The following is a 120,363-nucleotide window of genomic DNA, read 5'->3' as shown; positions in this document are numbered from 1 at the left end:
AACTGTTTATAATCACTTGAGCTACAAATTCCTTATAAAATAAGGAAAATATTTAAACTAAATCAAAGTTAACTGTAGACTCATTCAGCTCCAAATAAGCGGCTTTAAACTAATACAATTTACAAAAGACAAGTATATGAATATGTCACATTCGTAAAACATTGCATGCTTGGTTTATATAAAACTATTATCACAATTATTGAAAAGAAAATAACATTTTGTTGTGTAGGCAAAATTGAATTGAATAATAAATTAATGGAATGTCACACCATACATGCTATTAAAGAATCACAGAAAAATAAAAGCCAACGGTCGATGCTAATTTTATAGTATGGAATCTGTTTATCTCTATCAACCCAATGCTCCCAAGGGTCGTCGACCATACACATGGCTTTATCTTGGCCAGCTGCGGCTGCCATGGACGAACACAAATGGATTAAAAATTGCTAAACCGCCGTAATCATTTTGGTTAATTTATTATAAATCCCATAATTTTTTTTATCAAAAAAAATCCCATATTATATACAAGAATTAGTGGTTGGTTAGCTGGTCATGGAACATGGTTATTTTATTGTAACCAACTAAGCTACCAAACACGTAATATCGATATTTTACTTTACGTAATTAATTGTTAAAATAATTACGAGACCTCCCTCTAATTTTTATTTAAATAATAATTCCACGAAGATCATTCACAGTAAAAACAACAATTAGAATATACAATTACTGTGCTTAAATGGTTAAGAGACTAATGATGTGGTAATTTACTTGAAAACTAACATGATACATGGAGCTGATCTTTGAGTTTAAATTATTTACATATATTCTCTGATTAATAAGGTAGAAAACATCGTAATAACTTTAGCAATCATTGAACAAAAAATTGAAATGTATATTTGATTTATAAAACCAGATAAATTCCAACAAAAAAGTTTACATAAAAAGAGAACCCTACATTTCAATATACGAGGAGAGCTATATACACAAACAATCAAAATACATATATACTTGATTCGGCTGTGATTTTGAGGTGGAACCGATCCAATCTAGATCGTAACCACCCCTAAATGGAGAGTAAAAAAACCAAACACATAATTTCAACGCAAACAAACATATTAAAATGTGAATGGATAGCATTATCAATCATAAGATTACCAAAAAGGATAAAAAGTTGCAAAAAGATAATAGTAAATAATATTATAGTGCATCTCACCTAAGCCCACATAATCTAGCAGGGCAAATCTATCATTTTCCTTCCAAAAGCTGAAGAGTAAAAGACCCGTTAGTTTGCACATAAGTGTTGGACCTCAAGGAAAAATCATTATCATAGGAGGGTCCTACTTCATCCCTAAAATTCTAGGGCCATTTGACCATTTTGCTTCTTTCCGTCAATATTATCTGGTCCTCTTTTCACTGAAATAGTGGATTCCCATAATAATGTCGGTACAAGTAGATTCATGGTCTTGGATAAATCTCTTCTCTAGTCTCATCTCCACCATGGAAAAATTCTTGGTGTATATTTGGTGACAACTTTTTACAGTATCAAATCAGCTTTGCTAAGTGGCCCAATCCCCAATGTGGCAGGGCATTACCAACGTAGCGTCGGCCACACCTAATTCTCAATTTTAAAAAGGGTAATTATTTTATAGACTTAAGTTAGGTCAGTTAACCACCGATGAGAGTCTTTAATCTAGTGAAAAAGAGCTCTAATTTTCAAACCAATAGTTTTAGATTCGAACACCATAATACTCTTGGTGTGTGTGTAAGAAACCTCATCTCCTTAAAATTTAGACTATCACTTATGTTGAAATTTTTTTTAACCAATTAACCTAAGTAGCGAGCCTACCTTGTAAAGTTCGAATTCCCTAATACAAATTAGATTAATTTAAAATACTCTAAATTATAGCTTTTATATATATAAAAAAGGAATATTGTTAAAATTTCAGACTATTGTTTTACCAAAATTATTAGAACAACAATAGTGGTTAATTGAAGAAGCAAACCCTAAAAAGATAAAGAAAAGAAGAGGAGATATTTTCATTCTGCGAGTGCATAGGCTTTTGGGTGGGAGCATGAGACACGGGATTATCACTTTCTCCTGCTATTCTACACGTGATACTTTGAATCCACGTATCCAGTGCTCCGCACCGTTGGCGCACATGATGAGGGCGGTGCAAAGGAGCAGCGACTAGGTGGGTCCAGCACCGCGTATATTCTTACCAACCAGCTGCTGACACGTAAGAGCCAACAATCAGGTGTGGGTCGGCGAACCCGACAATGACGTACAGGCTTCCAGCGAAAACGTTAACGGCAGGTGAGGACTTGGGCCTACCCAAAAAGTTCATGAAAAATCTAAGGGCCCAATTACAAATATATTCGCTTGGTTTCAATTATGAGGTGATCATTGGGCTATTTGCTTTGACCCTTTTGCCATTACGATTTCATTTTGCATTGTTTGATGGAGATGGTAATTTGGTCTTTAAATTGAATTGAAAATTACAATATTTAAGTCGACCATGGGAAAATTACAATATTTAAGTTGATGGGTTCTTCAATTGTCTCAACAATTGCAGAGACTGATAATAGAGATTGAGATCAATGCCATCAACATTCCTACCCACACGTGCCTGCAAGACTGCCTGAAAAAAAGAGCAAGAACAACTGAGCTTATTGCTCTAACATTATTAACATTCATGTGCTGTGATGAAGACCAGCACAGAAAATCATCAAGTGGATGTGATTTGCCACTTACCTCATTATCGGGTTGAATAAGCAGCTCGCTGATGAACTGGTAGATGGATCCGACTCGAAAGCTAAGCTCCCTGAGGTGTTGGGTGTTGATTTTTAAGCTGTCACTTCCATCAACAATTGTGGCAATGGCTGTCTCTACAGAATACCCTTGTAACCTGAGAAAGAAACAAGAGATGCTAATGACTAAGCTTCTGAATGATATTGGGGAATAAATATGAGAAATGCAATTAAATTCAATGAAGCAATCATCCAGCCCTCTTGTGTAAGACAATCCACAATTATTTGAATCAGTTGACCTATTCCCAATTATTTTTTGTATTTAGTGACATGTTTCCAATCATTACACTCACTCCATCCACATCATGCTACCAATGTGCCATAGCCATCATCCTCGATGCCACCAACTGGAGATGCCACATTTGCCTCCAGAAGATCTTTTTGGCCAGTTCTGCATCCACTCCCACACTATACCATGATCATGATATTCTCACTGAACCAAAACCAGACTACAATCGTTTCGAGAAATACTGTGACAGAACCCGAAATGCTGAAACTATCACATCTCCAATGTATGTATCAGCAATTCCACCTCTAGTTCATCTTTCTTTCTACCACTCGTCTCCACCAGTCTTAACCATTTATGATGCCAACACTGTCACCAAGACCAACAATGCCAGCCTAAACCATAGACTACTTGTACCCTACTGAAACGTAAGTAGAAGAAGAAAGACTGGATATTTTATATAATGCAATTGAATGAAACCACTAAGCATTGAAAGGGCAGAAGTCTTACTTTCCAGTTAGTCTCAACGAAGCCCCTTGCTTGAAATAAGGGGAAGATGGATGTAGGTCTTGCAATGAAACCAATGCCCCAGATTTTATTTCAGATGATGCCATCAGGTAAACTCTCACACCCTAAAAAAGCATCCAAATCTCTCCTGGAATTTGAGGACTGCATGCAATTAATTACCAAAAAGTACTAAAATGAATGTGATAGCAAGGAATATGTCTAGTGCAATCTCAGTCACACAGAGAGATTTATTACAATAAATTAGTGAGGCAGTGTTTTGAAACCCAGTAAGGACTTGCCATTTGAACTATAACTTGGACCTTTTAACAATTTAACAACCTATCAAAAGAACTCAACATAGGGGGAAAAGGAGTGCTAATTCCTAATTCTAATATTTTACAATTTACACTTCATACTAAAATGTCCGAAGAATTGCTAGGGCCTAACACCTAGAGGAGTAATCGGGACTAGGCGTTTCTTTTTTTTATATAATTATTTTGAATTATAAATTATAAATTAATACCAAAATTAATAAAAAAATGTGTATATGTGAGTCATATGATATATGACTTGATATAAAGCAGAGGGTTGAAATAAAAGGGTGCATTTTTGCTCACCACTTTAACCATAGATGTACCCTCACCACCATCCTCAATGCTTGACACGTGTCCATAGACATAACCATAGTTAACTTTTGCTTTGTATTTATGGAATCATGATTACTCCTATGGACACGTGTCAAGCATTGAGGATGGTGGTGAGGGTACACCTATGGTTAAAGTGGTGAGCAAAAAACTCTATCTTCACCTTTTTTTGGACGAACCCTATCCTCACTTATCTCTCTTCTCTCTGCCTCCATCACCTCCCATCTCTCTCTACCTCCATCGTCTCTCCTCTTTCTCTGCCTCCATCATCTCCTCTTGCGCGCCTTTGAAATAATATGAGCCCAGCAGCTGCTACAAAGAAAAGAAGAAAAAATCAAAGATACCTCTGACGAGTAGAGAAGAAACCGTCGCTGCCACTGGTTGGGTCGAGAAGAGTAAAGAAGCAGCCACCCGACCCGTCCAGGCGCCTAACCATAACGATTATGGTGAAATCGCAGCGGTGTCCTCCCCCTAGCTCCTAGGCGCCGCCTAGCGGCTAGACTCCGCCTAGCTCCTAGACTCCGCCTAGGCGGCCCCCTAGCGCCTAGACTCCGACTAGACTCCGCCTAGGCCGATTTTTCGAACAAGAGCAGAAAGCATAAATTTGCACTTCAAAGTTCAAACCAACCACCCAATACAGAACAAAAAATTTGAAACGATGCCCACATCTTACAACTTCAAGTGTAACAAACTGAGAATCAATGCCCCAAACTCTCAAATGAGTTATAATGCACAATTCAGGGGAAAAAAATCATGACGGCAAGGACAACTTAGCAGAAAACCCATCTCTAAAATTCACAATTCAAACTAAAGCAGATGAAGACTCATGATTCTCCTTCAATCCATTCACCCAATTGACATAAACATAAAATGCAGTTATAGAATGATAGAAATTAGCAAACTAAGCATACCCACATACCCAAATTTAAAAATTTACTACAAAAATTGAAACTTTTGGTGATAGCAAGAACCTGATATCTACTTCACGTACCTTAAATTTATCCGCGTATGATTTCAAAGACGGAGGCTTTCCTCGCTCTCTGTATAAGAGGAGGCTAATGAACACATGGAAACAAAAGATTATTCGAACATGGTACCTGCCTTGTAAAGAGAAAAGGAATGCAGAGACAAAGATGAGGCAGAGAAGACAAAAATGAAATTTTATATTATATATTTTCACTCTGTGTTTTTACACAGTGAATAAATGAATGCTTTTATAGACAGCTTTTACAAATATTCTAGAATAGAATAGAAGGGACTAATAGATAAGGACCAGCCAAGGTAACCGTTTAGGAGAATATGCTGAGCATATGGTGAGTCATATTTGGTCTTTGCTAGCTGGTGCATGCTGGCATGTACGATTCAATCTTGAGGCTTCATTTGGAATGGTGCTTTGTGGCGCTGCAGCAATGGTTGTGATGGACTGCTGTGTATTGTTATTAGCCCCCCTCAAGCTAATGTTGGATGGTGCAACAATTAGCTTGGAACAGAGATGACGAAACTGTGTTTTGGGAAGAGGCTTGGTAAAGATATCTGCTAACTGTTGTGGGGAGGAAATATGAGAAATTTGAATCAGGCCATTGACCACTAGTTCTCGAATGAAATGGTAATCGACCTCCACATGTTTGGTGCGTGCATGAAAAATGGGGTTAGCAGCAAGGGCTAAAGCACTCGTATTATCACAGAGAATGAGAGGGGCTTGAGGTAAGAAGAAATGGAGATCTTTGAGGACAGAACATAGCCAAGAGATTTCAGCAGCAGTGTGGGCTAGTGAGCGATATTCAGATTCTGTAGATGAGCGAGAAACTGAATTTTGTTTCTTTGCACTCCAAGAGACAAGGTTATTGCCAAAGAAAATGCAAAAGCCAGTCATGGAACGACGATCAATTGGACAACCAGCCCAATCAGCATCGGAGTAGGCAGTGATGTGAGAAGAGCCTTTAGTGAAGGTGAGGCCATGATCAAGAGTACCCTTGAGATACCGCAAAATTCTCTTAACAGCAATGAGGTGGGGAGTTCTAGGTGTATGCATGTGTTGACACACTTGATTAACGGCGAAGGCAATGTCGGGTCTAGTCAAAGTAATGTACTGAAGTGCACCAACTAGTGATCTATAGAGGGTACGGTCAGGTAGCAACATACCAGATTCAGTGTCAAGTTTGGTAGGGGATGCTGGGGATGAGCAAGGCTTGCAATCAACCATAGAGGCACGGGTAAGAAGGTCAAGTGTATATTTGGATTGGGAAAGGAAAAGAGAGGTGGGGGTGCGGTGAAACTGAATGCCAAGAAAGTAATGCAAGGAGCCAAGGTTTTTCATAGAGAATTGAAGACCAAGTTGGGAAATGAGAGAGTTGCAGAATGAAGGGGAGCTACCTGTAATAAGGATGTCATCTACATAGACAAGGACAAAGGTGATAGAGGTGTCTGCCTTGATGAATAGAGAGGTGTCAGCAGTTGAGGCACTGAACCCAAGAGATAGAAGAGAGTGAAACAACTCCTCATACCAAGCTCTAGGAGCTTGTTTCAACCCATAGAGAGATCTCTTCAGTTTGCAAACATGCTGAGGCTTGGAGGAATCAAGAAAGCCAGGGGGCTGCACCATGAAAATATCCTCTTGAAGGTGACCATGAAGAAAGGCGTTGGAGACATCCAGTTGTGTAACCGACCAGTCATTTTGGACAGCTAGAGAAAGAATGAGCCGGATGGTGGTAGGCTTAGCAACAGGACTAAATGTTTCATTGTAATCTAAACCTTCTTGTTGGTGGAAACCTTTAGCCACAAGTCTTGCTTTAAACCTGTCAAGAGAGCCATCAGATTTGTATTTCACACGATAGACCCACTTGCAACCAATGAGGTTTTGAGAAGGATGAAAGGGGACAAGGGTCCAAGTTTGGTTTTGTTGGAGGGCATTAAATTCCTCACGCATTGCCTGCTGCCATTGAGAGATTTTAGAGGCTTGTTTGAAAGTGGTGGGAGTTGGTATTTGGGTGGTGGTGGACAAAGCACAAAGAAGGGGATGTTTGGTGGAGAGGGCTCGTGGTTTAAGAGACCCAGTTTTGGATCTTGTAACCATTGGATGGGTATTGGTGGAAATAGGTTGGGGTGGTGGGGAAATAGGAATAGGGATAGACAGATTTGGTGGGATAGGTAAAGGGTCTGTGAATGGAGAAGCGGGTGAGGAATTGATAGGTAGAGATGAGGAAGGAATGGTTGGAGAATTATGAGCTGGAGAAGAGTGCAAGGAGGAAGGGGAGGAAGATGGGGGTGAAGTATGTGATAAGGGAAAAGGGTTAGAGGGTGGAGGAGAAGGAGGTGATGGTTGTGAAAAGGTGGGTAGAGGAAATAAGGTTGGAGTGCTGGAAACCGTAGGATTAGAGAATGATTGAGGCAGGGGAAAGTTGTTGTGAAAGGGAAATGAACTTTCATAAAAAATGACATGTCTGGAAATGTAGACTCTACCAGTAACTGGATTGTAACATCTGTATCCTTTGTGGGTTAGACCATAGCCTATAAAGACACATGGTTGACTTCGAAAAGCCAATTTGTGAGGGGCATATGGTTTTAGCCAAGGATAACATGCGCATCCATAGACACGCATGAATGAATAATCAGGTTTGCTATGAAATAGTTTTTGAAGAGGGGAAATTTTGTGAAGGACAGACGACGGTATTCTATTGATGAGATATACCGCGGTTTGTACAGCTTCAACCCAAAATTGTAAAGGTAAATAAGACTGAGCAAGTAAAGTCCTAGTAAGTTCTAAAATGTGGCGGTGTTTTCTTTCAGCTTAACCATTTTGCTCGGGTGTATGGGGACAAGAAAATCGTTGAAATATGCCATGATTAGAAAGAAAGGTTTTGAATGCTAAGCTTGTGTATTCACCACCATTATCACATTGAAGGGTTTTTATTTTCTTGTCAAGTAGGTTTTCGACATAGGTTTTAAAAATTTTAAAGGCATGGAGTGCATCTGACTTATTGTGAAGTGGATACAGCCATGAGAAACGTGACCAATCATCAATAAAAACAATATAGTATTTGAAGCCAGAACATGAAGCTACGGGAGAGGGTCCCCATAAATCAGAATGTATTAATTCCAAAGGAGAATGTGTAATACATGATGATTTAGAGAAAGGAAGCTTTGATCTTTTTCCTAATTGACAAGAGGAACAAAAGGATAAAGTGGCAGATGTAGGTGTGGTTGGAAGTTGTTTGCTAGAGATGAGCTGCAGAAGGACTTGATTGTTAGGATGGCCAAGGCGTTAGTGCCATAAAGTGGAAGAGACTTGACTGCTGAAACATGTGAGAGGAGAAGGAGAAGTTGAAAGCTTGATGGGGTAGAGATGTCCTTCAGTAGGGCCTTGATAGAGAGTTGTCCCCGTGTTGTTGTCCTTGACAATACAAGAAGAAGGAGTGAATATAATGTGGCAATTGTTATCAGTAACAAACTGATGGACAGAGAGAAGGTTGTGTGAGAGATTTGCGGTATGAAGAATGTCATTAAATTGAAAAGAAGAGGTAGAGGAAAAAAGAGTAGAGTTACCAGTGTGAGAGATAGGCATGTGTTGACCATTTGCCACAGTGATACTTTCGTTACCTTGATAAGGAGAAGGAATGGAGAGATTTGCAAGATTGTTGGTGATATGATTTGTGGCACCAGAGTCGGCATACCAAGTGGTGGTGGAGGCTGAGGGAGGAGTGAAAGAGGTGAAGGAGGCAGATGGGTTGTAGGAGCCAAGGATGGAGGGGGTGGTGTTTTGAGTAAGGGAAGATGGTGGTGTAGGTCCTTGAAAAGCCATATTTAGGCGTTGGCGGCATGTGAGGGCAGAGTGGCCAAGTTTGGAGCATATTTGGCATTTTGGTTTGCGGGAAAAGTTGGAGTTGTAGTGTGTGGGTCGAGAGGTGAAGTTGTTTGGCCGAGAGGAAGAGAAAGAAGAGTGGGAACGAGGGACTGAGCGAGAGGACTGAGAATATGTGTTGAGAGCTTGAGGAGAGGGAGCGGAAGAGGCAGAGGATTGAGAGGTGTGAAAGGCATGGAGGTGGGAATCAGAGGGAGGGATGTGAGTCAGGCGATTTTCAACAGCAATTTCCTCACTGAGGAGGAGACCATGAAGTTCGTCTGGTTGAATGGGGTCAGAGCGAACACGGATAGAGGTAGCAAAGGCATCGTAATCAGAGGGCAAACCAGAGAGAGCATGAGCAAGAAAGTCAGAGGTGTCCAAAGGAGCACCAGCAGCAGCAAGACTATCAGCAATGTGTTTGAGGGATTGGAGATAGTCAAGCATGGAGGCAGAGCCTTTCTTAAGGGTTTGAAGGCGTGATTTAAGTTGGAGGACATGAGAGCGTGTGAGGTTGGCAAACCTCTTTTCTAGAGTGAGCCATAGGTCTCTAGCAGTGGGGCAACCAACAGCATAGGGTAGAATGCTTTCAGACAAAGAAGCATGAAGCCAAATTTTGCAGGTACGGTCTTTTTTTGTCCAAAGGGTAAAGGCAGGATTTTCTGTGGTGGAGAGAGAGAGGTTAGGGAGAGGAAGAAAGCGTGGGGGAGCAGGAGCTGAGCCATCAAGAATGCTAAGCATATCATAGGTTTGTAATATAGGAATGAAAAGTTCTTTCCAAAGCATGTAATTGTCTCGGTGAAGCTTGATTGGAATTAGAGTGGGGACATTGTGGGTAGACACAGTAGGAAAGGATGAGGAAGAGAGGTCAGAGGTAGGGGTGACAGTTTCAGAGGCGTTTGAGGTAGACATCTTAATAGGGGTACCGTGAGGTAGGAGAGAGGCTTGATACCATAAAGAGAAAAGGAATGCAGAGACAAAGATGAGGCAGAGAAGACAAAAAGGAAATTTTATATTATATATTTTCACTCTGTGTTTTTACACAGTGAATAAATGAATGCTTTTATAGACAGCTTTTACAAATATTCTAGAATAGAATAGAAGGGACTAATAGATAAGGACCAGCCAAGGTAACCGTTTAGGAGAATATGCTGAGCATATGGTGAGTCATATTTGGTTTTTGCTAGCTGGTGCATGCTGGCATGTACGATTCAATCTTGAGGCTTCATTTGGAATGATGCTTTGTGGCGCTGCAGCAATGGTTGTGATGGACTGCTGTGTATTGTTATTACCTTGTCTGCCTTCGGGCTTTTAAAGTAAACACACCTAGCCCAAATCACTCTATAAGGGCCCAAGGATTGGGTTTTGGTTGGCCCATCTGTAATTGAAATTGTGAACTTCGTTCGGCTTTTTTGCCATAGTTCCTACTTCCTAGTAGTTCCAAATTCCTATAACTTTATGACATTAAAATGGTACCTCACAAGAAATTGTTACTGAGAAAAACTAACATCATCTTCGGACATTCCAAAATTTCCCTAACAGCATTAGAAAAGAGTCAAAAAGTGTGGCTAGAAAGTCAAAAGGAAAAATCAAGAAAAGTTTGAGATCCAAATAATCAGGACAAGGAATTAAGCCCGGGTCCCCCAACCACTGAAGTAGTTTGGAATTGGAATAGCAAACTTTGAATTGAATTGAATTGAATGGGGTCGAAGAGGTTCAAAATAGGGGTGCCCATGACGAGCTCTTTAGGTAGTTGACAGCTGAATGAATTGATATACTCATAAAAGCTTGTGACTTGTAAGCGATAAACCAAAAAAAATACACAGCACCAATAGGGCGGTGAAATTGACATTCGCATCATCACATATGCCCATGCCTACGTTAACCCACTTGTTTTGTTAAGTTGAATGTTCATTGTTTCCTTTCCAATGCGCACGATTATTTTCCATGCACAAAAAAAAAAAAGTTATGAGAGAAGAAATGTGCCAAATGTTAATATAAGGGTCGGTTCTGGTATTAGTTAATGTATTAAATGCTCCTACCAACATATCTACCAAAACCCATTAATTGTTGGATAGAAGATAGCTGTATAGAACTATAGATCATGTTCTCTCTATATCATCATTCTTGCTTCATGTTGGAATTTGGGTTTGTTTCAGATTCAAACTCTCTTGCAGAAATGGAAAGCAGGAAATAATTTTATTGTGAGACCAAAAGATTCCAGTTAGTTAAAGTCCCTTGCTTGAGGCTCTTTTTGCATGGGAAATTTCTCTTCTTTGCAACCTGTCAGTCAAACTCATACAACTCTCATTTCTTCATTCACATCTTTGTTTCCTCATCTTCCTTCTTAAACATAAGCAGCAAGCTCTTATGGGTTGTTCGTAATATCAGAATTCATTGCTTCAGTACCTCTATTTTTTGAAGGACTAATTGGTTCGTTTCAAGCTAGCTAAGCTAAGCTAAGCTAAGCTAGCTTGCTACAAATTAACAATGGCACATGAAACAGAGAAAACAAGGAACTCAGCAGCAGGTCATTCTATAATGGAGATAGAGGCAAGCAAACCCTCAGGGAATGGGGTTGTAGTTGGTGGGTTGAGCCCTCTGAGTGAGACTTTGTGGAGGGAGAAGGCCAGTCTTGAAATTGTAGGGGATGTTTCTGCCAGGCTTACTTGGAAGGATCTGACGGTGACGGTGACTCTGAGCAACGGCGAGACACAGAAGGTGTTGGAGGGTCTAACTGGTTATGCTGAGCCCGGAACCTTCACAGCTCTCATGGGTCCTTCTGGTTCTGGCAAATCAACTTTACTTGATGCTCTCTCTAGTCGCTTGGCGGCCAATGCTTTCCTCTCTGGCACCATCCTCCTCAATGGCCGCAAAAGAAAGCTCTCTTTTGGCACTGCTGTGAGTAATAATCTCTGTTTCTTTGTTTGTTTTTAATTATGTTTTTCTGTGAATTGTGCTCATCACCATTTTGTTCACTTGATTTTGGGATTGTTTATTTCAACTTAGTATTATGTTTGATCAAGCTAGGTAGGCAGGCTATAATTGTACATGTAACATATTGATGTTGTTTGTATGGATGTTTTGCAAATTAATTAGGCCTATGTGACCCAAGATGACAATTTGATTGGAACCTTAACGGTACGAGAAACCATTTCGTATTCAGCTAGATTAAGGCTGCCCGATAAGATGTCTTGGTCAGAAAAGAGAGCGCTGATTGAGAGCACAATCATAGAGATGGGTTTGCAGGATTGCGCAGACACAGTTATTGGAAACTGGCATTTGCGTGGGATCAGTGGGGGAGAGAAGAGAAGGGTCAGCATTGCTCTTGAAATCTTGACGAGGCCTAGACTGCTCTTCCTTGATGAGCCAACCAGTGGACTTGATAGGTATATGTGGTCTTGTTTTCATTCTGTCTGGTATATGTGGTTATTGAAATTGAATATTCTTGTGAGTTTAACCTCCACTTCTATTAAAAAAAATGTATGACTTCTAGTTAATTGGTTTCCAGTACCCTGCATTATTCTGTTGTAGGGTTGATTCTTAATGATCATTTGGTTTTTTTGTGGCAGTGCTTCGGCATTTTTCGTGACTCAGACACTACGTGCCCTAGCACGAGACGGAAGGACTGTCATAGCCTCAATTCACCAGCCAAGTAGTGAAGTCTTTGAACTATTTGATCAATTGTACTTGCTTTCTAGTGGCAAAACTGTTTATTTTGGTCAGGCGTCGGATGCATACGAGGCAAGAACCCTTAGTCTTTGCCTTATATACATATATTAGTTGATTTTATGTAAATATAATGGAGCTCTTACGTTCATTGATTGGTGTTTTCAGTTCTTTGCACAAGCTGGATTTCCCTGCCCGGCTTTGAGGAACCCTTCTGATCATTTTCTTAGATGCGTAAACTCTGACTTCGATAAAGTAAAGGCCACATTGAAAGGGTCCATGAAACTCAGGGTATGTTTAGAAACTTTTTCTTTTATATCTCTTTGTTATGTAACTTCAAATGTTATTGTTAAACAATTGATAGTGGTTATACCTTCATACATATCGTCCATCCTATGATAAAGTAATAATCATACTACTCCTATGAAGGGAAATCCTTAAAACTTTAAAGGAACAAATTTGTTTTTGCCGTCCTCTTTTTGCACTTTGAAGCAGTAAATTTGAACTCTGATAAAATCCAAAACTTGTCTTTTGTCATTATCAGTTTGAGGCAAGTGATGATCCTCTGGAGAAGATTACCACCGCTGAAGCTATAAGAGTTCTTATAGACTCCTACCGTACTTCTCAATACTCTTATGCAGCTAGAGAAAAAGTTGAAGAGATATCCAAAGTTGTAAGTGTTTATATAAAGTGGGATGTATTAAATAATTCTTCATTTATCCAATTACTTATTGGTAAAGGAGTTTAACAACAATATGAATTTTGTTTCCCATATGATGCAGAAAGGAACTGTGCTAGATTCTGGAGGAAGTCAGGCTAGTTTCTTGATGCAGGCTTTTACATTGTCCAAGCGTTCATTTATCAACATGTCAAGGGACTTTGGCTATTACTGGCTCAGGCTCGTTATTTACATTGTTGTCACAATCTGTATTGGAACCATCTATTTGAATGTGGGAACGGGTTACAGTTCGATTCTGGTATGTATTGCTTGCTAATTAGTACCATCTATTTGGAAGTTCATTCATGCACTAACACTTTTTCTCTCTGTTTTATTTTATGAAACAGGCAAGGGGTTCATGTGCATCTTTTGTATTTGGTTTCGTCACGTTCATGTCCATCGGTGGGTTTCCTTCATTCGTAGAAGATATGAAGGTATGTTCCATAGTCCCACCCAAGGAACAAATAGCTCTAAATATTTACTTAAAATGATATTTAGTCTAACTCTGTACCACAACTTTCCCAGGTTTTCCAAAGAGAGAGGCTGAATGGCCACTATGGTGTTACTGCATTTGTCATCAGCAACACACTCTCTGCAATGCCATTCCTGATACTGATCACCTTTCTCGCGGGAACAGTTTGTTACTACATGGTCCGTCTCCACCCGGGCTTCGAGCATTATCTATTCTTTGTGCTCTGCCTTTATGCAAGTGTCACTGTAGTTGAGAGCTTGATGATGGCCATAGCCAGTATCGTCCCCAACTTCCTCATGGGCATTATCATAGGGGCTGGAATTCAGGTTTGTATCACAGAAGACTCATCCACTGCTTGATAGTACATCAGTACTTTAGCCATTTTCATGTCTTGTATATATGATTGATGAATTGTATGGTTTTCTTCGCATGTCAGGGTATCTTCATGCTAGTCTCTGGGTACTTCAGGCTCCCAAATGACATCCCAAAGCCCGTCTGGCGTTACCCTATGTCATACATCAGCTTCCACTTCTGGGCTTTACAGGTAAAACCCTTTCAACAGTTGCTGTTTAAGAATTACTCATCGATGAAATAAGGCACACAAAAATTGATGAATATGAAACATGTTTCACCTTCAGGGGCAATATCAGAATGACCTGAGCGGCTTAGTTTTCGACAACCAGTCACCAGATCTTCCTAAGATACCTGGTGAGTACATTCTGGAAAATGTGTTCCAGATTGACACCAGCAGATCAAAATGGATAGACCTCAGTGTCATCTTGAGCATGATTGTCGTCTACCGGATTATCTTCTTTATCATGATCAAGTTCAGTGAGGATGTGACGCCGTGGATTAGAGGCTACATGGCGAGGAGAAGAATGCAACAGAAGAATGGAAACCAAAATACAACAGTTGCTCCTGATGGTCTCACACAGTCCCCTTCTTTGAGGACCTATGCAACCGGTAGACGGTAGACTGAGACCTGAATACAAAATTCCACAAAACTAAAGCACTTGACGCAGTTTGAATAGACTATGTAGCAAATGCTATGAGGTAGAATTATGTACACAGTTTAACAGCTTTTCTTATATCCAGTCATTTAGTATCTGTTCCAAAGCTTGAGTTCTGAACATGTTGGGTTTTCAACCCAAAGGAAGAGAAGTGTAGTTATTATTATGCCGGTGATAATGCTTTCAATGAAAATCATTGACTGGTATTTTCTTCATTTACTTATAAAATGATTCATAATAGAAAAAAAAAAAAAATAGTTATAAAAAGAAAAAAGAAAAAGAAAAAGAAATGTAACATATTTACAACTATAGCACTCAGTCCTGTACGGTAAATAAGTTTATTTGCATGAATTTGGTCAGCATTGGTGCTTCTCTATTGCTAATAAATCTGTCAATCTTTGTGTGGAATTATGTACAATTGTATGTAAACAAATGGAATTATGTACTATTTATATACATCTATTTTTACATTTTTTTCTTGTGCCTCCTGGCCTTAATGGAATCATACCTAACGAAAAACTTGAGGGGATGTATAAAATTCACTTTCATTGAACACTGGTCTCAAATCTTCTTGTTGCATAAACTCTAAAGGGAAGGAAACAAGATGTCCCCTTACATGCTTCAATCTTTCCATTGGATCTGTTTCTTTCACCTCTCCATTCTCACAGGACTGTATCTTCTCAGGGGCTATCCCCAAATCAATTGTGGTGTGCCCAAGTTTCTCTTTCTGATGAGCCATGCATTGTCTGAGAGCAGCTCTGTAGTTGATGGCAAAGATAGAGATTTTAAGAGAGCATAGAGCAAAAAAACAAAAATACAAAACCTTGAGTAGTATTGTACCTTGAGTGTATAGAATCATTCGGAATACAAGAAAAGACATCTTGGTAAATAATTGAATTTTCCTGTAAAATATTAGAGATACTGTAATTAAGTAAGGGAGAAGAGATGAAAAGAAAAAAAAGGCTAACCGTGAGAAACATGAAATAGTGATCGAAATTGCAAACTTTCATCACCTTTGCAGTTGCTAACCACAGATCTTTGTATGTTGTGTCTGACACAGGATCACTGATTTGATTTATCTGAAGGAATTCAGATTCAACAAAACAATGTTAATATTAAATATTTAACTGAGGAAGATGTAGATGAATCATTAAAGAAAAATTATTGAAAAAAATGACCCTGAATTTGTATCCAGAGGCAGGCTCTTTAAGTTTTTCCTACTTTCCGTCAAAAGTGAAAAGAAGCAAGCAAAGAATACCTCCCCTGCATGAAGACCCAGGTGCTCAGACCACAGAGAGCACCTAAGACTATAAGCAAATTTTCCGGCCTTCCAAGGCTGTCCATTCATAGATGATTCAAGAAACTCTTTATCTTCAATTACTACACCAATCTGCAACAAATATATAACAGAGTCCATTGGTAATGCGTCTGCAGGATTTCTTTTTATCCAAACTTCAGGAAAACTACAATTATCTAAGTATAACTACAAAGTAGAAGTGCCTCGAAAAAGAACCAACGAAATGCATTAAACATGCTGAAAAGCTTATTGCCTAAAAAAGAGAGATTATACCTCAGAGTCTCTTGATCCAAGCAGACTTCTGTCGTTAATATTAGACGATCCGATCAAGGCAACACAATCATCTATTATCATCACTTTGCTGTGTACATAAACCTGAATAACAAGGAGAATAGATGATAAAAACAAGTGAAGGTTTCATGGGCCAAAATTGAAGTTCATTTGAATGCAGAAAAGTACCTGACTTGTGGACAAGGGGCCACCTTCGAAAAGTCTGCCATATGACCTCAGACCATAGAAAGAAATGTAATCATGTGTCTTAGGACCAAGCAAAAGTTTTAGATTATGCAGTATTGAATGTTTTTCCCAGCTAATAGTTCGATACTGCCAATGCATTAGGGCTCTAACAGTAGCTGCACCACCATCGTGCACACCACCCTATTATGTGTTATCCATTATTAAAAGAAAAGGAAAACACTGTTACCAAAATTCACAGCAAAAGGACATGCTTGATAAAATTAAGAAAATAAACCAATGGGTACCTGAAAGCCAGGTAAGAGTGGTATGACAATGATCACCCTAAAACACTTTTGTTCCTTGTGTGCTAGCTTAATACGCCTGTACAATGCTTCCAGGACACGATTCTGTATAATCTCATCCCCTGAAAGACCTGATATGAAGAATTGATTCTGGAAGCAAACAGCAAACGAAATAGCAAAACGATCAGCATAAGCACCAAAAATCAGTACTTCGAACAGCATCTAGGTGACTAGAGGCACGTTTTTCAAAGCAGGATGTTATATGATTACTATAAAATCAGAATGCTCCAGAGGCAACACTGAAACCTCAATATAGACAAAATGTTCTGCTTTCTCAATGAGAGAACAATAAGCTTTGTGTATGCTATCTTCAGCCTGACTAGATCCAGCAGACCACTGGCTCACACTTCTGACAACCTAAACATTGCATATTTATTAGTAGAACTATATAAACACTTGGTAAATCTTGAAATTTTAGAAAACTAAATTCAAGGTATCCAAGAGACAGCCTTAACCTGACAATGGCATGCAGTACGAGGACCTATTTGTGCAGAATCATCAGCAGCAACAGCATGATCATGTTCCTCTGGACTTTCCAACCCTTCATTTGAAGTTGTCGAGCCAGATTGTGCCACCATATTTAAATTTGTTTCACTTTTGAGATCAATAGAATGAAGGTCATCTACAAAACCTTCCATCTGCAAATCTGTGTATAAACCATCGGTTGGCTGGTCAAGAAGATTATGGTTCAAGTCCAGGGCGCTTGGCTTTTTGTCTACAATAGGAGCATCTAAACCATCAGCTTCTTGAGGCAAAAGCAATGGAATATCCTGCAGCGGTGATAGCGGAGAAAAGGAGTTCGGGGTTTCTTCTTTGTTTTTCTTTTCAACGTCTATCTCTCTACTTCTTCCCATGTAATGAGGGATGACCATGTGGTGTTGAGGCATAAGTAGTGGAATGGTTTGTTCATTTGGAGCTTTGTTTCTCTACAAGATGGTTCATTAAGTTAGCAAATTTACTTTCTTAAAATAGAAAATGTCTCCACAAGACCAGCACTAGCAGAAAATCAACCTTAGCATGGTTCCAGCGCTGAACAAAGTGCCTGGCAATGTCACGACAAGGAGGCCCCCAAAGGGCACATTGGACATCATGCCATGGCATACGCGGAAATCTTTCACGCTCCAATTCATCTTTCATTGTGTCTTCCCAAGAATTTGGTTCAGATTCTCTGAATGAAGCGACAATGACATATTTGATATCCCCTTTGGTCTAGAAAACTATACTGATAATTTTTCTAGAAAAAAAACAGAGAAATACCTTGGATTATAGTAGTCCTTTCCTGGCCATATATGAGCAGGGCAGTCACCCACTTTGTGTTCAACTGTGTCATAGCGGCCGAAGCACAAATCTAGTCCTCCAATGAAGCAAATCTGGTAATCAACAATGACAAGTTTTTCATGATGTGACCTGTACGTTTTCGTAGATAATTTATGGAGCATTATCATGAAAGCCAACCAAAAGCAAGTTAATCAAATAAACTTGGAGAGTTTTTTAATTCAATCTTGACATGAGATAAAATAACTAAGATGAATCAATCCAGAAAGAGCATACCACAAATAAATTCCTGTGGGAAAACGGTCTGGATAGCGCAATACTCTCACATTCTCATGAATGTTAGAAAGCAATTTCTTACTGTACGAACTGTTGATCTTTAAAGCAAGAGCAACCTCCTTGTAGAGAAGAATGTAAATCTGCATATAAATCATTAGTGGAGTTAAAGATCCCAGACATAAATGTCAAATTACCACCTAACTAAAACAAGTAAATACCAAGAACGAGAGAGAATGAATGTTTGCACCTGAACTCCTTGCCTAGCCTTTTCATATAGTAATGCATCAAGCCGAGAAGATGAATTACTCTGAAAAGGACGTCTTAGATACAGTTCTGGGCAAAGCCACCAGCCAGTGATGAATATCTGGAAGCAAACATTCTATGTTGAGTCGTATAATCACTAGAAATGCACTTTAACTGGTGTAAACAACGCAAGAAACAAACCTCTGATTTTGCAGCTTCAACAGAAGAAGCAATAGCTTCAAATGCTGCTTGGCCGTCTACAAACCATTGAGCTCGACTCCCATCGTCAGTCAAACCCCTTGGAGGAGCAAAGGAACCAAAGCGATGAGGATGACACCAACCTTCATGAGGCCTTAAACCAGCATCATTAATTGCAGCAACCCAATCTTTTACTTTAGCATTGCTAGTGGTTCTTAACCTTAAGCTTTGATTTCCACATGCAACCTTTAGACATTTACAAATCAAAGTGGTCGTCAGAGAATTGAATAGAACTATACAATAGCTGTTCTAAATAGGAAAACAGCAAACACTTATATAAGAAGGAATTAAGCTAAAGATGCTCAAAGCACATAAAAGTGTATCTAACAGATTTGAAGCTATCCTCATAATAAACAAGCCACGTGTAACCAATATAAAAGTAAATTAAAACTACAGCTCACCCTTAATGTATAACGTAAAGGATTGCGTTCCTTTATTTGATTAGCCAAATATATTTGCGAGCATGCATTTTCATTTGAGGTTGGCAGTACATTGAAAACGATTATGTCTAAAAGTTCAGTGTCAAAAGGATCCTCTAGTAAGGCCAGGAACCCAGGCTTTAAAACAGCCCACACCTGCAATTGGACAAAGAAAAACACGATAATACAAAATACCATTCCCTACAAAGAATTAGACAAATTGTAAGCAAACATAGTTTGATTATACGGAAATAAACAAGCAAAGGAATAAAAGGCCATTGACAAAACCTTTTGCCAGTTGTTGCTACAGATACCAAGACAAAGGGACGCAAAAGAGTTCACATCAGAATCAGCCCCTGCAATTTTTGGTAGATGCTTCACCATTACATAACCTTCTTTCAGCTTTGGTCCATACTCCTGTAAAAAGGAGAGCTTCGAGACCTCCAAAAATTTGCAGACCTACAATTCGAAACCACTTCTTGTAATAAATCTGAAAATGAGTACCAACAAATGACAGCACTAATAAAAATGGAGTTCACACACCTCTCGAGAATTTACTAGATCCATGTTTCCCAGAAAATGATTCAAATAACCCTGCATTGCCACCTTTGCTCTGTCCGAAATGTACTGCTGCCCTCCTAGTGCTGGACGGAGGATGGGCAAAGCAGCACGCGACGGAACGTATCTGCATAGCAACCAAATTCAGAAAATCAGAAGTACTATGGTGTTAAGACCTAAATTTGGACCAAGCACTATGAAGTCAGAAATCACCTGTTTCTAACACTTTCTTCATTATGTACAGGAACAGCCCCATCATCCGGTTCATCATCATCTTGCACTACTGCCGTCTGATCTACTATTCCTATGCTATGAAGCCATTCTTTCACCTTTCGTGCAAAGTTCCCAGGGAAATTATATAAAGATTAGGCCAAATACAGATTAAAAAAATTCCTCTACTGATCAAATGTTGCATCCGGTATATGGTGCAGATTAGGCATAAGAAGGAAAACTGGGGCAAGTCCGCAGGCTCATAAATGTTCCAAACAATCAAGAATGACAGGGAGATATCAAATACAATTGGCAAACCTGCTCTTGTTTCTCATGAAACTCCTCAATTATTGCGCGCTTCCTCAAAGCAAAATGTAAATAGAGAACTTGTGATGCTTTCTTCAGCAGCCGCCACTTGAACTGTTGAAGAGGAATACAAAACAAATCTTTTAGCATGGCATAACGACATTTCGAAACCACCGGGCCAGTTAAGAGTTTGTGAATTGTCACAAGACAAAATTGGAAATTCATCAATGAAGTACCCAAAACATTTATCTAAAGTCAACGTCAGTCTGCAATTTAAAACCAGTAGCTGGATGATCTTCTAAAAATAAAAATAAAACAATCATCCTAAGCTGTAAACAGAGATACATATACAGAGAAAGAGAGAGCATGCCTGTTTGTATTGAAACTCAATGGTGTAAGACAGAAGCATGGGGCTGATATCTCCGGTATCGGGCCGCGACACCGATACAATGGTGGCCACTGGCAACTCTTCGAAAATCGGCGTGAAGGAGAAAGATGCCGCATTCATATTCATTGCCTCGGATTGTACCGCACCATTTGCAATGAGCTTCTCCGACGACATCAGCTAATTCTTTTGCTTGAAATCTCAATAAACTCAGCTCTTGCATATCCTTGAAAACCAGAGAAAGTGAGTGACTTTCGGTTTTTTACGAAAACCCAAAAGAAAGAAATTAAGAGAGAAGAGCTTTGACAGAGAAGAAAGGAAGCGGTTTTTATAGTTTACAGAAGTCCCGGCGTTTCGTGTATTTTCATACCGGGAAATTGAAGAAGGCGGCTCTGGGTGACCCGTAGCGACATGGATTTTTCATGTAGTTTAGATATTTTAACAACACGTGTCGTCCTGAGGTATAGACTAGTGTGCAATTACACGTGGCAGGAGCTAAAGTAGATAGCATGAAGTTTTGGGTAAGTTTAGTGGTCACAAGGAGGGTCGAAATTAATATTTTCTTTAAGAAAGGAAAATAGTAAAAACTAATTGAATTTATTTACGTATTATATCCTATTTGTATGGATATGATATTTGTAATCATGGACATGTTATACGTTACATTGCCAAAAATACCCCTTGAACATTTTGGCTTCATTATAACCTCATTCCTTAAAAATCCATTTTCATGAATGAAGTAGGACATTTTGGTAATTTAATATTGTCATGAAGAGTGTACAATTTGCTGTTGCATATGGCATATCCCCATGGAAGGATCACTTGAAAAGAATATTCATATTTTTTGTGCTTACCTCTGCGAATATGCTGAAAAGGGTTTATAGTGGGCAAACTCATTAATTATGCATTTCTCTGAGAGATTAAATTAAAATATATAATTAAGTATAATTAGTAAAATATGGCATGAGGGTTGTTGTTGGAGATTCTATTATTCCACCCACTAAAAAGATAATACTTAGAAGAAAAGTAACGTTCATAAATTATGTCCCACACTTTGTCGTGCACGGCTAGATTGTGCAGCTTAAATGATAACTCACAAAGAAAAAAAATTGCAAGGTTGACTTAACAATTGTGGTAGTTGCATCATTTAACTTGATTAGCAATGGCACAGGCTCATGTGATTTGTCTGGCCACAAATAGAAAGCTCATGTGATTCGTTTAGCTATGAATATTGGACAAGTCGGACACAACTTAGTACAACAGACATATTTGTCCCCAATGGTGTGAATTTTAACACATAAAGTCTCGGTGTTACTAGTATTGGAATCACTAAGTATACATATATTGTGTCAAGTTTCCGATGTGGACTTTACACTCTCGAACAATATTTAGGTTGCCGCTGCACCCACTTCACCGAACAACAATGCCTTACAATAATATGAGCATTAGAACACATGATAAACCAACTTGAACATAAGATTGACTGAGCTTGAGCCAAAGACTTCAATTCAAACTCCACTTTCGACAAAGACAATGAACTTTGGCTAGAGAAGCCATGTAGTCATCAGATCTGACAAGAGTAAGGAAATTAGATTTTATGTTGTTGAATGGTTACTCAACTGATTTACTTAAAAATTAGTTTATACTTCAAACCTTTGTCCATAAGGAGACTGATATGCAGCAACGATATGAAGTTCGGCGGCATCAGTTTTCTTCTGCATAGGTGAAAAATAGCAAGTCATCAATTGTCTAGACATAGGCAATTAGTTTCAAGCTATAAGTTCAGCCAGCAATGTCTCAGCATCAGTTCTTAATCGAAAGTATCAAATTTAAAGAACATTTGACATACAACATGTGACACCAAAGGAGCATCTAACAGAAAGATATTATAGTTTAAAACAAACCTGACTTTCATAATAAAGCCCAGCATATAAAGAAGCGTAGAAGTAATCACTCTCTCGGCCTTTCGAAAATGCTGCAACAAGCTAGGCAATAAGAACAATCACTTATGTCAGAGGAAATTCTTTGTATTAGTGCAACTAGACGGGCCTATATAATAAACAGAAAATTATCTAAAGACCATTAAAGCATTCAGTCCCGTAAAATGTTAATGAGTTCTTAAACAACTTTCAGCTACTCCAATTAACCTCCGGCTGGAAAATGGTCCGCAGGCATGAGTATTCCACAGAAAGCATGAAGCAAAAGAGAGCTGCATTCTCAACATCTCATATAAACTGATAAAAGCCATCCAGTAAGCACACCTAGAGAGACATGAGGATATATATTGGGAGAGATGCCTTTCTAACCTTATGAACTACACAACTAGCAAGCTCAAATAAGAAATGTTTGGTCAAAAAAGAAATTTCTCAGTCAACACCTTTTCTGGATCACCACCATCTTTAAACATGTTATAGGCGTCTCGCATAACAGGTCTTGGATCTTGGCCAACCTGCATTCATCTAGTATGTAGTTAGAAGAACTTCATTCAACCTTTCACTCAATACATGGGAGTAAAAAGCACCTTAAAAAGTGTCAGCTAGAATTACACATTGACTCGTAAATATACTTGGTTATGCTTGCTCCTATAGATGGCCAAAAGTCACTGGCTCAAAGTTAAAGCTCAAAGCCTAGTTTAGCTTCATCCATAATCTTCCTCAGATAAATAAAATAAAAAACTTTCTGGATCAGAAACCTTCCTATAAGGAATGACAGTGTCCTTGGTGTCACTAACTTGCCTCAAGAAATCGTTCCCTTGCTTCACTAGTCCCATATAATTGAGCTTCACATAGAAAGCACCAAATCGACTCCTCTGTATCATTTGGATTCTGGGCAACATCTAATCGGAACTGCTCTGCCCCTTCTTCAAACCTGTGCATAAAGATACCCAGTTTAGTTCTTGACATGCACCTTAACCGAATCGAAATTTAACATTTTATCCTCATGTTTTCCTGTAGAAAGGAATCCTTAATTTTTAATTTTATTCCAATGACAGATCTAAGGCTAAAGTGACACACTTTTTAATTTTGTCTACATTTAATTATTTCAGTACCTAACAAAAATAATGTGGAAACAAGAACCATCAAAGAACTAGTACCTATCAAGATAGTAAAGCGATAGTCCCCTTTGCCAAAGATCTGATAACAACCATAGCCAACACTATGTAACTTAATTCAACAATTCATATCCCAAAAACCACCAAAAAAGTAATTATCAAGAGCTACAATCAGACTCACATGCCTGTTGGCGACGATCCAACTCAATTGCCTTGTCAAATTCTGCTACAGACCCTGAAACATCACCCTTAACAAATAACAAAGTTGTAAACTTTTAATGCCAAACTATGAGAACATGTAAGTGTGGTGTCAAGAGAAATTTAGAAAACAGCATTGGATCATTGGACGGAACAAGGATCAGATTTTACCTGCCTAAAGAGTACCATTCCACGGCGAATCGCGGCAACGGCTTCACGCGCATTATTACCGCTAGTTAAGGCATCCCAGATGCCAGAAACTGAAGGGAGGAACAGTCTTCTGGTGCTGAAGAATTGTGAGTTAGTGCAAGTTTTGAATGAAAATGGTGGTGGCTGGGTTCTGTAGTTGTCACTTGTTGAAGTAATTGTGCCAAAGAAGAGTGAGCTGTTCTGGGTTTTGAATGAAACTGAAGGGGAGGTTAGGAATGGTGTGATAGTGGGTTTGAGGTTTTGGGGCATAGCCATGGATGAAGAAAGAGAGGCAATCTTGAACTTGGTAATGAAAAATTTGAGAGTCAAAGTGGAAACTTTGGATGAGCTTTAATGGGTCAAATTCAATTTTGATGGTTTTGTGCAAAGTTATGGATATGCGGTGGGAAGAGGGATAAGGCGCCAAAAGCCAACAATTCTTCAACTTTACTTTTACTGAGCCTTCACCTTCGCCGCGCGGCTATATTTGTTCTGGGTTTTGAATGAAAGTAACGGGTTAGGAGGAATAGGATTGGTGTGATATACTGTGAGCTTTCTGTCTGTAATTTTTTTAATAAATCGTATAGCCGCGCGGCTATACTTGGGACCTTTTTTATTTTTCCTGAATAAATAGTATAGCCGACCGGCTATAGTATTTTGGGGAAAAAAAACCGAGTAAGGCCGGCGGATATACTATTTTAAAAACCCGAGTATAGCCGCGCGGCTATACGATTAAAAAAAAACCCCCCGAGTATCGCCGCGCGGTTATACTATTTTGAAAAATAATCGGGACTATAGCCGCACGGCTATACAATTTATAAAAAAAGAAAAAGGGACCCGCCTAGCGATTAGGTGCCCACGTGTCAAAACAAGTATGGCCGCACGGCCGGACCTTTTTTTAAATAAAAAAAAATTACCCTGGTAAAGCCGCGCGGCTAGACTATTTTTTAAAAATAAAAATATACCCGAGTATAGCCGCGCGGCCATATGTCTCACGCTGGAGAATTGTCAAAGGGGTTGGATTTTACTATTCTGGGTTATTGTTATGGCTTCTCTCTTTTTGCCTGGAAATTCAACCACTATAGAGAAAACATGGCAGCATTTGAGGTGAGCATTTGCTTTCAGCTTCAGATGGTATGGGGGTTGATAATTGCCGGATTGAGATAAAGAACTCGGACCCCAAAGATTGCGATCTTGAGGTTGGTATTATATATTTTTGAATCTTCGATTGGTCTTGAGGATTTGCTCTTGATTTCACTAGGGGACATATCAGGGGGACATTACAAATGAACACTTGCTTTCAATATTTCTACTCATCAAAATTGGCCAATTAAATAAGACATCGTACAAACAGATGGTCAAAAATTTCATCTTTTCCACATGGTTTTGCATGATTCTTAATTAAATAAGAGCAGTGATTTGTTTAATTTTTATTTTAGTATTGTTCTGATGTGAAAAAATATAGTAGCTAATAGTACTATAGTGCAGTCCCTTTGATTTTCAAACTGGTCTCAGTACCTTGAATTACACAAGGCATTAATGATCGAAATGCATGTTTTAAGCTACATGACATTGAAATGGCAGAGAAGGGTTTAGTGACCTTGCCTTGCTCCACTTCATCCCAAATTTTTAGGTCTAATTTGTGCACTTCGGTTTCCTGCAGATTGTGAATCAATGGTAGATGCATTGGCCACAATATTCAAGTTAACATTGTGATCAAATTCTTCTTGCTGCAGCAGGACCAGCTTCTGAACGGACAGAAAGAAGCTGACATCAAATTCTTCTTGGAAGTACACTTTGGTATGATAAATATATGATATTTGTTCTGCATGATCTCTCTCTCTCTCTCTCTCTCTCTCTCTCTGGTGTAAACATTTGATTTATAAAATTTCCTTCATTTGTTTTTTGTTTTCTACTGGTCAAACCATGTTTTGCCTTGTAGGCCTTCCGGGATCACGCTAGACATCAAGAAATCATTGTACAAAAAATTATCAAAGTGGTTACAAGCTAAATCTTCTATGGGATTGGTGCGTACAACTTTTCATTTTCTCTCCTTGAAAGAGAACCCTTTTGTCATTTTCGGAGCTCATATCTGAATGGATATCCTCTAGTTTTCTTGATTTTGCAAGCCACTGAGTTCTAAACTTCTAAGTGGTCGTGTAGTAAGTGCACCAAGTGATAGTAATGAATAGGATGCTGAATTGAGCTGTGAGTCTTACTCTTTAGCAAGCATGGACAAAGTTGTAACAGTGCTTATTTATAATTATAAATCTGTATTCTAGTAAATTTAGCAAGCATGTGCTTTATTCTGTTCAGGGCATACATGAAGAATTATGTTTAAATGTTTTAAGAGGTATTCCTATGTGTCAAGTTAAATTGATTTTTGAGAGTTATGAGTGGCATTATTGGTCTCAGCTATGTTAATAGGATTGCTTTGGAACTTGGAAGAGAGACTAAAAAGATTTTATCCTAAGTTTCTACGAGCTTTATGAAAAAGCAATATATAGTGAGCAAAGAAAATGAAAAAAACTTTTAAGTTTCAGTTGACTTGTCTTTCAATTTTGTTCTGTCTTTAGTTTTCAATTCTGCTAATAAAAAAGAAAGGCATGATTTTCTTCAGGTTAGTTTAGTGATCTGTAACTGGAGAATAGTGGTTCATGGGCACCTTTTCTGTGAATTTATGCGTAGACGGCAACTTGAATTTTGGTAGCAGTACTGAGTTATGACTTTGAGTCTTGTTGATATCTCTGATTAGCTTGTTAAGAAATCTCTGGTATGTTCTGAAAGGAGGTGATGACGAACCTAACAGTGCGTGGCATTTCACTGATGTTTTTTATTTAGCTTTGGTAGACGAAAAAATGAGTTTGAAGAGATTTTGACATCAAACAAAAATCTATATAGCATTCTTCTTTCTTTGTGTGAATGTGCTGAACATGAGAAATTTTGGTTTCTTTTTACCTATTTAGTGAATTTATACATTATATATAACTATATCTGATACAAATTTTGGTTTGTAGTAGGAAATTAATGTAAACAGCGTTGTAAGCTTTGCCAGAAAATTAATGTAAACTACGTTTTTAATTATAAAATTAAAAAAAATAGTATAGCCGCACGGATATACTGTTTTTGACTCATGCCGAAGCGGGCGCTAGGCGCCAGCCGGGTCCCTTTTTTTATATAAATACGGCTATACTCGTGGTTTTTTTTAATAAAAACGGTATAGCCGCGCGGCTGCATTTTTATTATAAACACGATGAGACAGGCTCTAGGCGCCAGGCGGTGGTTTTTTTTATATTATAAATAGTATAGCCGTCCGGCTATACTCGGGTTAAAAAAAAAGTGTAGCCGAGCGGCTATATTACTGTTTTTGTTATATAAAAAAGGGTTATTCACAGCAATAGTCCCTCAACTATACCCGTAGTTACACTTTGATCCCTCAATTCAATTATTAGTTGGGTTTAGGGTTTAGGGTTTAGGTGCTATGTTGCACCAATAGTCCTTCCGTCAAATCTGTTAAATTTTCTGTCAAGAGTGAGGATAAATTCAGAATTTCATCCACAACCCTCTCCTTCCTCCACAACCCTCCATTGCTGCAACCCAAATCCTTGCTGACACCAAAAAATTCAATTAAAAAGAAGCCACACAGCAACAAGAATATTTTCAGACCAGCAAACAGATTCAAGATCTCGCATTTTAACCAGCAAACAGCGTCTGGTTCGTGATTTTGTTTCCTTTGTGTGATAAATGTTGGTTGAGCCTTTCCAAGAGCGCAGCAAAGAGATGACCAGAATTATTATTACTACTTATTATCTTCTCCTCCTCCTGGATGATGCCATCTCCATTGGCAACGGCATCGTGGTCCAACTTACTAAGCATACATTTCACAATGCTGACCTCAATTTCTTCTTCTACTTGTTTATTTTCTTTGATTATATTCGACAAGCATAACCAAATTATAGGAGAAAATTCACCTAGCACCATCCATCAACTCAAAAACTCGCGCACCAGGGTGGTCTTACCTGCGCCTGCCATGCCCAGTATCCCAACTGCCGCAAATCCAGCACTTGACGACGGCGATGATTTTAAAAGAAAGCTCCCAATCTTCCGAAATTGCTCATCAAATCCCACACCTTCGGCCTCAAATTTTCGACCGCGATGTATTAATACAGGTAGTTCGCTCTCTAAATTCTATTCAGAATCAGGAGACTTGATGATTCCCTCAAGTTATAAATTCTTTCTTCCTTTTTCATAAACTCATCCTCGAAGATGCCTTTTATTGCAGCCAGCCGCTTCTTCATCTTCCGCACGAAACAAATCTTCGTCAAACTCAAATGGTTGAAGATTAAATGAGTCTTGTGATGACTATGCTTCTTCCACTCATGTGAGAAGACCTGGCACTTGGTGAATGCGTCGGTGAGGTCCAGGAGCACATAGATAAATGTGGGGTTGGTGGGTTAGGGTTTTGAAGTTTTGTGTAGCGGATCCGTGGGATTTTTTTTTTTTTTTTAAAATAATTTTTTTGAGAGATCCGTGGGAATTTTTATTATTTGATATTCAATTTGAATTTCCAAATTTACAAATTTACAAATTTTGAAGTTGTGGAGGATAGGGAGGGTTGTGGATGAATTTCCGAATTTACCCTCACTTTTGACAGAAAATTTAACAGAACTTGACGGAAGGACTACTGGTGCAACGAAGCACAGAGTTGAGTGACCCCTGCAAGTAATAATTGACTTGAGGGACCAAAGTGTAACTATGGGTATAGTTGAGGGACCATTGCTGCGAATAACCTTATAAAAAATTAGTATCGCGACGCAGGAATACTGTTTTTGACACGTGGCGAAGCCGGTCCCTTTTTAAAATAGTATAGCCAAACGGCTATACTCCTTACACTGTGATTTTTGTTTAAAAAAAATTGTTTTCCCCCATTTTTGTTTTCGATAAGGGTAATTTAGAGCATTATCCATTACTATTAGGCCATTATCCGAGTCTCTATTATACCCTTTTGAGTTTTTGCTTTTACAGAGCTATTACCCTTATAAAGAATTTAGCATTTTCACGTTTAATACTCGTATTGTACACATACGTACGTATTTTTCATCTTTAATACACTTGTTTTTTACAAAAATTTCAATTATATACTCAAAATTCAGGTATTATACACATAATTTTCGCATATTATTGAATAAAAATAATATATATTAAAAAAATTTAATAAATCATATTAAATTATTATATATTGGCCGAACTTATCATTTGTAATTTGACAAAATATTACCGAATAAAACACGTACGTATTTTATTCATATTTTTCCCGTTTTGTATTTTACTAACTATGAAAGAATGCGAGAGGCTAAGATTATTTCTTACTTGTTGTAACAAAAATGCAAGATGGTGATTTTGCAATCTCTTTGCCAACCAAAACAACAATTTCAAACAAAGATTTATGGGTGTAGTAGTAAGCGAGGTGGTAGTATTCTTCATGTAAAGTGTTGTTTGAAATGTGAACCAATTACCAAGAACACTCCAACTCAGCATACAATTCTCTACAACAAATAATGTGTGCAGTAATAGAATTTAGTAGCACTCGAGAGAATGAGGTAAACCACAGGCAAACATTCCCACACAAAAAGAAGAAGAACAAATTTGACTCTCAAATTGATTTACTATTAAATATATCACTCTTCACTATCTCCTTTGGATATGTTGAAAGAGTATAATATAATATATATTATACACATTTTTAAATATAATATATTTAAAGAGTATAGCTGCGTGGCTATACTCGGGATTTTATTTTAATAAATAGTATAACCGCGCATTTGTACTCGGGATTTTTTTTATAATTTTTTAATATATAGTATAGCCATGCGGCTATGCTCGGTACTTTTGTTTTTTTTAATAAACATTAGAAATAACACATTAGAATTTTGAACAATATTATTTTGAAAACCATATAAGTGTATAATGGAAGATTTTACCCAAAAATAAAAAGAAATACTGGTGCACAATAGCCTAAGAAATTGCAAAGAAAGGCTAAAAAAAGGATCCCCATAAAGCCCAACACAATACAAAATCTAAAGTTGGGTAAAAAAAAAAAAACACAGCACCTCAACTGTGGCACACCAGGTGCACAATAGCCAGCACCAGCCCTTTATTGTTCTCTCATGATATGTTCTGTTTCACCATATGACCCGAACAACTCCAAACCTTTATAGCCGTGCGGCACCTAAGGTGCACAATAGCCAGCACCGGTTATTTAGTGTTGAGTGCTGTTATTTCCACCCCCTGTCCTATTTCCCCACCCACTATGTAAATTTGAAAAAACACAATCATATCTTTCCACCCAACATTATTCCTAAAATACCATTTAATTATTAATTTATTCAAATTCTCTATGTTTTTTTTAGTGGAAAAGATGTATTTATTTCAATAAAACTGAAACCGATTACAGCATATCCTCCTCAACCAACAAGTTCTCAATGAAAGCAGGAGAGTCTCTATCCCATGAGAACATGTTAATTGATGAAATAGTGAAATATGCAAGACCATGTGAGTGGTATTGGCATCTCTAGAAACAAAACAAACTGAAGAATTATTTAGTTGCTGAAACAAAAAATGACAGTCATCGATTGATACTCCTATTGATGAGTTGTCTGCAATGTTAGATCATTATTAAAATAACTTTAACCCCAGATCTATCATCCTCGCCCATCTCCAACACCAACACCAACACCAAACTCCTCCTTACCCTTCAAAAAGCCAACATGTTATTACTACAAAAATGAAAGTCAATTAACCCAGCCTAAAGAGACAGAGACAGAGAGATAGAGAGAGATGAGAGGAAAAGAGGATTTGTCGGCGGCACGGGGGGAGGGGGTCGCCGCTGGCGGGTGGGATGGCTGACAAGTTTGGTGAGGGTGGACGAGCTTTGGTGGCTCTTGGGTTTTTGGTTTTGTTTTTAAGAATTAATTTTAGTTTTTTTTTAGTTATTAAAAGTGAACATTGTCAAAAAAAAATTAGAGAGTCCTTAGAAGTCATTTTATGAATGGGTAAATTAGTCTTTAAAATTTTGAAAATAGGGTGGGAAAATAGGACAGGTGGGAAAATAAGGTGGGTGGGAAAATAGGACAGGTGGGTGGAAATAACAGCATTCTTTAGTGTTCTCTCATGATATGTTCTTTCTTTTTTCTTTTTTTTTTTTGACGAAAACTCTCATGATATGTTCAGTTTCATAATGTTGTCATGATATTGACTAGAACCAAAAATATGTACAATGTATGTTGTCATGATATTGACCGGGCCCCACAAAGAAAATGTTGTCATCTTAACGACAGAACTGGCCACCCTTAGCTACAAATTTAGTAGCTTAAGCTTGCTATAAATATAGGTGCTTCCCTGCAAGCATTATCACACCAGTCAAACAAAACTTGAAACATCTTCCAAACTCCCATTGTTCCTGCTGCTCTCTCTGTGTCCTACACTTCTTCTCAAACTATTTGAACATTACAACTTTTGAGAGATGAATTTGGATCACTTGCCCGGAGACTGCTTTGCGCATATTTTATCATTTACATCTCCCGGAGATGCATGTCGTTGTTCATTAGTTTCGTGGTCGTTTCGCACCATGGCTGATTTGGATAGCGTGTGGGAGAAATTTCTGCCATCCGACCATGCTGAAATTCTATCCAGATTAGTATGTCCAATAACTTATTCCTCTAACAAAGAGTTGTTTATCAGGTTATGCAGTCCAAATCTAATTGATGGTGGTAAGAAGGTAAACTTTCAATTATTATATGCATTTAATTTGATTTTAAAATGACAACATCATAATTAAAGAATTCTCATTCAAGTTAGAATGAACCTAATGAATGAGTTTGAATATATTTTTTTATTTCGATTTTTGTTTTTTCTTTTCAATCTTTTTAAGTTAGTGTTGTGTGATGCCTCAAGGTTGCCTACGCATAATATGATTCAAATATTAACCATATATATGCAAAAATATATATAGGGTCAAGAAATTGATCCAATATTTGACTATTATTGCATTTTGCAGCCTTTGTTCAAAGAGTATGCTTTTGCATTGACAGGCGGTGGATCAAATATGAATTATACAATCAACTAAAATTCATATTTGTTCCACTGCCTGCGGATGCACTAGTGGCTTTAGGAGGCTATACCACAAAAGGGTTTTAATTATATGGTTAAATTATGATCAAATAATAATTTTCCTGATTGATGAACAACAGATGTTCTCAATAGAGAAATCAACAAGGAAAAAATGTTACATGTTAAGTGCAAGGGATGTTTCAATTACATGGGCATGCAATCCTCTGTATTGGACCTGGAGACCTCTTGTTGAATCAAGGTTTGCATTCTCTAATTAAGCCTTCCTTACTTACACTTTCAATAAAGCTTAAATGTTATTAATCTTGAAAACAACAATTCAGATTTGCAGAGGTTGCTGAACTCAGAACCATTTGGTGGCTGGAAATATGTGGCACAATAAACACTCAAATGCTGTCACCAAAAACAGTCTACGGGGCCTATCTTATTGCCAAGTTGGCTGATCGTGCATATGGGTTCGACTCTTTGCCATCTGAGGTTTCACTTGAAGTTGGTAACTTCAAATCACAAGGTACAGTTTACTTGAGCACACGCCATGATCAAAGTAGGAAGCAAGCTGCTGCTGGTGGTTTAGAACATGAACATTTTTCGAAGCGGATCAGAGCTTCGAGATGGAGGGTTTTAGAAGGAGATCATGGAGGAGGTCTCTGTGAGCGCAAAGATGGCTGGATGGAAGTAGAAATAGGGAGCTTTTACAATGAAGGTTGTGCTAATAATGATGTAGAGATGAGCCTAAAAGAAGTGAAGGGTGCCCATCTTAAAGGTGGACTTCTTGTTGAGGGAATTGAGATTAGGCCAAAAATTTAATGCATGTATGGCATTAATTTTGAATAAAGTTTCTCAATTATGAATGGATTTTAAGTACTCTAACTTGAACTTTCAATTTGAAGTATAGAAAAATCTGAACACAATGGTCCCTTTTCTTTTACTTTTCGTAGTAGAATACGATTCTTCCACTTTCGTTTTGGATGGTTGAATTTGAGAATTAAAGTGGCAACATTTGTTACTTGTTATATCATTCCTTTATTATTTTCAGAGAATTTTATGAAATTTATGGTAAGCTTCATATTCCCCGAGCAAAGTTAAATTCAGGGTTGTTAGTGTAAATAACTCTTGTCAATTCCTCGAGCAAAATTCATTGCTGCATGAATTAAAAGTCGAGCATAGTTGCATTGACAAAAGGAAACAACACTAGAAGAACACATAAACATCAAATATAAACTCTGCCTTTTTGTAAAACAAAATATTGGGAATGTTATGTGAGCTCAGATGTATGTGGATAGAGCCTTTTCCCGGACCACAAAAGGTCTCATAATGAGCTGGGATTCACATTTATCCTCATTGCAAAAATAATAATACTAACTAAATAGAAACAAAACAAAGTATAATCATCCAAAACCAAGAAGAAAAAAAATCAATATTAGCATAAGTTTATGAAAATAAATGGATACTAAACCACAGGAACACAGATTAAACATAAACATCAAAAAAATTAAGAAAAATATAGATTAAGAATGTTTTTCTGGGCTCAGATGTATTGGATCTATCCTATTCCCGGACCACAAAAGGTCTCATAGAGCTGGGATTATCATTCATCATCATTGCAAAATCGTAATTAATAAATAATGATAATTTAACAGAAAGAAAGAAAACATTGTAAAACCCTACATCAGAAAATTGTTCAAGAACTAGAGAAGAAGAGGTTAAAGAAAGACGCCTAGGTTTTCCTGGAAGAGGAGGACGGAAGAAGAGCGTATGCGACGGCCACAAACTGGTGACTGAAACAATAGGGTTTAAGCCGATATATAAGAAGGGAATCATAAGTTTTCGTAATTTCCCATTATGACCCTAGGGATTTGCATGAATTACAAATTTGATTTGGGTAGTTGACAACAACTGGGCCCATTGTTAGAAGCCCAATACTGTATTTTTGTGTCTAACTAATCACTATTCAAGGCCCAATGAGAAGGGAAAAGGCTTTCCTACTTATAATAGGAACTCTACACCTTATAAATAAGGAGCCATTCATTCCTTCTTGAAGGCAGATCACATTCAGAAACTAGGACTTTTCTCGTCTCTACTCTTGCTTCGCCTTCTCCAACAAGGGCTCCAAGTGAGATGGCTTTAATGGAAAGAACTCCAGGCAGATGGCCACGTCCTGTTTGGCATGCTCCTTGGAAGATGTACAGGGTCATTAGCGGCCACTTGGGATGGGTACGATCCATTGCCTTTGATCCAAGCAACAAATGGTTCTGCACCGGCTCTGCAGATCGCACGATCAAGATATGGGATGTAGGAACCGGAACCCTACAGCTCTCACTGACAGGACACATTGAACAAGTACGAGGACTTGCTGTTAGCAGCAGGCACACCTACATGTTCTCTGCCGGCGATGACAAGCTAGTTAAATGCTGGGACCTCGAACAGAACAAGGTTGTCCGTTCATATCATGGTCATCTGAGCGGTGTTTACTGCTTGGCGGCTCATCCCACGCTTGATATTTTACTCACCGGTGGACACGATTCTGTGTGCCGGGTTTGGGATATTCGAAGCAAGGTGCAAGTTTTTGCATTGTAGGGGCATGACGACACAGTTTGCTCAGTTTTTACTCGACCGACAGATCCACAAGTTGTCAGTGGCTCTCACGACTCAACCATCAAGCTCTGGGACTTGAGGTATGGGAAAACAATGTCAACGCTTACACACCATAAGAAATCTGTGCGTGCAATGGCGCAACATCCTAAAGATATCAATTCTTTCGCATCTGTATCCGCTGACAACGTGAAGAAGTTCAACCTTCCGAACGGCGAATTTTTGCACAACATGCTGTCTCAGCAGAAAACTATAGTTAATGCAATGGCTGTGAATCGGGATGGTGTCATTGCAACTGGAGGTGACAATGGGAGTGTGTGGTTTTGGGATTGGAAGAGCGGTCATAATTTTCAGCAAGGCTCGCTGGATGGTGAAGCTGCTGTATATGCTCTTTCCTATGATATAACTGGTACAAGGCTGGTCACTTGCGGAGCTGATAAGACGATCAAAATGTGGAAACAGGACCAAAATGCTACTCCAGAAACCCATCCTCTCAATTTCAAGCCTCCTAAAGATATTCGACGGGTCTAGTGTAAGATCTTCCCTTTGTTGTTGCTCTGTTCGGTGACATGTGTAATGTTGTTTTTTTAATCGAAGTGTAATATTGTTTTACTGGAGTGATTTGCTATCTGCTTGTTGTTATGAGATGAATTATACAAATTTTGATGTGTTAGTTGACCAACAAAATACTCATAGTTTTTGTTTTTGTTTTTTTATTTATACGACAAACGATATTCTAATAATTTAATCTAATCTAAACTAGGAGTGGAGGATTCAAACTCAGTATAGTACCAAACCAGCGCTCAGAGTTAAATATATTTCCAACATATCATAAATAAAGTCTTAATAAACAATAACACAAATACAAGATTTGTAACAACAACAAAAAAGCAGAGGATTATATTGTAATTAAGCTACAAAACTAGCCAAATAACAACAAAAATTAATATTGACATAATTGTATCATAATTAAGAACTATGATTGGTCTAAATTAATATCTCCCTTTTCAATTTATATGCAAATTAAGCTAAGCTTCCTGACCAATTAAAAGACATACAGCCTCATGTGCATATGTTTGATCTCTCAACAGAGAGAAGAGAGGAAGGACATGAACTTGTGTTGTGGAGAGTCTGTCACCTCGTTTCTCTCCCAGCCTCAACTTAAATTCATGAAGAATGGGTCCTCCTCCTCATTTCTCTCTGCCTCCTTCTCGCATCTGTCTGCATGCATGCTTGCAAGATGCACATATATAATGCATATAACCTGCCTTAATTTGTTCTTTTTCCTATTTGATTTCTGGACCAAGAGTACATGAAACTGGTTCACGTGTGATATGTTATATTGTACAGAGGAAGCAAGTACAGAGGACGAGAGAAATGGCAATGTTGGGCAAATTTTCGGAAGATATGATGAGGAATATCCTGTCAAGACTGCCTCCCAAGACTCTGATGCGATTTAGATGCGTCCTCAAGTCGTGGCACGAACTCATCAATAAACCTAGCTTCGTGGACCAGCACCTTTCCACTTCCATGCACAACAAAGTCACCTCCTCCATTTATGTCCTCCTCAAGCACAATGTCCTCACGGACCCCAGCATCAAGGACGACGAGGAGGCAGTTAGAGATACCCTCTTCAACCCTGACAGTGACCAAAGGTACATTTTACTCTCCTCACTGAATCTCGTCAGCCTTGTCGACGGCTGCCAAGACGATCCTCTTGACATTGAGGACCATGTCGTTCCACCGCTGATGAGAGCATACGCCTTGAGCCTACAAATTTCAGGCTCTTGTGATGGCCACATCTGCCTCAATACTTTTAACAGAGAAAACATTGTTTTATGAAATCCAGCACTCGAGGAATACAGAGTTCTTCCCAAGTCTTGCATTCTTTTGCCTCCGCCAGTTCCACGTCAAGTTAAAGAAAATGAAGAAGGTGATTATTATGAAGAAGACGATGACGACGATATAGAATCGAACTCCAAATGCGTGTGGGGTTCGGGTACGATCCAAAATCGAAAGACAACAAAGTTGTTCGACATGCACAATTTGTCTCGGACGTAGTTTTTTACCAGCACCCCTCCAAAGTAGAGGTGTACAGCTTGGTTGACGATACTTGGAGAGAGATCCCTGTTATCATGACATCCACCCTTATGGCTCTGCAAACCCGTCTTACCATATGTACTTCAAGGGATTCTTTTACTGGATCGCATGTTGGAAGGAAGGAGGAAATGCCATCCTTTCGTTTGACATGAGCGAGGAGGTGTTTCATGACATTGCGCTCTTCCAGAGAGAGAACCAGATGGATATGAATATACAAGCATTGCAGTGTGGAAAGACTCTCTGGTTCTTTTGACCTAACCGGTGGAAAACAAATCTCCTAAAACCCTAGACTTGTGGGTTTTAGATGAAGACTTGAAAGGTGCTAAGGGTTTGTGGACAAATCACTTGGCTATAGGACCTGTGGCTTGGGAGAGCCATCCAAAATCCAAGCTGTGGTCAACTATAGCCTTGATACACAAAAGCTCAAGCATGTTCCCCACCATGGCTTGGGAGAGCCATCCAAAATCCAAGCTGTTCCTTATGTGAATAGTATTGTTTCAATTAAGCCAGGCAACAAGATTGAGAGCATATAGATAATGCTATAACAAAGCTAGGAACATTTTTTCTCACCTTGTCCATCAAGGATGACATTTTGTTGAAATAATTCCTTTTCTCATGTTATGTACATACTTTTTTCTTCTTTCGATTTGTCTTTGAAACATTTTGAATCAGTTTAGATATAAATTACTGGAAGATTATATCTAGATAAATGTAACATAACATGTCTGAAGTTTAGTATTAAATAATCTAGGGAAAATGCATCTTATATGTAGTTTGGTGACTGCCACTTAAGTCAAATGGTGGTGTTATCAGTTTTCTTTGCTTTTGCAGAGATGATGCGGCAAGCAGGTGTAGGAGGGAAATCATCATCTCCGAAGGATCGAGCTTTAAATAGGCAGAGAGAGCGAACTAGGTTTGCATCTCCATGCAAATGAAGTATGTGAGCTGGTCCTTGAGATGGTAGTTGTATCTTTCCTCATCCTTTGGAGTTGGAGTTTTGGAGATAAATATACCTGGCGCTCCAGTTTACCAGCTCCATCCTCTCCATGTGGGAAACAGCAGTGCTGCTACATCCGGTTCAATTCCTCATTGTGCAACCTATAATGATGCCCTTGTATGTTCTATATCAAAGGCCAAGCTAGTGATTGCAAGCAGGGCTGCATAAAGCAATGATCTCAAGTTGTTGGATATAAATATATAGATTCTTTTTGGGGGTTTGGGGAGTAATCATACAGTGCATAGAAATTGTATTATTGATGTAGTAATCTGGATCTATGGCACAGGCTAGATAGATAGTATACAAGGACTTGATGTCACTTTTTTTATGTGTGTTTTTTATTCTTGTGATTAATGGATTACAAAATGGTTTCCTCTGTGCGTAAGTTCCGGTGTTGTGCATACAGCAGCAACTATATAGTTGAATTTGAGTTTTATCCCAAACCCATATATACTGAGATGTTACCTCAAAACTCAAGGGCCTATTTTTAAAAACTCAAACTCAAGAACAACTAAAAAACACTCAATTATTAAAAACAAAAAAATATCTGTTTTTTTCGGTTTTTTTTCTAACAACCCACAAGTTCTCAAATTTTTAAGATTTGAAAACAGTTTTCAAGTTGCACACCAAACAAGTTTTTGAATCTTAAAAATAGATTTAAGAACTCCTTGTTTTTAAGAAAAATCAAAGTTTTTGAGTTTCCCATTTGAATAGGATACCCGTTCGGTAGCGTTTTCTTAGAATATTTTCAGAGAATGAAAACAAGAAAACGAATTTGCATTTTCAGGAAATGGAAATGCGTCTGGTAGATTAATTAGAAAACATATTCATAAAACAAAAACAATGAAAACGTGTTTGGTAGTACAATTTGAAATAATAAATGTGAGTTATTTTTATGAAAACAACTTTTTTCTATTTTCTACAAGTACACATGAACTTGTTTTCATTTTATGAAAACATTCTCAATGTTTTCTATTTTTGGGGCACCGAATGTGTTTTTGCTTCATTTTTGTTCTCTGAAAATGAAAACAACCCCTTAAAACGTTACCGAACGAGCCCCAAACGCCCGAGGGGCCCAAATATCATAAAAGATAGGGAGCTTCTAAAATGAGGGAATATATTAAGGGATTACAATAAGGAGTTTAATCCAACCATCCAATAATAAATCTGCACCGAATGGGACTATTAAGAACCCCTGTGTAGGAGACTCTAGACTCTAGAGGACATAAAAGAGAAGGCTATGGTCTGGCCCGATAACAAAACACAATGAATGGGCTTAATCCACAAGAAGACGGATGAGACCCGACCCGAATAAATCACAACATAGCCAGCGCCTTATCATTAGATCATTCGTTCGACTTGCGCATCTGAGACTGAGAAGAGACTTCTCTGCTGAACTATCTCGATCTAGAGACGTCGGCTCATTTCCATAGGAGATTCTGAGATTTCGCTGCAAAATGGAGGACACGGAAGGCCGAGATGGACTAAGGATTCGAAGATGGAGGTTTTTGGGGAGGCCAGCATACGAACCGTCGTCGTCGTCGCCCTTGGTGTTCGCATCACGACTGATCTGGGAGAAATTTGCATGAAATCTTCGAAAGCATAGCGTAAATCGATTACTCTCTTCTTTGAATTCGTCAATCTTTAGCTCATTTCAAATCCTAACTCCTGAGGACCTATCCCTAACCCTAATTTACCATTTCATTTTACCTTGTTTTAGATCGAAGAAATTTGTGCATACGAACCGTCGTCGTCGGCCTTGGTGCTCTCGATCTGCGAGAAATTTGCATGAAATGTAGGTCTCCCACTCTTTTCTTTAAATTCGTCAATCTCTAGCATGTCTCAAATCCTAAAGCTAACCCTAATTTATCATTTCATTTTACTACCTTGTTTTAGATCGCAGAAGCTTGTGATTGGCCTCAATCTCCGAGACCTTGGCTGGGTTGCGTAAAGAGAAGCATCTTCAGACCCATTCATTGCATAGCTTCCACTTCCAGCGAAGATCTTCAGGTGAATGTTTGAAATTTGTGGTTCTTTAATTGATTGGTTTCTTGTTCGGAATTGAAAGTTTTAGTTTGATCTGTGCTGAATTTCTCAATTAGAACGCTTAAGTGTTGGGGAACATGACAATTCATAAGGTGCAATGTTTGTTGTTTCTAACTTTTATCGTTTGCGTATAAATTATGTGTGGCAAAAGCGAATGGCTTTCGTCAGTGGCCAAAGTTGGCATGGTCCTTCTAATCCTTTTAGAAAAAGGTCTCTTTCACACATTATTACTAGTGTGTTTAAATTGTGCAAGTTGTTTTTTGCATGGTATGTTTTAGCTGCAATTCTATGTTTTGTATGTTTACTTTGTTAGAGTAAGCGAGAGAGCTTTAGAATATTAGAAAGCAATGAGTCAGAATATCTAGGAGGAAGTAAAGTTTTGAAGTTATGATGAATGCAGTACAGTGCTATAACAGCCTGAATATGATAATGGTCATAGTTTTGTATGCTATGTCGAATTCATGCTTAAAATCATAATAGATTTTGTTGAGGTGTAACTGTGTTAGTTATTACTGGAAGGCTTGTGCCTTAACGTTAACGTCTTGTTTGTGGGGATGAAAAAATATATAACTAAACTAACTATAATATTGTAAGTATAGTGTGAAAATACCCTTGAGGGATCTTGTTTTTCAGTCTTAGTAATAGGATTCTTATCTTATATTACATTGTATAGTCTTCCTCTGTTCAGGTTTGTTTTATATGTTGTGTTTGCTGTGGGCCTCATTTTGGCTAGTTGGCTTGGCTGCTTGGTACTTATTGGGTTTCCTTTGTCTAGGCCCAAACTTTTCGGTTACACCCCCATTAATTGCAATTTGGGAGGGACTAGTATTTTTGATATCATTTTTCGGGGATCAGTACTTCCGCAATTTTGGCCCAAAAGTTGCTAACTCGTTCCAAGAAATTTACGCAATTGTGTATTTTATCGGTTTTTCATCTGTATTTTTTTGCCAATACTTGATATTCTTTTCTGCAGCTATGCTTCTGTTTATATGAATTAATTTGGTTGTTATCTGTTTTTTTTTTAACAGCCCTTAAGTAAAGGTTGAAAATGCAAAAAGGTCCCTGCCGAGAAGGCATGGGTTTGTATAAGATGAAGCGAAGGTCGCTGCTGAGAAGGCTTGGGATCTTGAACAGCACGGAATGCTTTTTTGTGTGCGCGCGCGTTTCTTTTTTAATTTTATAATTTTTTCAGCTCATATAATGAATAAGGATAATGAATTACTGAAAACAAAAACAATTAGATAGCAGGTAAAAACAATTCCATGATATGGAAATATGACATTAAGACGGCTACACCTTTAGCCGGTAACAATTATTTGGACAGTTTCCCGGCCTTTCCATGTTTTTGGTCCTAGTTTCACAACAGAGGGACCAATCACTTGGAACTGGACCCAGAAGTTGGCGCACAAGTAGTGAAACAGGGCCTACAAAGGGAAAGACTCCCAAAAGTCGCTCAATAAGGACAAAATAGGCCCACTGGAAGGCTCAGTAATCACCACATAGGCCTACTGAAAGGCTCACGAACGAAAAAATTGGCCCACTGAAAGCCCCATAAAGACCTATAAATGACAAAATAAGGCCAATGAAACGTCAGAAACGACAAAATAGGCCCACTGAGGGCCCTTTAAACGAAAAAAAGGCCCCAAATGACAAAATGGACCCAATGTCCGCCTCAAAAACGGTAACATTAGCCCAATCGACTACTGAAAACGACAAAATTGACTCAATGAGGCCGAAGATGGGACAAAATAGGCCCACCAAAGGCCTCAGAAACGACAAAATAGGTCCAGTAAAAGCCCCGGAAAAGACAAATAAGCCCAGTTAAGGACTCATAAACAACAAAATAGGCCCAGTTATAGCCTCAGAAACGACAAATTAGGCCCAATAATGGCCTCAGAAACGACAAAATACCCTAATATGGACCAGAAAACGACAAAATAGGCCCAGTGAAGACTCAGAAACGACAAATTAGGCCCATAAAGATTTCAAAAACGATAAAATAGGCCCAATATACGGTTAGAAACGACAAAATAGGACCAATATCTGTTCAGAAACGACAAATTAGGCCCGATAAAGGTTTCAGAAACGACAAAATAGACCCAGTAAAGGCTTGAGAAACGACAAAATAGGCCTAATATAGGGCCGAACACGACAAATTAGGCCCAGTCAACAAATCAGAAACGACAAAATAGGCCCCATTGGGCCAAAAAACGACAAAATAGGCCCAATTTGGGCAACGAAAACGACAAAAGAGGCCCAATCGAGTTCGGAAAAAGACAGAATGGGCCCATTTAAGGCACATAAACGACAAAATAGGCCCAATATATTTTCAGAAACGACAAAATAGGCCCAGTAAAGTCTTAGAAACGACAAATTAGGCCCCAAAAAGCCTTAGAAACGACAAATTAGGCCCAATAAAGGTTGAAGAAACGACAAAATAGACCCAGTAAGGCTTCAGAAACGACAAAATAAGCCTAGTATAAGGCCTGAAAACGACAAAATAGGCCCAGTCAAGACCTCAGACACGACAAAATAGGCCCAATTGGGCCAAGAAAACGACAAAATAGGCCCAATCGGTTCGGAAAACGACAGAATGGGCCCATTTAAGGTACATATACGACAAAATAGGCCCAATATATGTGTAGAACGACAAAATAGGCCCAGTAAAGTCAAGAAACGACAAATTAGGCCCCATAAAGCATCAGAAACGACAAATTAGGCCCAATAAAGGCTTCAGAAACGACAAAATAGGCCCCAATCGAGTTTGGAAAACGACAGAATGGGCCCATTTAAGAAATATGAACGACAAAATAGGCCCAATATAGGGCCATAAACGACAAAATAAGCCCATTGAAGGGTCCAGAAACGACAAAATAGACCTTTTGGGCGTTATTGGGCCTATTTGTTGTCTAGTGTTCAAGTTACTCGGCTGAGTTCTGAGCCCATTTGAGCGTTATTGGGGCGACTTTTGGGGCCTTTTCGCAGGTAATTGGGCCCATATTTGGGCCTACCTTCAAGTTAGTGAGCCTGTATTCAATTTGTTGGCCCGTTGTCAGGTTGTTGGGCCAATATATGCGCTGAATTTCATGTAATTGTATGTCTAGACCTTCGTTATTGGGAAAATATCACTTTTGGGCAACCAACCTTCTGGAGTTTGGGGCCTATTTAATGCAAGTTTATAACTCCAGTGGTGAAATATTGAGCGAGTTATATCAAATTTGATTTTACTAAATTTAAATTTTTTATCAATCGACCCAATTTTTAAAATAATGAGTTTGTAACGGTGAATGGATCCTCCATCAACAATACTAGAGAAAATTTGATGATACTGAAACACGGAATCGGACCTACTGGGAATTATGGGGCAGACCATTCAGTAATCCAGTGTTTTAACTCCTAACATGTAATGACGTTTCCATTTTAAAAGAAATTAAAATATCGGCTGCAAATTGAAAAAAAAAAAATAATCGAAATACTTAATCACAGAACTAAAACAAACTAAACAAAAAATAGATTAGTAAACACTTGGAAAAACCATGCCAGCCGTGCTTCAACTCCAATCCTCTTTCCCATTTGACTTTCATCCTTTGCCTTCATTTTAGAGAGAGAGAGAGAGCATGCAATGCGGAAAAAAAAACTGCAAACAATGACGGAAATTTGAAAAAGGCCAGAGAGAAAGAAGTAAGTGGATGTGGAACAAAGTAACACACTTGGATAGCGACCCAAATTAAGTCATGTAAAACCAAATGATATCACCTTCATGCTTCACAATTAAAAAAAAAGGTTTTTTTAGTTAAACAAGAAACTTTAGTTGGAGCAAGAAGAAAAGCAAGATTGAATGCATTATAGAGGCAGGAAAGAAACCTGTGAAATAAGGTTAAGCAACTGCTACACTGTTTGAAGGAAACCCATCCGTAAAATGTAACATCCCATAACCAAACTTGAACGTCAATGAGGCTGAGTGGGCTCAGTTAAATGTATGACCTGCACATTCATCAATAAGGAATAAGAACCACAACGATGAAAAGGGGGGAAAATAAAGTCTGCCAAGAATATAAAGGGCCTTTTCTCATTACCAAATCAATTTTGTGCATAGAAATGTAAAAATGCCAGCCACTAATGATTCATATACACACACACACACACACACACACATGTACTAGACGCATCAAACAGAAGCCAAGCATGTAGATTACGATGACAGTCACCGTACGAAGAGACAAACTAAGGTGTGGTAAAGAGAATGGGTGTGCTAAAAGTGGATGCATGACCGTCAGGTAAGATAACCTGCTTGGATGCACGACTGGACATCAAAATGTGAGACTTTATGCATTATAAGCATCATTGACCAGAAGGCCAGCAAACCACCACATCATATGAGGCGAGCTCCATAATAGAATCTACGGAGATTTAAAAAGTAATCCATATAACTCTCAAGCCCTAAACTGAATAGAACTAAAAACTGTCCCACTTATAAAATGAAAACCTAAAGCGCATAATACCCTAGGGAGTTATTCGTGCATATTCCATAGACAAATTGAAAACCGAATGCTCGTTTTCAATCAACTCAACAATGGATGAAACTCCAGAAGTAGCGTTAAAATATGAAGCACAGAGGCTAAAGTAAAAACAAAGTTAGATATATATGAACAAAAATTTCATGTATTTTACATCAGCAGAATAACTAGGTTAAATTAATCAAAATATTCCGATTAAAAAATAGTCAAAAACTGCCTACATAGGGAAATTGAACCTTTTCTTTTTCTCCAAACAGGTATGAAATGGATTCTTGCTACTAGTGTAAATCTAGCACTCAAAATTAGGGTTTAAATCATCGCTTCAGACTCTTACCGTAATCTGAGACAGATCCTGATCCGCGCGACATGGCTACGTTCTGGATTGTTGTCATCTTCATCGTCGACGCAGAGACCAACGATCTCACCGCTCTCTTTGCACCATCCGAAACCCTAAATCATTGCCTTGTTCGGATCCGGATCCAGCTCCGGACAAGGCAATGAAAATGATTTAGGGTTCGTATTTTTCCATAGGGCTCCATTCTCGAATGTCGTCTACCCAGAGACGCGAGCGACGGAACCTAGGGGTTCTCTACTCTCTCGGACTCTCTCTCGCTCTCTCGCTCTCTCGCTTTCTCGCTTGATATTGGAAGTCAAATTTGATTGTAGAGAGATTTGAGAAGGCCATTTTTCGTATTTGCCCGGTTATGAAATGGGCCTTTTTGTTTCTTTCCCGTTTTGGGCCTTTTTATACGAATTTCACCGACCCAACAATATTCTTCCTTTTCTTTTCTCAAGATATATGCATTTGTACCATAAATATAGAGGCAGCTAGCTATAATTTGTAAGTTTTTTTTTATGAGTAATGCTATTTGGACACACAACATTGACACACTTAGTTGACACCCGTTGATGTGTCAATGTATCATTCGCTAAATAGAAAACGAGGAGAAAAGAATAGCAAATGATACATTGACACATCAGCGGGTGTCACTAAGTGTGTCAATGTTGTGTGTCCAAATAGCATTACTCTTTTTTTATAGACTTTTTCCCCCATAACGTGGGCTTTATCAATTTGTAAGTTTCTTTTTAAATTTTTAAACTTAAAATATTGTTTTTTTTTACTGTTGTAACCTTTTAAAATATAGAGCTAACATCATTTTACCGCGTCAAAATTTGGGGTCATTTTTTAAATGGGTCAAGAGGTTTTAATTTTGTCAATTTAAGCCCTAATGTTTTAAAATTTGACCAATTTACACATTCCGTCAATTTGACCGTTTGGTATTCTGTTAAATGATGACGTGGCAAATGCGGGGGTCTATCTTTTTAGCTTAAGTGTAATAAAATATGTAACAAATAATATTAAAATTTTCTTTATTTTTAAAGTTAATTAAAATCAATTATTTAAAACAACAAAAAAGCATAATTAAAAAACCCAACACTCTGACCAAACTCCCAAGCCGTCACCAACCAACTCCAAACCCAACACTCTGGCAGGAAGGTAAACTTTCAATTATGATTTGCATTTAGTTGCAATGACGACATCAGAATTAAAGAATTCTCATTCAAGTAAGAATGAACCTAATGAATGAGTTTGAATATGTATATGCTCTTTCGTGTGATCTAATAGGCCGGTCATTTGCAACATAAGAACTATGATTGGTTTGATATTTTCAAAGGAAAGAAGAGAGGGAAAGGACATGGACTTGTGTTGTGGAGAGTCTGTCACCTCCTTTCTCTCCCAGCCTCAACATTAATCAATGATTGGGCCCTCCTCCTCTTTTCTCTCTGCCATTTTCTCGCATCTGCATGCAGCATGCACCTCATTCTCCATCTCATATGCATCATGTCCAGTACTTGCAACATGCATGCACATATAATGCATAAACTCCCTTTAATTTGATTTTCTAGACCAAGAGTTCATGAAATCGGTTCATGTGTGATGTGAGATATATTGTATAGAGGAAACCAACACAGAGGACGAGAGAAATGGCAACGTTGAGCAAATTTTCTGAAGATATGATGGGGAATATCCTGTCAAGACTGCCTCCCAAGTCTCTGATGCGATTTAGATGCGTCCTCAAGTCGTGGCACGACCTAATCGATAAACCTAGCTTCGTTGACCAGCACCTTTCCACTTCTATGAACAACAAAGTCACCTCCTCCACTTACGTCCTCCTCAAGCACAATGTCCTCACGGACCCCAGCATTAAGGACGACGAGAAGGCAGTTAGAGCTACCCTCTTCAACCCCGACAGCGACCAAAGGGACATTTTACTCTCCTCAATTAATCTCGGCAGCCTTGTCGACGACGGTCTTGAGATTGAGAACCATGTCGTTCCGCCGCCTATGAGAGGATACGCATTGAGCCTAGAAATTGCAGGCTCTTGTCATGGCCTCATCTGCCTCAATACTTTTAATAGCGAGGACATTGTTTTATGCAATCCAGCACTCGAGGAATACAGAGTTCTTCCCAAGTCTTGCATTCTTTTGCCTCCGCGAGTTCCACGTCAAGTTGAAGAAAATGAAGACGATGATTATTATGAAGAAGACGACGACGACGAGATAGAATCGAACCCGAAATGTGTGGGGTTCGGGTATGATCCGAACTCGAAAGACTACAAAGTTGTTCGAGCTGCACAATTTGTCTCCGGGGTTTTTACCCAGCACCCATCCAAAGTAGAGGTTTACAGCTTGGCTGCAGATACTTGGAGAGAGATCCCTGTTGACATCCAGCCTCATGGCTCTCTAAACCCGTCTTACCAGATGTACTTCAAGGGATTCTTTTACTGGATCGCGTACTGGACAGAAGAAAGAAATGTCATCCTTTCGTTTGACATGAGGGAAGAGGTGTTTCATGGCATAGCTCTTCCGGAGAGTGGCCCAGATGCATATGAATACACAAGCATTGCAGTGTGGAAAGACTCTCTGGTTCTCTTGACCTACCCGGTGGAAAACGAAGCTCCTAAAACCATAGACTTGTGGGTCTTGGATGAAGACTTGAAAGGTGCTAAGGGTTTGTGGACAAAGCACTTGGCTATAGGACCTCTGGAAAAAGGGGTCGAGGCTCCATTGGTGTTTTGGAAAGATGAGGAGCTTCTTATGGTTACGACCAATGGGGATGTGGTAAACTATAGCCTTGATACACAAAAGCTCAAGCATGTTCCCCGCCATGGATTGGGAGAGCCAACCAATATCCAAGCGGTTCCTTACGTGAATAGTATTGTTTCAATTAAGCCAGGCAACAAGATTGAAAGCATATAGATAATGCTAACTAAGCTAGCAACATTAATTCCATCAAGGCTTACATTTTCTTGAAATTATTCCTTTTCTCATGTTATTTTACTTACTTTTTTCTTCTTTTGATTTGTCTTTGAAACATATTGAATCAGTTAGATATAAATTACTGGGATTGTAATCGAATTTAAAGTCTATTTCATATTGGATATTTTTATAATTTGGATTCCTATATTGGGGATAATAGTGAATCCCCTTAAATTAATCTATCAAGAGCTTATAGTTCCTTTTAACTATCTTAAGCGGAAAAAAATAAGCTACTAGTTAATTCCACGTTTAGATGAATTTGCCTAATCCTCTACATCTCGAGTCATTTTTCTTGTACCACACTCGTTCTCAAAAAATAAAAAAAAACATTATCTCCAAGCTAATCCTAATCCTATTTTAAGGCCATCTAATGATTAAAGCTACCGAATCATCCAACCCTTCTTCTTTTTTAATTTTTTATTGGTGGGAAAACCCTCTTCCACTTCTGGATTCAGACACCTCTACCTGGAAAACTTAAATCTAACTCGCCACCTGTCTCAACCTTTCCACTTAAACACCCACTGATTTTCTTTTGTCGTATGCTTATATTCTCTGTTCCTCGGACATTATTAAATGCCCAAACTCCAATCATCTCCGTGTGTCTGACTCAGAGCTCTCGCTCTCACCACGACATGTCGTTGAGCAGCGGCGGCTCAGAAATTCCCGGCAACATGTCCGCGAGAAGTTACAGCGAGATATCGGAAGTGGAGACCTTCAAAGTCGGATTGGATCTCGTATCGGCTGCCCGGCGAAATATCGGGTTCCTGAGAACTGTGGCCGAGTCTCAGTGGCTTCACCAGAAGCCAACGGTTATTGAAGCCATAAGAAGGTCATGGTCAATTCTAGCTCTGAGCTTTTGATGAAGTATTCTGATCGGACGGTGGACGTTAAAGATTTCTGGATTGGTTTTGCAGGTACAATGAGCTTTGGATGCCGTTGGTTTCTGATCTGACGGTCGAGTCAACAACTCCTCCTACGATTCATCCTCCTATAGACATTGAGTGGGTTTGGTTCTGTCACACTCTGAATCCGGTAAGCTGCGTATAAAGTTTTGTTTGGCTGCTGGGAAAGTTTGAATTTTTCATATATGTAAATTTTTAAGGTTGTTGGGTTTTTCGGTCAGGTTTATTACAGGCAATACTGTGAGTCAAAGTTCTCAAAATTGATAGGAAAAGCAACCATTTTTGACGAAGAAAACGAAGATTACGCATTAATGAGGTGCAGAGAATTATGGGTCAGAAGGTACCCAAATGAGCCATTTGAGAATGAAGTTGATTCTGATTCAGATGTGAGGGTTCCAGAAGCAGCCAATGAAGAAGAGCTTTTGGAGGAAGTGAAAAAGAATAGATTTTTGTATTCGAAATTTTCAGAGCCATACAGGGCTGAAATAGTGTATTTGATAGCAGCAAGACAGAGGTACAAGAGGTTTTTGTTCATGGTGCAGAGCTCCATTGATTTGTGTTCTTCTTTGGTGCCTGCCTCTGATATTATGCTCATGTGGCTATCCCATCAGGTGCGGTTTGGGTTATTTTTATTATGGCCAAAATTAAAAGATTGAATTTTTACAGTTCCTTTTGATTAAATTACCTCTTGGTTTCTACTCTGTTTTATATGAAGCAGAGTTACCCAACAGTATATGCTGAAGATTTGAAAGAGATGGAAGGTGATTTGGGGAAGGTGGTAAGCATGTGGGCCACTGTCAAGGAAAAAGAGGCGGAAGAGACCAAGAAGCTTTGGGAGAGGACGTTTGATCAACCGTATGAGAAAGCTGGTGGAGAAATAGCTTTGGAATTGGATGGAGGTGTCTCATTCAAGCGGACAGATTACTGGGAGGTATCAGACACAGATGTCAATACGAAATACAAGCCAATGCACCCCAGATTCTTACTTGAGGTCAGTTTTTGCATTCTCTTCCTCTGCCCCTCTCTTACACCTAACTTTGCCGACCCTATCTTAAAGAAATTATGAGGTAAATGGAGGACCAAAAGTTCCACTTGGTGAAATAAGCACAATGGAAGTCCCATCTGGGCCCAAAGTGAGTGATGGTTTGCATATATTGATAAGACTGGCAGTGGGGCATGCATTAGAGATATTTGCATGAGAAAGTAAAGGAAAGAAAATGATCACAAATAGCAATTTTATGAAAATTAAGAAAGAATATTCTTATACTTAGAAACAGAGGAATGCCAACAGTTGTGTATCTTTCAATCTGATTATGACTGTTTAACCAGTGCTTTGAAATTGTCTTCTTCTTTTGCAGTAATTAATTTCTACTCAAATTACATCTCTGAACTTTTAATATGCTTCTTTCATGCTTTTATATTTTAACTTCATCATAAGCTTAAAAAGGAACTAGAGAAGTTTAGTAAGTAAGTTAAGACATCTGTTTTTATCTCTGTTTATTACACTGATGGTACCTTGATACCTCAATGTAGGTTTGTGTGTTCGTCAGGCTGAGGGATAAGATGAAGGAAATGCAAGAGGATATGAAACGCAATGTCCTTCGTCTTCGAATGGTGAGGTGTCACAGGGAGTTAAAGCTTGAAAAACCCGTCTCTGACTTTCCCTATTCATCATGGAGAAAAGCTTGGCATCTCTACTGTGAGTTTGGAACCAAAGGAGTCATATTTGAGATTCGCAAGCATGGTGGCTCATGTTTTAAAGGAAGTAGTGTGCAAGAGACTGTTACATTCCATTGGAATGACTTACTTAGAGCACCCTCTCTAACTTTGGAGAAGGAAGATCAACAAGTTAAAATTGCTGCTTCAATAACTCCACCAGTTCAAGCACCATACCTGTTGAAATGTGTGCCAGACCGTGTCACAGATGATTCTGGGGCAATGATATCGGATCTGATTTTGAGAATGAACCAGTATCGTCCCCAAGAAGGCCGGTGGTTGTCTCGCACTGTTCTTGATCATGCAGGGAGAGAGTGTTTTGTGATTCGAATAAGGTTAAGTTCTAACAGCTTATCTTTTTTTATCAGGGGAAGGACAATTTTAATCTTTTGACAGTTACGATCTTTTCAGACAACATTGTATCAGTTACTTAATTGGATACACATTAATTGCAGGGTAGGAGAAGGGTTTTGGAGAAGAGGAGGCGAAACTCCATCAGCTGTGAAGTGGGAGGATAGGATTATAGAGATTCGAGAAGGTTCTTGGTCGTATGTTGCTGGTTCCATTGGGAGAGCCCCTGGTATGTTGTATATATCTGCATGGGCTTCTTAGAGACTATTATCTGTTTACAGTTGGTGCTTAATTGCATTTGTTTGGAATCAAATTGTAAACATTTTTCTGCCGTTGTAGTACAGTGAAACTGGTAGGAACAGCCATACCGAAAGAAGCACCGGAACAATGGAAAGCTGCTTGGAATTTTTCAACAGGAGACGAACTCATGATACGGTGGGAACTGTCATCATCAAAATCAGGTCTGAGTTTTGGTTTAAGAAATCCAGCTGCAGAATCAACGGTACGTTGGCAATTTCTTTTCTCCAGTGCATGCATATGTATATAGTTTCGCATAATTTGGTTTGAAAACCAAACATATATTGCAGGTTAAGCTGTTGAAAGGACGGAAAATGCAGTATCAAGTAAAGAAAAAAAAGTCACTGACCAAAGATGAAGAGTGTCAAAATGAGGAAGAAGGTGAAGAGGAAGAAGAAGATGAAGAGGAAGAGGGCTTCCTAACGCTTGTCCGGTACACAGAAGATAATCCGAACGGAAGAGCAACAGCTCTTTTAAATTGGAAGCTATTGGTAGCAGAATTGATGCCTGAAGAAGATGCAGTATTGGTGCTTCTTCTATGCATTTCTATACTAAGAAGTGTCTCAGAGATGAAAAAAGAAGATGTTGGATGTTTGCTAATCAGAAGAAGACTAAAGGAAGTAAAACTCGGGACTAGAGATTGGGGTTCTGTGGTACTTTACCCTTCCTCAAGTTCATCTATTTCTTCACCATACCTTCAACCTTGGTATTGGAATGTAAAGGCAATTATAGCATCAGATGGTGCAGGTCACATTACTAGGCAACCAAGTATTAGTTATTCACCAGAGGAAGGTGGTGATAAGTTTTACAAACGAGGGATACTAGCATGAGAAACGATGAGCAATTTGTACTTGTGTTTTTAGGCTTGGGATGAGAATGTACATACACAATCTTTCGCCATATTCACTCAAAGATTATTTTCTGAAATATGTGCGCCTTCCATTTGAATTGTTTTTAAAGATGGCATATTTGCTAGCAATTTTGGATTAATTAAATGTAAGAGGCTTGTAGCTCAAGTGGTTAAGGGTATTTACCTAAGCGTCCTAGGTTTGATTCCTCATGTTCCATTATACAAGTGGATTAATTAAGGGATATGATTTCCCCACTCCCATTTTCTCTACTTACACTCCCTTTTACTTTTTAATACTTTTTAATCAATTTTGTTCTTTCTCTTTCCTATTCTACCCTTAACTTACATTATTTTCTTTTTACTTCACTTTTATATTAGTTATTTTTCTTTATATTTAATTTTCCAACTTGCCCTCCATTTTCAATATATATTTTTTCCCTTTAATCGAGTAACAAATGAAGTTTTTTTTCCCCCTTTAATACTGAAAATGGAGTGTAAGTTGGAAAATTAAGTATAAAGAAAAAGAAATAATATAAAAGTGAAGTAAAAAAGAAATTAATGTAGGGTAAGGATAGAATAGGAAAGAGAAAGAACAAAATTGATCATAAAATATTAAAAAGCAAAATGGAGTGTAAGTGGAGAAAAAGGGAGTGGGAAAATCAGCTCCCTTAATTAAATGTAAAAGGCTTGTAGCTCAAGTGATTAAGAGCATTTACCTATGCATCCTAGGTTCGACTCCTTATTTCCCAATATCACTTGTAAAAGAAGAAAAAAGAAGGAAAAAGAAAAGGGAAAAGGTGGTTGATTGCATCCTAGGTTCGACTCCTCATTTTCCAATGTCACTTGTATAAGAAGAAAAAAAAAGGAAAAAAAAAAGGGAAAAGGTGGTGGATTAAAGTAAGTACATAACATACAAAATTTTGCCCCAAAAGTAAATTGATATGCTCATGTGTTCTTAGTAGTCATCTAACACACCTTTTAGCACTCATTTCACTTTTAGTGGAAATATAATTATATTAATTAAGCCCTAATTAAGATGGATGGGTTCAATATAACAGAAGAAAAGTATTATATGTAAAGCAGTGTGAAATGGATAACTTGTTTAAGAAGGCAGCCTAACGTGTCGGTCCAAAAAAGCATGGAATATTGGGGGCTATGCCCTAAAAAAGAAAGCATGACTAGAGTCATAGACTTCGTCTAGAGAGAAAGCACAAAAGAAGGTGAATTTATAACTCCGAGCACAGAACCTTTCCTCTATAAACAAGCCATTCCCACATTTCTTCATTCCCTTGGGTATAAATAAATTTAATACTTTTCATACGACCATAAAATTCGTTTCCTTTCTCCCTCCAACAGAACCAAAGATGGGCTTACCCAATTTTCTGTCTGTTCTCATTATTCTATCTTCATTTTCATGTTTTTCATATGGAGTTACTTCTTCAAAATATCCCAACCCCTCCATTCAATCCATGTTTATGCAAACTTGCACTGAAATTGAAGACCAAAATTCATGCCTCACCAATGTGCAAGCTGAGCTCAAAACTATGGGCCCTGACAATCAAAATTCTGCTTCAATCCTAACTGCTGCGATTAGGCACACACTTAATGAAGCAAGAGCTGCAATCCAAAAGATCACAAAGTTCAGTTCTTTATCCATCAGTTACAGAGAACAACTAGCAATTGAGGATTGCAAAGAGCTCCTAGACTTCTCTGTCTCTGAGTTGGCTTGGTCTTTGGGTGAGATGAACAAAATCCGAGGTGGTGACAACAATGAACACTATGAGGGAAATTTAAAAGCTTGGCTAAGTGCTGCCCTCAGCAACCAAGATACCTGCCTTGAAGGTTTTGAGGGAACTGATAGACGTCTCGAAGATTTCGTCAGGGGAAGTTTGAAGCAAGTCACACAGCTCATTGGTAATGTCTTGGCCTTGTACACTCAATTGCATAGCTTACCCTTTAAGCCTCCTAGAGATCACGGCACCCCAGTGAATAAAAGTTCATCATCAGACGATCATTTGCCGGCATGGATCAGTGAGGGTGATCAAGAGCTGCTTAGATCCAATCCACAATCGGGTATGCATGCAGATGCTATTGTGGCAGCAGATGGGAGTGGCAAGTACCGTACAATCACAGAAGCTGTTAATGCAGCTCCAAACTACAGCAGCAAGAGGTACATAATATATGTGAAGAAGGGAGTTTATAGAGAAAACATTGACATGAAGAAGAAGAAAACCAATATTATGTTTGTAGGGGATGGGATTGGACAAACTGTGGTAACGGGTAGACGGAATTTCATGCAAGGATGGACTACATTTAGAACTGCAACTGTTGGTAAGTACCTTATATTCCATTCTTATATTATATTTTACTTTTGAAGTATTTTCATTAGAAGGTATCGGATCCTAAATGCTTAAATTATCATAGTCTATATCAAGTTTAATTATTACGAATGGAGCATGTTATGTTACATATCTTTTGTCTATGGTTCAAAGATTTTTGTGCACTGTAAGTTCTTCTTTTCTTGGGATGCAATTATGCAAGTGACATATTTTCTAAATATTACTATGGTTGCAGCCGTGTCTGGCAAGGGATTTATAGCAAGAGACATGACATTTAGAAACACGGCCGGGCCGGAAAACCATCAAGGTGTGGCGCTTAGAGTCGACTCTGACCAATCGGCCTTCTTCCGGTGCAGCATGGAGGGTTACCAAGACACCCTTTATGCTCACTCCCTCCGTCAATTTTACCGTGAATGTAGCATCTATGGCACCATAGACTTCATATTTGGCAACGGTGCAGCCGTGCTACAAAATTGCAAAATCTACACGAGAGTCCCCCTACCATTACAAAAGGTCACAATCACAGCCCAAGGCAGAAAAAACCCACATCAAAGCACTGGATTTGCAATCCAAGACAGCTATATTCTTGCCACTCAGCCAACATATTTGGGAAGGCCATGGAAGCAATATTCCAGGACTGTTTTTCTGAACACTTATATGAGTGGGCTTGTGCAGCCCAGAGGGTGGCTTGAGTGGTATGGCAACTTTGCTTTGGGCACCTTGTGGTATGGTGAGTACAAGAATTATGGGCCGGGTGCTTTGCTATCCGGGCGGGTTAAATGGCCCGGTTACCATATTATCAAAGATGCTGCAGCGGCTAGCTTCTTTACTGTTGGAAGGTTCATTGATGGAAGGGCTTGGTTGCCATCAACAGGTGTCAAGTTTACAGCGGGTTTGAGAAATTAAATCGTTAATGGAATTATTTAGACTAATATTATATAGATCGCATCTCTAATAAGATGGTTTTCACTTGTGTCATTCTCTAGCATAGTAGTAGCAGATATAGGACCAAACATTGTTAAAAATTAGTATTTATTTCTCATTTACATGAGATAGTGGAAAATAAAGAGAAAAATTAGCGGTGTCTGATTTTTCTTTTTGTATTATTTATTTATTCATTGTTTTTGTTTAATTATCAGTTTAAGCCAAAAAAAAATACATGGTCAACTTTAAACCTTTCATTTGGTTCTCTAATTTCAATTTTCTGTTATTTGTGAAGTCTTATATCATATTCAGAATTTAGGAATTCAACACGGATTTTCTTTATAATTTCTTTTCACTACCGGAAACCTCTAAATTTTCAATTACACATTTCACGTTTTGTTGATATCACATCGAAGAATTTCTACTCCAGCGTTAAGGCTAGTTCTAAATTCAGAAAATTTAGACAAATTTAAACTTGAATTTTTAATTACAATTGTATATTCAAATTCAATGTAAAGTTTTCAAACGTAGGTAGTTTTCTTCAACACTTCCCCAAACTATCAAAGTTACTAACAATTTAGATAGCTGGCGTGCAAACGACTAGGGGACTAGTTAACTGACCTAATATTGAATATTAATTTTTAGCATGTCTAAAAGTAACTGTGATTCTAATTACTTAAAAAATCTTAACTATGGGGGCAAATTATTGATGCTCTGTCCTCTGTGAGCTGACCAAAGCCTTCTCCATTGAGTTTAATTTTTACTCGACTTCTGTTTTTCACCTCTCCCTTTTCTTGTTTTGGAGAGAAAGTAACAACATCTAGCTTGGCATCGAACCTTCCTTTCCCTCTGCGACTGTTACAACTTTATTACCACCAACATTCAAATCTGTCCTCCTCTATTCACCCTTATAAATTCACAGTTCTCTTATGCATCAATTTCCAAACACACAACAGAGGGGCATAACTAGCTCTCTTTTGCCTCATTGCTTCATTGGGAGATTTTGTGACAAATAGAGAGAAAAAGGACTAATTGTCGTATTCAATTTAGAAAAATTCTCTTCGAAAACCGTCGAAAATGGCGTATTTGGAAGATGAAGAAGTGACATCCAAAAGAAGAATTGCTATTATTGTGGTTTCTGGGTTTTTCTTGGTATCAATGGTGGTGGCATTGACTGTTGGTGCTGGCATAGACAAGGGTTTCCACCTAAACCCATTCTCTGACAAGAGAGGCAGTTCCACTGACAAGTCTGCTTCAACAAAAGCCATCAAGGCCATTTGCCAGCCCACTGATTACAAGCAAGAATGTCTCAGTAGCCTCACCTCTGCAGCTGGAAACACCACCGACCCGATACAGCTGATCAAGATTGGCTTCCAGGCTGCAATTAAGCAAATCTATAAGGCTACCAAAAAATCCAATCTCTTGCAGAAGCTTGAGAAGGACCCCAGAACCTCCATGGCCCTTGACACCTGCAAAGAGCTCACGGAATTGGCTGTTGATGAGCTCAAGCAATCTTTTAACAGAGTAGGGGACATTGAGAACTTCTCCAAATATAAAACATTCATCATGGATTTGAAGGTTTGGCTGAGTGCCAGCATCACATACCAAGAGAGCTGCTTGGATGCCTTTGAGAACACTACTAGCTCTACTGATGCAGGGGAGGAGATGAAGACTCTATTGAAGACCTCTATGCGTTTGAGCAGCAATGGCCTTGCCATGGTCTCCCAAATCTTTTCAGCCCTCACTGACTTAAACAATCCTGACCCAAGCCGCCGCCGCCGCCTCCTCCTTTCGGATTTGATGGCCTCCCTATTCTTGGTCACGGGGATCTCGAACTTCCTGAGTGGTATGAAGCTGGAGGCAGAAAACTCCTCACAATCAGCACTGCTCCAGCTCCCAAGGCTAATAAGCCTGACGCCGTTGTTGCCAAGGATGGAAGTGGGGGCTACAAGACCATAAGTGAGGCACTAGAACATGTGCCCAAATATGTGAATGCGACCTTTGTCATCTACATCAAGGAAGGAGTCTACAATGAATCTGTCCGGGTTAACAGGAGCATGACCAATGTGATGATGATCGGAGATGGCGCTAATAAGACCAGGATCACTGGAAACCATAATTTTGTTGATGGCACGCCCACCTACCGTACTGCCACTGTTGGTAAGTAGACAAATGCTTATGTTGTTGAACTATAAATCTAATTAGACATGTCATTAGTTTAATTTAAATGAATGGATGCATGCAGCTATCCACGGAGACCACTTCATGGCAATGGATATTGGTTTTGAGAACTCTGCTGGTCCAGAGAAACATCAGGCTGTTGCATTGAGGGTGAGTGCTGATGAGGCCATCTTCTACAAGTGCTCAATGGATGGGTACCAAGACACACTTTACACGCATACTCACCGCCAATTCTACCGCAACTGCACCATCTTCGGCACCATGGACTTTGTCTTTGGTGATGCTGCAGCAATCTTCCAAAACTGCACTTTCGTGGTCCGCAAGCCATTGCCAGACCAGTCTTGCATTGTGACAGCTCAAGGCAGGAAAGAAAGGCGCCAGCCATCTGCAATTGTCATCCAGAACAGCACCATCACCGCTGATCCCGACTACTTCCCTGTCAAGAATGTGAACAAGGCATATCTTGGCCGTCCATGGAAGGAATATTCGAGGACCATCATCATGGAATCATACATTGATGATGTGATTCAACCAGAAGGTTGGTTGCCTTGGGCGGGTCAATGGGGGCTGAGGACATGCTTCTACACAGAATTTCGCAACACAGGCCCTGCTGCTAACAAGGCAAGGCGTGTGACGTGGCAGGGGATCAAGCGGATTACTCGGAGACATGCTGCACAATTCACACCTGGGAGGTTCTTTAGGGGTGATGAGTGGATTAAGTTCTCCGGAGTTCCTTATGTCCCAGGCCTTACCACTAATCGGCAGTCAAAAAATGAAACCACAACTAGATTGGTTTCGAGAGGCTTCTGAGTTTAATTTATGGTGTTTGAGTTGTTTGTATAGCTACGTCAAACTTGGTAGAATCAATTCTTCCAACATTATGGAATAAGTAGTTTGCATGAATAGTAGTTTAGTGTCGGTGGGAGGCAAACCACGAGGATAAATTATGGTAACCAAAATAACCCTTGAATCGGGATTAGAAAAATAATGCGTTCCCAAAATGTACTAAACAACGTTCTTTTTCAGGTGAACTGAAACACCATTTTGAAATGATAGGAACTATTGGCGTTTAAAAATGAAGCAAGTTTTTGCTAACCCACGTTGAAAACAAATTTACCCAACAGAGTAATGATGTAGACACGATACCAGACACCTAAAGAGAAGCAAAATTGGATTCCAGAAATAACACTTTCAATTCTAATTAGCTCAAACCCTAAATCCCTTGCTGTTTCTCTTTCCTCTAGCCTTCTCAAACTTCCTTCCCTTCGACCGGACATAAGGTTTGGTGTGACTGTGAGGCACACCAGGAGCTGGACCAAAGTGTTTCACCGCTTCACGTGCATTCTTTGGACCTCTGAGGAGAACCTGCATTGGCAGCCAAAATAAGCTTACTTGATATTATGAGACAAGATTTCTAATTTAACTAACAGTGACGGTTATACGGTACTAAAAATTCATACCACGTTCTGACCCAATGGTGCCCTCAAAGCAAGCTGATCAAATGTTAGGCACTCTCCTCCTGCATTCTCAATCCTGGCCCTTGCAGTCTCGGTAAACCTTAGTGCTGTAACCTTCAATTGAGGAACTTCATAAACGCGAATATCATCTGTCACAGTCCCCACAAGCACAGCAATCTTGTTGTCCTTTCCTTGCATATATCGAATCAACCTTGAGAGGGAGAGTGGTGCTTTGTTGACTTTGCTCATGAAGAGACGTTTGAGAATGACCGCATTGAACTTGCTTCCCGTTCTCCGGACAAGAAAGCGGTAGAGCTGATCAAGGAAAAACCAAGTATCCAATCAGACAACACATCCATATCATTATAGGATTAAAAAAGGGTACAATAAGAAAAACAAAAGCAGAGAAATAAGAGAGATATCATGAATCCGACTAAAAGATATCTGGTTAACAAACCTCAAAGGAACAAAATTTGAAAAATATGAGCTAGTTCCCTCAGAATTTTTTAAAAGATATAATCATGCAATAATCAGCATTAGCATGGTTTAAAAGCATCACAGGGAACATTTACTCCATCGTTCAGCGTCATTAAACAATGCTATAAGAATTTTGAGATACAAAATGAAAGAAATCAGCTTTCTAGATAATCTGGATCAGAAAACAATTCTAAAAGAAAAATAAATTCAAAAGATTCAAAGTACTAAAAAACAAATAGTAGCAAATTACACCAAACGGTACTCTATTCTATCGGGATGTAATTCAAAATCCTTAAAAGAAATAACAGATGCACTTTTTCATTATAAATCAGACTTGACAAACCGAAGTTGCGGAAGGCTCAGATAGATGTGGGTTAAGTCTATTCCCTGACCTACAAAAGGTCTCGTAATGAGCTGGGATACACATATATCATCATTGCAGAAAGAAAAACCCCAAATTATTCAAACCCAAAATGAGAGAGAGTTATACAGAAAATGGAACAAAAAATATTCAATCTTTCATTTGCTATAGATACACATATTTCCGTTCCTAAACATATGTAGTATATGTATATTTTACAACAGGCATTCTTCAAGTAAGATACATAAGGGCAATGAAATCACACCCACATACAAAAAGTCGTATAAACGCAAATAAGCACAAAAACAAAAGTATATACCTTGACGAGAAGCTTGAGATAAATATCATCGGACTTGGGCGCAGTGCGCTTGGTCTTCTTGCTCTTACCTCCTGCAACAAGATCGATACCCTGTTTGGCACCAAACGCAATATATTATTCACATAGAAATACTGAGAGAGAGAGAGAGAGAGAGAGAGAGAGAGAGAGAGAGAGAGAGATACCATTGGAGCTGTTGGTGTAGAAGCTCGGTTGCTCTGGGTTGGGACGCCGCTAAGTGCCGAGTGGACAGACCCAAATGAAGCTAGGGTTTTGAGAAGCTTTATACAATTAGTATTGATGCTGCTAGTGTCGGGCTTTTTATCAAGTGTGTGAGGGTCTATTGTTTCTAATGGAGCTTCGGCCGCACACGTATTGGGTTTTGTTGAAGTGTGGTCCAAAAGGAGCCCTAGCAGTTTTACACGCTTGTGTTCTAGGCCCAGTATAATTATCAGTCTAGCCCAAAAAAATGTAGAACAGAAAACCTCAATTTTTTTTCAAGCCTGGCCCAATAAGAGGTTAAAGTTTTGGGGGGATGAGCATGTGAAAAGACGACAGTATGTGTGGGAAATCTACCTCCTCCAAATTACTATCGCTTGTATTGAAATTTTTTTTAATAATACGATAAATTTGTACCCTCTCATTAAAATTATAGCTCCTCCACTAGAGTAGAAATATACACTCCTATGAGTACTGATTGTTGGAGATAACAACGGTGATTATCTAGAAACAAAAACTACTAGCTTGCTTTTGGCCTGATTTTAACCATATTTACTTTGAAAAAAGAGAAGAAAAAAGGAAAATGATTCGTTTGATATGAATTGAGAGCCGCTATATTGCGTTTGAACGAAAAGGCCATCAGGAAACCAGTGAAAGTACATTCTGAAATGCTATAATGAAGCTTAATATACACATGCTCAACAGAAACCAACGCAAGCCATTCTAAATCCCTACCCTCAAATTTTGCTCTGATGAGCAAATTTTGACCAAAAGGAGTCTACACCCAAAAACACCTCTTCCCTGCACAAGCAATAACATATGCAGTTATGATTTACAAATTTCATAAGAACTTTCGTGCAATAAAATTATCAGAAACTTTCAATATGATCAAGCCTTCAACTTTGGGATTCAGAAGTCGCTGCTTCTCTCTTGCCAAGCTCATATTAATAGAATCCAAACTCGCTAGCATCAGTCGGGCTTGTTGTATCTCCTAATTGAGCTGTGAGAAATCTCCAGATAATCAGTTCTTTCCAGTTTTAGGAAGCTGCCCCAAAGAAACACAAAATTACGCCATCACGATTAGATATCATCATACGTACATCATAAAAATAAAATAAAGAACGGTACACATACCTTTTTAAGATTTAACTTGGATGAATTAGAACCACTTGGGGATGCTTTATTATCCACTGGTTTTAATATCTCAAAGGAACACACTAGACCTTCGTCAACACTCAATAGAGCACCGGCGTTATCGAACTCCCCGCCATAGTTTGGAGCTGAAAATATAGTGACTAATCTTCGTTTTGCAAAGAACTCATAGCCGTCCTCCACCACCTACAGTGTAAACTTATTATAACCATTAATATGGGCAAGTTGGATTAAGTGATCATGAAAATAATTTGGCAAATAGTCCTAACGCTGTGCACATAAGGACGCCTAGAGGTGATGCCTGCAATGTTTTTACTAGAACAAAACACAGTGGACGTCATTTATAAAACTAATAGGGGAAAGGAGAAAGAAGGGGCAGGGAGGCTTATTTTGGCTACACATATATACAGTTATGTCATTTGTATTGTAACTTGGATTCAAGTTCCTCAAATAGAAATAGGGTTACCTGATGACCCCGGCAAATGAGATCAAGTTCATTCTTATCTAAAAACTCAATAACTTTATCAGCTCCAAAAGTGCAGGAAACACCTCGATCACTCTCTGCCCAGCCCTCAATCCTAGCATCAGGATCAGACCAAAGCAGATCGCATAAAAGACCATTATCTGGAATGTCAGTTGGCCTTTGAAGTTCCTTTATTTGATCCAAATTTTCCAACTCTGGTGACAGCCCCCCATGCATACAAAGTATCTTCTCATCAATAAGTGCAGCGACAGGCAAACAATTAAAGCACTCAGTAAATATTTTCCAAAGCCTAACATTAAATCTCCTTTTACACTCATCATAGAACCCGTATATTCGATTAATCTTTGCATCTTCATGGTTTCCTCTCAAAAGGAAGATTTTGTCAGGATATCTTATTTTATAGGCCAGAAGCAAACATATTGTCTCCAAACTTTGCTTGCCTCGATCCACATAATCTCCAAGAAACAGGTAGGTTGCAGAAGGAGGGTAACCACCATATTCAAATAGCCTTAGCAGGTCTTGGTATTGTCCATGTATATCACCTGTAAGACGCCTGCAATATTAGGAACACCAAGGACACAGAGAAATATAAGGAGATAATTGTACTATGTTTTCTTTCAACTATCATTTCTGCCCTGTATTTGATGCAAGCTACATTAGAGCATCATTGATACACTGTCCCATGATGTACAACAAGGGGACCAAGAAAACAAAATGGTACCAAGTACTCAAAATGCAGCAAAGGAACATCCAAATCAAGTTGTTTTCAAATCCTATTACAAAGTAAAAAAAAAAACTGGCCATTACGAAATAAAGTTATTTCTTTGCCTTTCATGTTCATTGTTGAGCAGAAAATGAACATTATTAGACAGAAATTGCATCTAATGAACAAAATGACATGCAATGCCACATGTCGATCACTCAAATAGATGTCCAATTCATCTAATGAACATAGCATAAGAACGATCGTATTTTTCTCAAAATTCAAACAGAATACTCCAAAAGTTCATTATCCAATACAGAGCATGAGAAACGCAAAATTGTTACATCCCAATTTAATCAAATTATCAATTCCGACACCATTCTTATTCAATACCAATCTTTTACATAATCATCTAGAAGCATGAAAGCACAAAAGAATAAATGATCCTGGTAATTGGACAATTCAAATCACCATCATGATCATGAAAAATACTGTGAGAGAGAGAAAGAGAGGATGAGAGAGCTGACCACATATGCGAACCGGAGCTCGCACCTCAAGAAGATTAGGCTGAGAAAGGAAGATTTGGCGGGCGTTGACGCAAAGTTGACGGATCTCTGCCTCTGATAGCTGCACTTGTTTTCCTCCTTTGCCTTCCAATAGCCTCCTTATTATATCATCCAATACACCCTTATCCATCATCCCCTCCATTGTCATCATCATCATCTCCTCTGCCTCTTCTGCTCCAAACGATGCACCAAATCTCCAAAGAACCCAGATTGAAATTGTCAAAAATTGGAGAAGAACGAGAGAGATTTGGGAAATGGGTAGCTTCGAAATCCAGAGAGATTAATCAAGAACTCAACTTTATGGATAGAAGAAGAAGAAAGATGAAGTAGGTCAATAAAGGAAAGCCAATAATTTATCGGCAGCAAAAGTTGAAAAAGAAAAAAACAGAAAATGAGAACAGACAGAGATGGCCAACTGAGGAGGTAAGATTAAAGCTTTGGATTCCAAGGAGAAGCAACAAAAGGAAATTGAGGAAGAAAGCGAATGATGGGATAGATAGAGATGGGTTGGCAAGTTTTTGGCTTGAATGTTTCTTTATCTTTTTTTCTATTTTTCTACTTCCCCCTAAATTTTTCTCGCAGTGCCATGTAGATCTCAGTTTTGTTGAAACCTTCAAAGCTGGACGACCAAGTGCGCCAGGAACATAGACCGGCGCATGATAGCAACATAGTACACGTGGACAATGTTCTTGGGTCCTCAGTCACATCACCAATGATGGTGACCATTGAGGACGACCTCTACATTCTTGTTTAGTTTTCTGTATGAATCTATGGCATTACGCATCTATTATTCATTTTAAACTTTCTTGACCCCTAATTTGTAACAAGGTCTGTCGTGATATATATTAGCCACCTTAGTTATTATAAAACTTGAAATTTGTCACGGTTGATGCCGCTAGCGTTATTGATATCGTAAATAGGGTTGTTGCTTTGTGAGGTCAACCATGTCATGACATTTTTTTTTTACCAAATTTGTACGACTTTTTTAAGTTTTAAAGAAATAAGAAAATTTTGAATTTATGTGCTAAGGTATGTTGAGCAAGTATTATATTTCCTATATTATGGTTGGGTGTGTTGAGCAATAGGTTTTTGTACTTTCGGCCTTTGCATCTTTGAATTTCTTCCAATGTTTGTGAGCACAATCTGTGAGAGGCATGTTGAGAGGCATGTTGTTATAGGAAGTGAGCACAATCTTCCAATGTTTGTTTGTCTATAGTTTATACAAGTTCATTGGACCTTCAATATAGAATTTGCAGGTGGGCCCTTTACCTTATTTTTTGGGTTTTATATTTGCACTTGGAGCTCCATTTGTTTTGAGAGGTCATCACGTGATGGTGCTCTCCATTAGTGGATTAGTTAAGGAAGTTTCACTAAAACACCCAAAATGGGGGCTGAAATTATAAAAAAAAACCAACACCCAAAACACTTTATAAACACACCCAAAACTCATAATTACACACACTCAAAACCCATTTATAAACACACCCAAAAAATATACAATTGTTGATTTTGGGTGTGTTTCTATGTTTAAATAGTGTTTGGGTTTTTTTATAAATACATGTCTAGAATTGGGTTTATTTATAAATTTGTAATTAATTAGTGCGTAGCGGCCAAAACAAGTGAGACAATATTAGTTAAGTGGATCAACATTTCCTTGGATGAATAGGTACCGTATATATTATATACATATGAGAGACAATTTTGTGAGAAATTTGAGCCTTTCATCTTACAATAAATCAACAACCTATTAACTAGTTCATCAGGCAAGAGAAGAGAGGGACAGTGGGACAATCTTATTACAAGCTATAATTAAGAACTCAGCAGAACCATGAATTTTTATAGGAATAAACTATACACATATCTATATATATTTATCATTTAAGGATTTTCAGGAACTAAGTAGATGAATTGCTTCAATAATGGGTGTTGGTAATTTTTAACAACAATATTAAAACCTTGCAAGTGCACAAATCAAATGATAGTATAGTAAGCAAGCAAGGGTCATTCCCACATAGATTGTAATCTAAAGAGATGTTTATCAATGTCACACAAAGAAAACTAGAACACAATTAAACACGAAAACAAAATAAAGATTGAAATCACAAGGACTTCCACACACACGCCAACACCAAGGGGGTTTTGATTTGATTTTGTAAATAAAAGAAAACAAAACAGAATTTAAATTAGAGTTTAAGAGAAATTAGTTTAAAATCAATCAAGAACAATAGCTAGGACTCACTATCCACCTCCAAACAATCAATCAATCCATAAACAACAATAGATAATCAATTTCTAGCAAGCATATGATGACGACACTCACAACAAGATCATGGCATTTGACTCGAGTTGTATGATTCTCTCTTAAGTGTATGTAAAGTGTATGGCATTTACATCAATACGTGTATTCTTAATTGAAATCCAGTATGGCATTTACTCAATTTAACAATCAAGAATCCATTAAGATCAAAGAGAATATGAGTGTCACAAAAACCCTAAAACATGGCATTTGTTATTAGGAATTCAAGAATCGATTTCTCATAACTAGTTCTTAACCCAATTATTCGTTGCAAACAAGAACACATTCAATATGGCAATTGACCTATGTTCTACAACAATTTAATTCCGATACATGCTTCAAAGTTAGCTACTCAAAGAAACAAAATATCAGAATTCACATAACATCGAGAAACCGAAATCATCCCGCTTGTAGAAACTGAAAAATCCATTCAAACTTGTTTATAGAATTGAAATCATGTTTAGGGCTTCAAGATTAAGCCCTAACTAACAAGAATTTAGTTACTCATGTTCTGGGATGAACTCAAAAATAAATACATAAGAACTGAAAATTAAAAGAAGAAAGGAAAAGAAAGAACTCGCTGGCAGCTTTTTCCTCTTGCGCGGTTGATCTCCTTCGGACGTGAATATCTGTATGGGGCCTTGGCTGGCCTTTTATATGACTTAAATCAAAGTCCTAAACCCTAAAATTTACTGAAAAGTCGTCCAAGAAGTCTTGGTAAACAAGGAATCCAAATAGGAAAGTAAAGATCACAATTCCTAACTCCACAGGGAAATACAGCTCAGCCCAATTGTCACACGATTTGGGGATCTTCGGCCTTCTAGAAAAATCAGGAAAAATATATTTTAGAAAGATAAATGTCTTATCTTTCCAACCATATATAGCACGTAACTTGGAAAATTCGGGAAGGCTTCCGTTTCTTCATATTCACGTAACATGTACGAAACTGTCCTGTCTGCACGTGGGCTAACTTTACTTGTAATACTGTACCAATTGGCTCGGTAGAAAATTCTGGAAAAATCACAGATTCAACTTCAAGGTGTTAGCTTTCATCTCCAATTGACCTTGCACTAAAATTCCTCCGAAAAGTTGATTTTCCCTTAAAAACCTTCCAAGAGCGCAGAAAAGCTGAAAATCAGAAAAGTGAAGTAATAAGCCCTTTTTAAGTCTAATTCTTCTACAAAGCCTAAGTAAAGAGAGTACATAAATGAGTATATTTATGGACTTATCAAATACCCACAACTTAGATTTTGCTAGTCCTCGAGCAAAACAACACAGAAAATAAAAACAAAAGAACAAAGACTCAACGCAAACAAGCGATGGACTAACTTCCCAATATTGATCTCAGAGATAATCACCAACCGTTAGCTAACTTCCAAGAAATAAGCAACAATAACTCAAGACATTATCAAAGGGTTAACCAAACTTTAGTTGAACAACTTGGAGTGTCGTGTGTGACATAGCCAACATTAACATAACTACGACTTATGCTTCACAAAAGTTAAATAACCAAATAAGAACAAGCTTTGACTTCAATTCTCACCAAGGATGTTCACTCCAATGACAGCACTCGAAATTTGACTAGGTAGTGTCACTCATATATGTGAGAGGAATCAAAGCAATAGGATGTACTCACATAATTGAAATAAAGGCACATGACAAATATAAAAAATCTCATGGGAAGATATCGCATACTTGAAAACATTTAAACCATCCGACCATAGTACTTCCACACCTATTCTCCACATGAGGAACCACACTTCTCCTTGGATCAAGTAGGACTTTCACTAAGGTTGTAATGGGGTTTAGGGTGATGGGTGAAACAAGAAAAAGATAAGGAATGAACAAATTCTAAGGAATTCATAGAGCTTTCCATGAAAATTATAACATCTTGCACTTTGAGCACAGAATTGATACTGTCTTGAATTTTTTTATTTTTTTATTTTTATTTTTTTATTTTTCACACATTTTTTTTTTTTTTCTCCTAACTCCATTAGCTTTCTAATCAACCCATGTAGCGAGTGTTAGGCCAATGACTCCCAAGCTAGCTAGCTTTAGGGCATTAAATGTAAAACACTCCTAGGGCTTAATAACTCAAGTTGAAAAGGCTTCGAAATTAGTTTTTTTTTTTTTTTTTTTTTTAATTTTTTTTTTTTTATTATTTATTAGATAGTATCCTTCACTTTCCACATGATTGACCAATTTGTGCAATGCTCCCTTAACAACGAAAATACTCAACAAAACTCCTTAGAAGGGTGTAGGATAAACATATGATAGATTAAGGTGAGGAGAATTGGGTAAAGAACGAAAAAGGCTTACATAAAAGGCACAAGGGGGTTAACTAGGGATAAAAGTGATACGGGTTGGCTAGAAGGGCTCAAACGAAAGAAACAAGACCTATATCACTTCCAAGAATCCATGTGGTTCACGAAGTATGCCTCAAATAGATCATGAAAGTAGTTCTAGCAAACAATTTAAACATCCTCAAGTACTTGACCAAAACAAAGAATAATGAGATCACAACGACTTGTAGACAAGAAAATTATCGAATAGTATATAACACTCAAGAAAGAAAGGCATAGGCTCAAAAGCTCACATGATAAGGGTTATATAAGTCTACACCCTTATTTGGGAATTTAAATCATGTGAACTCCCCAATCGAACATCATATTAATGTGGCTGTGTGCATAAGGATTTCCAAAGTCTAATCACAAAAATAAGGCTAACACAAAGATAATGTAAAGAATTATTGTCATGCTCAACATTTCTTGAAAGTTAATTGCAAATAAAATTCAATCTCATCATAGAATTGGGAAGTGACTACCACAAACAAAACAAAACAACAAAATAAAAACTAATTAAATAAAAACCGAAAGTTGAAAGGAATTGAAAATCAATAAACAAACTGCAGTTCTGACCCAGGCGCAAAGAATTACACGTATCTCACAAAATACTTGGCCAAACTTCACGTTCTTTATATGGTTGGATTCAGAACGAAAAAACAAAGAACGCAACGCGAGCCAAATTACAAAAACAGAAGCAGACAAGAACAGAATTGGAAACAAAGACAGAGGACTGCTGCATGCGTTATGAAACCAAAGAACTCAATCACCCACAACTTAAAACAAACATTGTCCTCAATGTTTAAAACAAAGAAAACTAAGTCATGCAAAATTAATTAAAGAGAGAGAGAGAGTGTGAGAACTTCCCAGGTTTGTGTAGGTGTGGTTGAGCAAAGCATAGAATATGTCGAAGTGAGAGAGGATGGACAATGTGACGAACTTAAACACCCACAACTTGCTTCTTGGAATGTCAACAGACCCGTAATAGCTCCTAAAAGTCTCGGAATGCGATGAAATTGGAACAAAATTGAGCTGGATATGGAATCATAAAAATCTGGAAATCTGACTTTTAGCGACGAAAAATCTGATGAACACCGCTGCTAAAACCTCTTTGGTGACGAAAAATCCGATGAACACCGTCGCTAAAACCTCTTTGGTGACGAAAAATCTTCAAATTCTGGGCAAAACAGCAGCTGCCTTTTTTTGTGTTTTAGGTCCTTTTTTGAGCTTCAAATCGTCCTAAAACATAATGTAGGCCACCGGAGACCCCCAAACCTGGTCCAAAACATCAGAATAACTATTCTAAACATGTTGGTGGTATCAGATTGACCTGAAAAACAGCAAAAAATAATTTAGGCAGAAAGTCTAGTTTTGACCAAAATAAGAACATAAAAGCTATTTTTCTATTTTCTGGCATTGAAACTCAACCAATGACCAAAAAAACTTCTGTAACACATCTGAAATGTGCTGCAAACATTCTAGGGCTAAAAAAAATGTGAATTTTTTTCTTTGGAACACAAAATCCATTATTTGATGATGCAAAACTTAACAAGAACAAAAATATGAAAAGTGTACGAGAAATCACACATAAACTAAAAACAAAAGTTAAGAATGCTTGGGTTGCCTCCCAAGAAGCGCGAAGTTTAAAGTCTTCAGCCAGACGCGGTTCGTTAGATGATTAAACAATAGATGGGGGTGGTGCATCCATGTGCATGCTCTCTTTTTCCAATTCAAAAGATTCATAGTATGGCTTCAAGCGATGTCCGTTCACTTTAAATATGTTTCCCGTCTTGTCATTTTCAATCTCAACTGCACCATGATATAGGGGCCTTGATATCTTTGAAAAGTCCTTGATGAAACGCCTATAGAACCCTGCATGTCCTAGGAATGACCTAATCTCCTTCACGGTTTTGGGGGGCTGCAAGCTTCTCACAATGTCGATTTTTGCCTTGTCCACTTCAATTCCCCTACAAGAGATAATGTGACCCAAGACAATACCCTGCTGTACCATGAAGTGGCACTTCTCCCAATTGAGCACTAAATTGCATTCCTGACACCTTTTCAACACTAAAGAAAGGTTGTGAAGACAAATATCAAATGAATCACCAAAAACAGAAAAATCATCCATAAATACCTCGATTATCTCCTCCACCATATCAGAAAAAATTGACATCATGCAACGTTGAAAAGTGGCAGGTGCGTTACATAAACCAAAAGGCATACGCCTATAAGCAAACGTACCAAATGGACAGGTGAAGGTGGTCTTTTCTTGATCTTCCGGAGCAATGGCAATTTGATTGTATCCAGAGTATCCATCCAAGAAGCAATAATGACTATGACCTGCAAGACGCTCAAGCATTTGATCAATAAATGGTAACGGAAAGTGATCCTTACGTGTCGTGGTATTGAGCTTTCTATAATCTATGCATACTCTCCAACCCGTTTGAATTCTTTGAGGCACCAACTCATTGTCTTCATTCTTCACAACGGTAATTCCGGATTTCTTGGGAACAACTTGGACGGGACTCACCCACTTGCTATCCGAAATGGGGTATATAATTCCCACGTCCAAAAGCTTCAAAACTTCCTTCTTAACAACTTCTTTCATCACCGGATTCAGCCTCCTTTGGGCTTCCCTTGTAGGTTTAGATTCTCCTTCCAAAAGGATCCTATGCATGCACTTTGTAGGGCTTATACCTTTGATGTCTGCAATGGTCCAACCTAGGGCAGTCTTGTGCTCCCTTAGAACTCTAATTAGTTTGTCTTCTTCAGATGCACTCAAATTAGAAGCAATGATTACAGGCAGCGTCTTTTCATCACCTAAATATGCATATTTCAAGTTCTCTGGAAGGGGTTTTAGCTCAACCTGTGGTGCTTTCACAATAGAGGGAACAAGCTTATTAGTAGATAACGGAAGAGGCTCAAAAATAGAGTTAGACTTACCTCTTTGGGGAGGCAAGGCCTCAAGCATATTCACGGCTTCAAGTACAGCTGTGTTCCCTTCTTTATTCACAGTTTTGGGGCTTTGGATGAGTGCCCTCTCCAATGGCGTCTCTCCTTGTGATGCATTAAACGTTTCTTGTACCACCTGCTCAAGTACATCTATGGAAAAACAAGCATGATCATCATTAGGATATTTTAAAGCATCTAATACCTTAAACTCCACGGTTTCCTCATCGAATGCCATTGTGAGAGTGCCTTCATACACATCGATTTTTGTCCTTGCTGTTCTCATGAATGGACGTCCTAGAATCAATGGAAGGTCTTTTCCAGGAATAGGAACTTCCTCCATCTCGAGCACTAGAAAGTCGGCTGGAAATATTAGCTCATTCACCTTGACCAAAACATCTTCCAACACTCCCTTAGGATACTTGATTGATCGATCAGCCAATTGTATGCTCACATAAGTCTTCTTAAGCTCACCTAAATTTAAAGATTCAAAAACAGAAAAAGGCATCAAATTAATTGAAGCACCTAAGTCTAATAAAGCATGTTCAAACCTTTGATTTCCAATGAGACAAGGTATAGTAAAACTCCCTGGATCCTTTAGTTTAGGAGGCAATTTACGCAATAGCACGGCTGAAACTTCTTCACTTAAGGCCACGGTTTCATGCTCCTTGAACTTCCTTTTATTTGTACAAAGATCTTTGAGGAATTTTGCATAGCTTGGAATTTGTTGGATCGCATCGAGCAAGGGAATGTTCACTTGCACTTTTCGGAAAGTCTCTAGGATATCCTTTGAAACTTGCTCCTTCTTTGAATTCAAAAACCTACGAGGAAAAGGAATCTTTGAAGTAATCGAATGATCCACAAGAGAACTTACCTTAGAGTTGTCACTTGGAACCATAAGCTTGGGAGAGGGGGCAGCCACTGTTTTGGTTGAATTTCTCTCCTCATTGTCATCCTTTCCCACCTCTTTTCCACTTCGAAGAGTAATCGCCTTTGCGGTTTCATGGCCTCCATTAGGATTTGGAATTACTTGGCTTGGAAACTGTCCTGGCTCTCTTTGACTCAAGGAGGCTGCAATTTGTCCAACTTGGTTTTCAAGGCTCTTGATTGCTGTAGACATTTGTGTATGTGTTTGCCTTGTTTCCTGCATAAAACCTTGAGTGCTTAATGCCAAAGAATTAACTAACTCTTCTAAAGACTTACCTTGCCTAGGAGGTGGTGGTGGTGGTGCATTTTGTTGAGGAACAAACTGATTTTGTTGAACTGGGGTTGTTTGCACGTTTTGGTTGTTCTTCCATCCAAAGTTAGGGTGTTGCCGCCATCCCGGATTATAGGTGTTAGAAAATGGATCGTTTCTTGGCTTTTGTTGTTGCATATAGTGTGCTTGAGCCATCTCTTCTCCATCACCATACAAACTTGGACAAGACTCCGTAGGATGTCCGGGATTAGCACACACAGCACACACTTGTGCTTGAGGGATTAACTGCTTAACAAGGTTAGTCAAATTAGCTATTTGAGGACCAATATCACTAGCACTTACCTCATAAACACCTGCTTTCTTTGGGGGAGCTCTCCGATAATTAAATTGTTGAGAGTTTGCTGCAATGTTCTCAAACATCTCCTTAGCTTCAGTAGCACTCTTATTCATCAAGCCTCCTCCACTAGTAGCATCAACCATCATCCTCTCCGAATCGAGTAATCCCTCATAAAAGTATTGCATAAGTAGCCAATCTTCAATTTGGTGATGAGGGCATGAAGCTAGGAGTCTCTGAAACCGATCCCAATACTCATGAAATGATTCTCCATCTAGTTGCTGCACTCCCATGATCTCCTTCCTAATACGGTTTGTCTTTTGAGCTGGAAAGAACTTTGCAAGGAACTTGGAAGCCAATGCTGTCCATGTAGTGATAGATGCACTAGGTAAAGAATAGAGCCACTCCTTGGCTCGTTCCTTAAGTGAGAATGGAAACAAACGCAATCTGATTGCCTCATCACTAATCCCTCCATTGTGCATAGTCGCGCACACGGCAAAGAAATCCTTGATATGTATGTGAGGATCATCCCCAGGCTTGCCATAGAATTGTGGCAAAAGGTGAATGGTGCCACTCTTGATCTCAAAGGTGGTTGTAGTGGCTGGATACGCAATACATGACGGCTGGTCCAATGCTTTAGGAACCGTGAAATCCTTCAAAGGTCGGGTGAGGTTGTTGAGTGCCAACTCGTCTCCCATCTTGATTGGAAGTGTAGCTTGCGTATCTTTATCTTGACGGAGATAACGAAGTGTGTTCTCTAGTTCAGGGTCGTATGGTATAAGCTTGTAACCTTGCGAACGACGTCCCAGCATATACCTGAAATTGAAAACAAAACTTAATTAGATAAACAATCCCCGGCAACGGCGCCAAAAACTTGTTGGTAATTTTTAACAACAATATTAAAACCTTGCAAGTGCACAAATCAAATGATAGTATAGTAAGCAAGCAAGGGTCATTCCCACAGAGATTGTAATCTAAAGAGATGTTTATCAATGTCACACAAAGAAAACTAGAACACAATTAAACACGAAAACAAAATAAAGATTGAAATCACAAGGACTTCCACACACACGCCAACACCAAGGGGGTTTTGATTTGATTTTGTAAATAAAAGAAAACAAAACAGAATTTAAATTAGAGTTTAAGAGAAATTAGTTTAAAATCAATCAAGAACAATAGCTAGGACTCACTATCCACCTCCAAACAATCAATCAATCCATAAACAACAATAGATAATCAATTTCTAGCAAGCATATGATGACGACACTCACAACAAGATCATGGCATTTGACTCGAGTTGTATGATTCTCTCTTAAGTGTATGTAAAGTGTATGGCATTTACATCAATACGTGTATTCTTAATTGAAATCCAGTATGGCATTTACTCAATTTAACAATCAAGAATCCATTAAGATCAAAGAGAATATGAGTGTCACAAAAACCCTAAAACATGGCATTTGTTATTAGGAATTCAAGAATCGATTTCTCATAACTAGTTCTTAACCCAATTATTCGTTGCAAACAAGAACACATTCAATATGGCAATTGACCTATGTTCTACAACAATTTAATTCCGATACATGCTTCAAAGTTAGCTACTCAAAGAAACAAAATATCAGAATTCACATAACATCGAGAAACCGAAATCATCCCGCTTGTAGAAACTGAAAAATCCATTCAAACTTGTTTATAGAATTGAAATCATGTTTAGGGCTTCAAGATTAAGCCCTAACTAACAAGAATTTAGTTACTCATGTTCTGGGATGAACTCAAAAATAAATACATAAGAACTGAAAATTAAAAGAAGAAAGGAAAAGAAAGAACTCGCTGGCAGCTTTTTCCTCTTGCGCGGTTGATCTCCTTCGGACGTGAATATCTGTATGGGGCCTTGGCTGGCCTTTTATATGACTTAAATCAAAGTCCTAAACCCTAAAATTTACTGAAAAGTCGTCCAAGAAGTCTTGGTAAACAAGGAATCCAAATAGGAAAGTAAAGATCACAATTCCTAACTCCACAGGGAAATACAGCTCAGCCCAATTGTCACACGATTTGGGGATCTTCGGCCTTCTAGAAAAATCAGGAAAAATATATTTTAGAAAGATAAATGTCTTATCTTTCCAACCATATATAGCACGTAACTTGGAAAATTCGGGAAGGCTTCCGTTTCTTCATATTCACGTAACATGTACGAAACTGTCCTGTCTGCACGTGGGCTAACTTTACTTGTAATACTGTACCAATTGGCTCGGTAGAAGTTCTGGAAAAATCACAGATTCAACTTCAAGGTGTTAGCTTTCATCTCCAATTGACCTTGCACTAAAATTCCTCCGAAAAGTTGATTTTCCCTTAAAAACCTTCCAAGAGCGCAGAAAAGCTGAAAATCAGAAAAGTGAAGTAATAAGCCCTTTTTAAGTCTAATTCTTCTACAAAGCCTAAGTAAAGAGAGTACATAAATGAGTATATTTATGGACTTATCAATGGGGAGGACTAATTTCCACTAAACATGGGTGAACTTACTAACAATTGGCACTAGACTCTTAATTTTTTCAACATTTGAACAGTAGGGCAAATATTCAATTATGCTCACATATTCTCATATTATTATTCTTCTCCAATATGGAGATATTTATACAAGTACAAAAATATGTTAACCCTAAATAAAGTAGGAAATATATCTAAATACAATAGGAAATAAATCTCTTTTACAATAGGACTAGATAAATGGGTAAGTAATCAAAATCCTAACATAGTGTAGAGGTCTTTTTCTTTCAGTAGCCAGACGAATGGGCTTAGGCTGCTGTAAATGATGAACATATGAGATTGCCCCTGTTTCTGAGTTCGAAGAGAGTTTTGAAAGGAGTACTGACAACCGTAGAAAACACCTTGGATTCTTTCCACCAATACACCAGACGAACCTGACAAAACTAGTGACAATATGGCTTGGCTTGAGAAGCTTGTGGCATGGGAGCTAAGCCTTCACAAGTTTAGCAATCTGAGAGAGAGACAAAAGCTTGAATTTCTTATGGAAACGAATGTTCAGGGCAAGAGGGAGAGAGACTTGAAGGGATTTTGACTAAGGAAGAGAGGGAGAGATGGAAATAGAGAATTGGGTGTCTTGAGCAATTTCCCAATCGCTTGACAAAGCTTGGTCGCGCTCTGGATGATGGGTTTTGGTGGGTAGAGAAAGCTCCCTTTTATAGGCACTTAGAACCCTAATTCTATCGATCCTCCATTCCCACTTTTCCTTTGCTTCTTTCCATTCACTCCTTTTTGGTGAAATCTCTTCAACCAGAGCGCATGGGTCACAGGCTCTTTGGAGTTCCAAGGTTTTCTATACGGCTGGACCTCCTCATGGGGGTGAGGCGCCACCTGCTTTCTTCCTTGGTTTTCAAATTAGAGCTTGCAAAGGAAAAAGAGAATGATGAAGTCGTTTGTCCAATGGGTATTCCTATTGTCTTATGGATTTCCGTTGGTTTTTGAGATGACCTCTGTTTGACTTGGTTCTAGAGCTTTGACAAACTCGATGCTAGATATTTTATTAAGTATTGGGTTGGCTTCCTACTTCCATCAGTCAGCTAAGGTTTCATCAGGCTGCTGGAAATGGCTTATTTGCTTTACCTTTTGACGAGGTGCTAGAGGCTTTAACTGATATGGGGCTTTCCTAAGTGTTGCAGACCCTTAAATATTATTTTAAGGCATTAGGCCACCTCTTCTCTCTCTCTATTGCTTACCCATGTGTTCGGGCTCAAGGAATGGGCCTGAGTTTTCGTGCTCCCAAGCAGCCCAAAAACTTCTATCCCTTGAACCTTCAATGGGCTTTGTGAATACTTGTAACCATCCATACCACAACCTTCTTAGCAAGCCCCGGACATTCGCGTGGCTTGGGCCCACTTAAGCTTGTAGCGTGGCGTGTTGCTTGTTTGCTTGGCGTGGCACGTGTGCAAGCGCATATGACGAACTTTTATGTGCTTTAATTGGGTTTTTTTCTCAATAAGGTATCGCACTGGGCTATGAATATTTTTGGGCCCAACCTTGGATTTTTTGGGCCTCAACATTAGCCCCCTTAATTATTAGGGCCATGAATGAGTGTTGAAATGGGCCGAATAATTAAACTTGACCCAAAAATCAAATTTATAATTGCAGGGTGCCCCTTCTCTTTCCGCATGCACGATGACAGCATGTCATGATGGGCTTTCAACAGTTATTTGCAATTTCCCAAGTACAAACTTCTTCCTCCATTCTTTTCATTTATTATTTTCTTCTTCTTTTCCTTCATCTTTACGCGCACCAAAGTGAATTTCTCTCCATCACTTTTTTCTACTTTCATTTTTCCTTCCTTCAACGAACTCAAAGCGAGAGAGAGAGAGAGAGTGAGATCGAGAAGAACCTCCCTTCTAGAGCCGCTAGGAGAGCTCAAGCCGAACCCGACTCCGTTATCCCCCTTATGAAGAAAACCCACTTGTTGTTGGAAGAGAACTCTTCGTGCAGACTTTTCTTCTAAGAATCCCTGATTTCCCTATTTCTTGGTGCATCTGAGGCTATCCTTTGAGGGGATTAATAAGGTATGCCCTTTTCTCTTGCAATTTCTTGAATCTATTGAGGGGTTTGTTGGGTTCCTCACACCCATGGATTTTGCTCTTCGTTTTGGCAGCCAAGCACCAAACCCCTTTGACCCATTTTGTCATCATTGCAATGAGGGTACTCATGGCGTGGGAGCTAGTAAGGAAGGGCTCGCCTCAGTTTTTGGGGTTTTCTTCTTTTTGATTTCTTTCTTTTGCAAGTTGCTGGAAGAGTGCCAAAGAATTGCGAGAAGAAATCACTGGTATGGACTGCATCCTTTCCTTTTCTCCATTTTTCTTCCCCCTTTTTATCATGTGTTGGCCCTCTTTGTGCTGGTGAAAAGGCTGAACTTTGCACGATGTGCTTTTTCTATGTAGGTGTATACTTCTCTGGCACAGGCAGGGGAAGGTGTTGGAAGCCTGCGTCATATTCCCTACTGATGGAAGCTTTGAGTGTACCAATTTCACAACTTGGCAATTTGGATTTCTATCTTGATTTCTCGGTAAATAGTTCTGCTCCTTTGCTGGAATCGTGAGTCTTTCTTTTGGCTTCGTAGGAATAGACATAGACTGATGTTTGGCATAGGCTCATCTTTCTTGTGAACACATGCTTGATTAACCTTGGGCCTTCGTTTATGTTGTGGGAAATAGAAATGGACGAAATGCATGTTTTGCAATGCTTGAATTTTTTGCATTTTTGAGAGAGAATTTTGCTTGCCATGGGAATTGCTTGTCGATCATGGAACGAGAATTTTGCTGGCCATGGGAATTGCTTGAGAATTTTGCTTGCCAAGGGAATTGCTTGAGAAGTTTGCTTGCCAAGGGCTTGAGTAATAAATTGCACGCTGCTTGGACATTTGCTTAAGTGTTTCCTTTGGCGTGAGCTTGACTTGACATGCTTGGCGTATATTTTGCGTGTGCTACGTTCTTGACCACATTTTTAATTGTTGTTGAACTATATGCGTCAAGAGCATATTCTTGTAACCACATGATTAATACATAGGATTAGATGCTGTTGAAAGCTTGAGGAAAGCACCATTGGTTTCTTTTTATGAGCTTAGAACTTGGACATGGATAACTATTTATTTTTTTGGCTTTATAGGGATAGATATAAACATGTGTATGATGGGTCTGCAAGGATGCTATGTAACTCATAGGGATTTTATTTTTTCGTTTTTGTGTAAAAGGTTACTATGAGGTAAATAGTGTTCAGTTTGTAACACTTGCTTTGTGAAAAAGGGTATGCTGGAATGATTGACAGAGCACGGAATGGGAAATTTGCTTGTCATGAGCTCGAGTAATAGATTGCAAGATGCTGCAAAAATATTTTTTGTTTATGCATTTCGCTTGGCATGAGATAGCTTCCTTTGCTTGGCCTGTAAAGTTCATATGGCTTGCATGCAAGGTCTAAAATATCGGTGGTATCGGAAATATCGGAAGTCTAAAAACACGGAAATGTCGATGGAAATATCGGGATATTATCGGTATCGGTAAAAATTAAATAAAAACCACGGAAATTGTAAGAAAAACTTGAAATTTTTTATTGAAACTTTGCAGGATGTTTATTTAGTCAATTATCTATTAGTTTATCACAAAAAATTGGAAGGAAATGCATTGCATGATGGATTTAACTGATTTAAGTTGATTATATAGTGAGCTGGCAAACATTGTAAGTGTAGAAAATATGTAGTAATTAATGAAAGAAGATTAAACACACCATAATCATTTATATATAATGAATTACTACAATATTTTACACTTTATACATTGCATGGTAAGATACATGAGTGACTTAGTACCACATAGAGTTCCTATGAGGTTCAAAATTTTCACTATCTTCTCATCTCATGTGAAAATTTGTTTCTTGCAAAAAGAATTCAAAACAAAACCATGTATATATTTTAGCATATTTTCACAAAAACATTAGTGATATGGTGGTTAAGGTGTTGAATGAGTAAAATGGTTTTCACAAAAACCATGTATATAAATATTTTTGGGTTTCGTATCGCGATATTATCGGGATATTATCGATAATATCGCGATATATTGCCCAAATCATTCATAAAAATGTTGAAATTATCGTCCCAGATATTATCGGGATAATATCGATATATTGACGATAACACCATGGTTTGTTGCGAAAATATCGGCCCCCCAAAAATCCGATATTATCGGGATAATATCGCCGATAATATCGACATTTAATACCTTGCTTGCATGCTAGTATGGAGATTGCTTGGCTTTAACACAGAGAACTGGCTTTCTGCTTTGCCCTTTTTCAGCATATTCTTTGTTGACAATCCTTGCAGGGATTCATGTAATAAGTCATAATGACCTCTGCGATGAGTGATGGCCTATTTCCCCTTGCACGATGGGCTGAAAAAGAGACGACTACCTTCATCACTTCGAAACACTTGCCAAGACATGATCATAGGCACTCGGTAAGCTTTGGAGGCTACTGTTCGGTTCATTTTTACACATGATTTTTCATGTTATTCACCCACTATTTTGAGTTAGTTCTTGACATTTTATAGTTTTTTACTTCCTTTTTGTGTTTTCTTAGATTTTACCTTGGTTGGGATGAAAATGAGCTAAAAGTGCATTATTAGTTATAAATTCTGTTTTTGTTCATTTTCGTAGGTCAACTTCTTGGCCTGGGATCAACATGCTCTGGTGCTCGGATGAGGTCATGATCTTCATGAGACTTGTTCCAATGGATGTTAACTACAACATATCCAAATTTGAGCTCCATTGGACAAGTATTGCCTATCCAACCAATCCAGCATGTTACCACAGCTCTGGAAATCCGGATTTGGCCAGCTTTTACCTCCTTTGTGTCATCTTAATTTCTTGTTACCATAACTCTTGGTAACAAGGAATTACCTTTGTAAATGAGATATTTTCTGAAGCTTTTGGCATCTTTGTGAAGTCAAAGCTTCATCATGGAAAGGGGACAATGGGCAAAGGCTTTAGAGGAAAGAATGAGTTTTATATTAAAAGTGTGAGCTGGAAATGATGGGCAAAGGAGCAAAGGGAAGTGCAATCTGAAGTGGGAGAGGTTTTGAACGTGGGTAGCCTATCCATTCTAGGATTCTACACATTGAGAGCAGATTTTGGAGAGCTGGGAGCTAGGAGAAAGCCAAGGTGCAGCCAAACAAAGTGGAGAAGAAAGCTTCCACCATTGATGACCTTGAAGCTTTCATCATTTTCTCAAAATCTGTAAACTCTTTCTAATTTTATTTTGAGTTTGTATTTGGAATAAGTATGAGCAACTAAACTCCATAGCTAGGGCTTAGGTTGAAGCCCTAAACATGATTACCTTATTATTTTGATGCTTGAGTGTATGAATTTCTGGATATTGTTGATGAATTCCAATTCACCAAGTTAATCTATCCTTGATGTGTGTTTTTCCTTGGTTGGCCATCTTTGAAAGCATGCTTCTTGAGATTGTTGGGATTATGTGTATCTCCATGTTATCCTGAGCAATAAATGGATGAAGTAAGAATCATCCATGTGAATTGGTTTCTTGAATACCTAATGTAAACACCATGCTATTAGGATTCTTGTGATGTTCATATTCTCTTTGAACTTAATGAGTTTTCCTTGTAATTGAATCGAAGTACGAACCATACCTAGGTTCGGTTATGGGGAGGGCACAAGTATTGTAGCACGAACCATGCACTTTACGTACATTAGAGAGAATCAATGCGTCTTGAGCCACGACCCATGGTCTTGATTGCGAACATCTTCATCAACACATTTAGAGTTCATCACTTGAGTATTCATGAACTTTGGTAGAATTGTTTAGGGTGGATTCCGAAACCCTAGTGTTTGTTACTTGGTACTTTCACATTTTGATAATTCATCTCTGCCTTTCTCATTTAATTTCAAGGTCCATTTACTTTCATGCAATAGAAATAGGTCACTTGAACCAAACCAAACCCCCCCCCCCCCCCCCCCCCAATGTGTGTGTGAGTTGTGTGTTTGATACGTTGTGTGTCTTGTTTACTGAATTCTGTTTATTTTCGTAACTGTTTTGGACTTTTGGTCCGCGTTGTGTTCTTTGTTTTTGTGTGCTGAATCCAACCGTATAAAGAACGTGAATTTTGGACAAATGGTTGGAAAGTTATAGGTCAAACACTGGACAGAGGTCGAAACTGGAAAAATAGAGAAACGAATCTGTCCAAATGGTGATAAAAGGGTGATTGAAAGTGCTGTTTGTGTTTTTCTCTAGTTTTCTTGTATTGTTTCATTTCTTTTACACTTCTTTACTCATTTTTAGTTTCCATTTTGCTTTTGTGGTGTGTCAATTAAGTGTTCTTTACGTACTCAAATTAGAACTTATAGGAAGCCGACAAGTTCTTCGTGGGATCGACCCCGTACTTACATAATCTATACTTCATTAGATTCGTGCACTTGCGGGTATTTTTAATTGGTTGTTTGCACATTAATTTGTGTCCTTTTAGGAATGCAACAGCTACTCTTATTTCCAGGTGCTATATAGAAGAAAGGCATGTTTCCGGTAGTCCCTGGATTATTATTATTATTATTATTATTATTTCAATACCCTTGCAGCATCACTAAGGACTGGCCAGAGTGGTTCGATTGTGAGTGGGCAGACCCAACTACCGAAGATGTTTTGCGAATGATTGAAGGTTGCAAAGGAAACATCATTTTCGACCTTACAACAGTGTGCTGAAAGGGTTTGAGCATGTGTCTTGTTAGGACCTCACGTGGACTTCCCGCTTCATATTTAGAAGAAGTTATCGCACACGCTGTTTTTAGAGCACAAGCTGCTTGTAGCATAAAGATGTATGCCCAATCTCCTGAAGCAAGAGTTGTTGTTAATGCGTTGAGCCTTAAGGAACACGAATTGGAGAGCCAATGCAGCAAGCTACGAGACCTTCTCCTTGACAAATGAGCTACTGATAATGGCGCTTGGTGCATGGTGGAAACATCGAAAGGATCATCTCTCCACGCTTCTTCTGTTCTGTTTTAGTCATGCACCGTGATCTAGTTGAGGTACCCAATTCTCCTTCTTTGCCCCATGATATATATATATTTTTTTTTTAGCAAGGCTATATCTTCCAACACAATCTTTCTCTAACACATATCCTTATTTTGACTTGCAGGTCGCATTTCTTTGTTGTGGGGGGCTGGCTGGCTTGGTGCATAGTAGCTTTTCCTTTTGAAACCACAAGGTGTATCGATCTTTAGCATAGTTGACTGCACTTGGGCTTGAGTTGCACCCCCTCTTTTTTTAGAGCCTAAGGGTCATGTTGTTGGAACCTTGAAACACAGCATTGTTACATACTTTCTGCCGGAACTTTTGATTTAGAATGCTTGAGATATTAAGCTTCGGCTTGTTTTGTACACTTTGCTTGGTTGGAAATGATGGAATACATGAATTGTTGGGGTTTGGAATGCATTGAGATAATGATTTCCAGCTTGTTTTGTACACTTTGCTTGGTTGGAAATAATGAAATGCATGAATTATTGGGTTTTGGAATGCATTGAGATAATGATTTCCAGCTTGTTCTGTACACTTCGCCTGATTGTAAATGATGAAATGCATGAGTTGCTTGAGATTTTAACAGGTTGGATTGTGGAAGGTGCAAGGTATATGTTGCCAATCTTTACAGGATCACAAAAGTGTTTGCCCCATTGCCTCTGTTTACAGGGCTCTCCTTATGTGATATGATTTTTCTTTCACGGCACCACAACACATACACTCTCTTCAAATATTACAAGGACTGGAATGATTTTCCTTGATAGCATGACCTCATTTTTCTTTTTTCTTTTTCAAGATTAACACATGATATTTTTCGTGCATAGTTCTTGTTAATAGCTTGGGATCCCATCTAAGTGGCTTTGCTTAGTATAGTTGCTGCTGAGAGGCTTAGCTTTTTAAAGAAAAGTTTGCTTGTCTATTTTTTTTTTTAAAAGAACATGTTTTGCAAAACAGAAGAAAGTAAAAGTAAGGAAAGAATTCTAAAGGCTTTTTTCTTTTTCCAAAATACTCCATTCTCATTGAAAATATCATCTTACACCTTGGCATGCCATAATGGTGGTGCATTCTAGGAAAGTTACGAAAGCATATGGTGAAAACACATAAGGAGTTCATATTTGAAATAAATTTGAAAAGCCAAAACAAAAGGATAGGTGCAAAAGCAACTGAGCAGTAGTAAGGCTTTGAGCCATTTTTGCATTGATGAATACTCCAATCAAATTAAGCCCCCAAGTATGAAAGAGTCAAGGAGTGTGCATGACTTGCAATAGCATGAAAGCTTGTGGCTTATGTTGGCATGTATTTGGCATGTGTTGTACAAGGCTGCCATGCTCTGCAAAAATATTTAACAGAGTCACAGTTGCTGCTTTACTTGCATGCGGCTCATAACCCAACTAATCAAAGAGTGATTTGTGGCTCATAACTCATCACACTTTCTTCAACCTCTGTGAGGTTATGAGAGGTTACGACAGCTGTCTCCTGATAATCTTGCTGACCAAATGAAGCCCCTAAGTGGTGTTATTCCAGCATGTCTGATGTGAATACTTCGCTGCTGGAACCATCCTTCCATTCATCAGCAAATGGCCATGAGGTGTTATAGCTTGAGGGTTTTGAATATTTACGTCGGTAGGCTTTCTCCATATTTCGGCAAGGCTCCCAAATAGCCTCCAATGGCTTTGGGTCATTCTTCAACGGGTGGCACAATACGTCGTCGTCGAGCAAGTCATCAAAGCATGTAATGACAGCAGCCATCTCCTTTCCCCTTCGTTTTGGCAAGGGGTCTTCGTCAATAGCTTGCCTCTTAAAGGGTAGCTCAAGAGTTCCGTCATGTATCTCGGCATGCAAGATCTTCCTCAAAGTTTGACAAGCGATTGTTGGATGACCCACAAACTAATGATAACGACAGTACCTTAGGTAGCCCCTTTCTTCCATGGTAGGGACCTTATAAGGCCTGGAGGGTTTGATTGCACCATCAACAAACATTGTATCAAGAATGGCATGGAACACTTCATCTTCGCACGGCAGCGGCGGGTACGTCTCCTTGTCTTTTCTTTTGCGTGAATTGTAGTCACTAGATGATTTGTTATCCTCATCTAATGTCTGGTGTGCTTCTTCTTCTTCACTCCTCCAAGCTTCTTGCCCAATCAATTTGACTGACATGCTTGTTTTTCTTACTACTTCCAGCAACCGAGAAAATTGGCTGATGCTAATATTTTCCAGATAAACTCTGTTATCTGCCACGATATTACTGACGCAAATTTCGACAAGCGATTCTTCATCTTTCTCATCATAGCAGTCTAGAGCTAGGTCCCGGAATCGGCGCATGAAGTCCACAGGGTCTTCCCCATGCTTTTGGCAGGTGTTGTTGAGTTGAGTCGTAGTGACTCTTTCCTCATGCTGGAAGTACTTCTTATAGAACCTGCCTGTCAAATCTTCCCATGAGCAAATAGAGCCTGGTGCCAATGTCGTGTACCACGTATAAGCACGGTCGGTAAGACTTTTTGAAAACTCCCAGAGAAGGAGGTTATGATCACCTGCGTGTCGTCCCAAAGCGTCAATGAAGCGGTTGACATGCTCTTTCGAGCTTCCTTTCCTTCCGTCGAAAAGGAAAAAGCTTGGTGCTTCATAGCCTTTGGGGTATGGCTGCTGGAGTAGGCTTGATGGATATGGTGGCTGAGGGACATACTTCCAATCTTCCTGGCTTTGGCTTAGTTTCTTCTCTAGCATGGCGATGACATCTTCGTGGGTGACAAAAGATGGCATCTTTTGTTCAAAACCCATTCCAGCAGCGGCAGACTCCTCTTGGGGTGGTCTTTCATTTTCTTTGCTTTGCTTGGAAACTGAGCTTTTTAGCTATTTGATTGTGTCCACAATCTTCCTCTGGGTTTCTCCCATAGCATGAATGGCTGCAACGAGGTCTGTGAGGGTGAAAGCTCATTCACTTGCATGTTCTTCTTCTTTATGAGAGGCATTTTGCCTTGACTCCCAGTCACTGCGGTCCGGCCCGTCTTGGGAAGCCATGGAATTGCTTCTGGTCTTCTTCTTTGGAGGCATTGGTGAAGATGGCAGCTTGGTCCCCAACAGAGTCACCAATTTATATAGAGGTCTTTTTCTTCCAGCAACCAGATGAATGGGCTTGGGCTACTGTAAAGGATGAACATATGAGATTGCCCCTATATCTGAGTTCGAAAACAGGGCTCCAAGAGAGTTTTGAAAGGAGTAGTGACAACCTTAGAAAACACCTTGGATTCTTTCCACCAATACACTAGACGAACCTGACAAAACTAGTGACAGTATGGCTTGGCTTGAGGAGCTTGTGGCATGGGAGCTAAGCCTTCACAAGTTTAGCAATCTGAGAGAGAGACAAAAGCTTGAGTTTCTTATGGAAACAAATGTTCAGGGCAAGGGGGAGAGAGACTTGAAGGGATTTTGACTAAGGAAGAGAGGGAGAGATGGAAATAGAGAATGGGGTGTCTTGAGCAATTTCCCAATCGCTTGACAAAGCTTGGTCGCGCTCTGGATGATGGGTTTTGCTGGGTAGAGAAAGCTCCCTTTTATAGGCGCTTAGAACCCTAATTCTATCGATCCTCCATCTCACTTTTCCTTTTCTTCTTTCCATTCACTCCTTTTTGGTGAAATCTCTTCAACTAGAGCGCATGGGTCACAGGCTCTTTAGAGTTCCAAGGTTTTCTATACAGCTAGACCTCCCCATGGGGGTGAGGCGCCACCTGCTTTCTTCCTTGGTTTTCCAATTAGAGCTTGCAGAGGAAAAAGAGAATGGATGAAGTCATTTGTCCAATGGGTATTCCTCTTGTCCTATGGATTTCCGTTGGTTTTTGAGATGACCTCTGTTTGACTTGGTTCTAGAGCTTTGACAATGGCTAAACTCGATGCTAGATATTTCATTAAGTACTGGGCTGGGCTTTTCCTAAGGCATTGGGTCGTTGGCTTCCTACTTCCAGCAGTCAGCTAAGGTTTCGTCAGGCTACTAGAAATGGCTTATTTGCTTTTACCTTTTGACGAAGTGCTAGAGGCTTTAACTGATATGGGGCTTTCCTAAGTGTTGCAGACCCTTAAATATTATTTTAAGGCATTAGGCCACCTCTTCTCTCTCTCTATTGCTTACCCATGTGTTCGGGCTCAAGGAATGGGCTTGAGTTTTCGTGCTCCCAAGCAGCCCAAAAACTTCTATCCCTTGAACCTTCAATGGACCTTGTGAATACTTGTAACCATCCATATCACAACCTTCTCAGCAAGCCCCGAACATTCGCGTGGCTTGGGCCCACTTAAGCTTGTAGCATGGCGTATTGCTTGTTTGCTTGGCGTGGCACGTGTGCAAGCGCAAATGACGAACTTTTATGTGCTTTAATCGGGTTTTTTCTCAATAAAGTATCGCACTGGGCTAGGAATATTTTTGGGCCCAACTTTGGATTTTTTGGGCCTCAACACAAATATGATTTCTAATATTTAAAGCTACAGTGAAATTTGAGTATAATATAGAAGGAAAAAAGAAGGTAAACTAGTTTTACAAATATCTAAAAGAAAAACAAGAAAATTCCGAAGACTAGTATAATACAGAAAGAAAAGTCCTTGGATAAATTAATTCGTTATTAGATATAGATTGACATGTATAGATATCCAAAACGATACCTCTTAGAAGAGCTTGGCGGATTCGCTCAAGGTCGGGAATGCTGGGTTCATACATGATGATTCAGCTACAACGGCTTGAAATATTTTGGTGCTTAGCATTCACAAAGAGCTTCCTAAATCACCTCCTTAGCTAAAATTTAAGGAGGAATTGAAAAAAACCACCTTCAACCATGCTCCCTATTCGGTTCCTAAAATAAGGAGACATTTAGGAGCTCCTAAATCTGAGGAGAGAGAAAGGACTACTAGTGACTCCCTATAATTAAATGTTTCTTTATTTAATATTATTTTAAGCATTTATTTAAAGCAAACTATTTTTCATTGTTGCTTTTGTGTCTACACTTTATTCAAAAATTGAATTAAAAAAACAGTAAAAACATTTATGACTCTTTAAACTAGAGAGTATGGTTGGAGTTGAAATTTTATAGAGAGCTCCTAAAATAGCTTTATAGTATTTTTAGCTAAATTTTAACTAAAAAATAGAGAGCATGATTGTGGATGAGTTTGAGTTTTGGGTTTCGGGAGAGAGAAAAGTTGACGAAGAGAGGGAGGGAAAAAACTTGCCTGCACCGGGGATAGGACAACAGTCCTATCCCCCTCCAATCGCAGCCCGCCACGTGACCAACTTTGTCAAAAAAATGGGCACGTGTCGGACTGTGATTGGAGGGGGATAGGACTGTTGTCCTATCCCCGGTGCATGCAAGTGTTTCTCGAGAGGGAGGGAGAGAGAAAGTCTGGATCAATCAATTTTCTATGGATCAAATTAACGAATGTTGATGCTTCCCCCCAATTTGAGTACTATATATCAAAGAAAACAGCCTTTTTCTTTTGGTATCACTGGAAAAGTTGTCTTCACATAATTTCCTGGATTACCTAGAAATGTTCATTGGGACTGGTAAATGATAATGATTAAAATAAAATGGTACCATAATGTATATTTTGTTTTTCTTTTTTCTGCATTTTTAGGAAAACTTTAGGTTTCTTTACATTGTTGATCATTCTTGTCATGTGGTGGTGCTTTATTCTAGGACGCCAAATTACTTGGTCACTGTATTATCCATTCAATAACGTTCAGCCCTGAAATGCAGTTCTTTCTTCCTTTTTTTTTTCCTTTTTTATTTTGGAGGTGATAAATATTCTAATTTGACATGACTGTTTCACAGAGCTCTATATTTTATCGTTTGACGCACAAGAACATTCATTTAATTCTGTTGGAAATTTCATTCCTTTCCATTGGCCATTGCCAACCTCAAAAGTGAGTTATTCGACTTTCTGCAAAAAATGAAAGCATCCTAACTTGGTTTCATTACAATTTACATTCTAATTTCTAACTTGCTTTCATTATGATTCAGGATGGCATTCACACTACGTAAGAAAGAAATCTTGATCGACATCCTACAAAGACTACCTGCAAAATCCCTCGTTCGGTTTCTTTGTACATGCAAGTCATGGACTGATTTGATTGGAAGCTCGAGGTTTGTTAGCACACACCTTCACAGGAATGTCACAAAGCATGCCCATGTCTATCTACTCTGCCTCCACCACCCAAATTTTGAACGAAACGAGGACCCTGATGACCCATATGTTGAACAAGAATTTCAATGGTCTCTTTTTTCCAATGAAACATTTGAGGAGTGCTCCAATTTAAGCCATCCCTTAGGGAGCACAGAACATTATGTGATATATGGCTCAAGCAATAGTTTAGTTTGCATTTCGGATGAGATATTGAATTTCGATAGTCCTATACACATATGGAACCCATCGGTTAGGAAACTTAGAACCACTCCAATCAGCACCAATATTAACATTAAATTTAGCCATATGGCTCTGCAATTCGGGTTCCACCCCGGGGTTAATGACTACAAGGCTGTAAGGATGATGCGTACCAACAAAAATTCCTTCGCAGTTGAGGTTTATAGTCTTAAAACAGACTGCTGGAAGATGATTGAAGCAATTCCTCCTTGGTTAAAATGCACTTGGCAGCATCTTAAGGGTACATTGTATAATGGAGTAGCATACCACATAATTCAGAAAGGCCCTATATTCAGCATTATGTCGTTTGATTCAGGCAGTGAAGAATTCGAAGAATTCATAGCACCAGATGCCCTTTGCAGTTCATGGGGGTTATGCATTGACGTTTACAAGGAACAAATTTGCTTGCTTCTTAAGTTTTATTCTTGTGAGTTGGAAGGCATGAAGAAAATTGACTTATGGGTTCTGCAAGAAAAACGGTGGAAACAATTGAGTCCTTTCATTTTTTCTTTGGATTACAATTATCGTACAATCGGGATTAGTATAGATAATAGACTCTTAATGCTAAGAACAGATTACAATAGGGGCATATCAAATTTGCATTTGTATGATTACGATTTCAAGCAAGTTCTTGATACGGGAATTAAGTTGGCCGTCATGAAATATGGCGAAATCGAATTCTTGTATTCAACTTCTTACATAGAAAGTTTGGTTTTACTCAATAATTATTAAACATATGTATGTGTCAAGTAGATTCCGAGCCTCTGTATTTAGTATTTAGTATTTGTGCATTTATACGCATTTAAGATAATATTAACCACTTGATTAATCTAATGGATTTTAAATTAGTCCACATCAATATAACTGTATTATACATAAACTCCCGCGTTGCACCTTATCTTATCACGTTTCCATCTTACTGCGTCAATGCCTATGCTTTCACATTGGTTTGTTTGGATCAATTGATATTTTGTTCCAACAAAAAGAAAAAAAGAGAATTGATACCTCTTTGTTTTCTATGTTCTTAGTATTTAACCAGAATCATATTCTATAACCATAAAATTGAGAAACAAAGAATATTTAAATGACTGGTTTTGTTGGTTGGCTAGGTTTGATTTAATTTTTTACCATGGGTTTGTCTTCATCTTTCTCTTGGGTTTGTTTTAATTTTTTCTTGAGTTAGATTTGATGTATTTTCTGTTTGTGGGTTTGATTATTTGTTTTTTTTATTTCTGCAATTTGATTATGAGTTTGATATTGCAAAAGCGTAGAAAAGGGGATTTGACGGGGAAAGGAGGAAGACTGTGGCGTGGATTTGTTCAATTGCTGCAAAAGAAAAAAAAAATTAAGATAGTGGCAGATAATAGGAAGCATAAGTGATTGGGTTATCTTTGGAATTAAATGTTGCAAACACATAAAGTATCGTACTGGGCCGAAAACTTATTTGGGCCCAATCCTGGATTTTTTGGGCCTGAACAACAAGCAGATGCAAAACATGGAAAATACAAATAAATTCAACAAGACACAAGGGATTTATACTAACTCGGCATATAGGCACGTCCAGTTCGAAAAGTGCGAGGAAATCTTAACAACGAACAAAACGAGATTTCATAGGAGTTAACACTCTCATCACACAAGGAAATTATATAGTTCAACTCCCACACAACCAAATCCCAACTACACCCAATCACTCACTCTCAGGTACAAATGAGCCAAGAACAAATATCAGATTCTTGCTCACAAAGAATAGACCTAAAAAGAACTATTACAAAGAAGTATAAACTACTACAAACATAAGGGACCAAATAGAATAACCAACCCAGAAGTCTAACTAATGTGCAACACTAAGAGAAAGTTGCATCAACCTACACAAATGGAAAGAGAGGCACTCTCTCACAAATTGGTTGTTCTCTCAACACCTTGAGTAGACAAAGAGAACCTCACCTCACTCTCCCACAAGGGATGGAACCCACCAAAGTCAGATAAGAGCTTCCTCTTCAAATAGGTGGTTGCCTTTATTCTCTTCCAAACTTGGTGCACCATCACACTTTTAGCATAAGCGAAGAGTCTTGATCTCATTTTTCTCCCAACTCAAGAGAAAGCTTTTATCTCTAGTAGATATGGAGGTCACACATCAAATGAGAATAAGCTGCTTAGATAGATGGGGACAAATGACTAACTTTAAAACCTTAAGTCATCAAGCAAGTGGGCCAAGTGGGCTTTTAATTTAGAGATATTTAGTCATATACCAATTCTTAGCATTAATTAATAATATAGATAAACCTCACACCATTTAATTTCTACAAATAAACCTAAAAAATGATAGCTGACCTTATTGAATTTAATTTCAATTACTAAATTACTAAATTTCTTCGATGCCCTATTGAGTGTTTTGGGTTTTTTTAGTAATGTTTTGGGGTTGGGCTTGTTTTAAGAAATCAATGGCAATTTTGTAATTTATAAGAAGTTAAAAACCTCTTTGTTATGTTGTAAATGGGTTTTGGGTATGTTTCTAAAGTCCATGTTATATAAGGTTTTTTTTTTTTTTTTTATAAATAATTTGGGCCCCTAGATTGAGTATAATAGTGAATCTCCCATTAATTTAAGCCAATAAATTCCAGCATTCTTTTGCATACTGGTGAGATCAGGTTGGTCATGACTGGTTATAATTTGCTTGCACATGATGTAAACCTTCCAATCCGTATCTAATAAATTTCTCATCGTTTGAAAAAAGAAAAAAGAAAAAAAAGAACTGATCGTTTAAAAAGAACAAGAAAGTATTTACTACGGGCAATTTTTTATTTTTCAAGACGAAAGAAACAAAAGGCGGACTTCGCAAATTGTATATGCAATCATTCATTTTTTTTATTTATTACGTACACTTGTACCATACTGAACCATACGACTTTATTATGACTTGGAAGAACTCTATAATTTTAATAAAACTTGATGTCAACATTATTCCAGCATCCTGCAGTTCGATTACAGTCAATCTGCTTTAACGCATTATATTCATAGCAAAATACCACTTCATGTAACAACTGAGTCTTCGGCCCGCTCTTATTCTGTGTTGGATCAGGTTTGCAACGAAGGAGGGGTGTTCTTCCAGTTGCTGTTTTAATGGGTGCTACTATGTCCGAGTACTTCCATCTTTGTCTTGCACTTGGTACGATTGAAGCGTTTTGAAGGACCTCTGTAATATTTTTCGACATCCACATGTCGTGGGATCGCTCGAAGTATTGGAATTGGTTAAGTGTCTGTTCGGAACATGTACCATGTTTGTTCCATTCGCCTTCCCAAAATTTCGTATCATTGCCACTTTCCACGTCGGGCCAAGATCTTTTCAGATCGGATCGCAAATCAGGGTACTGAGACATCCAAGCAATATAGACATATTTTGAGAACAAGTAAAGGGTATAAGGCATGGTTAGATTTTCATTCTTGGATAATATTATTTTTCATTAAATCTGAGTGTTAAATTCAACTTTGATTTTGATCCTTTCATTACGTACAATATTTTGAATTTGTAATGTATGACCAGATTCATTATTATAAACATACTCATATATATATATATATATATAGGGTGTTATACTCATATATATACATAGGGTTTTATACAAGTGATACTGAGCATCGTCAAACAAATACATAAAATTAATGAAACAATACATACCACTTTCCTGTCGTCATATTGCGACCCATTGCAATTACTGGGCTTCGTTGGGTTTGAATAATTACTTGGCCATAGGCCATGGATGGTGAAATATTGTAATGGCCGGGGATTGGAGCAAGGTCGCTTGTTGCGAACTCTGCAGTTGGTCGGTGGCCATTGTTGCACAAATTGAAAATAAACATAAGATCCTGCGAAAACTATTGTGAGAAGGTTAATGGTATCTTAAATAAGAATTTGATGTATAAAGAACATAATTTCCGCAGCACTTATTGCAATAACTATCAGAGTAAACGAAAGAAAGCATGCAGAAAAGTAATGCCCAAGTAGTTACTCGGCCAAAGAAAGTTATGCGCTAGATATCATCGAATCGAACATACATAATATTTCTCCAAACATAAAAGAGAAGTAGAAAAATACAATGCAAATTATATGCATATTATAAAGAGCGAAAGATTGTAATGCAACTCACCAGTGCTCATAATGAAACACAAGAAGAAAGCAAAAGCAAGAACAAGGAAAGCGGGTGACGACTTTAACATCGCCATAGTTAGAATATTCAAGCAATAAGAAATACAACAGAATGGGAGACGCTTTCTGAGCTAAGAATCACATTGTTTGCTGTTTATATAGGAGGTTGTATGCTGTTTCAAGAAACTAATTTAAAAAAAGTAGTATCATTAGATCTAAACCAAGGAGGAATGTAATCATAAGAAATTTGTAATCAAGTGCTTAAAAGCATTTATATTGATATGCACTTTAATTTTTTGTCTCATTTTCCTAATTCCCTAGCTAGTATACCAAAACAAAACAAAGCAAGGAAAAAAGAATGTTGAATCATATACAATTGCATGGTGAGCAAAAAATTCCGATTGGGAGCATCTATCATTTAGAACAAAGTAGTAGAGTTTTTAAACCGATTAAAAATTAGATTTGTTGTAGAAGTAATTCTAATATTATGCCATTCAGGCTAAGACGGAAAGTCAATGGCCACATGGAATGTTAGAGCTCCAATAATGACTTTCCCGATCCTATTGCGGTTAAGACTCTAAAGTCCATGGACACACGGGATGGGATGTCACAAGAAAATGCAACCATTTTAGATTCAATAATGTTATTTACCACATTTATTGACTACATTGTTGACTACCTCTTTAATAGAGGTGGGTCTTATCAGCGTAATAGGACTCACATGTATTAGATATGTGGTAAATAAATATGGTCCAAATAACAACACCCTTTCATATTAATACAATACTGTACTCCTTTCGACTAGTTATTGTCGATCGTGATCAGTCAAAGAGAGTATACGTTAATACAATGTGATAGGTTTCTCAGCACTATTAAATGGGTAGTGAGAAAATGTTATTGACCTGAACTGTTGAATAGAGTATACGTTCATAGCATTCACAATAGTTCAATAGTTCAATAGTTCAATGCAATGGTTCTGACCAATGGGTCCCATGCAATGGTTTAAGAGCACCCACATGCCAATAAAAAATGGAAAAAAATAACAACAATTAATGCATTGCGTTGTTAAAAGCATTTGCATTGGTTGTTCAATAATTCAATGCAATAGTTCAATGAGAATAGTTCAATGATCAATATATTGAACTATTAAACAACCAATGCAAATGCTCTAAGTAGACAATGAGAATAGATTAATGCATTATGATTTAGATTATTTTTCACACATGTGTGAGTTAGATCAATTAGTCAAAACTCTACCATTTATACCCAAGTTCGAATCTCCCTACCTATATGGTATACTAATGCTCACCACGAATTCATGGTGGTATACTAATATTATAATATGGTATAATATGTTTTTTTCTTTCTTCAACGGAAGTATGTACGAGATGGAAAGCATGAGCAGGCTTCTTTCTGCTATTGGATATAGACAGTTATGTTGCCCTTCCATGTTCCTGCTATCTCGTAAGCCATCAACTACTCTTGCTGCATATATTTTCAGTTTTAATATGTACTTCTTAATAGGATTCTATCTAACTTACCTTTGTTAACTGTTCTCGAGTTATTAAAGTGGAATTAACTCATCTGTATGCTACTCTCTTTCTGTTGCTTTTGAACTTATTACCCATTTTTGCAATTCCTATATATCTCTTAAGCAAATGCATAAACTCTTATAATAGTCTTTATAGAAAATTTGGCATAAGTCCAATTATGAGGAGAGACTTTGGGTGCAATCCACGCAGAAATTGTTGTTGATCCAAGTCCTCTGACTTTTGCGCCACATAAGATTACATACCTATTTCAATTTATTGATATTTACTTTTTTTTATTTTTTGTTTTTTGTTTCAGTTATGCACCTAAAACATAAATAAGGTAAATTATGAATTCCTAAAACTGGTAAGTTATTGATTTGTAGGATATTAATTATCATATTTGATTTGAATTTAATTGCAAATCTATTTATTGAATTCTAAAATTTTCCCAAGGTATACCGACATCAAAATTTGTAATAAGAGTTCATAAAAACTTCATACCTTAACAATAGGTAAGGTACCTATGCATACACCTCGTATGCAGTATGCAGGTAATTAAACCCATAAATTACCTTTGGTCCAGGTAATTAAATCCATAAATTACCTCTAGTCTAGGTAGTTATACCCTCTAGCCCAGCTAATTGAACTCATATAATATCTTGGTATGGATCTTCAAACTCAACTGAGATAAAAATCCATGGAAGACATGTACGTATGTATATAAATATGAACCTCTAGAAAAAAACTGCTTAAGAAAACTCAAGAAAAAAACACTTACCTGTAAGGCAGGTATATATATACCTATAAGGCAGGTACATATATACCTGTATGTATTAACATTATTTACCAGTATGTCAGGTACATAATTTAATGTGGGTGCTTGTCTGATCGATTGGTATAATATGTGAGTCTTTACTTTTTATTGATTAAATTGTATTTTATCTATATATTAGGAATATTATCAAGGAAAAAAAATTCAAAATTCAAAATTTGGAATTCAATTTCAAGGAAATAATGCATTAAATTTAGATTTTCAATGTGTTCTCCTTATTTACCTTAAATGGTAAAATCGACACAACAAAAAAGTAATAAATGTCAAAGGACCTACATCTAGAACCAAAAACACGAGGACTAAACCCAATGACAGCTAATCGTTTTGGACCTAGATCTAAGAACCCCTAGTCTTTATTGGGTATCTTAAGTTTCTTAAATATTGATGAAATTGTCCAAAACCATCAAGAACCATGTTGAAGAAATTTACAATAGGATTCTGTCTATCCAAAATCCAAAATCTTTGTTTTCTGTGTTGCTAATCTAACAACTGGGATCTTTTGTTTCTTTTCTTTAGAACAAATTTTGGTATGGTTTTTGCTTTCAAATTTTAAGGACAATTCAAACTAAAAACGAAAAAAGATATATAAAAAAAGAAAAAAAGAAGAGAGAACATAAAAACATGGTAAGGTCTACAATAGGAGAGCCACGTTTTACCCAAGTTAATAAAAGGTATTTCAAATTATGGGCAAAAACGTTTGAAAGAATTAAAAAAAAAAGGGAACTTCACTAATATACCCAAAATAGGGGCTGAAATTATAAAAAAAACCCACATGGAAAACACTTTATAAACACATCCAAAACCCATTTATTAAATAACAAATTAGTATTGAAGCTCCAATAAATTACAGCATTGCCACTATCAAGCCCAAAAAAAAAAAAAAACTCAAAAAGCACCCAAAATAACCCCAGCCCAATTTTATAAAAAATCCCAAAATATGGAATTCACTTTATAAACACACCCAACAAACATTTACTATATAACAAATAAGTATTGAACTTCCTATAAATTACATCTCTGCCATTGATTAACTTAAAACAGACCCAATACAAAAGACACACAAAAAAACCCAAAACAAACCCAGCAAGCCCAGCCCTTTTAAAAAAAAAAAATTCCAAACTTTAAAAAAAATCACAAAAACCAAGGGCATGTCCCCACAACCCTTCCTTCTCCACCGAACTTCCACAAACCATTTCATAGAAGTACATTGTTAATACCATGTCATAGAAGTACATTGATAATACAATTTCATAGAAAACACTGTTAATACAATTTCATAGAAAACATTGTTAATGTCATTTCATACAAAAAAAACTCAGCTAGACATCTGGTATCCTTTGCAGAAACCACCTCCAATTGTCCATAGTTTCACCAGAAACAATCGCAAAGGCAAAAGGAAATACCTCTACAAGAAAAAAAAAACACTGTTAATACTATGTCATACTACTTACTGGAAGTTAACAACTACATCATTTCCTTTGCATAATAGGTACGATAAAAGTGTACAACTGCAAAAACCCCATGTTCGTAAACTAGCTACCTCACTATAGCACAGCTTCATAGCTTCTGAAAGTAAGCTTTAGATACTGTTTTCTACTAACTGAAGTGTTACATTCATTACATCTAGACTAATGTTGTTCCTGCATCAGTGGAAATTTAAAGAGCTCAATTGAAAATTTATTGCATTAACAGACCTTGACCACAGGAAATGTCAATCTAAAATTTTTGAGCTGCTCTTGACTAAAAAGTAAACATAAATTAAACAAGCGCCTACAACTTCTTAAGGCAAAGAAGCAGAGAACTAAAAGACTCAAAGGTATTTAGTATGGTCCAGGGCAAATTTTGGATGAAGAATCAATGAAGGGTTTTATTAAAACAAATTAAAACCTCAAGGGTATTCGTGTAATGTTTAAAACCTCATGGAGTTTTGTGAAAACTCCGGAAAACCTTAAGGGATGTTAGTGTAAATACCTCAAACTAATACTAATGCAACCACGATTGACTGGACCTGAAAAGAAAATATGCCATACAGTAAATCTTGATTTTTAAATTATTTGTTGACCATGAACTAGTTTTTCTGTTTATAAATCTCCCAATGAATATTAACATACGAAATGGAAAGGTTTAGGCGACAAGAAAGTAAATTTATTCCAAAAGAATTTCATCTTATTGACGCATCTTTTGTTAAGCTTTTGGACAATAGAAAAACTAGGAAAATTATATCAATTTCTAGAACTACATGTACGTATAGTATAGCTTTCATTAAAGGATCCCTTAAATATATATAATTTCTATTAAGAGATATTTCAAAGAAGCTTATTTAAGGGACACCCTTCTAGGGCCCACTATGCATTGTATTTCACTAATTCAAATTGTTTATTTTGTAGATATTCATTCAAAGATATCTCTACAAGAAATCACTTGAATCTGATATCATTTGACCACTCAATTAAATTATTGAAATTTAAGTAATTTCTTGAAGCACCGTATTCGTTGATTTTGTTGGTCTTAATTAGATGCCTTAATGATTTTCAATTGGCATGATTTTTTGCAAAGATGATCTCTGAATGAAGATGTGAAAAATAGATGGTTTGGATCGTTCAATTTTTTTTTTTTAAGGTTCTCAAACTTTATTGCCTCCCGTGACGGGTACTAAACTATTCAAATACACAATAGTTTCGACACAAGATGGATTCTCACTGTCCATTTGAAGATTCTTAAGCTTATCGGTTTCAAGGTTGTAAGATACTACATCTCCATCTGTAGTAACCATAAGTATCTCGTCACTCTTCCAAAATCCCAATACCCTCTCAATGCCCGCCAATGGCTCAAAACTCAAGTGTTGTGTCCAACAACCCTTACCATCGTCAAAGTCATCCAACACCCATACTCCATAGGCTTCAGGCAATGCACCAAAACGTTCAAAGCCAAAGAGAGCAACAAATTCATTCCACAGTATAATGCGCATATCAAAACACATATCATAACAATGTGGTGATCCCTCATACATGGATAAACTATCTGGAAATAATATATTATGAAATACCTCATCACCTGTATCAAATAAAATGACCATTGGCTTCTTTTCATCATCCTCCAATGGATCGTAGGGAGAATTGAATTGTTTTGGTTGCTCATACCCCATCCAATAACAGATTCCCTGGAAGTACATCTGGAAATGATGAGGCCAAAAGAAAGTAGCTTCTGTTTCTAAAGAATTATTCTTGATCTCTCGCCAAGAATCAGTACTGAGGCTGTATATTTCAACTCTAGGAGGAAAAATTTCCAGAGCCTCAACAAAAACATCACCACCATAAGATGCAATTCTATGAACTTTGTAATCTTTAGATTTGGGATCATATCCAATCCCCACATAACAGTACCTCCAATCGGGAAGGCATGATTTCGGAAGAAGCTTGAGTTCGTTGATTGCTGGATTGCATAAAACATGGTTGTTACCAGTATCGTCACATAAACAAACAATCCCATTACAATGGGATATAATACTTAGAGATTCTATAACCTCGAGCCCAATAAATTGTCCCGTAGAAAGTGGAAATTTGATGTCCTCAACGACAGAATTGACGTTATGCTCAGCATCATCATAATCATTGCCAAGATGAAGACACGAGAATCTAAGTTCCTTCTCACCAGTGTTAGTGTCGCACTGGACAAAACGATTGAAAAGGACGCAAGTGGAGAGTTTGTTGTACATGGAATTGGAGAGGTGATTTTCCACGAACATGGGATTGTTGATCACAGTATACCACGATTTACGGACACACTTGAATCGCAATAGAGATTTCGAAGGCAGTTTTGGTAGGATACGCAACGCCATCTCTTCCCACATCTTGCAAAACTCTATGTCAAACCCTAAGATGGTATTGATTGACAGACGAGGGATCGAAATATATGTTTTGATGGTCTTACAAATTAACGACTAATAAGGTTTTGTTTCGAAATGAGGGAGAGAAGTTGACTAAGGGAGAGCCACGAAGATGAAGTGACTTTCTTTTATTAGTTTTCTGTTTTACTTGTTTTAACGGTGTAGAGTTTTTACTATTGACTTGAGTTATAATTTCTTCACCACCAGATAAATTTTTTCCCCGGAGTATTTGAGTTTTTCTGATATTTAATGGGAATATCTATTTTTGGATAAAATTATAATAGCATATGTGGGCTGGTCATATACGGCCATGAATATAAGAGCAATGTATAATCGTAACTTGTAGCATCTCATATACTTCGCCAAGGGCAATAAGAAAAATCCTTATGGAAATAAACAAAGATGAAAACATTAATTTAAAGAAACCATAGGAAGCAATACAAGGCATGATAAAACTTGAAGAACTGAACAACTCTAAGAAAAATGTTAATGAGTTCGAAACCAAGTAACCGATTAGGAATGTTAGGTCCTCCTACATTAACCTTAGTAATGCAATGTCTTACTGTCTTAAAATTTTTATCGCATATTTCATAAACAATCAGCTCTTGCTCTTCCCTTAAAGAATAGATTAATAATTAACATACGAAATGGAAAGCTTTAGGCTACACAAGAACTCATCCTATTGGGCGACAAGAAGAAAAAAATGGTTAGGTTCTTTATGGTTTAACCATAAAAATTTGTTAAGGTTCCCCAAGCTGAAGATGTGGGTGGAAAAATTAATTTTGAGTAAACGAAACAAAGTTAATAATAAAAATAAAATTGTTGACATTGATATTTAGTGAAATAAATAAAAAAATTCACTCATTCTTTCATCAATAAAAACTTAAATTTTGACTAGTGTTGTAAATGCATGAGTTGGTGGATGACCACCATACCTCTTAGCATTCACCCTTTCTAATTCTATGTAACATATATATTAAATACCATAGTTATGGGCTTGTAACTTATGAGTTGTTAATGTCTTCTTACCATTGTAAGCCTATAAATAAGAGGTCTTATCAAGATGAGAAATACAAGTTGATTGAACAATTTCTATTTTCTTCCTCTACTTTCCAATTCTCTCTACAATTTCCCCTTAGTTATATAACACGTTATCAGCACGACATTGCTCTTGGTACGTTTTCTTTCTCTAAATTTTCTTTCTTTTTATATGAGCTAGAGTCATCACATGGTATAGAGTTTCTTTGTACTCACCATCAAACATCATCATGCTCGTTTAAGAAAAAAAATCATTATTCTTATTACACATGAATATAATGCCATGTTTTTTTTATTTGTTTGTTTATTTGATCTTAAGTATGATCTTAATTATTATAATGAGTTTGTATTATACAAAAGATCAGGGCCCGAAGTTCCTCGATCCTCATCATATAACTTGATTAGGACATAGAGCCCTTTTGATTGAATCAAAACCTGAAGTTCTGTGATTCCAAATAATTGAGGTTGTGAAGTTCCGTGAATTTAAAGAGCACATAAGGACATGAAACTCCTTGATTTTGTATTAATCAAAATCAGAATTCCATGAGGCCTACATATGTCAAGAACCCGAACTAGAAATTTCGAGTGCATATACATCAATTTGAATATGATCGTTCAAAGCACAACTATTAATTCAATTTATTTAGATCTACATATTCGAACCTGAAGTTTTGAATATAAGTTGATGAACCTAAAGTTCATAGTTTTTCATGGATCTTAATACTATATATGAACCTGAAGTTCATTACTTATTTGTAACTATATGAACCTGAATTGGTTGGAAATCCAATTCTTAAACTTGTAGTTTTATCTACATATTGAATCCATATTAATATTAGATTATCTTGGAATTTCATAGTCTTTAATTAATTTATTTTATTCCTTGTTTATACCACTTTACTCACTTTATTTTATTTTATTTTATTTATGTTGGGTTATTAGTTAATTTCGTTTTACAATAGTAATATAATATTGATACTTATGGTTATTTTATATATATAACTGAAATCATAATTGCCAGAAGCAATCAATGCCCATTTATACAAAACGAAAAGATAATATAGGGTTACACTCTATGTGTATTATGATGGAGCTGGAAAAAAAAAGGGGGGGGGGGGGGGGGGGGGGGGGGAATTAAGACCTAGATCTTAATCCTCAATATATTTAATGAAGGACTTGAAAATCCTAAATTCTATACATGTAAAGGAATGAGCCAAAAGCTACAATTTCTATACATCTAAAAAGGCAAGAAAATCCTTTTATATATGTGTATGTACATATATAATTTTATGGTTCACAAAGTGAAAAGGTGATTAAATGTTAACGTGAACCACGTTGATCAATACCAAATATTAGTTGGTTATCTCATTGTTATGGTTTATAATTTGAAGACACTCATAAGCTGTGTGTAGTCTCGTTTGAGCTGTAAATCCCACTGTACCGTAATGTGTTCAATTTATTGTGAACAACTTTAGCACCATGTACCTGAATGAAAAAGGGATTTTGTTAATTTAGATATTGGAACCCGAAGTCCATATCATAATAATTTAAACCTGAAGTTTAAATATTGAACAAATGTGATAATTATAGAACCAAAAGTTCTAAGTGATATGAGGAAATTATTGGTGCATACTATATTATATTTATAGTCAATTAAGGTTTACATATTCCTAAATTCATTTTCAATTAATTGGGACAAGAAGATCTCCCATATCAATACTTGTAAAATAACTATTTGTGGACTTGAAGTTCCTCATTTTTCTCAAAAGGCATAAAAGACCAGAAGTTCTTCAATCACTTTTATTGAAACCAGAAGTTTCAACTATTTATTTTACGGCAATTTAATTATTGTCTTACTTTGGTTGTTGTATTTTATTTTTGTCAATATTTATATGTAAGGACCAGTTCTTAAAAGGCAATCCTTATAATATAAATATTTGTGGACTTGAAGTTCCCCAATTCTTAAAACACAAATGAAGACCTGAAGCTCTTTGATTCTTTTTTTATTGGAACCAGAAGTTTCAACAATTTATTTTGTTGTTGTTGTATTTTACTTTTACTTGGTTCTTTTCTTTGGTTTCATTTTTATTTTATGCAAGGACCTGAAGTCCCTAAATTATTCTTATATAATTAAATAAAGACCCGAAGTCTCTTAGTTCTCAATCCATATAATATCTATATAAGGACTTGGAGTTCTGCAATTCTCAGAAACTAAATCAAGACTTGGAGTTCTTTGATTTTCCCCTAACTTGGAACCAGAAGTTCCAACAATTTATTTTATTTTATTGTTATATTCAGTTATTTGTTTTCATTTCAATAATTTATATTTAAGGACGTGAAGTTCTTCATATGACCCGAAGTTCAAATATCTTAGGACCCGAAGTTCTTATTAAGTCTAATCCAAACTATAAGTTTCGGCCACATGTGCATTAAAATAGGTAAATTCTAGAACCTGAAGTTCTAATTGTGTCAACCTCCAAATTGATATTTCAACAAGTGCATATGTATTATGAAGTGGCTGATTTAAGTTTTCTGAGTTAGCAAGTCTCCCAAATTTCTTTTAATTTAGTAAGTCTCCAAAGTTTCTTCTAAGTCTATTCTTAGTTATCTAGTTCCTTAGGTTCTATCTCTCAAAAGTCCGTAAGGTAAGACCTTTTTACCAAACAGTAAGTCCCAGGTAGAGGCATGAGCGGTTAGGCACGAGAAGGTGAGAGAGAGAAAACCCATAGGTTCTTAGGTACCTTAGAGTCAATCTTAGGAGTTACCCAAGAGTCTTTCTATTTTGGAAGTCATGTAAGAGTCTTTCTAATTTAGTTAATTTAAATTTTCCACGTAAGCAAAATGAGTCGTTTATTTAGAACCAATTCAATTAATTCTTCTAGTTCAAGTACCAGTCTAAGCCAAGTACCAGATATAATTAATGAAGAACAATTAGAATTTGAGTCTTCTAGTTCAGAATTACATTGTAATGATTGGAATATTCCCAAAGTCTCTAGCAAAGAAATTTATAAGCAAAAATGGTCAATCAATGCATTCAAGACTACTACGCATGTTAAAACAGTAGAACAAGTCTATGCCTTAGGAAAAGAACATGAAACATGTCAGTTACTTAATTTAGATGCAATTAAAAACCATAGAAAAGAAGGTAATAATTTTTTACATATAGGTCTAGTTCAAGTTGCAGTTAAGCCCTTAACTAAATTAGGTTTAAAAGCCGCAATTTTATTAAGTCTAAGAGATGCCAGATTTAATGATTACCAAGAAGGAGTCTTAGGAATTATTGAGTCAAGTCTATGCCATGGTCCAGTTCATTTTGATTGTTATCCAGATTTTACAGTAAGCCTTAGTGATCCTCATATTTTAAAAGTTTTAACTTTAAATATTAAAACTCATGGTTATAATGTTTTACCAGGTACCCAGCCTTTAGCTTTAATTTATAGAATTTATTATAAAGTCACAGGTACTAATATGAATTTCCAAGCCTTAAGCAAAAGCCCGAAGAACCAAACACTTTTAATTCAAAGTCATACGTCTTGTGCAAATATCAAAGTTCCTCAAATGATTAGATGGTCAGATGTTAGTTTACCTAAAGATTGGTTTTTAACCATAGAATGCCCCCCTAAGCCAATCCAACGTAGTTTAAATGATTTAGATTATATTCAACCATATTCAGATGGTACGGTTAAAATTAGTTTTGATAGGCCGATAAAGTCAACAGTCCAATTAGAACAGTTACCTACGCCTAGTCAATCGTTTAAGTTTCCTGCTAGACATTCATCCGCAGAGTCATCTTCAATTACAGAAAGAGATTTAGAAGCCGACAAAGCTTTAATTGATTTCAAGATTAATGAATTAAGAAAAGCTAAACAGGTTGTCCAACCAAGCTACAAAGCCCCTACTGCACCTCCTGAGCCAATACAGCCTACGTCACCTACTAGGTCAGATGCCCAAGATTCTACTTTTGATGTTTATAATTGTGATGCCCAATTAAGAGTCCTTAATAAGCCATTTAAAATTCATTGGTCAAAATTAGATGCCCATTTCCAAGCCCCTGAAAATGCCGAAAGAAAAGCCAAGTATCATGATTTTTTCCCCCAAGCTCAAAGAAAAGAAATTTTCAATGAGTGGAAAGAATATCTCAAAGCCACTAGGTCCGAATCACCTTATCTAGATTATGTAGAAGCGAAATATCTAAGTCAAAAGCTAGTTACTTTAACCCAGGAAAAATGGGAAAAAGCCGATGCCTCCAAAGTCGTCAGTACGCACCCCCCAGTTGAAACCATAGTAATTAATCATAGGAATGCCAAAATTATTGCAAGTCCATACAAAGTTGCTGAGTCAAAAGATGAACCAGTCAAAAAGGTCATAGAACAAAATAATTATGCCAACACAAGCCTAATAGTAATAGGTAAACAATTAGATAAGATAGAAACAAAAGTTGATAAGTTAATTCCACAGGAAGTTGCCCTTAAGCCAAAGAAAGAAAAGCCTTTAATTCACTTTAACCTAAAGCCTGAGTCTGCACTTAAAGTCAGTCCAACAATGCGTAAAATAGAGGAAATGTTTCAGGAATTAACCCCAGTTAAACCTAAGCCAAACAAGGATAAAGACAAAGGTAAAGATGAAGAAACTTCAATTAAAGTTTTAAGTTTTGATGTCAATTCCGATAGTGAGTCAATTATGTCTTTAGAATCAAGCCAAAGTCTAGAGTCTGAAACTAGTAATATCTCTAAAATAGAAAAAGCCTTTAGCAATCTCCAAGTTAACCAAGATGCCCAGAGTCTTAAAGTCAGTCGTTTAACAGGCAAAGTTAATCCTACAAGTCTTACCAAGAATTGGTATCCTAAGCCTACGCCTCCAGATGTCCAGTTTGAAGAAAGAACCCAAAGCCAATTTTCAGTGTCTTCCGATAAGCTTTATGAATGGAATATAGATGGTTTATCCGAACAGGAAATACTTAATAAGTTACAACATATGTCTATGGTAGCTAATAGTTATGCCACTAATCATCAGTTAAGACAGTCAGAAATAGTTTCCCTTTTAGAAACAGGTTTTACAGGAACACTTCGTTTCTGGTGGGATAAACATCTCACAGAAGCTGCCAAGCTTACAATAATTCATGCCTTTAAAACAGATGAAAATAATTACCCTATTTTAGATGAAAGAGTAGGAACAAGCATAGAAGACGGAGTCAACGTCCTTTTATATACAATAATTGAGCATTTCATAGGAACGCCCAGTAGTACAACAGCCAGAATACATGACCAGTTAAGCAATCTTCGATGCCCTAAGCTAAGTGATTTTAGATGGTATAAAGATGTTTTCATTTCTAGAGTCATGCTTCGAGATGACAGTAATCAAGCCTTTTGGAAAGAAAAGTTTATTAATGGTCTCCCCAATTTATTTGCCCATAAAATTAGAACAGTCCTAAGCAATGAATCAGGTCAAATTAATTATGATGAGTTAACTTACGGTAATATAATCAGTACAATTAATCAAGTCGGTATGAAAATGTGTGTAGATTTAAAAATAGGAAAATCAATCCAAGCCGATAGTAAAAATGCCAAGTATGAATTAGGAAATTTTTGTGAGCAATATGGTCTAGCACCAGTCCCGCCGTCTAGACAAGTCAAAAGAGGCCATGATAGACGTTTTAGTAAAAGACGCCATTATTCTCGCAAAAGAAATTCTTTCAGTGATAATGATAAGTTTTATAGTAAAAGAAAGTTTACCCCTAGGAAAAACAGATGGTCAAAAGGTTATTCAAAAGGTTTTAGGAAAAGCCCCCGACAAGGTAAAAAGAATTACTTTAAGAAAAGCACAAATAAAAGCAAAGTTAGATGTTACAAATGCAAAAAGCAAGGTCATTATGCTAATGAGTGCAAAGTTAAAGAGGCAATTAAACAATTAAAGTTAGCATCCGAGGAAGAAGCTAAGTTAATTAAAGTCTTAGAGTTAGCCAATACTGAGTCAGATCCTATGCCTACAGACAGTTCACATGCCTACAGTTCAGATAGTTCCCAGTCTAGTGAGCCAAAAGTTCAATTAGGATGCAAGGATAAATGTTGTAGAATTTTAAATAAATCAATTTGTGTTTTAACTAAGCAAGAGGAACAAGAAGAATTATTAATTGATTTAATTAGTAAAGTTCAGGATCCAGAGTTAAAGTCTGAATACCTAAAGAAACTTAGAAAAATCATAAGTCAAGAAGAGTCTAGTTCCCCTATGCCTCCTAAGATAAGTCTTAATGCCACTTTAGAAAGATTTAATAGAAAGAAGGAAGTCACCCTCCAGGATCTTCAGTTAGAGGTTAAACTAGTTAAAAAAGAAATTTTAGAGTTAAAACAAATAAGCCAAAGGTTAGAAACTGAGAATTATGCAATTAAACAGGATTTAATTAATTTATTAGAATCCAAAGCAGAAACTAGTAATCCATTTGGTAAGTCTAGTTCTGAGTCAGAACCTGAGTTGTCTGATAAGGAAGAAAAAACCATTAATTTAATTAAGCAAATTAATTTTAGGAAATGGTATTCCAGAGTCAGTATTTTTATTAATGAATTTGAATTAAATACAATTGCTTTATTTGATTCAGGAGCCGATTTAAATTGTATTCAGGAAGGTCTAATTCCAACCCAGTTTTATAGGAAATCTAAAGAAGTTCTAGGCACAGCGTCCGGAAAAGCCCTTAAGTTAAAATATGAATTACCAAAAGCCCATGTATGCCAAAATAAAATATGCTTTAAGACATCCTTTGTCCTGATCCAGAATATCACGGATGAAGTCATTTTAGGTTTACCCTTTATCTCTTTACTTTACCCCTTTCAGGTAGAATATGATGGAGTCACTTCAAGCCAATTAGGAGAAAAAGTTAAATTTGAATTTTTAACTAAGCCAGAATTACATAGTCTTAAGTCATTACAGAAGTCAGCTATTTCTAAGTCAGTTAAGTTAATTCATAGTAAAAATAAGCAAGTTAATTTTCTTAAAGAAGAAATTAAGTTTAAAAGAGTAGAACAACAGTTAGCCGACAAGCCGCTTCAATTACAGATTAGTAAATTTGAAGATAAGTTAAAAAATGAAGTTTGTTCTGATATGCCCAATGCCTTTTGGCACCGTAAGCAACATGTCGTTTCTTTACCTTATGTCAAGTCATTTAGTGAAAAGAATATTCCTACTAAAGCCCGTCCAATTCAAATGAGCCAAGAGTTAATGGAATTATGCAAAGCCGAAGTCACGGATTTAGTTAACAAAGGAATAGTTAGGAAAAGTAAGTCACCATGGTCTTGTCCAGCTTTTTATGTTCAGAAAAATGCCGAGTTAGAAAGAGGAGCCCCACGATTAGTTATAAATTATAAGCCTCTTAATTCAGTTTTAGAATGGATTAGGTACCCAATCCCTAATAAAAGAGATTTAGTTAATAGATTAGAAAAAGCCGTTATCTTTAGTAAATTTGATATGAAAAGCGGTTTTTGGCAAATTCAAATTAAAGAATCAGATAGATATAAGACTGCATTTGTTACCCCTTTCGGTCATTATGAATGGAATGTTATGCCTTTTGGATTAAAAAATGCCCCTAGTGAATTCCAGAATATTATGAATGAAATCTTTAATGCTTACAGTCATTTTTCCATAGTATATATAGACGATGTTCTTATTTTCTCTGAGTAAATTGAGCAACATTGGAAGCATCTACATAAATTTCTTCAGATAGTCAAAACTAATGGTTTAGTTGTTTCAGCCAAGAAAATCAAGTTATTTCAGGTCAATGTCAGGTTTTTAGGTTTCAACATAAGCCAAAGTCAGATAAGCCCAATCAATCGAGTCATCCAGTTTGCCGATAAGTTTCCAGACCAAATTCTAGAAAAAAGTCAACTTCAAAGGTTTTTAGGATCTTTAAATTATGTTTCTGATTTTTATCAAAATCTAAGAAAATTATGTAAGCCCCTGTTTGATCGTCTCCAGAGCAATCCTCCTGCCTGGACTCCAAGCCATACAGAAATAGTTAAGCAAATTAAGATTCATGTCAAATCTCTTCCATGCCTAGGTATTCCCTCAATTCATGCTTTTAAAATTGTTGAAACAGATGCCTCTGAAACAGGTTATGGTGGTATTTTAAAACAAAGAATAAGCCCTGAGTCTCCTGAACAAATTGTTCGTTTTCATTCCGGAGTCTGGAGTCAAGCCCAAGTTAATTATAGTACTATTAAAAAAGAAATTTTATCTATTGTATTATGCATAAGCAAATTTCAAGATGATTTATTAAATCAAAAGTTTTTAGTTTGTGTTGATTGTAAGTCTGCAAAACATGTTTTAGAAAAAGATGTTAAAAATATAGCTAGTAAGCAGATTTTTGCACGATGGCAAGCAATTCTGAGTGTTTTTGATTTTCAGTTAGAATATTTGAGAGGTAGTGAAAACAGTATCCCTGATTTTCTTACAAGAGAATTTCTACAGGATAAACAGGCAGAGCCATGTCAAGCAAAGAAAAAGACAAGCAAAAAATGCAATACAGTCAGACAAGCCAACCAAGCCCAGGCCCAAGCCAAGCCAGAGTCCTTCCAGCTACCCTAATGCCTATGCCAGTCAAACAAGAAGCCAATGCCCAACTTGTGCCTTTTCCAGGTTATATGCCAATTCCAGTTAGGAATAGTTTTAGCCCTTTAAGCCAGCCTTCTCTACGCCCTAATTATCAGACAGCTTTAGTTTCCCAGTATGATCCTTTTATTGTTCATGCCCCTATGCCTTCCCAGTGTCAAAACCCAAGTCAAAGCCAAGCCCAAAGGTCTAAATATCATCCAAAAAGCAATTCTCATATTTTTATTGTTGAACCTTATCTAGAAGATTTGAATGACCCAGTTAAAATAGCTAAGAAGTTCTTTCCTCCCAACATGCATTATTTTCCAAGTCATCCTTCTAAGTCTTTGAAGTTTTATAGGGACATTCTTTATGAAACCCAATCAGCAGACATTAAGCCCATCAAGGACAAACAAACAGAAGCCACTATTTTCCATTCCATTTATATACGCCAAGTCATTAAGCCAGAACACTGGAGTAAAAATGCCTATGATCAAAAGCCACTTCAATCAGGCCTTACTTATAATTATGGAGACTACATTGATGCATGGTATACAATTTTCTTTCATCAATTTGAAGACTTCAGTCATTCATGGTTCATGAACTTCGATGCCAAATTCAAGCCTTATTTTCCTTACTGGTTTCTCCAATGGTGGAACATTAATGGTTCCTGTTGGGAAATCCTTCCAGAAGGTCTACGCCCCACATTTAATTATTTTTGTCAGAAGCACCAACTAACTAAGCAGGAGAAATTCTTCCCTATGCTTCTTCATTTCTTTGCCAAATATAAGATTCCATGGATTCTAAAATGGAGCTATCAGATTAATTGGGACACCAGATTTCTATGCCGTCATTACGTAGTCAAATGGTGGGACAAAGTCATTCTAAATAATATTATTAATCAAGTCCATGCAAGTTATCCACCTATCCAGATGCCAGTCGCTCAAGCCAAAGAAGCCTCTCCAAGCAGTTCAAATGCCTCCCTCAAAGGGAAATCTAAGAAAGAATTAACAGAATTAGCAGAGCAACTCCTTGCTCAAGTTTCTCAAATGAAGGATGAAGATGAAGACAATGCCAGTCCAAAGTCTGAATCTTCTTCAAGCCAGATGCCCAGTCAACAATTTAGTCAGAAGCCTAAGCCTAGATGGTCCGATTATGTGCCCGACAGTCAAGATCCATATGATCTCTCTGAAGATTGAAGCCTTCCAAGTCAAAGATGCCTCTGCCAAAGTTAAAGTAGCCGAAAGCAGAGTTAAAGTCCTTTCACCCATGTGAAAGTAGATGCCTTTCTGTTTCTCCAGAGTTAAAGCAAAGATATGCCCTTCAATTCAAAGATGCCCTGACAAGTTAAAAAATTTCAAAGATGCCCATGCCTTTCAATTCAAAGATGCCCATGCCCTTCAATTCAAAGTAGCCTTTTCAGAGAATGCCTTTCAATTCAAAGATGCCCCGACAAAGTTTAAGTTAAATGTTTTTCACTTAAGTTAAAGTCAAAGTTAGTTCAAAAGTTATTTTGTCTTCTCTTGTAAGCCAAGGCTATAAGTTAGAAGTTTTCATTTCAGTTTTCGGCAAGCTTTGTTCAGTAAGCATTGTAAGTTTCTTCAGTTTTCAAAGTTCTCTCAGAGTTTGTAGACCTGAGGCAACTACAATAGTTGTGAGTGAGAGTGGAGTGTGAGTGTCCTGCGTGACATTGCTTGCTTTCATTGAACTAAGATTTCTGTAAGTTCTTACTTTGTTTTCAAAGCTTCCACAGTTAATAATATTTCCAATTAATATTATTTTCTGTGTTTATCTTTATAGTCTTTAAATTCTAATTTATGTTAGACCAATTATTTTCATTAATTTATATTCTTTATTTAATTAAACTTAGTGCTCTCATAATTTTTTATTTGTATAATTTATTCACCTATGTTAATTTTCTTTTAAGTCTATGATTAATTTATTAGTTTCAATTTGCATCCATTCATTAATTTATTTTATTCATTATTTCTCTAATTTTTATTTTTTAGTTGCCCAAGTCATCTTCCAAGTCAACTACTTTGTTATACTCTCTATTCTCTTCCGTAGCTAACAATTCCATTTCTTCTTCCATGTCTTCAAAGTCTTCAAATTATTAGTCTTCCACTTATTAAATATACAAACCAACTCTCTTAAAGTCAAGCTTCCATTTCTAACTAGTTAAAAGTCCTTTTGAATTTAGTTCTATATATATATATATATATATATATATATATATATATATATATATATATATATACATATATATTATATATTATTATCGTTTTATTTTATTACCTTGAAAAATATCATATTAATACAAATTTGGACTTGAAGTTCAAAACCAAATATTCTTTTTAAATTTGATATATGTACTCGAACCTGCAGTTCCAGATATATGTTAATATATATCCAAAGTTCATCATTTTTATTGAGATTAATATTAATATGAACCTGTAGTTCATATCCTGTCAAGAACCTACAATTCTGGTATAACATATATAAGATGTTAATTGAACCTGAAGTTCAGAATCAAACGTTGTTTCTTTTATCTTTATAATGTTTTCCACAATAGAATCAAAATATTGTAACCAAATTCTAATTGGAACTTTCAAGTTCCTTGGTTCTTAATTTTAATTATTTTTATATATAATTTGAACCTGTAGTTCAAAGCACAAAATGAAAAGATAAGACCATTCCGGAAGAATGGCATGCAAAAAATCGTTCCATAAGAACGACATGTTTTATGTACAAAAAGAGTGTTCCAGAAGAACGACTTGCATTATGTACAAAATATCATTCTAGAAGAATGACTTGGATTATATACAAAAGACCATTCTAGAGGAAAGGCTTGAATCATCCTGATATGTATCTATTTCTAAATGATTAAATACAATGCAAATTGTGAAGATTGCAAGTTGAATACATTGATAATACACTGAATAGATTAAAGTCCCAGAAGGACAACCCATTAAAATGTCAATATTAATATTATGCACGCTGAATGCATTAACGTTCTTGAAGGACAATACTTATGACATGAATTAAGGTCCCCGAAGGACAAATACTTATGACATTCTTGGTATTATTTTGATGAGACCAAAATTCCCGTCGTTAGGGGGAGAATTGGTTGTTCTTGAAAGAACAAAAGAACGACGCGAATGATTATGGAATACATTTATTATTGTCTCATCAAACAAATTGGTATAAAAGATAAATGCCAGAAGCATATTCAAACACAAAAAGGATTGTAAGTCAAATGACCATAAGCAAATACAGACACAAAGTTAGTGACTACTAATAACCAATTTGTTGCATGCCTGAAGCATGACAGATTTATAGATTGCAAAAACTGAACTCCCCATAAAAGCTGTTGGATGCCTGAAGCATGACAGATCTATAGGTTCCAAAGACTTAATTCCTCAGAAGAGGAGATTAATTGCAAAGTTTAAGCCCTACTCAAAATAACACTCTAGAAGAGGTTATAATCCACATTCTATAAATTATACATCTTAGAAGAGATATTTGTCCATGAAGTGACAATGAACGCCTCTGAAGTGGCACTGGTACCAGAAATAATGAAAGCAATGAGATGCTCATAAATTATGCATGCGCATGCACATGAGAATTGTGGGATCATGAATTGATGATATATTGGTTTATAGTACGTACTAAAGTTATCAAGGGCTATACATGATGATATTGCACCACTTGTTATAATTGTCGACAAATGTAAACAAAAAGATTGGCCAACTGGAAGAGACAGTCCAGTAAAGTTGAATATTTCCGAAAAAAGTGCAATTATTGAACCTATAGTTAAAACACCAAAAGAATATAAAAATGTATATTTTCCAAATTGGTGTTTGAGATGAAGTGAAATAAATCACTTGATGATATGGCACAACGTTTCCCAGTAAAGATATGGGATTATGATGGTAAACATATGCAGCTATGTTATGCATATTTATGAAAAATTTATGTGTATAAAAATTCCCGAAGAATTCAGAATGCCTGAAGCAAATGATTTAAAATATGATGGCTTATAATGATCCTTGTGTGGATTAAAGTATTGTGGAAGAATATGGTATAATCGTCTTAATGAATATCTATTACAAAAAGGATATATAAATAATTTGAAAATGAGTTTACCATCATTACAATATATATATATGAAGAATTTTGTTAGAACTCTTGAAGAGTTTACAAAGGTTTCTCCTGATTTGATAAAGGAATTTGAGATGAAAAATCTAAAAAGATTATGAAGTTAAGCATATCGCCAGAAGCGATCTTTTGAAGAATACATAGGAATAAATTCTTAGAGATGTAAAATGTCATACATTATATAAATTATTGAAAGAAAATCTCTAAGAAGTTAAGGAGCCTGAAGCTCAATGTCTATACTCAATTTTCATGAAATGAAAGTGATCTAATTGCCTCAGTGAGTACTTTGATTGAATTATGAGTTCAAGATCAAGTTCAATATCGTTGCAACGTATTCAAATTTTTAAAGAAGTTATCAGAATATTTAGGTCTCTTGAAGAGCCTATGACATGCTAGCATAGTATACAAAAATTTATTTGAATAGCTTATTACATCATGCAATTTTATACTCTTGCCCTCGTAACGGTAACGTATGAGTTTGCTTATATTATTATGATATTATAGAATATGATGTTATTTTAAGAATCGTTAATGTGAAAGGATTTGTGAAAATAGTCTAGATATTTTTGGTATTACTCTAACCTCAACAGGGATTCAAAGGAATGACACACCTACATCCTCCAGTGATGATATTGATGAAGTTTTTATACAAAGTGTAAAACCAGGCCCTAGGATCTAAAATCCTACAGAGGGGGGGTGAAGTAGGCTATAGGTCAAAGACCTACCAAATTAAATTTTAAGCCCAGCTAAGAATAAAATGCGGAAGCTGGATTAATACAGACAACACCACGTATTAATCCAAACAGAAACTCTTGTGAATTTGGATCAATACAGTGCAATGTCGTATTAATCCATGTTAGTGTACTGATGTGATTTGAACAATATGCAGCAAGTACAACAATGGCAACATGAATATAAACAAACACAAAGAGTTGTTGACCCAGAAACCCAACAAGGGGAAAAACTGGAGGCACCAAGCCAGGAGAGATCCAATATGCTCATTAAGAAATACAAGGAAAAGAAGGAAGACTTAGCTCAATCTATCACCTATAGGCAGCTTCAATCACCCTTACAGCAAGCACCAATTCCTTTATCTCTTAGCAGCACATCCTCTCAAGAGCACCAAGCTCAAGTTGCATATGTATGAAGTGAGTTATGGTTTCACATATTCATCTATCTCAATCACAAAGTATGATTGAGCTAGACAAATGAAACCTAAGTGTTGTGATGATTAAACTAGAAGTAATGAATTAGAAGCAAATAGTTTAAATCAACATAACAAAAATGAAACAATAAACTCAGCCGAAATCAATGTGAATGTACTTGGAGGAAATTAATGTGTATGCAATCATACTCATACTCTCAAGTAATTAACAATGGCTGAGACAATAAAATAGTTTTTGAATGCTCAATAGCAAATATAAAATGTTTCAAAAACATAGAACCGGTTCTGCATCAAGATGCAGAAAATATGTTTTTACATGACTAGCATGAATGGTTCTTGAGGAACTTAGAAACGGTTTCTCAAAGGATAAGAGAAGAGATGCAATCCGTTTCAAACATAAGTCCTACCCTCTCCAGCCGATAGGTATAGAATATATATAGAGAAGTCATTAAACACACTTGTTTGTTTAAAGCCATAGACAAAAGAACTTAACAAGTTAACGGCTCCAAAAACCAAAACAATATAAGGAATTGTTTTATACCTTTTGGAGAACATGTGGGCAGACAGGGTATGGAGAGGAATAAAGAAAACATGGGAGTGTTTGAGCAAAGAGCCGTTGGATTCTTCAAGAAATAAGCATGGGAAAGAAATGTAATAATCATCCCATGCTTTTGTTAGAAACACATGCACATGGACTCTTCAACACAATGATATAAAAAGCATGGGTGTGTTTCTTTAAAACCAAGAGGAGCCGCACAAGGTAATTGAACAAAGAGAAGAATCAATATAACAACATCCCATCACTTTAAAAAGGTGGAGACAAGAAAACATTTTGTAAGAAGCAAGAGTATGGGTTAATTAAATAAACAAAAGACATGCTCCCTACAATATATTATGTTATAATATATTATGTCTCCACACACAAATTAACCAAACTCCACACACACACCCGTTGGGCTAAGGAGGAAACATTCAACAAGGAATGAATAAAGAAATCTGCCAACAGCTTGAAAACAGACGCAACATGGATTAATACTTTCATAGAAAGTATTAATACAACTGAAAACAGACAGCATGCAGGAATGTACGTTGGATCAATCCAAGTGAATATGGATTAATCCAAGTGAACAATGCAAATGATTTTACCTTTGAACTGCAACCAGGAGACATGGAAGCCCTTCAACCCACACTAATTCTAACCTAGAATCTAGTTAATATTACAAGGGTTTGTTGGTTTAAGAGAAGAGCCAAAATACAATATTGGTTCAAATAAGAACCTTACACAAAGCATTACCAAAGCTTGCTTTGTCAGAGGAAAATGAGATATCAATATCATTTGTGTTGTATCTTCAAATAATTCAAGTTTGTCCTCATTAGGGGGAGTAATTCATCAGGGGGAGGATTCAACAATTTTCTACATATAGGACATATGTGCGTTGTACTCTTTTCCCTTGGACTAGGTTTTTGTCCCACTGGGTTTTTCCTATCAAGGTTTTAATGAGGCAGCATTAAATATCATTTTGTACCCTTCTAGCTTATGATTTGGTTATGTTTTTGAGTTAAACTTGTGCTTTTAATCCTTTTTGTGTTTATCTTTCAGTTCATTGAGCTTTAGGTAATAATGAGGGCTTTGGATAGTAAATGATGCAATCCATGCATGTTAGGGCCTAATTTGGATGAATGGATGAAGAGCTTAAAGACAAACTCAATTTTGGCTACAGTCCCCTGCCAGCCCAGTTTCGTAGGTCATATTGCAAGCTTTGTTTCAGCAACCTACATAGCTCGGATGAGGCCACATTCTTCATGAAAGTTGTTCCAATGGGTGTGTAATATAACATATCCAAAATTCAGCCCCATTGGATAAATATGGAGTCTGTTACCTAGCAAACACAGAGCCATGCTCAGGATGGATTTTATCAGCGCGCAAAATGAGTTAGCAATTTGTTTTGGCCTTAACTTCCTCCTCCGACCTTGGATTGGCCCAAATGATATATGGCTGGAAAGAAGACATTCTGAACTTCAAGTTTGAGTGCTTAAAGTCTTAATTTGCTTAAGGGAAGCCCAATTCGTAAGCCCTTGAAGTTGCTGGTCATGCTGACCTCAGGATGAGCTATTATTTCTGGTTGGAAGCTTGGTCATGGTGACATGAAGATGAGCTAGGGCTGCTGGTGGGATTTATTAGTGAAGTGCATCAACCATTTCAGATTTTATAATGGAAGTGTTGTATGCATTAGTGAAGTGCATCAACCATTTCAGATTTTATAAAACAAGTGTTGTATGCATTAGCCATACTTAATTCAGATTTTCAGCTTCCTTAGGCCTATATATAGTGAGGTTTCCCAAGCTTGTAAACACACCCCAAGGGGGGGGAGCTCTCAAACACTTCTCTAGAGCTCCCTTCCCTTCTCTCCCTCAAATTCTCTTAGTTTCTCTTTCTAGTTTTCAATTGTTATAATGAGATCTTTGTGCTGAAATTTTCCTTTAAGTCTTTCCAAGTTCTACTTTAATTTTCATTGTTATGTAAATTCTTTTCTTTAGTTTCAAGTTTGATTAGTTTCCAAGTTTCAATTATGATTTTTGTTCTTATTCATTATGCTTATAAGTTAATATGCTAGTTTGAATGATTGATCACCATTTAGGCTTGCATGTTAGCTATCTTGGTTTGAATTAAGAGTAGACACCATACTTTAATTCGAATTGAACTATGAATAGGAAGAGTATGTATGGACATTCGACAACAGGGATTAGATACATGCTTGGTTGTTTAAATTGTTCTTCTATGCTTAATGGGTTCCTAATGCTTAATTTTAGGTTAGACAACAAATGATCAAATTAGGGAATTAGGAACACAAGGTTATGACCACACACCATGGCTTAATCATACATTAGCTAGAATCAATCCGTTAATCTAATTGAACTTGGGAACTTATCTGCTTGAGTTAGTTATTTTCTTTCTTCCTTGTTTTATTTATTTCCCTTCTTTTTCATTTCTGTTTTGTGTAGGGAAAATGAATTGAATCATTCAATCACCAATCCTCGTGGGATCGACCTCGCACTTACATACGCTATACTACCGAACGGCTCGTGCACTTGCGAGTATCACAAGTTGAGGATGCAGCTGAATCCATTTTGGTGCAGCTGAAATCCACACAACAAGTTTTTGGCGCCGTTGCCGGGGATCAGTAACATTGTTTGATTCTATTTGGCTTTCCTACTTTATTTTTTTTTTTTCTTAACTAGACAATTTCAAGTTTTAAAGTTAATGACGTTAATGGACAAGTTGTGTTTGTAGTCCAACAGAAAAGGACAATTGCCCAACAAGCAAGAGAACTGGGTTTAAGTCCCAGCTTACACAACCCATTGGTGCTTGTTGCTTTGAAGCATGGAATTGGACTTGTGTTGATTTTCCCTTTCATTTTTAGTTTTTTTATATATATTTCGTAATCCTTTAATTCCGTTTCAAGTTTTTGTATGTGTTTGTTTTAGCAATGTAAATAGCTCAATAAAAATGGAGAGAGATGGCAACTTCAAAGATAGGAAGTGTGGAGCAGTGGGAGAAGTCGCGACCTCCAAGTGCATCACACTCGACCTAATCGCTTCAAGGGGGAGCATTTCAATCCTTTCTCTTCTTTGAATTATGTTTATTTCCGTCATTGTTTTTACCTTTTGGTCCGCTTTGCGTTCTTTGTTTTTCTATTCTGAATCCAACCATATAAAGAACGTAAAATTTGGACTTACGGTTGGAAAGTTATAGCCTAAAAACTGAACTGAGGTCGAAGCTGAACAACATAGAAACGAATCTGTCCAAATGGTGATAAATAGGTGATAGAAAGTGCTGTTTGTGATTTTCTTTGGTTTCTTGGTTTGTTTCTTTTAGTACAATAATTTATATCGTTTGTTTGAGTTTGTTTAGAGTACTTAGTTCATTTTCGTTTATGGTTTGTTGTTTCATGTTATCTCAATTTGTTTTTGTTTCTTTTTCTTACGAGAATATATTTTTTTTTTTAAATTTTATAAATAAAAAAAATATTTATTTTTCATATGAGCTGACTTATGGTAACTCCAGTGAGCACCTTCGTCAATACAGTGTCTAGGAGTTCTTTAGGCGACACCTTCGGTGTCTAAGAAGTTTGGGTTTTAAGCGGGACCATTGTGACCCCTCCAACCTTCCCGGATCCCCTGGCTGTGTTTTCTGAGGCCCTTAACTGGTCATCCGTGAGTTGCTTGTATATTCGTGTGTTTTTAAATTAAGTTTTTATTATTATTTTATTTTCTTTGTTTTCTTTTCTGTTGAGTCTTTGTTTTTGTTTTGTTTATGTTTTTTTTGTTATGTTAGTTTATTTATTTATTTACGTGGTATGGTTAGTTAGTTTATTTCTGAGTGTTAAAACACATTTTTATTTCAAACATTGCATAAAAACAAAAAAACAAAAAAAAAAAAAAAAAAAAAAAAAAAAAAAAAAAAAAAACAACATCATCATCATTTTCTTCATCATCTTCTTCATCTTCTTCATCTCCATCATCATCATGGCTTGCCTCTATTTTCTCGCACTTGTAGAATCTGCAGCAGCTCCACATGGTCCTCATTTTTTCTCTGCAGTGCTTCCACGTGCTGATTGGCACAGTAGAGCCGCTTCTGCAAGTCCGCCACCATAGCCTTCAAGGAAGCTATTTCCTCGCTCATCGCGGCACACTCCCTTGTCCTCGCCAGTAATCGCATGCCCAAATTGGTAGCGGAGACCGCGTGGAGCACAGTTAAATTGTGGGACTCCTCTACCGCTGCCTTATCAGACCTCTGTGCCACATGCAGATGATCTGTCGGAGTGAGCTTGCTGCTAATCATGCCTCCTAGCAGCACTGCTCTATTCGACAGTGCCTCAGAAAAGTTCGGTATTGCCTCAGCAAAGTTTGAGGCCGTGCCGTGATGATATGTGGAGTTTGGGAAGACAGGAGTTGGAGGAGCCCTTGTCTGGGCATTCGGTGGTGCAAGTGAGAGCTCAAGGTTGAGATCATCAAGGTGAGTGCATGAGGATGCCATTTTTTTTTTTTCTGTTTCTGGATTTTTTGATGTTTTTCCTTGAGTTGCAGGAAGAAATGCTGGGTATCATCCGCTTGCAGAGGTGTGGTTTAAATAGACATATGCTGATGAGAGAGAGCCAACACCATTTCGGATTTCCCGGGCATGCTCGACCTAATCACTTCAAGGGGGAGCACCTTTACTTTTACTTTACTTTTCTTTTTTCCGTGTTTTCTGGTGTTTAATGTTTTTGCCCGTTACTTTCATTTTCTAGAGCTTTGTGTTTTTGCTTTTCCCTTTCGGCTATCATCTTTATCTTATTTTAGTTAGGGAAATGTGTTTTCTTTTCCGTTTGTCGTCTTTGTTTTCTTTTTCTTTTTCTTTTTCTTTCTGCAACCTTACTCTTTTATTTCCGAAATAAAATAACGAAAATACAAAAACAACAAAATAAAATAAAAACAACAATAATGCAGTAGGAAATCATTTCTTCTCGGTGCTTGGTGTCTCGACCATTGGAGCTTTGAGTTTGGCCCTCTGGCTATCCTCTTCCGGGGCTTCACGCACAGCTTCTTGGGGCTCATCACTTGAGCTCCCAAAGATCGCAATCTTAGCTTGAGCGTAACTACTCTCGCGATCTGCTTGTTTGCGTTTACCCAGTCGGTCTAGGTCTTCCAGCTGTTTTCGCATGTCGCGAGAGTACAACTCTACCATCTTTGATAGGTTTCTATTCTCGTCCCGCAATACTTCTAGCTGGTGTCGATTCACCTCCACTATCCTTGACCTCTCCCTTTTCAAGCTTTTTATAGCAGTCTGACACTCCTCAACCATACTTCGTTCCGCCGCCAATTGACCTTTCAGCACCTCTACCTCATGGGACTTCGCAAGTAGGCGATGACCCAAACTTGCGACTGTTGCCGTACTCTGCACGCTCAGTGCTAGGGCATCGCTCACGACCCGGTTGTCATCCCTTGTCCCCAGAACACGTATATCTTTAGGGGTCACTAAATTTCTAGCCACTCCAATGGCAACATCGTTGTCCAGGAGTATTGAGTCAGTTACTGTCACAGGCCCCCGTGCGGAAGCAAAGTAGGGCATCCATACTGGTGCCGCTGCTTGGCCTCGTGTCTGAGTCGGTGGAGCTAGGTTGAGATCCAACGAAAATGGGTAGTTAGAGGCCATTTGATTTCTCACTCTCTTTTCTTCTTTCTTTCTTTTCTCTTTTGTGTGTTTCTGAGTTTGTGTTTTTTTTACCCTTTCTTTTTACCTTTTATAGACTTAGTTTGCTAAACCCTAGCCGTTGCGGTTCTGAGTTCTGTGCGGCCCTTACGGCTTATCTCTATATGTCGCCGCACCCGTTTCCCAACCCCCCTTAATTGCATTTTCACCTTTCACCACCTTCTAGTGAAAAAGTCGTCCCGCTTCACCTAAGAAGCCAATAATTCTGGCTTGGGGGATGTGACAGCTGCTTCTGCGCGGCGACACGTCCCTCACCCCTTTCACCCGTGACTTCCCAGGAACCAAGGCATCAGGGACCACACACTTTCTTTTCAGAAATCCCGCCT

General features: G+C 37.5%; 14 protein-coding genes, 3 long non-coding RNA genes, 4 other non-coding genes and 3 pseudogenes across 29 annotated transcripts; 11 read left to right on the top strand and 13 right to left on the bottom strand.

Annotated features, from left to right (window-relative positions):
* Positions 1–1,931: 1,931 nt before the first annotated feature.
* Positions 1,932–5,352, bottom strand: LOC110762868 (CST complex subunit TEN1). Of its 4 annotated transcripts, none has more exons than XM_021965575.2 (5): positions 5,177–5,351; positions 4,349–4,494; positions 3,545–3,703; positions 2,753–2,906; positions 1,932–2,639 (listed from the first exon to the last, which is right to left on the bottom strand). In XM_021965575.2, exons 3-5 carry the CDS (start codon positions 3,646–3,648, stop codon positions 2,535–2,537), a joined length of 363 nt encoding a protein of 120 aa, XP_021821267.2. In that variant the 5' UTR covers positions 3,649–3,703; positions 4,349–4,494; positions 5,177–5,351; the 3' UTR covers positions 1,932–2,534. The 4 variants fall into 4 exon arrangements, with proteins under 4 accessions (XP_021821267.2, XP_088111146.1, XP_021821269.2 ...); XM_088255020.1 differs by having other exon boundaries at positions 3,545–3,689; positions 5,177–5,350; XM_021965577.2 differs by lacking the exon at positions 4,349–4,494 and having other exon boundaries at positions 5,177–5,352.
* A 5,745-nt stretch (positions 5,353–11,097) lies between these two features.
* On the top strand, positions 11,098–15,106 carry ABCG11 (white-brown complex-like protein). Its single transcript, XM_021965592.2, has 10 exons — positions 11,098–11,923; positions 12,122–12,411; positions 12,595–12,766; positions 12,860–12,982; positions 13,236–13,364; positions 13,474–13,668; positions 13,757–13,843; positions 13,935–14,207; positions 14,318–14,425; positions 14,520–15,106. The coding sequence occupies exons 1-10, from the start codon at positions 11,513–11,515 to the stop codon at positions 14,853–14,855; spliced, it is 2,124 nt and encodes a 707-aa protein (XP_021821284.1). The 5' UTR covers positions 11,098–11,512; the 3' UTR covers positions 14,856–15,106.
* Positions 15,107–15,309: 203 nt separating this feature from the next.
* Positions 15,310–21,280, bottom strand: LOC110762853 (phospholipase D zeta 1-like). Of its 2 annotated transcripts, none has more exons than XM_021965554.2 (20): positions 20,922–21,280; positions 20,564–20,665; positions 20,249–20,364; positions 20,021–20,162; positions 19,766–19,936; positions 19,460–19,633; positions 19,002–19,244; positions 18,805–18,921; positions 18,558–18,697; positions 18,264–18,413; positions 18,018–18,174; positions 17,462–17,932; positions 17,217–17,363; positions 16,950–17,096; positions 16,648–16,845; positions 16,462–16,563; positions 16,150–16,281; positions 15,905–15,970; positions 15,732–15,793; positions 15,310–15,649 (listed from the first exon to the last, which is right to left on the bottom strand). In XM_021965554.2, exons 1-20 carry the CDS (start codon positions 21,111–21,113, stop codon positions 15,400–15,402), a joined length of 3,279 nt encoding a protein of 1,092 aa, XP_021821246.2. In that variant the 5' UTR covers positions 21,114–21,280; the 3' UTR covers positions 15,310–15,399. The 2 variants fall into 2 exon arrangements, with proteins under 2 accessions (XP_021821246.2, XP_021821247.2); XM_021965555.2 differs by having other exon boundaries at positions 17,253–17,363; positions 20,922–21,279.
* Positions 21,281–22,224: 944 nt separating this feature from the next.
* Positions 22,225–24,878, bottom strand: LOC110762845 (Tetratricopeptide repeat (TPR)-like superfamily protein). The gene is made up of 8 exons (XM_021965542.2): positions 24,358–24,878; positions 24,170–24,236; positions 24,031–24,070; positions 23,672–23,804; positions 23,314–23,385; positions 22,841–22,921; positions 22,590–22,651; positions 22,225–22,506 (listed from the first exon to the last, which is right to left on the bottom strand). Exons 1-8 carry the CDS (start codon positions 24,649–24,651, stop codon positions 22,440–22,442), a joined length of 816 nt encoding a protein of 271 aa, XP_021821234.2. The 5' UTR covers positions 24,652–24,878; the 3' UTR covers positions 22,225–22,439.
* Positions 24,879–25,411: 533 nt separating this feature from the next.
* LOC148293487 (uncharacterized) lies at positions 25,412–26,661 on the top strand. The gene is made up of 3 exons (XR_015836767.1): positions 25,412–25,574; positions 26,039–26,175; positions 26,318–26,661. It is a non-coding gene; the product is annotated as an uncharacterized LOC148293487 (long non-coding RNA).
* Positions 26,662–31,778: 5,117 nt separating this feature from the next.
* Positions 31,779–33,355, top strand: LOC110762902 (F-box protein PP2-B15-like). The gene is made up of 3 exons (XM_021965622.2): positions 31,779–32,152; positions 32,625–32,743; positions 32,826–33,355. The coding sequence occupies exons 1-3, from the start codon at positions 31,898–31,900 to the stop codon at positions 33,307–33,309; spliced, it is 858 nt and encodes a 285-aa protein (XP_021821314.2). The 5' UTR covers positions 31,779–31,897; the 3' UTR covers positions 33,310–33,355.
* A 403-nt stretch (positions 33,356–33,758) lies between these two features.
* LOC148293486 (small nucleolar RNA snoR69Y) lies at positions 33,759–33,854 on the bottom strand. Its single transcript, XR_015836837.1, has one exon. It is a non-coding gene; the product is annotated as a small nucleolar RNA snoR69Y (small nucleolar RNA).
* Positions 33,855–34,022: 168 nt separating this feature from the next.
* On the bottom strand, positions 34,023–34,111 carry LOC148293485 (small nucleolar RNA snoR69Y). Its single transcript, XR_015836963.1, has one exon. It is a non-coding gene; the product is annotated as a small nucleolar RNA snoR69Y (small nucleolar RNA).
* A 509-nt stretch (positions 34,112–34,620) lies between these two features.
* On the top strand, positions 34,621–35,625 carry LOC110762876 (protein pleiotropic regulatory locus 1-like; annotated as a pseudogene).
* Positions 35,626–36,471: 846 nt separating this feature from the next.
* On the top strand, positions 36,472–37,727 carry LOC148293484 (F-box/kelch-repeat protein At3g23880-like; annotated as a pseudogene).
* Positions 37,728–39,439: 1,712 nt separating this feature from the next.
* On the top strand, positions 39,440–41,552 carry LOC110762903 (uncharacterized). The gene is made up of 4 exons (XR_002527641.2): positions 39,440–39,798; positions 39,912–39,990; positions 40,088–40,201; positions 41,266–41,552. It is a non-coding gene; the product is annotated as an uncharacterized LOC110762903 (long non-coding RNA).
* A 1,994-nt stretch (positions 41,553–43,546) lies between these two features.
* LOC110762906 (uncharacterized) lies at positions 43,547–45,380 on the bottom strand. Of its 2 annotated transcripts, none has more exons than XR_015836811.1 (3): positions 45,089–45,380; positions 44,102–44,221; positions 43,547–44,000 (listed from the first exon to the last, which is right to left on the bottom strand). It is a non-coding gene; the product is annotated as an uncharacterized LOC110762906 (long non-coding RNA). The 2 variants fall into 2 exon arrangements; XR_015836810.1 differs by having other exon boundaries at positions 43,547–43,874.
* Positions 45,381–46,679: 1,299 nt separating this feature from the next.
* On the top strand, positions 46,680–48,025 carry LOC110745072 (F-box/kelch-repeat protein At3g06240-like). The gene has a single exon (XM_021945147.2). The coding sequence runs from the start codon at positions 46,741–46,743 to the stop codon at positions 48,013–48,015; it is 1,275 nt and encodes a 424-aa protein (XP_021800839.2). The 5' UTR covers positions 46,680–46,740; the 3' UTR covers positions 48,016–48,025.
* Positions 48,026–48,470: 445 nt separating this feature from the next.
* LOC110745080 (enolase (DUF1399)) lies at positions 48,471–52,268 on the top strand. The gene is made up of 8 exons (XM_021945155.2): positions 48,471–48,904; positions 48,990–49,107; positions 49,199–49,588; positions 49,696–49,968; positions 50,511–51,028; positions 51,149–51,273; positions 51,389–51,546; positions 51,632–52,268. The coding sequence occupies exons 1-8, from the start codon at positions 48,615–48,617 to the stop codon at positions 52,169–52,171; spliced, it is 2,412 nt and encodes an 803-aa protein (XP_021800847.2). The 5' UTR covers positions 48,471–48,614; the 3' UTR covers positions 52,172–52,268.
* Positions 52,269–53,283: 1,015 nt separating this feature from the next.
* On the top strand, positions 53,284–55,636 carry LOC110745073 (Plant invertase/pectin methylesterase inhibitor superfamily). The gene is made up of 2 exons (XM_021945148.2): positions 53,284–54,522; positions 54,766–55,636. The coding sequence occupies exons 1-2, from the start codon at positions 53,556–53,558 to the stop codon at positions 55,434–55,436; spliced, it is 1,638 nt and encodes a 545-aa protein (XP_021800840.2). The 5' UTR covers positions 53,284–53,555; the 3' UTR covers positions 55,437–55,636.
* A 696-nt stretch (positions 55,637–56,332) lies between these two features.
* On the top strand, positions 56,333–58,445 carry LOC110746295 (putative pectinesterase/pectinesterase inhibitor 28 pseudogene; annotated as a pseudogene). Its single transcript, XR_015836226.1, has 2 exons — positions 56,333–57,614; positions 57,700–58,445. The product of XR_015836226.1 is annotated as a putative pectinesterase/pectinesterase inhibitor 28 pseudogene (transcript).
* Positions 58,446–58,585: 140 nt separating this feature from the next.
* On the bottom strand, positions 58,586–60,590 carry LOC110745082 (large ribosomal subunit protein eL18y-like). The gene is made up of 4 exons (XM_021945161.2): positions 60,432–60,590; positions 60,250–60,339; positions 59,096–59,407; positions 58,586–59,000 (listed from the first exon to the last, which is right to left on the bottom strand). The coding sequence occupies exons 1-4, from the start codon at positions 60,432–60,434 to the stop codon at positions 58,842–58,844; spliced, it is 564 nt and encodes a 187-aa protein (XP_021800853.2). The 5' UTR covers positions 60,435–60,590; the 3' UTR covers positions 58,586–58,841.
* On the bottom strand, positions 59,582–59,658 carry LOC148293483 (small nucleolar RNA snoR53Y). Its single transcript, XR_015836930.1, has one exon. It is a non-coding gene; the product is annotated as a small nucleolar RNA snoR53Y (small nucleolar RNA).
* LOC148293482 (small nucleolar RNA snoR69Y) lies at positions 59,921–60,010 on the bottom strand. Its single transcript, XR_015836848.1, has one exon. It is a non-coding gene; the product is annotated as a small nucleolar RNA snoR69Y (small nucleolar RNA).
* Positions 60,591–61,103: 513 nt separating the features above from the next.
* On the bottom strand, positions 61,104–63,962 carry TOPP9 (Calcineurin-like metallo-phosphoesterase superfamily protein). Of its 3 annotated transcripts, none has more exons than XM_021945153.2 (4): positions 63,332–63,962; positions 62,084–62,643; positions 61,600–61,803; positions 61,104–61,465 (listed from the first exon to the last, which is right to left on the bottom strand). In XM_021945153.2, the coding sequence occupies exons 1-4, from the start codon at positions 63,525–63,527 to the stop codon at positions 61,457–61,459; spliced, it is 969 nt and encodes a 322-aa protein (XP_021800845.1). In that variant the 5' UTR covers positions 63,528–63,962; the 3' UTR covers positions 61,104–61,456. The 3 variants fall into 3 exon arrangements, with proteins under 3 accessions (XP_021800845.1, XP_021800844.1, XP_088111508.1); XM_021945152.2 differs by having other exon boundaries at positions 61,104–61,510; positions 63,332–63,961; XM_088255382.1 differs by having other exon boundaries at positions 61,104–61,510; positions 62,084–62,654; positions 63,332–63,471.
* Positions 63,963–69,686: 5,724 nt separating this feature from the next.
* Positions 69,687–73,583, bottom strand: LOC148293481 (uncharacterized). Its single transcript, XM_088253927.1, has one exon. It carries the CDS (start codon positions 73,299–73,301, stop codon positions 69,687–69,689), a length of 3,615 nt encoding a protein of 1,204 aa, XP_088110053.1. The 5' UTR covers positions 73,302–73,583.
* A 14,473-nt stretch (positions 73,584–88,056) lies between these two features.
* LOC110746140 (putative F-box/LRR-repeat/kelch-repeat protein At1g11620) lies at positions 88,057–89,187 on the top strand. The gene has a single exon (XM_021946359.2). It carries the CDS (start codon positions 88,057–88,059, stop codon positions 89,185–89,187), a length of 1,131 nt encoding a protein of 376 aa, XP_021802051.2.
* A 2,204-nt stretch (positions 89,188–91,391) lies between these two features.
* LOC148293480 (ribonuclease MC-like) lies at positions 91,392–92,676 on the bottom strand. The gene is made up of 3 exons (XM_088254975.1): positions 92,601–92,676; positions 92,135–92,319; positions 91,392–91,823 (listed from the first exon to the last, which is right to left on the bottom strand). Exons 1-3 carry the CDS (start codon positions 92,674–92,676, stop codon positions 91,392–91,394), a joined length of 693 nt encoding a protein of 230 aa, XP_088111101.1.
* A 4,910-nt stretch (positions 92,677–97,586) lies between these two features.
* Positions 97,587–98,813, bottom strand: LOC110745074 (F-box/kelch-repeat protein At3g06240-like). Its single transcript, XM_021945149.2, has one exon. It carries the CDS (start codon positions 98,811–98,813, stop codon positions 97,587–97,589), a length of 1,227 nt encoding a protein of 408 aa, XP_021800841.2.
* Positions 98,814–120,363: the final 21,550 nt, after the last annotated feature.

Source organism: Prunus avium, chromosome 6 (assembly GCF_965620075.1).
Source record: "Prunus avium chromosome 6, drPruAviu1.hap1.1, whole genome shotgun sequence".
Classification (NCBI taxonomy): Eukaryota; Viridiplantae; Streptophyta; class Magnoliopsida; order Rosales; family Rosaceae; genus Prunus; species Prunus avium.
This window is presented reverse-complemented; position numbering and strand designations above follow the sequence as displayed.

What these genes read in the sequence shown, in the direction of transcription:
- LOC110762868 (XM_021965577.2), bottom strand. Translation starts at nt 3,648, where the DNA reads ATGGCATCATCTGAAATAAAATCTGGGGCATTGGTTTCATTGCAAGAC. An exon ending in TCGTTGAGACTAACTGGAAA is followed by an intron (nt 2,907 to 3,544) that starts GTAAGACTTCTG and finishes TTTCTTTCTCAG; the next exon opens with GTTACAAGGGTATTCTGTAG. An exon ending in TTATTCAACCCGATAATGAG is followed by an intron (nt 2,640 to 2,752) that starts GTAAGTGGCAAA and finishes TCTTTTTTTCAG; the next exon opens with GCAGTCTTGCAGGCACGTGT.
- ABCG11 (XM_021965592.2), top strand. Translation starts at nt 11,513, where the DNA reads ATGGCACATGAAACAGAGAAAACAAGGAACTCAGCAGCAGGTCATTCT. An exon ending in CATTCGTAGAAGATATGAAG is followed by an intron (nt 13,844 to 13,934) that starts GTATGTTCCATA and finishes CAACTTTCCCAG; the next exon opens with GTTTTCCAAAGAGAGAGGCT. An exon ending in TCCACTTCTGGGCTTTACAG is followed by an intron (nt 14,426 to 14,519) that starts GTAAAACCCTTT and finishes TTTCACCTTCAG; the next exon opens with GGGCAATATCAGAATGACCT.
- LOC110762853 (XM_021965554.2), bottom strand. Translation starts at nt 21,113, where the DNA reads ATGTCGTCGGAGAAGCTCATTGCAAATGGTGCGGTACAATCCGAGGCA. An exon ending in GTAGCAACAACTGGCAAAAG is followed by an intron (nt 19,634 to 19,765) that starts GTTTTGTCAATG and finishes GTCCAATTGCAG; the next exon opens with GTGTGGGCTGTTTTAAAGCC. An exon ending in AAGGACTACTATAATCCAAG is followed by an intron (nt 18,175 to 18,263) that starts GTATTTCTCTGT and finishes CGCTTCATTCAG; the next exon opens with AGAATCTGAACCAAATTCTT.
- LOC110762845 (XM_021965542.2), bottom strand. Translation starts at nt 24,651, where the DNA reads ATGGCTATGCCCCAAAACCTCAAACCCACTATCACACCATTCCTAACC. An exon ending in CAAGGGAACGATTTCTTGAG is followed by an intron (nt 23,386 to 23,671) that starts GCAAGTTAGTGA and finishes AGATGAATGCAG; the next exon opens with GTTGGCCAAGATCCAAGACC. An exon ending in GGCTTTATTATGAAAGTCAG is followed by an intron (nt 22,652 to 22,840) that starts GTTTGTTTTAAA and finishes TCACCTATGCAG; the next exon opens with AAGAAAACTGATGCCGCCGA.
- LOC110762902 (XM_021965622.2), top strand. Translation starts at nt 31,898, where the DNA reads ATGAATTTGGATCACTTGCCCGGAGACTGCTTTGCGCATATTTTATCA. An exon ending in TAATTGATGGTGGTAAGAAG is followed by an intron (nt 32,153 to 32,624) that starts GTAAACTTTCAA and finishes GATGAACAACAG; the next exon opens with ATGTTCTCAATAGAGAAATC. An exon ending in AGACCTCTTGTTGAATCAAG is followed by an intron (nt 32,744 to 32,825) that starts GTTTGCATTCTC and finishes ACAACAATTCAG; the next exon opens with ATTTGCAGAGGTTGCTGAAC.
- LOC110745072 (XM_021945147.2), top strand. Translation starts at nt 46,741, where the DNA reads ATGGCAACGTTGAGCAAATTTTCTGAAGATATGATGGGGAATATCCTG.
- LOC110745080 (XM_021945155.2), top strand. Translation starts at nt 48,615, where the DNA reads ATGCTTATATTCTCTGTTCCTCGGACATTATTAAATGCCCAAACTCCA. An exon ending in TCTGTCACACTCTGAATCCG is followed by an intron (nt 49,108 to 49,198) that starts GTAAGCTGCGTA and finishes TTTTTCGGTCAG; the next exon opens with GTTTATTACAGGCAATACTG. An exon ending in TTCCATTGGGAGAGCCCCTG is followed by an intron (nt 51,274 to 51,388) that starts GTATGTTGTATA and finishes GTTGTAGTACAG; the next exon opens with TGAAACTGGTAGGAACAGCC.
- LOC110745073 (XM_021945148.2), top strand. Translation starts at nt 53,556, where the DNA reads ATGGGCTTACCCAATTTTCTGTCTGTTCTCATTATTCTATCTTCATTT. An exon ending in ATTTAGAACTGCAACTGTTG is followed by an intron (nt 54,523 to 54,765) that starts GTAAGTACCTTA and finishes CTATGGTTGCAG; the next exon opens with CCGTGTCTGGCAAGGGATTT.
- LOC110745082 (XM_021945161.2), bottom strand. An exon ending in ATCTCAAGCTTCTCGTCAAG is followed by an intron (nt 59,408 to 60,249) that starts GTATATACTTTT and finishes TTCCTTGATCAG; the next exon opens with CTCTACCGCTTTCTTGTCCG. An exon ending in CACCATTGGGTCAGAACGTG is followed by an intron (nt 59,001 to 59,095) that starts GTATGAATTTTT and finishes CTGCCAATGCAG; the next exon opens with GTTCTCCTCAGAGGTCCAAA.
- TOPP9 (XM_021945152.2), bottom strand. Translation starts at nt 63,527, where the DNA reads ATGATGATGATGACAATGGAGGGGATGATGGATAAGGGTGTATTGGAT. An exon ending in AGCTCCGGTTCGCATATGTG is followed by an intron (nt 62,644 to 63,331) that starts GTCAGCTCTCTC and finishes GGCGTCTTACAG; the next exon opens with GTGATATACATGGACAATAC. An exon ending in CCAAGTTAAATCTTAAAAAG is followed by an intron (nt 61,511 to 61,599) that starts GTATGTGTACCG and finishes TCTTTGGGGCAG; the next exon opens with CTTCCTAAAACTGGAAAGAA.
- LOC148293481 (XM_088253927.1), bottom strand. Translation starts at nt 73,301, where the DNA reads ATGCTGGGACGTCGTTCGCAAGGTTACAAGCTTATACCATACGACCCT.
- LOC110746140 (XM_021946359.2), top strand. Translation starts at nt 88,057, where the DNA reads ATGGCATTCACACTACGTAAGAAAGAAATCTTGATCGACATCCTACAA.
- LOC148293480 (XM_088254975.1), bottom strand. Translation starts at nt 92,676, where the DNA reads ATGGCGATGTTAAAGTCGTCACCCGCTTTCCTTGTTCTTGCTTTTGCT. An exon ending in GTGTTTCATTATGAGCACTG is followed by an intron (nt 92,320 to 92,600) that starts GTGAGTTGCATT and finishes TAGTTTTCGCAG; the next exon opens with GATCTTATGTTTATTTTCAA. An exon ending in CGCAATATGACGACAGGAAA is followed by an intron (nt 91,824 to 92,134) that starts GTGGTATGTATT and finishes TGGATGTCTCAG; the next exon opens with TACCCTGATTTGCGATCCGA.
- LOC110745074 (XM_021945149.2), bottom strand. Translation starts at nt 98,813, where the DNA reads ATGTGGGAAGAGATGGCGTTGCGTATCCTACCAAAACTGCCTTCGAAA.